This window comes from Ailuropoda melanoleuca, chromosome 3 (assembly GCF_002007445.2).
Source record: "Ailuropoda melanoleuca isolate Jingjing chromosome 3, ASM200744v2, whole genome shotgun sequence".
Taxonomy (NCBI): domain Eukaryota; kingdom Metazoa; phylum Chordata; class Mammalia; order Carnivora; family Ursidae; genus Ailuropoda; species Ailuropoda melanoleuca.
Window position 1 is genome coordinate 106,815,184 of NC_048220.1, and position 143,416 is coordinate 106,958,599.

The 143,416-nt window shown below is 48.3% G+C and overlaps 1 protein-coding gene and 1 long non-coding RNA gene across 8 annotated transcripts; one reads left to right on the forward strand and one right to left on the reverse strand.

Annotated features, from left to right (window-relative positions):
- Window positions 1–3,008: 3,008 nt before the first annotated feature.
- On the forward strand, window positions 3,009–8,710 carry LOC117801407. Its single transcript, XR_004623900.1, has 3 exons — window positions 3,009–3,115; window positions 5,681–5,759; window positions 8,347–8,710. It is a non-coding gene; the product is annotated as an uncharacterized LOC117801407 (long non-coding RNA).
- A 3,494-nt stretch (window positions 8,711–12,204) lies between these two features.
- On the reverse strand, window positions 12,205–119,873 carry ABLIM3 (actin binding LIM protein family member 3). 7 transcript variants are annotated; one of them, XM_034656905.1, is made up of 24 exons: window positions 119,718–119,873; window positions 119,256–119,355; window positions 82,226–82,363; window positions 72,160–72,343; window positions 70,311–70,423; window positions 62,576–62,702; window positions 58,686–58,779; window positions 51,553–51,640; window positions 39,151–39,209; window positions 36,726–36,797; window positions 32,833–32,988; window positions 31,334–31,363; window positions 30,710–30,839; window positions 29,923–30,021; window positions 28,474–28,521; window positions 25,999–26,133; window positions 24,409–24,473; window positions 23,016–23,163; window positions 21,780–21,809; window positions 21,144–21,202; window positions 20,320–20,380; window positions 19,597–19,604; window positions 18,974–19,054; window positions 12,205–14,327 (listed from the first exon to the last, which is right to left on the reverse strand). In XM_034656905.1, the coding sequence occupies exons 2-24, from the start codon at window positions 119,266–119,268 to the stop codon at window positions 14,214–14,216; spliced, it is 2,052 nt and encodes a 683-aa protein (XP_034512796.1). In that variant the 5' UTR covers window positions 119,269–119,355; window positions 119,718–119,873; the 3' UTR covers window positions 12,205–14,213. The 7 variants fall into 7 exon arrangements, with proteins under 7 accessions (XP_034512796.1, XP_034512798.1, XP_034512797.1 ...); XM_034656907.1 differs by lacking the exon at window positions 29,923–30,021; XM_034656906.1 differs by lacking the exon at window positions 28,474–28,521.
- Between the last annotated feature and the right edge of the window lie 23,543 nt (window positions 119,874–143,416).

Consider the following 143,416-nt stretch of genomic DNA (forward strand, 5'->3'; position numbering starts at 1 on the left):
GATGTCCTTATAAGAACAGGAAGAGACACCAGAGAGCTCTCTCTCCTCTCACGTGCACAGAGAAGAGGTCAGGTGAGGACACAGCCAGAAGGTGGATGTCTACAAGCCTGTAAGAAAGGCCACACCAGGAACCAACCTGGACAGCACCTTGATCTTGGACTTCTAGCCTCCCAAACAGTGAGAAAATAAATTTGTTGTTTAAGCCACCTGGTCTGTGCTATTTTGTCATGGCACTCTACCAAACTAATTCACCTGCCAAGCCTGCTTTCCTATGATGATTTCACTTGCTATTGTTATTAACACTGAAGTGTAGTTTCCTCCCCGGAATCGGGGGCACGACAATCCCATTCCCCTCGTGGTAGGTATGGGGTTGAAATGAGACCTCATCTTCTTAAACCTTCCCTGACAACAGAAGTGATGGTGCACACACCCACCTGGGGACAGGAGCACAACAAAAAAGTTCTGCTGGAATGCCTTTTCAAGCCTCATATTTTATTTCGAAAATGTACACGGGTTTCACATTCTAATTCATATATGGTTTAATTCATAAGATGAATTCAGAAGATGTTTGCAGTTATTTATCGAGGTAGACAACTTAAGATCTAGATAGATAGCCTGGTCTTGTGTGTCCCGGCCACATGACCACTTCACTCACATTTTGAGAAGGACTTTGCAAGTCACAAAGAACTGTTCTGAAGCATATTCTCTTTTAAAAGTCAGCAGTACAATTAATCAACTTGGGGTGCACTACCAAGTGTGTTTCATATTACTAGCTAACGAACTGAACCTCTCTTAGCTCCTACTGTGTGAGAGGCACTGTGTCAACAGAGTGACCACACAGATCCACTCCCTGCCTTCCAGAAGCTTCCATTTGGGCTGGGAAGGTAGGCGCAAAGCATATAGTGTGATAACTAACTCTTTGAGTAACAGCACATTGAGACAAGAGCTGTGAAGGAGAAGGAAAGTAGGCTGGCAAAGCCTGCAGCATGGGCGAGAGCTCTAGAACGTTTTGAGTACTGACAGAGCCCCAGGAAGTCCGGCTTCCTAGGAAGAGTGCTCTGGAGACAGCCTTCCTGAGTGAAGTGTGAGTTATTAAGCATTTTAAGCTAACTGAATTACTGTCACCCTTGGTCTAAGGAGGGCGCAGTCGTCCCACAATTCTGAGTAGGCTAGATATGGACTTTTGTACTGGGGACCAGACAGGATGATATGTGACAACTTTCTCTATGTCAGGGGCGCGTGGTGGGCTCTTTGCTTTAAATGTACCCTGTGGGAGGTGGAAACCGAGGACTGACAGACGTCAGAGGTGCCTCTTCTCTGTTTTTCCTCCCTGGTGAGTGTGTAGCTCTTTGTAAACATGTCCAGCAGTCAGTTAACAGGTGAGAACTGCTGTACAAATCACAGCCTCAGTCTCCAGACAGCCAACCGGAAGCCCTGTCCATTTCCTGCCTGACTTTCCAAGTCTGGAAGGAGAAGGTATATGCAATATTTTGTGCTGGGACAAGGTGGGTGGAGAAGTTGTCCCAAGCATCTTGAACTGGAAGCTGGGGTCCCCTAGAGCCCTGGGGAGTCCGTAAGCCTGGCTGTCCCCAACTGGGAGTGCCCGCCAGCTTATCCTGAAACCTGCTCACGCACTGATCCCTGACACGGTGCCGTCCTAACTGTTTCCACACCCCTGGTCACTGTTCCCGCCCCCCACCCCCCACCTTGGGGGCCTCAGCACAGCAAACAGGCAGATGGAGGAAAGTGTGAGCTTATTAGGGACGCAGAGGAATTTTCCATTAATAATAATAACAACAAGAATAATGCTTCTCACATCAGCCGGTTTACCAAGCGCATTGGCACCTGTGATCTCTCCGCCTGCAGAGGTGGGAGGTTCGGACCCTAGTGTTCCAATTCCCAGCCTTAGGCACTGCCCACATGGCCAGCAGGCCACTTCTTTGCAGACACATGCCTTTTGAAGTGTCTAGGCCTTTTTAAAAGCGCCCGCCCTCAAGTGCTGCTCTCTTTTCTCATGTCAATTTACACACGTCCTCCCCAACCCCTGAAACTTCTATCAAACACACTCAACTGCTGAAAAAGCGTGGGAGCAAGAAAGCGCCTCGCAGAGACCATCAATCCAACTTTGTCACTAGTCCAGAGAAGGAGAGGGATTGGGCGATGGTCACACAGCTTGTCAGAGCAGAGCCCGGGCTCCGACCCCCACGCGCACGCTGGCACGCCCGCCTGACCCTCCTCCTCTCAATGCCCTAGGCAGCGGCAAACTCGGATCCCCCCCGGGGCGTCTCGCGGGGCGCACAGTGGGGGCTTCACACGTCCCGGTGTTGGGGAGTGTACCTGCCAACCCCATCTTACCCTTCCAGAGGGGCACGGGGTGGGAGGAGCTCGCTGTCCTCAGGAATCCTGCGGGGCATTCTTTCCTGAAGTTGACTCTGAGCGTGTGGAACGGGTCTTACACACAGGAGGCCACTCGGCCCCGGGAGAGGAGGGACTAGTCTACACCCGAGCTGCCCCGGCGGCAGGAGGCACCTGTCCACCCTGGCCCGGGCCTCCCACCCCCGACCCCGCGCCGGCACCCGCTCCGACCCCTCCTCAGCACCCCCACCCCTCTCCCTCCTCCTCTTCCTCTCGGGGGTGTCCCGGGCCCCGCACGCGCCCTCGCCCCGCCCTGCCTCGCGCGCGCCCCCGCGCCCAGCCCGCTGAGGCCCGAGGTCCCACTGTCCGGTTCCCGCGCTCTCGCTCCCGCGCGGCACCCCCCAGCCCGGCCCGTGCGGTCTTCCGCTCTGCTCGCCCTCGGCTCGCGATGGGGGGCTCACTGTCGCACCTTCCAGCGCATTCCATCTGCAGACTGCCCAGACTGTTAGAACATGTCCCCCCCCCCCCCCCCCGGCNCCGGGAGTCAAAACCTCTCCCTGCAGCTGCCACTCATTTCCTGACTCTGGGTGTATGGTCTCCATTCGACAGGTCTTGCCTGAGCACTTTCTAGTGGCAGAGAGCGGCCCGGGCGCTACGCGGGTGCACCAATAACCGGTGTGAGAGAAGAGTGAAATAATAATAACGGAGAGCTCCCTAAAGAAGATCGTCGAAGACAAGGACACACAGAGACGATTAAAAGGTGGGCAGTGCTTGGGATACTTCCAACTTCTGAGATTCTTTGTGTATTAACAGACGAAGAAATATCAAAACGGAGGGATACAGTGGAGTGGAAGTGAATACTTTCAGCATACAAAATATAGTGCAATGTAAGTGTGCTCTTTCCAAAATGATTACGGCATGGAGAAAAAATACTGCTGTGGCCAGTGTGGCTGGCCCAGGCATGGGAGTTAAGTTTAAAATTGTATGAAGAACGTCAACTTCTTTCATCCTATTAGCGTATCTCTGTGAAAACAGGCACAACTCATTTACAGACAATATCAAATGTCTAAATTTAAGACCTTTTATAAGGTGAAGTCCAAGCCCAGTTGTCCTCCTAGACACCCTTCCTCCCCAGGATGGACCAAGTCTCTGTTTTCAGTTTTGACTAGGGAACTCCTTTGACTTAGAACATCCTGTCATTGGGAACACCTTGTGCAAAGGCAGAGAGAGGAGGAACGGCTTGGGAAAGAGAATCCTGCATCTTCCTGGACTGGGAGTCTTTTATCCATTGCTTTTACAGACACGTTGTAATTAATGCTGCCTTCAAAAAATTGCTGTGTTGTTTGTAGTGTGTATGGGTGAAATGTGGTGTACTGAAGAAAACAATAGGTTTTGAGTTTGAAAACTTGTGTGTGGTGTCTTGTTCTATGTATGAAGTGCACAAGACTGGTTTGCTCATTGTGCTTGGGGAGACCTCTTATTGACCTCATAGGGCTGTTGAGAGGGCAAATGAAATGATGGTACAAACCCACTTTATAAACCATAAATAGCTATAAAAATGTGAGCCATTATTATTTTCCAAGTTGCTCTTTGTTCCTGCCTACTTTTCCAATTTGAAAAGGTCCGTTTAAATTCTAAAGCAGACAACCAACAATTTACAAGTGGGTTAAGTTCCCCAAGTTCACTGTTGGAACTCTGAAACCCTTAGAAATAAGGCTGTAAATGGCAGTTCAGTTCCTAGGCTAGCTCGTTAATAACTTTAAAAACATAATATTTAATATGCAAGAATAAAATAATATAAAATATAACAATGGCAAAGACAGAGGCTTTGGCAGATTTTTAAAAGAAATTTCAGAAAATTTCAAGAACTTGGGTTCATCAGAGAATTGGAACAGAAAAGTCAAAAGGGCTAAGGAGAATTTATATGGATCTGTGGAATAATTTATGGGGTGGGATTAACTGGGCTGTGGACCCGGTTAAATGTATAAATGGGAGAACACAGTCTGTGCACAGTTCTGCTAAGGATTAACAAAAAGAAGGGGTTCTGGAGATGTAGTGGTTCTGGTTTAGATAATTACTCATAATGCCCACTGGGTGGCACTGTTGACTAAGTTGACTACAGCTTGGTTGCTGTCAGGCTCACAGAATGAAAAACCCTGTTTGTGGGTTCTCAGACAAAGTATAACTATATATATTTTTTCTGTCCTTTTCATTTAATGGGGTCTATAGGCACCATAAAAATGACACCACATTTCATCAGTTCACTTAGGATTATGTGTTGCATTCTGTGCAATTTCCTATAGGGAGAACTAACATCAAGTAGGAAAGGGCTCTGTCCTCAAGGAATCTACAATCTAGTAGGGGAGATAAATATGTACAAATTATTATGTGAAAAGTACCAGAGGAGAGAGAAAGTGCTCTTGGAGTTCATCAAGACAAGGCAAGAATTTCTTGCCAATCATGGACACAGTACTGGATGACGGACATTTGGGTGAGCCCACAATGGGGGGACTACATGACAGGCAGAGCAAACAGTGGGAGCAGAGCCCCAGAGATAAGAGGCCACAGGACGTGCCTGCAAAGCCGTTTGGTTTGGCACGATTGTGGGGTGTTGGGTGGTAAGCACTGGGGAAGGGCTGGGATGGAGATTGTGGATACCCCGTTTCCTCCTTCCCTTCCCATGTCTCTGCGTGAGTGCAACCCTCGGAGAGGATTTTTTTTGCTTTGTATTTAGGCTTGTCTGGTGCTGTCTAAAGAGTTCTGTGTGGACAGCTCCAGCTCTGTAAAAAGATATCAAATTTGATCCCAGTGAACAATACCAGGAAGAAAGCTTTCAACTCCCTCGTGCTCCCAGTCTTGTGAAAACAAATGATTCTCCCCAGTCTCGTTCTCAGCTTATCAGGCGAACCTGGGAAGCCCTGGGAAAGAAAAATTTGGAGGCTAAAGATTCTGCGTCCCAGTGAAAGAAACATACTCTCGCCTTCTACCCTGTCACCTTGCCTCTAGGTCCGTTTGCACCATGGCCACCAAAGTGAACATTCTGCGACCCCAATCAGATCCCCTGTAAAAATACGTGATGGGCTCCCCTCTGCCCTCAGGGTAGAGTCCATGTTCCTTATTATGGTGCCTTCTTCATTGACCCCCTTCCTCAGGGCAGACAAGCCACTTAGGAGACCCTGGGAAGAGTAAAGAAAACCACAGATCAGCTGTTCAGACCTGGGTTCTTGAACTGACTCTGTTGCTCTGTGAATCTCAGTTCTTTGGCTGGGTTGTCAATGTTTAATTTCCTACTTGCTTCTCTCCTTGGCTTTCCCTGGCCCCCCAGATTGCGAGCAGTGTGAGGGTAGGTGCTGCGTCTTACTCCCCGCTGGATCCCTACAGCCAGTAGCACCTGGTGAGTGAACGTAAGTACTGTGGCGTGAGTCCGTGAGGAATTGCTCAAGGGCTCCTGAGGCTTCCTTTAGTGCATGTGTCCTGGAGGGTGCTATTTGTCCTCTGGGAGGGTTTGTTTGCTCAGTTATTTGCAGGGGAAATGAGAGTGCAGTGAGGGGTGCTGCAAGCACTATGTCTGCGGCCGTCTTGCTGCATGCTGCTATGGGCAGGCAGCCCAGCCCACCGGACTTCTGCTCAGCTCAGGGCCCCTCTCCCAAGCTCCTTTGTGCAGAGTGAGCCACAGAGCCCCCCGCTCGAGCGTCTGCCCAGGGCTGGTGGCTGGATGAAAACTTCTCTTGTTCCACTCGGCACAATGTCACCATTATAGCCCCTACCCAGGGAAATGACACATGTCTGCTGGTCTACCCCGGGCCCTGGAAAGCAGATAGAGATCTGGGTGGTGGCTGCTGGGAGAAAGAGAAAGAGTTTCAAGGATGAAAACCCCTCCTTTGGTCTCACCTTCAGATTTCTGTTCCAGGGCATGGGGCTCCTACCTGTACCCAGGCCACCGGGCTCGGCTTCAGTGGTGAACGGAGCCCGGTGAGCTGGTTGTGTCTGGAGGAAAGGAGCTTTTGTTTTTATGCCTGAAGGCTGCATGAAGCCTGTCTCCTCTCATAAGGTCCTTTCTCAAAAAAAAAAAAAAAAGGCACCCTTGTCTCTTTATGTGAGGCTCACTCCCAGAGTGCCTGAAGGGCCAAGCAGGGGAGGGGGGTGTGTGAGTGGCCAGGGGAGCAGTCGGGTCCATGGCAAAGGAGAGCCCTGTTGTGCCATCGGAAGGGCCAGTAGCCAGCTGCCTGGGGCCAGTGTGGCCAGGAGGAACATGGGCCTGGAACGGCCACGTTTTTAGACTTTTCTGGAAAAACCCAGAATCCAGCTTTTAGTGTAAAACCTCTTGATTTAAAAATGTTCGTAATGAATTCCAGTTACTTGAAAACATTGCCAGATGGTCTTCATTTGGCCTGCAGCTACCTTTGTGGAACCTTGAGGGAGATCACAGTCTTCCAGGGAGTCTGTCCAGCGGGGCGCGTCCACCCTGACGGCCCGAGGTGATGTCCAGCCCGTAACACTGCGGCATGGGCTAACTCTGTTCTGAGGGGCTGCATGGCATGCCCCATCTTCACCTCCGTGCTGCAGGATGAGACCGGGCTGCTGAAGTCCAAAGGGAATTTCTGAATCCTGGAACCAGAAAAACTTTAGAGCCGAGAGTAACTGGAAAGGTTAGGTGGGATGGTCTCTTCATTGTCAGGTAAGGAAACTACAGCCCAAAGCGGGGAAGAAACCTTATCCGAAAGCACACAAGGCCTAAGAGGCAGGGCCGGGAGTGGTGTCCAGGACTCCAGACTTGATGTCACTGGAGCCACCCTCCTGCCCCCATAACTGTCATTTTCTGCCACCTGTGGGACACATTGGGGAGAGCGAGATGAAAAGCCAGATCTTCAATCTCTCCGAACCCTTGGTGACTCATCTTCAGATCATCATCTAAAAATCGGGGGCTAACAACAGCTCCCTCACACGGGGCTTGGAGGCTTCAATGTGACTGTGTATGTAGCATGCTTGGTGCCTGGCCTGGCACAGAGGAAGCGTTCTCCAAATTCAGCTCTCACTCTGCTTAGGGAGGTCGTTGTACAGTGGCCAAATGCATGGACCTGGGGGTGAGACATCCCTGCGTTCAGGTTCAGGCTCTGCTGTGCACAGCTGTGAAACCTGGAATGAATGACGTAGCGAGAGCTCAATCTGCTCATCGGTAAAAGGAGGGTGAAAGAAGTACCCAGAGGATTAAACCAGCTATGTCAGGTGCTCAGTCCAGCGCTGACGCATGTCAGTGTGAGGTATCATGGTCATCAGTATGGGTTTCCTCTGCAGAAGTGGTCAGATGCTGCTGGACACGTTAAGGGAAACTGAAATTGCAGCCACACGCCCAGGCTGCCCCCTGCAGGGCAGTTTATGGAAATCAAACCATTGGAAATGAGAGAGATTCTGCCAGGTTCCTCCTTCCCTTCAAGAACTCCTCATATTCTGAAGTAGGAGGCAGACAGAGCTTCCGGCTACTGTTGCCCACAGGGTCTGTTAAGGGGTGGAATTTTGTGTGTATATTTTTAAAAAGTGAAACAGCACTGCTATTTTGTCAGAAGGACAAATTGCACGGGACCATTTCTCCTGGTCCAGGTGGGTCAGACCCTGTCCATGAGTTAGACAGTAAATTCTGTATCCACAGGTAGGCATGGGAGACTTCACTTGAGGCTCCCCTGCTAAGGTGAATTTTCTCTAGGAGCTAGCTTATTGGTCGTGACTCCTTTGGTGGCAAGTGACAAAATCACAACTCAAACCAGCTGAAACCAAAAAAAGCATTCATTCACTCAGAGGGTACCCGCGGAGCTGAAGCGCTGAGGCTGGCAAGCAGAGCAGTCACCGCTTTGGGTCTGTCTCCTGACTCTGCCTGCCGCTGGTTAGTCTTTATCCTCAGGTGGTGTCTCCCAGTCTGTGGCGAAGGACGTCGCACCGTCCCTTTTTATAGGTGGAGGAGATGCAGGGGAGAAAGTCGTTCCTCTTTTCCTGCAGTTCCAGCACTGGCCAGAGGGGGCGCTGGTAATCCGGGTAAGCCACCTGATCTAGGAATGCGGGAGATGCTGAGCGGTCAAGGGCACTGCACACTTCCCTGGAGGCCAGCTACTGAACATACATCATTCCGTCCTTACCACCCTGTGAAGTAAGTGCTGTCGTTCCTGTTTTGCAAGCTAATTTCACACACTATATTCGTGTGCTAGGGCTGTGCAAACAAAATCCCACCGACTGGGCGGCTTAAACAATGGAGATTTATTTGTTCACAGCCCTGGAGGCTGGAAGTCCAAGCTCAAGGTGCCAACAGAGTCGGTGTCCTCTGAGGCCTCCCTCCTGCTGCCTCTACACACGGGCTTTCCTCTGTCCCCTGGTGTCTCTGTGTGTCCCAATCTCCTCTTCTTACAGGGTTACCAGGCTAATTGGAGTAGGGCCCACCCTAATGGGGAAAACACATCTCCTCCCCTCCCACTTCTGTCAGACAGAGCAGTGCTTCCCAAAGTGTGGAATTCAGAGTGCTGGGAAGTGTGGATGGATTCGGATGTTACACAGACCACCATATTTGAAGGGTTACCAATTTATTTGAATTTGTATTAAAAGCACATCGCTGGTCCTTATGAATCCGTACTTTCACTGATAAATAGAAATGTCAGGTATCAGTCCATTGAAAGAAAAATATCACGTAAATCACATTAAGTAAAAAATCTGATGAAAATTGAGAAGGTTGTGTTTGAGTAACTGAAATTTGGGAAACACTTTTGGTCACAGGCATAGATGTCACCTTACTTTTGACCTGATTCATCTCTACATTGGCCCTTATTTGCCCCGAGGACTAACCGTGTGAGGGTGTGTGTGTGTGTGTGTGTGAGTGACTGCAGGCCTTTTAGTTTCTCGCACCTGTGCTCCTGTGCCAATCATCTTGGACCAGGCCAGGTGAAGAGGGGAGGGGGCTCCTGGGTGGTATTGAGAGGCTGGCCCTCGTCTTCACAGCTTCGGGATGTTATTTATTGGGGGTCTCACTCCAGGGCTCTTGAACGGCGGCAGCAGCTCACGGCCGCATGTGTAAGTAGGTCTTTATTATTGTATAGGCAAGATTTTGAGCATCTTGAAGTCTGAAGTGAAATGAAGCACTTAAAACTTAATTCCACGTGGGGTATTAACGGAGTTGGCATAGTTCTGTGAACTTAATTACTGTGGGTTTTAGCAGTGCCTTCCCCTCCTTGAGTTTCAAGCCCCTCCTCTCCATGTTGGGCTCTGTTCAGCGGCTGCTGCAGCTGCCGACACCTTCCACAGCTCGTCCCACGTTTCTGCTCCAGGTGCCTGGTAAGGATGACGGGCCCCAGTGCAGGCGAGCTGGCTGCCCAGCCTGCTCTGTTCAGATGCTCGGTGGGCCTGTTTCTGTGGCTGCAGAATGCGGCCATTGTATTGACTTTAAGCTCTCACATTCTGTGATTTCTGTGCTCCCCCCCTTTATGTTCTGCTTTATTAATGTAAGGTTGCCCCCCAGTGTTCAAAAAGGTCATGTGCATGGAGAAAAGGTTCCCTCCTCGAGCTTCAGAAAGGCTGGCACAAACGTGTTGGCGTTCGTCCATAAAAGGAAGATGTTTTAGAGCAATGCTTCTCTAATCTCACTACGTGTGTGAATCACGAGGCAGTCTTACTAAAATACAGGTGGGGATTGAGTAGGTCGGGGGGCGGCCTGAGAGTCGGCATTTCTCCCAAGCTCCCAGCCGACTCCAGCGCTGCCGGCTGGGGACCCCACTGCAGGTAACGAGGCTCAGAGCGATTTTCCCTGCATCTGGTAGATGCACAACCACACGGCAATCCAGACAATGTCCACAAAGCCTGAATGAATGAGAAGCATTCAGTCTCCCGGCATGTCCTGGACCCTGCCTTCCTTTCTTCTCCTCCTCCTCCTTTCTCCTTCTCCTCCTCTTCTTCTTCCCCTTCTTTTTCTCCTCCCTTCTCTTCCTTTTCTTCCCTCTCCTCCTCCTCCTCCTTCTTCAAGTAGGCTCCGGGCCCAGTGTGGAGCCCAAGGAGGGGGCTTGAACTCATGACCCTGAGATCAAGAGCTGAGCTGAGATCAAGAGTTGGATGCTTAACCAACTGAGCCACCCACACTCCCCACCCCCCTTCTAATCTCATTCTCCCCTTCGCTCACTCCTCTCTGTCTTCACTGGAACATTCAGTTGCTCAAATACACCAAACTCTCACCAACCACCGTGCCTTTGCACATGCTTTCTCTGTGCTTAGAGTGCTCCCACCCCTACTTTTCCCTTGCGTACTTTGTTTTCATCCTTCAGTGAGTATGAGAAGCGAGTTCCTTTCCGCTCCCCTCTCTGGTACTCCATTTGTTGCCTGTGCAGTCGTTATCTTCGTGTGTCATCTCTTTTTCTGTTACTTACTTACCATCTGTTCTCTCCTCTAGACCAGAGCTGCATGAGAGCTCACACTGCCTTACACACTGTTGAATCTTCAGTGCTCCTGCCTCCCCCCAGATGCTCAGTAAGTATTTGCTGGGTGTGTGTGTGTAGGAAGGGAGCAAAGGAGCATTTGTTAGTGTCCTTTTGCACATTTGAGCCACCTATCTGAAGGGGCCATGGTGGGGATGATTTTTAGAAGAGTCATGTGATGAGTGGTCCAGAGAAGAGATACTTTTAAGCCACATCCCATCTTCAGAGATGTCAAAAGTGAGGTAAGTGTTTATCTTAGGGTAGAAATAGGAAATAAAGTAGAAACAGAGTAAGTAACATTTCTTAGAGTTAGGTCAAATTAGTTTATGAAGCGTTGAATTAAACAAAGGTACTGCAGGGCTTTGTGGGGGCTTTTGGCAATGTATGTTGTAGGTCTCTAAGGGGAGGGCAGTGGGTGTGGCAGGGACACTGTGATTCACTTATCCAGAGGCCCTTCTTTGTCTGCCCATCTCTTTCTTTCTCAGCACAGCACTTGCCACCCACTATTGAGGCTCAAAATGCCGAATACTCAAGTTCCCAGCAGCAAGGGCATGAATCCGTTCCCTAGCTCTGCCGGTGGGACCTGAGAAGTCCACTGAGGACTTCTGGATAGTTTTCTGATCAAAAGAGACACATAAAGGGAAATTTCTTTCCTGTTTTTTGTTGTGGTGGTGTGAAGACTTGATGCCTGGGGCCACAGCAGCCTTTTGTAAACAGGACAGGTCACATCTCAGGACAAAAGCCACTCTACTGAGGATGGTGGAGTGAAGAGATGCAGAGAACCTGGGCCCCCGATGGTATCATCGAACTGCTGAATTGATTACCCCTGAACTTGGATTTCCAGTTGTGCAGGACAATAGGGACTGTCATTGTTTAAGTCACTTTTAACAAGGCACTCCTTACTTGCAGCTGGAAGCATCCTGAATGCTAAGAGGGGCTAAGCAGTCTCTCTAAGCCCAAACAGGGTGAAATTGGCTTCTGCCTCCATCACGGTAATTTTAAGTCCTCTTGAAAGCTGTTTTCTCATCTGTGAGATATAAATAATTATTCTTATGTGCTCCCTCTTGGGTTGTTACAGAGGCTGACATGACGTGATGGGTAAAGTCTTCAGTGTAGACCTTGGCACACCATCAGTACTTAATAAAGAACTATTGTTATTCTTGCTAGTTTCGGGATCACAGAACCATATTTGTCAGAATATCCTCCCCGTCCTGCAGACCCCCACGTGCTGCAGGACACAATCTGGGTGATGCTCACCTTGTCAAGTTTTCTTAATTTACAGGAGGAGAAACTGAGGCCAAGAGAGAGCTGCTCTCTAGATTCTTTTATTTTGGAAAATGTGCACGGTTCGGCCCCTTCCCCCTCATGCATTTCCACTCACACCAGAAACAACAGAAGGACACGGGCCTGGGTTGAAATTATGTGCTTTTATGGGAAACAAAAATACCCAACAACAATAACAAAAGCCCTTCATCTTGCCAAGTTCTTAACCAGTGATAATGAGGCAGTTTCAATGATTGCGTCTGGCTGGGGACATTTCTAAAGGGTCAGGACAGTTGAAAGACATTGGCCAAGAAGAGAGTTGCAGAGAGGGTTGATGTTTTAAATGAGAGTGTGTTAGACCTCCTTCTGGCCCCTCATCCTATCATGCTTTCAAGTGACAGTGTCCTCTCAGTTTACAAAGATCCTTCCTGAACTTTGCTCTTACGCAGTCTCTTCCAGAAAGCACTCCTTGGTCTGCACCAACGTGCATCTGTTTACTCAGTAATTCCACAAACACGTTCTCATGCCATCTCCGTCACTTCCTGCCTTACATCCATCATGTGTGAGTCCATGCCTGACGACACCCAGTGTTAGCAGGCACGCCCCCCCCCAGCCCAGATCCCATGTTGACCATCTCAGGGTCCCCGTCTCCCTCCCCCGTGCAGTGCTCACAACACAGCGGGGGCTCAGCATCAGCAGGTGTTCAGTGAGGGTTTGCTGGGTTGGAGTCAGTTCTCTATTTGCCACGTCATATCACCAGCCTCTTGAGAGTCATGTGGTTATTTCCACTTCTTCATCTTCCTTCCGTGACCTCAAAATGATCTACGTCAAGGCATCTCCAAGAAGGAACAGACCCCACCACACATTACCAACTGGGGGTCAAAGGTTTGGGGAAGGGAGGAGAGAAGTTAACGTCAAACTTTCATCCCTGTTCAAGAAGGCAAGAGGGCAGGAAAGGCAGCCACTGGGGAAATCCAGGGTGATCACGAGCAGTGTTGGCCAGTGCTTCATTTTGGAATTCCATAAGCAGCCATTCTTCCAAAGGTTTCCCCTATGAAACATGGCCAACTTTGCAGTGGGAGCCGACGACTGGTGAGGGACAGGTTCAGTTGCCCTTCTAGCCCAGGGACCAGCAGGTGTAGACCAGAAAGCCTTCTTTGGGACATGGCCTGTATTATGTTTAGAAGGGTGTTAGAGGTTGTCTGTTTAGCTGTTCTGCTGAGCTGTGATGGGAACGTTAGCCCTGTGGTGTGTTGAGTTGTCAGGCACATAGATCATAGTAAGGCTGAAGAATTCAGACTGTAATAATCGGCCTCTCCTCCAAAGGGGTCAGGAGGTGCTGGGAGCAGTGAGGGTGAGAGGAGGGTCGCAAGAAGTCCTGCAGCTCCAATTCTAACAGGTTCCTTGCTCTGGCTCCTGTTGCCGGCTCCCACACTTTCCCTCTTTTCCACATCAGGGCCAGGCAACGGGGCCAGTTGGAAGTGGTGGAGGGAAGGGAAGTGCTTTTTCTTCTCCTACCATGAGACTTGGACAAGGGAGAGGTTAGGATCAAGGGCAGAAGGAGGAGGACTGAGGAGCTGCAGAGAGGCCAAGGCCCTAGCCACTTCTGTTTGCTGCTGTACTGAGTAGATCCGAGGCCCCCACGGCTAAGTGCATCACCCCCAGAGAGCACCGAACTCCTAATTGGGGGAGATGAGAAAATTCTTCACGGGCTCTCAAAGGTGCTCAGTGACTCAGGGGAGGGCCCCTCTGGGGCCAGTAAGGTGTGAAAACTGCATGGTCAGCATCCACCCTGGAGACTGGGGAAAGAGCCTAGAAGCAGAGAGAAGACAGACTTCTTCAGGCCCCTCCTTTAGGAAAGAGATTTGGACCTTGGGGGACTCAGGTTAAGACAGATGTTTCAGTATAAAAAGGATCCCCAGTAAAAGGATGGGAGTCTCCTCAAATCCCTTCCCAAACCCCAGAGCAGTTAGAAAAGAGAAAGTAAGGAGCATAAAAATATCTCAATGATGTGGGCTTGCCTGACAGTACAGAAAAGCAAGTCTCACGGCAGGCAGTGTCTCCCATTACACAAGAGAGGATTATACCGAGCTTCAGTATAGAGATTTTACATATATCTTTATATAAATGCATATATATTTATAGAGCCTCTGCCTAGAACAGCCGGGCTTGCTTCTTCAGTTCATTCCTCTTCCAGAGGGCCAGCCGGTCAAACTCGGAGATGGTCATGCCGAAGACCTGGTAGAACTCCTCCTGGGACAGGTGGCGCTGAAAGGAGGTGGGAGGGGACAGAGAAGGAACAGCTTGAGGGCAACAGGTGGAGGCTGGGTCAGGTGCAGGCAGAAGCGACCCCTGTGTGTTTCCTCTGGGTGTGCTGTGCTTGGAACAGTGTCTGACCCTCAGAGGTGTGGCGTGGGTAGTTGAATGCAAGAGTGTGTGCATGAATGTTTCCTTGGAGGGGCCTCCGGAGCTGGTCTGGAGGGGCCTCCCCTGCCCAAGACTCAGGTGGGGATTCTGCTTTACCTAAGTGCCTCTCGATGCATCCTGGTTGACCTCACCTGTCTGCATCCTGCTCCTTGCATTCTGTGCCCCAGCGTGTGTATGAATTAATGAGGTTCTTCCTAATTTCGGGAGTAAAAGGGGTGCACGGCCAAGATTTTAGGGTGTACATCCTCTCATTAGTATTTTCACAAACTATCTGGAAGGCTATTCCTCAGTCCAGTCAATGAAAAAAAATTTCTGTTCATATTTTTCCACCCACTAAACTGTACTTTCGTATCTTTCTTATTTGAAAACAAATATGCCATATAACGAAGCATCATTCGGCATTCCTTGGCAGGTTTCCCTCCCCCTTTCTGCCTACCCTTCCTCTTGCCCTTCCAAGCAGCCTTGAAAGTTGATACATTGTCAAAAGCTTTCTGCGTTCGAAATAATACTATTAACACCTGAAATGTGGCAAAATGTTAACAATTCGTGCATTCAGGCGAAGGGTAGAAGCATGTTCATTTCACTCTTCTTGCAACTTTTCTGGAGGTCTGAATTTTTCAAAATAAAAATTTAAGTTACGTTTGAAAAGAGATATGTAGGGCTTATATCCTCCCTGAAAACCTGCTGGAATCACTGAGATGACCTGTCGGTAGCAATCGTGTTAGCTCATTGAATATTGAAGGAGAGTCACTGAGAATTATGCATACAGCCACACAATAATCAGCCAACTGTCTGGCCTCTGTGAGCTCATGTTTTGGCCACATTTCCAGATCCTGAAGCAAAGGTAACTTTGATACTTTTGATATCATTGGTTGCTGATGGCCTTGAACTGGTTTTCCAACACCTAACAGCATTTAATAATACCAATGATTCCTTGCATTGCATTTCTGTCATGCCCGTGACTGTGTGGTCACCCCCATTTTTCTCACTTAATCCTTCCAACCCCTCTGAAAACCAGAAATTATTTCTATCCAATGAAAAGATGAGAAAACCGAAAGTCAAAGAGTGGAAGTGACTAACTTGACCAAGAGGGAGGGAGGGTGGGAGGGGGCCTGGGTCTTAAGTAGCAGAGCTGAGGCCAAAGGCCTGGCCTTCTGATCGCAAACACAGAGCGCTCTTGCCACGCCCTTGGCCAATCCCATTACACATTCATAAATAAGTCTTTCTATTACGAAAAATTTCAAAAATACTCAAAGGGGAGAAAATGGCACAATGTACACCCATGCTCATTACCCAGATTCAGTAGTTATCAAGAGTTTGTCACATTTGCTTCACCTGCTGTGTTTTGCGGAAGTATTTTAAAGCACACTTTAGCCATTGTATCAGTTCCTGCCTCTCTAGTGCGCAGGCATCCCCCCCAGAGATGGCAAAACATACTGAAACATATTTTCTTAGGTAACCATGACAGCATGAGCAAACCTAAAAACACTTGACAATAATTCCTCGCAATTACCTAATACCTACCCATAATAATAGAATTCCCCTAATTGTCTCAAAAAGGTCTTCTTACAGTTTGGCTGTTTGAATAAGGCTTCCTGTAACAGCATCCACATATCACATGTGGTTGTTCGACCCCTTCAGTCTCTGCCAGGCCAGACTGTGCCTTCTTTTGTCCATGCTGTCGACTTGTCTATATTTGTCTCACTCGCACTCAGGCGAGGGCTGAGAAATGCTGCGGATACGGGGGAGTTCTCAGCTCCTTCCATGGTGAAGACTGAGGGGGACTGTCAGTCTCATCTGTTCTTTTTTTGTTAGAGGGTGATGGTTACTATTGATTCTTTAGCTCATTTTCTCTGCTGTGCCCAAAAATCTTTTTTCATGAGTTTCAGTGCCAAGGAATGGCTGACTCAACTTGAGTACCGTGTCTACTGTAGAACAGTCCGGAGGAGACTGAGGCTTTTCTGCTCTCCCTCTGTGAAGGGCCAGCTGGAGCCTCCTTTCTCTTGCGAGTTCTCAGAGCACCTAATGCCAATGCTTTCCCTTTGACCCTCTCCATAGACTTGAAAGCATAAAGGTGAAGTAAACAGGCTTTAGAGCAAGGCAGATATGGGTGTGTGACCTTGGACAAGTTACTTCACCCCACTGAGCCTCAATTTCCTCTTCTGGAAAGTGGGAGCATCCTAGCACCTACCTCCTGGATATAGTGACGTTGAATGAGATGGTTCAGGTCATGGAGAGTGGCCCGCACGCGGGAAGCACTCCTCTGCTGGTCACTCTCACTACTGAAATGATCTCTTCATGTGTCTGTCACATGGTGGAGTCCGGTCCTCATTTCCTTTGATTTCGTTTCCTCCTCATCCTCTTCCCTGTGCTCATGTGACCCCAGCCACACTCACCACTTGCTGTCCTCACCTGTGTTAGGGCCTTGGCTGTGGCTTTTCCCCCTGCCCGGGATGCTCTTCCTTCTTATATAAGCATGGCTACCTCCCTCTCCTATTTTGAGCCTTTGTTTGGATGTCAGGTACGCAGTGAGATCTGCTCTGACCGCCCCATTTAACAGTGCCACTTACCTCTCCCTCTAACCCCCAATTCTCTGCTCTCATTTTACTTCTTCCCTCAGCCCTATTAATTTCCCATGTTCTAGATCATTTATTTATTATTTGTGTTATTTAGGTCTGTCTCCTCAAGTGAGAATTCCAGCTCCAATGGGGCAGGGGTCTCTGTTTTGTTCACTGATATACTGCCAGCACCCAGAACAGGGCCTGGTCTGTATAATGGACTTCCAATAAATATCTTCTGGGTGAATGACAGTCTACATGCTGAGCTCCTTGAGAAGCTCTTCAGTCCCCTCCTTGAATGGTGCAGGAGGCTAGGACAGTGTTTGTAGCCCTGCGGTCTCAGCTCAGGCTCCGTGGTTGACAGCCCTGAGAGCCTCTGAAAAATACCAGTGTCTGAGCTCCTTCCCCAATTGCAATAGGCTGGGGTGCAGTATCGGTATTTTTAAGAAGCTTCTGATTCTTAGGGCAGGTTATACTTCCCTGGTCGGAGGTTCTGGGTGTCCTGGAGGATATAAGAGGGCAATTGGTCCTCCAGGATCAACCAGGTTTCCATGCCTTAATGCTGGCTCCACTGAGCTGCCCTGGGAGCTGTCCCCTTCAGCACCGGCAGCTACGCAGGGCTGGATGGAAAAGGAGGCCCTCGTTAAAAATGTGGGGATAATCACTGGCTTGCTAGGCTGCTAGCCCAGCCTGCTAGAGCTGGAAGGACTCACAGAGCTTTCTGGCTTGCTCACATTCCCCTCCCTCTGCCCCAGCCCTTTATTCTGGGCAAATTCTCAGCAGCCAGGTGAACGGTGGTTGATATGCTCATCCCAAGGGGTGCTGAGCCTCCTCTCTTAGAAACCTGCATTTGATTTCACAAACATTTTCCAATACTTCCCCTGGTTCGGGCCTCATGGTAGAGGACTGACCATCTTTGTCAGAGGAAATGGATAGCTCGCTGCTCTGATACAAAGGAAGGGGAGAGGCGCTTGATCTCCACTCTGGACACAGGGCTGGGAGAGGCTGGAGGAGGGGTGAGGGACACATCCTGGGAAGGTCTTAGGAGCCCTGGGACACAGGCATCATTACAGGGGGTCCTGAGGAGTGAATAGGCTGGCAAGATGGGAAGGGCATTCTAAGAGAGGGAGAGGCAGGGAGAAGCAGCGTAGAAAGGGCAGAGTGTGCTCTAGGATCAGAGGCCCAGGCACCAGAAGTCCAGGCCAAGTGGAGCGGACTGCGGGAAAGCCCGACGCCATGCTCAGCCCTGCCTCTGTGCTTTATTTGTGCTGTCCCACTCATCATCATGCTCTCCTTCCCCTCTCCACCATCCAAACCTGCTCCGTCGAAGTCTTTGCATCCAGGACACAGCCAGACTCTGTGCCAAGGGCTCTGTGTGTAGTGTCTCATTTACTTCCATGGGCACCTTGAAGGAAACACGACAACTGCCCCACTCCACAGAGGAAAAAACTAAGGTTTGGAGAGATTGTTACTTGGCCAAGCTGTCTGCCTAGGGATGGTGGGACCAGGGCTGGACCAGAAATCTGATGCGAGGCTACCTCGTGCTTTTACCTTCTACACAGTGTTGACTCCCTTGTGCTCCCTACGAGGAGCACCGGTTTTCTGTACCATCCTGCAGAAAACCAGTGCTATGTTTCTTCCTATCAACCAGACGGCAGGCCCCTGCGGGCGGGAACCAAATCCAGCTCTTGTCTTAAGTCTACAGAAGCATGGTGGGGACATTTCATTTCTATGCACCACAGACGCTAATCGAATGCACAGCAATGTTTAGTCTTAGGCTAAAGAAACCAGGTTGGCCTCTCCACTTTTTCCACAAGCTATGTGACCTTAAAGCTCTTCATTTTGCCTGCCCTCCCGAGCTGGGTTACAATGGGCAACTTCTGGAATCCTTTCAAACCCAAAGGCTCCTGCTCAGTTTTCTAGGCTCACCTCTAAACGCGTCCGGTCCACATCCTTGGGCAGCCGATTTCTTCCTCTTGTGGTCACCAGCAGCAGCTCATAAGGGTAGATCTGAGGAGAGAGGACAGGGTGGGGGTGGGGCACCAGGCTGGCTGAAGGTGGTGGGCTTGTCCCTCCAGCCACATTTTGTGTCTGGGCGCCCTCCTCTCCCCAGACAGGGCCAGAGGTGAAATTCTGGAGGAAGGGCTGCGTCTGTTCTCCTTGGGGGTGCCTGGCGGCCTCAAGGCACCTTCTCCCCAAAGGCAAAACCCGAGTCCCTTAATGCTGCCAGGAATGAGCTTGGTGGCATTTGACATTAATGTGGCATAAGGCCTCCTAATTGTAAATGTCTAATGTCTGGTGATTGGGAAGCCTTCAGAAAGTCTCTGAGGCCCATGGGGAATTGTCTGATTTTAGTGGGCAAGACACATGGGGCAGAATTCAGGGAAAGGAGGCCAAGGAGGGGCTGGAAATGCTGGGCTGAAGAGGACCCTTGAAGTTATTTATTTGATAGCCCCTTCCCTGAGTAGAGAGTGCTGTCATCTTTCTGCTGGGTCCCAATGTAGCAGCATCCAGGGTCTCAGAGACCCCCAGAGTCTCTGTACCTCCTTTACCTTGTACTCTGTGGAGAGAGAAGAGAGACACAAAAAATGAAAATATGTTGGTTTTCCCTTTGCATCACTAGACTAGCCTCTGTCTTAGAGTCTCTGTCCTTGTCAAATACACCCCAAATCAAGGCTGGGAGAAGCACAATGCATGGCTGGAGACAGGGGTTGGGCTGATCCCGAGATAGGGTTTTAGACGAAAAATGACTTTTGAGATGATCAGAATAGCAATAAGGACAGTCTGAGATTGTGAAGCCCTCGGGCAAGACTCTCCATCCTCAGAGGAATCCTCCAGCGTTTTGATGCGGGCTTGTCCTCCTGCCTGAGCCTGCTTGTAGGAGCCGCTGGAAGCGGGCAGGGGAGCATCACAGGCAGAGAGCATGAAGCTCATGGAACGTTTGCTGGGAACAATGTGCATTTGGCTCTGAGTGTTTCCCTCCACCCAGGGTTGGCAGGCAACTCTGGCTCAGCAGTACGACTCTGCAATGGCTCTGGGAACCCAGATGGGACAGATGGCCTGGAGACCACCCAAGGCCAGGGACTCGAGAGGATGAGGGAAGAGGAGGGAAAAAGGGAGGGAATGGGAAGTGAAAGGGAGTGTGGGAACTCGGGGTTTGGACAGAGCCCAGCGTGGGGCCAGAATCCCATTTGTGGAAGGTCAAGCCGCAGTCACGCAGTCACGAGCAGTGCATCCAAAGCCACTGTTGAGTCCCAGGGGAGGCTGGCACTCACCTCGCATGCCCCAGTTGACGGCGTTCATGCTGTCATAGTGGAAGAGGTCTGCGCTGGGTGTCTGCAGGGGAGACAGAGCCAGGGCTGGCCTGAGCACGCTCACTGCTGCCTTCCTGAAGCCCTCCCCCGCTCCCGAAAATGGCCCCTCTCAGAGAAGCCTCGGTCTCAAGTCAGGCTGACCTAACTCAAGCCACATCCCCGGTGCCTAAGGGTGGCACGTAGTAGACACTCGATAAATACTCATTTCTTGGTGAACTACATTTCATGCTTTCTCTTGCTGCTCTGATACCACTTTGCCTATGAAATCTGCCCTGGCAGCTCTACTGAAATTGCAAGGGTGCCTGGGGGCTCGGTCAGTTAAACACCTGCCTTCGGCTCAGGTCATGATCACAGCGTCCGGGGACCCCGTGCTTCTCCCTCTCCTTCTGCCCCTCACATGCTCGTGTTCTCTCTCTCTCTCAAATAAATAAATAAAATCTTTAAAAAATAAATAACTAAAATTGCAAGTTGCCCCCTTCCCAAACTGCTAATCCCCTTCATCCTGCTCCAGGTTTTCCTTTTTTCCCCCTAGCACGTTATGACCTTCTATATTCTCTATAATGTGACTTGCATACTATTGACCACTTGTTTTCGGTTTCTCTCTACAAGAATAGAAGCTCCAAGGGGCAGGGGCCACGGATGCATTACAAGTACCTGGCGTATATGAAAGCTTTCAATTAATATCTGTTACATGAGCAAATGTCATGTCTCGGCTCTGAGGGTGTGACGCTAATGCTGGAATTATTAACATCTTGGGGGCAACGTCCCAGCACAGCCTCTCTTACCCTGTGCAGTCCATTCCTTCGGTAGGCAGGCAGGGAGGCGGATTTGGAGATGAGGGGGTCTGAAAAGAAACAGCCGAACAATTCCCAGGAGCCCCAAGCCAGGGGTCCCTGTCCCAGAGGCCGTCTGGCTGCATATGGCCAATAGTGTTCTCCGACCCGGTGGGAAATGGGAAGAGGCAGAGGCCACCAGCTCCTCCCCCTCCTCTACAGACACGCAACTGACCATCTTAGAGATGCCTCGCCCGGGCAGAACTCCAGGCCTGCACGAAGCCCATGCACACAGTCTTCTGGCCTCACCCTACACACATCTGTGCTCCTGTGATGAACACCTGTGTCCTGGCCACAGGTGGCTCTGGACAAAGGCCCTGGACTTGGAGTCAAGCTCAGAGCCCAGACAGGTAGGCTCCCACATGGGTGGAAGAGACTCCAGTTCTTTCTTTCTCTCTGGGAGCTATTGGGCTTGGCAACCCTGGTTCCAGAGCCAAAGATGGAGGCCTACGTCTGACAAACACAATGGGGCAGACCATTTGAGATCAGGACTGTGCTGGGACATCACAGCTACAGGGGACCCGCAACCAGCTCAGCTCTGGCTCTCACAGGACACGACAGGCTGAAGGTAGGGCAGGCAGAACATACCGCTGTCAGCCAGGTAGTGGGACCGAGGGGCTGCAAGAGAGAAAAGCCAGAGATCAGCATTCATGGGGACAGAGAGACATGGTGGAAAGTTCATGGGACAAACAGACCTGGCTCCCATTCCTGGGCTACCCTAGCTGGTGGGGAGAAGGGGCCTCCTACACTACCTCCTCTCTCACGGGTCCGTTTCCAGGAGCTGCTCCTGCCCCGGGGGCAGAGCAGGTGCTCTGTGATATTTGCTGCCCGGATGCCATTGAACAGAACTGGCCTCAGAACGGCACTGGCGCACTGCGCAGAGCCCGGAGCCCGGAGCCCGGAGCCCGGGGCTAGGAGCTGGGAACAGTGCCCCTACTTGGCCAAACAGGGAAACAGGCTCATCAATTTAGCCCGGCTCTGCCATTAGTAGATACCTAACTTCTGTACGTTACTCCATTATGATTTGGTTTTCTCATAGTAAAATGGAGAGAGATAGCGACTCCTTCATAGGTGAAGAATATATGACATATAGTACCATAAGGTATTAGCACAGTGACTGACAACGTACAAAACACTCAGTAAAACTGGCTTTATCATCTTGACCACCACAATCGTCTTCAATCTCAGCTCAAGTCAAGGTACAGTATGGTAAAGAGGGAACAGCTTCTGGCCTTGGAGTCCCTCTGACTTGGGCCTGATCCTGGCTCTGTCATTTACCAGCTTATTGACCTTGGGCAATTAGTAAGCTCATGTCTCTCATCTGTAAAGTGGGTGATAATAATCCCTCTACATTGCCAGTCTTTGTGAGGACCAAGAATGATAATGTATTGAGTTGAGATAGGATTTCCCGGCAGGACTGACTCCCACAGGGGTAAGAAAGGGAGGGAAGCGTGCGTTTGTCCAGAAACAGGGAGAAGCTTACAATGAGAGGATCTCTGGGCAGAGCGCTTGCATCAAGCGTCTGCTTGTTTACCTCCTGTGATGGGGGGCTCACTACCTCAAGAGCCAGTCCCTTATATCTTTGGGCCATTCAGGCTATTAGAAGACATTTTCTTTACACTGAACCTGACTACAAGTCACAGCTTTCAGATGCCCCAAAGAAACAAATGCCTGCTCAGGGCAGAATATGGTCTTACTTAGTGCCCCATACAGCACCTCCCCAAGTCTGTATTCTAGACCCAGGCAGGGCCATGGGAGTTCAGATTCTTTGAGGGAGTTGAGAGGAAGTGCCCTCAGCCCGCAGACTTCCAGGGCGGTGCTTACAGCCATTGAGGGACATCTCATAGCCAGCTGTGTGCAGGGCCTCCCGGCTGCTGGTGGAGCTCCGGGGCGGGGTCCAGGGATCTGCGTAGGAGCTGGACCGGGCCTTCATCTCCTCCTTCAGAATCAGGCGGCCGATTCCGCTCTGGAGCTGGGCGTCAGGGAGGACCAAGATGAAGTGGGAGAGAAGCAGACAACAGGAAGCAGAACAGGCTTGGGACAAAGGCCGGGTGGCCAGATTGTGGGGAACCTCTGTCATTTTCACCTTCCCGTCATCCCTCCCTTCCTGCAGCTGCCTTCATCTCTCTTCCACGAGTGGTCCTGAGCTCTGGGGACGGGGAGGTGGGTCTGGTGGAGGGCACTGAAAGCCGGCCTAGCCTAGGGCAGGTGGGTGGAAGGCTTCAGCCAGGCCAGGAAGGGCCTTCCTTGGGACTCTGGTTGTTGCTGGCACTCATCTTTTTAAAAGCATTTTTTATTGAGGTGAAATTCACATCTGATACGATTAACCACTTTAAAGTAAACATTTCAGTGGCATTTAGTACAACCTCTGTCTAGTTCCAAACAGTTTTGAACCCTCCCCCCAAAAAAAACCCAAAAAGACCCTGGACCGAGTAAGCAGGCATTCCTTCTCCCCCTCCCCTCCCGGGCCCTGGTATTCACTAGTCTGTGTCTGGCCTTGTCGGTTTACCTATTCTGCACATCTCGTATAAATGGAATCATCCAGTATGTGGGCTTTGGTGTCTGGCTTCTTTCCCTCCACACAATGTCTTTGCGATTCGTCCACACTGTGGCCCGTATCAGTCCTTCGTTCCTGTTTCTGTCTGGGTAATGTTTCGTTGGATGCACGCACCGTATTTTACTTCTCCATTTGTGAACGGATGGACATTTGGGCGCTTCCCCCTTTTGGCTCTTGTGACTAGTGCTGCTATGAAGATCATGGGCGTGTGCTTGTTTGAGTCCTGGTTTTCAATTCTTCTGGGTAAGTACCCAGGAGTGCAATTGCCAGGTCATTGGGTAGTTCTGTTTAACTTTCTGAGGAACCTCCAAACCATTTTCACCCGGTGGCCACACTACTTTCCACTCCCACCAGCGGTGCATGAAAGCTGCGGGCACCCACTTGTCACCACAGGAGAAGAACCTTCCCCGGGCATGAGGCCAACGCAGCGGTGAGCCAGCACGGGAGAAGAGAGAGACAACCTTCCTATGGCAATTTGCTGAACAGCCGGATCTAGCCATACCTGAAACTTCCCCTCCCATTTGACTTTTGGGTTATTCAAAGCTACATGTTTCTTTTTTCTACCGTAAGTGGGTTTGAATTTGGTTTCTGTCACTAGCAAATGATCAGATCCTCAGTAACACCTGTCTAAGCATCTCGTCCAGGGCGGACGCCACTCACTTTGTGCATGCTGCGGTCGAAGTCGTCCTCCTCTCCTCCAGATGAGAACCTTCTGGCTCGGGGCACTGCCAAAAGACAGCTAGGATCAGTTCCTGCGTGTGCTCCCCACTCAGCCTGACCCCCGGCAGAGGGCCCAGAGGGATACAGAGCCTCTGCAGGTGGGGGTTTCCTCTCAGCCCCAGCACTTTCTAGCCGAGTGACCCTGAGCGAGTGTACTTTGGTGAACCACCCCTCCACCGGGAGCCTCCTGTATGGAGAGGCCCAGCAGCTCTTCCCATTCCTGGGCATGAGGAGCTGGTGAAACCGACTGCCCAAACCCGGCTAATGAGCCTCGATGTTGGGAGTTTTCCCGCCACTGGTGGGAGAGAGAAGTCCTTTTTCTGTCCAGAGTAGGATATAAGCCTCGACGGGCTGGAGCTCATCTTGCCATGACCGGGGCAGGGCCAGCCTGAGAACGGAACCACCCCAGGGACAGGACATGCTCTGACGATGGTGGCCATTCACCTCTGCATCCAGCTGTGCCTCAAAAACTTTCATTCCCGTGACCCAGAAAATCCCTGTGTTGGCTTAAGCCGATTGGAGTTCTTTCTGTTTTTGGTTTGTTCTTTCATGATTGAAATGCTGTAGGATCCCTCCGCCCACCACGTCTCCCCCCAGACACGTGTATCTCTCGGAGATCTCGGTCTGCTTCGGGGTGTAGTTGTGTTGTGTCTTAGCTCCTTTTCCAAATGCAGAAGTTTTTGAGGGCAAGGAAGGGCCCCTCTCTGAGCTCCTGTGAGGCTTTGCTCAGAATGGACGTTCAGTTAGGAAAGGTGTGTGCTGAATCAAAAAGGAGCTTGATGAAAATGCATCCCCGTGCTTGAAAGAAACAGCTCGAGATGCCCGACTGGGTAGGATGGCGCCCCGAGGACCATGAAGACTGCATCAGGGTGCCTACAAGAGTCTTCCATCTCGCACAAACTCCCTTTTCTAACTTCCAAACCGCTTTCCGCCCCAGAGCCAAAGTGGTCTCTGAAACCCACGCATCTGATCCTGTCACCTTCGACGGCTTCCTACTGTTTAGGATAGAGACCCAAATCCTTGCTTCAGTGCACAAGGCCCCGTGGGATCCGGCCCCTCGCGCCCCACCTGTTTCCCTCCCTCTCTGGCTCCCCGTTAAGCTGACAGCCTTTCCTTTCTTCCGGGGGAGCCTGCCCTCCCACCCGGGGTCTTTGAAGATGTGATTCTATACTCTGCTGGCTTACCTCCGCCCCACTCTTCCTGTGGCAGCTGAGGCTCTGCTTTGAGATGGTTTCGTCATGTTCCAGGCTGCACAGCATGCCCCTGCCATCATCTCCCACCTCCTGCGTGTCACCTCCTTGCTGCACATCACCTCCCTCTCCAGCTGGAACCTAGGTCTCCTCCACAAAGGCAAGGACCTGGTCTATTTCGCTCCCCAGTGGCTCACTAGAGCCCAAGGCTGGCCCTCAGTACACGTTCGCTGAATGAATAAATGAACGACTGTGTGGAGGAGGGGGCAGCCGTCCTAACCCTGGGTCCCTGGCGCAGGTGACAGGGCTCTGGTCCAGGCCCCTCTGTGGAGCGTGTTACCTTTGGGGGACCCATGGTAGGTCCAGTACTCGGACTCTGCAGCGTAGTAGGGGTCCGGTGAGTAGGCTGGACTGTACTTGGAGGCCTGGCTGATGTCTTCACTTGTTTTGCTCTTGGTTGCTGTTGACAAATCGCCTGCAAAGGACCCAAGGAGAGAGCTTCAGGGAAGCAGAGTGTCCTAGAAGAGTGTGCTGTACACTCTTTACCGGCCTCGGCCAGGCTCCAGCCCAGGGGAGTGAGGGCACTTTGAGGCCAGGGTCTGGGACACACAGCATCAGAGCTGGAAAAGCCCTGAGGCCAAGCCCCTCATGTTACAGCTGAGAATCTGGATGCCAGGGAGGGGAAGGGGCTTGCTGAAGACCACACAGCAAGTAGACCAGACTTGGACCGGATCCCAGCTCAGGGCTCCTGCTACCACATTCCATGGACTCCCAGGTCTGCTCCCAAGTGAACACTAAGGCCATGGCTCCTCCAAGTAAGATTAGGCAGGTCCCAGGTGATCCCATGCCCTTACCTTCCTCAGCCTCTGAAAGCCTGCCTTGTTTGGGATTTGAGCCATACCTAGGGCAGAAGTGGCCAAGGACAGCCATGCGGCATATCAACTTTCTCTTCACACTGAAATGCCAAACCTTGCCTGGGGAGACTCTACGGCCCAAAGAAAGGAGCACTGGACAGGGAATCAACAATGCTGGGTTCTGGCCCCAGCTCTGCCACTTAACTTAGCTGTAACACTGGGTACCTCCTGTCCTTCTCTGCCTCAGTTTCCTTATCTATAAGTATCTGAACTGGTCAGCTGGTTTAGGTGCCCCCCAGCTTTAAGCTTCCACAACATGGACCATCAGACCTACTGCAGACACAGAACCTTCCAGGGCAGTGACTTTAGCACAGCCCAAAGCCTGTCGAGAGGCTGACTAGGGCTGAGAGAGGGCTGGGGAAACAAGGGGGCCCCTGACCAACTCTCAGGAAAGAAGTGACAGGGACAGCCTCTCACACCATGCAGCCAGAGCAGAAGAGGGGCCTGGGGTGGGCCCCTTGCCAGCTCCAGCCTGTGCACCCTCCCCCAGCAGCACTGGCTTCCAAAGCTTCCAAAGCTTCCAGATTCTCTTACACTGGGGTCCTGGGCAGTCCCTCCCACCCCAACTGATGTCATTCAGCCTTTGCACGTGCCCATTTGTCCATGCAATACCCCTCTACCCCAAACTCCTCCAGAGCCTGCTCTGGCGCTGCCCCTCGAGCCCTTCTGGAAAATCCCACGAGCCCTTCTGGAAAATCCCACACAGTCCCAAGGCGTCTTGAGACCTGGGGCCCCTTTCTGGACAAACTGGCTTTGTCACGGTTGGTACCTTTCTGTGGCCCCTTGGGGTACATGGCTTGTCCTTCACAGCCACACAGAGATAGGGCCCCTCTGAACCTGAGGACATTTGTCTAAATTGTCAGGTCTTAAGCCAGAGCCACCATTTGTATTTGTCTGGCCTCTCCACCCCTCAGTGAGCTCAGATTCCAGTACCGGGCTGCCTCCGCCTGTTTCTGTGTTTTTCCGATTCTGCACTCCCCTCTGTTACCAGGTAGACTGTAGTCACGGTGGCAGGGTGGGGGGGGGCACAGGGTCGCAACTGCACCTGTGCTCCTCAAGGCAAGGGGTTTGCTTCGTCAGCTGAGGCTCGGTAAGTGCGTTTGCAAGAAGGAACAGGAGGTCTCAGTGACGCCTGATTTGGTGGTTCCCATACGGAGCGCAGGTAGGAATCATGAATGAGGCCGGTTACCCTGCAGATTCCTAGGTCACACACCCAGTGTTTCTAATAAGAAAGTCTAGGGCAGGGGAGAGGCCAAGACATCTGTTTTTTAAATAAGTGTCTCAGGTACAGGTGGTCCATGGACCATTCTCGAAGAAATACTGAATGAGTGGAAGAATGAAGGCACCCTCATTGAAGCCCTGCTCCTTTCTCACCCACATCTCCTCCCCAAGCCTTCATTTATTCTCAGGACACTGTGACTGAGAATAGCTTAGAGCAGTGGTTTCCAAGCTGGGGCGGGCTTTGGAAGCCCCTGGAGAAACCGTTACAAACACAAAATTGCGATTGGGCAGGTCCGGGGTGGGGCGCGGGAGCCGGTATGCCTCCTGCAGGGCTCTAACGACTGTCAAACTTGAGAATCCACGCCTGGGGGTGCTCCCAGCGCACGCGCGCTTGCCAAGGGCTGCTCTGCCCGAGGAATCTAGGACACCAGACAGTGGGGACGACGGGGGTGGGAAAGGAGGTGGGAAAACATTTAGGGGACACGAGGCCTTCCTTGCTCTTTTGAAGTGACACCAAACTCCTCTCCAGTGCCATCTCAAGTGACTGGGGGATAGCCAACAAGAAAGGCCAAATTGCAGCCGTGCGCGTGTCCCCTCCTGGTGGCCCAGGTAGACCATCCGCACAGATGGTTACCGGCCCCGCCCCCTGCCTGGCCACGCCCTCTCTGCCCGGACCGTACCATGCCGTTTGTAGATCGGGGGTTTCCGGTAGATGTTACTCTCTCCAGCTGCCAGGCAGACAAGGAAGGGACCATGGGGAGGAGAGAGAGAGATATAGAGAGGGAGAGAGGAGGAAGGAGACAGCAGTCGGTCAGCTGATCTCAGAAAGAGAGGTAGTCAGCATCCTTCCCGAGGGTCCATCATCTTTCCCTGCTGGACCTGCTCTTCCAAAACTCAACTTCCAACCTCAACCCATGAGGTTCAAAGAAAGGTGAGGGCAGAGGAATGGATGGATTCTAAGGGTGCTGAGGAAGGGACTGGGGCTCGAATGGTGGGCATGCAGGCACGAGGCGGCGCGTGCTCAGCAGGACCCCATGCAGGAAGGTGCCCCCCGCCTCCCCCCAGCAGCCACGCCTCATTCCACATAGAAGTCTCCAGAATGCTGCAGCCGCCCGTTCAGCATGACCTGCCTCCCACTCCCTCAAAAACAGACAGGATGGGACCTTTCTGGGGCAGTTGAGAAAGGTATAGATGAAAAAGCAGGATGAACTCCTGGAGAAAAGCGAGTGGGGAGTAAAATTCTGAGCTCAGGGTTGGGAGACCGGGTTCCAGGCCCAGCTCTGCTGAACTCAGGGTGAGCCCCTGTCTAAACCATCTACAATGTCACCTGGCCCCTGCCTTCCTTTTATGTCCTATCGCTCCCCCTCCTGCTCACCACTTCCAGCCACGCTGGACTGCTACCAGTTCAGTGTTTCAGGGCCTTTGCCCTTGCTATGTCCTCTGCCCAGGACTTTTTCCTGAGGATCTTCACACGGCTGGCTCCTTCTCAACTTTCGACCTCAGTGTCACCTGCTACAAGAGGCCCTTCCTGACCACCCTACCTAGCCCAGCCTCCCCCACCCCAGTCACTCTATCACAATGCCCTGTCTTATTATGTTTACTGCACATATCATTTACCTGAAATTACTCTTTTACTTGTTTGCGTACTCATTTATTAACTTTCTCCCCATGCACAAACACCATGAAGGCAGGGTCTGGGCTAGTTTGAGCACATTTGCAACCTCAGGGCCCAGAACAGTGCCTGGCTGTACAGAGGGAACAGCAGAAAGGCTCAGGGAAGTTAAGGAACTGGCCCGAGGTCACAGGCTTCTCAGTGGTGGAATTGGGATTCAGTCCCAGGAGTTTTGATGCAAAAAGCGCATGACTTTCAGCGCGGTTACTGCCTCATCCCATCACGGCCCTCAGACATCCGAGGCACTTTTCCGGCTGCTTCCTGGCAGGCTTGATCAGGGCTGGCTGTGTCATGTGGGTGGACCATAGCCCATGGGCGTGTTGGGACTGCAGGGTGGGTTAGTGTGGGTGACTGGTTAGAGAGGGTCCCCAGGAAGCGGCTTCTCCTGCTGCCGGTGCCGGCACCGGCGACCCCGTGGAGCATGCACCCATGCTGGAATTGCGGGCTGGCAGCCTACCTGGGATGTGAAAGTGCTTGGGAGCCTGGTAAGAGGTCGGAGTGGAGGACCTCACATCTAACTGGCTATGGTATGGAGAGCTCCGGCCACTCTCGGGCCCTGGAGCGCGCAGGCAGTGGTCCCCAGAGAGAACAGAGGCACAGAGAAAACAGGCATTACTGCGGTGGCAGTTAAGGCAGCAGTGACATGATGACAGCAGGGATGGTAGGGAGGGGCTGTGCTCTCATGCACCATGTCTGCAGAAACAAGCTCAAGCCTCTTTTCTAGCCTCACCCCAAGTCAGGTGGTAAGCATCAACTCCACTGAGCTTCCAGGAAGGTGTCTTTGGACCCCTTGGCTCCCCAGCACCCCTCTCAATTGATTCTTTCCTCCACCCAAGCCCCTGCTTCACCCCTAACCCCAAGGCAGCTGTGGATGATCTGACCAGATGGGGTAAGGCTGGGCCTGTTTCTGGTCCTCTGGCCCTCTGGATGGGGCAGGCCAAAGGACAAGGACAGACGAGTCTTCTTCCAGCCAGGGCTGCTGCACTGCCTGCCACTCTCCTCTCCTGGCAGTTTACCACCCACCTTCCTGCTGCTTCTCAGCTCCACACGCCCCTTTTCCCCCCCGGCCAGGGGCATGTCAGTTAGGCCTGGCTGGTCCCCTGGGTGGTCACAGGCCTCCAGAGGGCCACGCTGTGACGGAGGTCCTGGGGGAAGCCCTGGGCTGTCTCTGCAGCTGGCAACAGCCAGCCACTGCATGGTCCCCCTGGTTCTTCCTATTCCTTCAGGGGCTTCCCCTTCCTTACCGGAGCGGTAGTAGTGGTGAGGCGAGCGGGAAAAGGTGGGGGACATGCCCTGCCGGCTGTACGTGGGGGAGTCGATGTATCCTGGGCTGGAGGCCCTTCTCTGTCGGAGGTCCAGGTTCTCGTAGATGTCCTGGGGGAGGAAGTGGGCCATGAGCCAGGCCAGCAATTAAACCAGACTGTGGCCCCAGGGTCCAGCAGGCAGGTGGGGGAGTGCCATGGGGTCCAGGAATCTAGGGGGCTGAGGATTTTAAAATCATGGTGCTGCCCTTCTGAATACAGAGGCCCCCTCCCTGAGTTATACACATAGCCTGAAGAAAGCTGTAGACAATTTTTGGGGCCTTCACCCATCACTCACAATCTCTCAAATAGAACCCGTGGGTCAGGCGCCTGGAATCCTGGCCAAGGATCACGGGAGCATCAGGGAGGCTCCCTTCGGGTACAGAGGGCACATCCTCTGCCGTTAAGCCACAGTCACTTCCTCCAGGTCATGCTCCTAAGTCTCCCGTATGTGCCCCGGTCGGGGAGCACCCTGGGAGGCTGAGGGGGGAGCGAAACCAGGGGTCTGCTCGGTCAGCATAAAGGGACACAATTATAGAAAATGTCTCCCCGAACCAGATCAATTACCTGGGAGTAGGGAGATAATGTTCCCAGCGACTTAGAAGCGAAGAGTTTGAAGGCCATCGTGGAAGGAGCAAAGGAGAGAGCGGAGGGAGAGAGGAAGAAGGCTTAGGTAGCTGAGCAGAGAGTGGGCCCGCAGCTGCTTCGGGGCCTCCCTCCCAGAGCAGCCGTGCTTAGCGCGCTGGAACCCCAGCAGTGCCGACACGTAGTCGGAAACCCTGAGATCATGCCCTTCGTTTACCAAAGGGAAACCAAGGCCCAGAGAGGCCATTTCGTGATCTGCCCTGTCTGTCACACCAGTTCGTGACCCCTCCGTGGTTCATGAGGACAATGTGCAGGGCCGGGGACCCAAATGTTGGGCCAGCCAAGGGCCGGGCTGCTGCCATCCATGTGGGAGTTGGGCCGGTGGGTGGTGCGGCGGCTGGTGCTGGAACATTCCATCTGCAGAGGGCAGCGGCTGCTCAGCCCCTGGGACCCCTATCCCATGGTAACGCCGCTCCCTGCTTTTCCAAGACAAGTCAGAAATGCAGGTTCTTGTGTGAAATTTCTGCATGTTTAAATGTTGGCAACTAAATTACATTTTAAAAAGGTACTTAGTGAAACAACACAAATCTGGGGGTTGGCTTTGGTCTGTGGGCCCAGTGTGCCATTTCTGGCTTCAGGACCATCCGTTTCCGCCTGGTCCTCCTTTCCTGGTTCATTTCAGGGCCCAGAGCCCCAGGATTCTCAGCATTGGGCTCTCTAACCAAATGAACCCTAATTCCCTTAGAGAGGAAGGGGACAGTGGTGGGGTGGGGACAAGAGCCTGGGTCTCTGCTCTCCAGGCCAGGGCTCCTTCTTCTTTCAACAGTCTCTGCTCAGGGGCCCTGAATGGGGTTAGGACTCGCCTGAGATACAGCCTGCTAGGACCTTCAGGGTAACAGCCACCTGCCTTCTCCAGAGAACACTTTCTCTTGCCCAGCAACCATTTAATTCTTCCGAAAGCTGTCTGATGCTGAGTTCTTAAAAAGCACCTCTGGCTTTGAGCAGAGGGGCGTATTCGTGGTGGCCAGATGCGACAGCCAGAGAACCTACCTAGCAGGGATCATAAACCTGAATGCCCACGGAGCCTGTCAGGGATGGGAGCCATGGGCTGTGTATAAAATTACTCCCCCAGAAGAAAAACAGTAAATCAAGTGATAGGTGGTCACAGGTTCTTGGCTCCAATGCTGGGGTTCTCAGAGAATGGTAGAAACTGGGGGGAGCTGGGGAGAACTGGGGAGTCCATGCCCTAAAGTAGGCACTGTTCCCCCCTCCAGATAATGGAAATACACCTGCTCTGGTTTTTCAAGAAAAGCCAGATGTTTGGATGAAATCACTTGATTTTTAAATGTTGACTATAAATTCCAGTTTAAAAGAGTGCAGGGGCCAACACTGGAGGCCAAAGTGTCTGTGATGGAGTGGCTGGGGACCGTGCGGGCCTTCTCTCCTCCAGGAGCCCCGGAGAGAGGGGCGAGATGCCGTACCTCTCCATAGCCACATCTCTCCAGCATCTCGTCGGACGTGTATCTGGAATGAGGCTCGTAGGAAATGAGGTCGGGACGTTGTACCTCGTAGATGGACTTAACCTTGGGGAGAGCTGCCAGGTCTTTGTAATTAAGGATCTCATTATCCACTTTAGCCTGGGGAAGAGGAAAGGTACAGGAAAGAGACAGAGAGATAAGAGGGAAAAGAGAGAGGAAACAAAAACCAGGCACAGGGGGAAAGAGCTTCTCTAGTTTCCACGAAAAACAGAACATTACTAGGATGGAAGATGCACAGAATGTTAGAATCAGACAGGTCTTAGAGGCCGTCCCTTCCAACAGGGCTCACACTGGTTGAGCGCATTTTATGCGTGAGGCCGTGCACTTTGCAGGAATTGTCTCCTCTAAGTGTCCTGATGCCTCTGTGAAGTCAGTGGCAATGTTATTACTGTTTTCCAAACGAGGCTCAGACAGTTCTGAACTTTGTGTCCCTTCGCCAGTAGGTTTGAATCCTGTCTGAACTACCCAGCCTGGGTGGGGACTGCCTTCCGACCCCACACAGGGAGGACATCCTCACTCACAGCCCCTTGAAGGTGACTGAGACGGTAAAGACAGAATTAATCAGGTGAAACCCAAGCTAACATTTGTGGAGCCCTTAGAGTGAGCCAGACTCTGTCCGAAGTACCTTGTAGGGATTCACTCCCTTAGCTCCTACAGCTCACAGCGCTACTAGCAGGCCCCCAAATCATCTTCATTTCTGAATAAGGAAACAGGCACGGAGAAGCCAATGAACTTGCCCAAGTTGCACAACTAGTAAGTAGCAAAATCAGAATTCAAGCCGAGCCAGTCTAGCCTGAGGACTTGCTTTCCCGGCGGCCTCTGCAAGCTTCGCAGGCTGGGGAGCTCACAGTCTGACAGGGGGCAGAGGGCTGCCCTCAGAAAGCAGGCCCTACATTGAACTGAGGTGAGCCTTTAACCACTACCTGATGTTGGCTGAGCCCAGCCCTCTAGAACAGCGTGGATTAAGAGACGGCTTCCCCTTGCATGGGACAGACCACTTCTCGGGGCTCCCGAAGCCCTGTCCTTTCCACGTCTGCACCCTTCAGCTGCTCCATCTGTGACTGGCTTCTGCTGTGGTCAGCCATGATCTGTCCCCCCATCACTACTGTGACTTGCAAGGTCCTGACGCGAGGTAAAGCGAGAGGCCACTAGACAGAGACTCCAAGGAAACTATATTATCCAAATAACATTCTTCCAGTGCCTGGGGGCCCAGGTGAGTCTTAAGGCCAGAACTATTGTAGAGAAAGCAACTCTCATAAAGACCTTACAAGCACTGCTATTTGAAACCTATTCCAAGGCCCTCCCACCATTCTGTCCCCGTCCCAGCCCACCGCTGTTTGGGCGCTCTGCTGTTCATTCTGCATTGCCCTTAGATGCACCATCCATTCCTCCTTGCCCTGATTTGGGCTCCGAGGCCCCATGGACTGCATCAGAGGCTCCCTGGCTTCCAGTTGGGTTGGGCCAGTGGGGGGCACCCGCAGACTGGGGGGTGGTGGAGAGAGAGGCTGTGCACCTGTCCCCTGGCACTGCCCTGGCATCAGCGGCTATGGGGGCATGGCTCCCAACCAGGGCTGCCTTTCACAGCTCCAGCTTTCGCTGGACCCTCTCTTCAGGCCTAGGGTGGTGACAGCTCCTGCTGTTGTAGACCCTGGATGCCACACGATGTCTTGTGGGTCCCCTAACCCAGCCTACACCTCTGTAAATTGTCCCTTCACAAAACCGTCCTCAGTAAACCCCTCAGAAGTGGGCCATCTCATTTCTGCCAGAGCCTGCCCGGGTCGGGCACCACATGGGTACCAATCCGGGGGTGCGTGGGCCAAGGGAACCTTAATAGGATGGTCCCCTTGCTGAAGTAAGAGCTGTCTTTCGTCATGGGATATTAGATCTTGACCTTGAGAGCTCTTGGCATCTTGCAAACTTGTCTCAACCCATCAATATCCAATATTCTCAGCGCTTCAGTCCAAACCTCAAAAATACTATATTTATATTTCTTCTTATAGCCACTGTGTTTATAGGGTTACAAATGAGCCTTTGGTTTGGAGGCTCAGTGATTGAACAGAGGCTTCCCAACATAATTAGCCAGGAAGGAAGGAAGAGAACACATGGAGCTGGTCAAAGTCAAACGTCCTGAAGATGATTCAAGCAGTCATTGGGGTTGGGGCAAAGTTTGAAAGACCCTGCCCCCTCCAGGTCCATTGATAATTCTATTTTAATACCAAACCTCCGTATTTATGAAAATCAAACCAATAATCTATCTTTCTGCCTGTTATTGTGTGTCCTGAAAGTGGTTGGATGGTTTCTTTTCTGAATTTGGAAGTCATGTTTGGAATGTTCTGATTGAAAACACAGCCCACGTGACATGTGCAGTCATTCCCCAGAGCAGCTGAAGGTGAGGTGTTATAACAGGCAAGAAAGGAGAGTACAAGCAGGGAGACACATGCCTGCATGCACGGGAAGCTGAGCCCCCAGCCGGACGGCACAATGGCAGGTGTCCCCACTGCTCTTGTCCATCCCTGTGGAGGTGGCCCTCAGAGAGGCCACTCTGAGATCTTTCTCCAGGACTCCAGGGTGGCTAACTTGTTTCACAAAGCTTACTGAGGCTTCTTAGTGGCAGGGAAGACCAGCCAAGGATTAAAGGCATTAGAGCACTGCCACATAGATATAGATACAGATACAGACACAGATACAGATACAGACACAGACACAGACACAGACACAGACACAGACACAGACACAGATACAGACACAGACACGGACACAGATACGGACACAGACACAGACACAGACACAGATACAGACACAGATACAGACACAGACACAGATACAGACACAGATACAGACACAGACACAGATACAGACACAGATACAGACACAGATACAGATACAGATACAGACACAGATACAGATCTCCCAAGTTTGCGTATCCTGGTAACTCTCCTGGGGACATGCTCACTTTGTTAATAACCTTATCACGGTATAGGGCCTGAAATTTAACTCATTAATCCTGCTGCGTCTGGCCCCATTCATAGCACTGGGGGGGATAATCGTCTGTCTTGTTCTGGACAGGAATCTTCAATGAGGCTGGCCTGTGATCAAAGGGCTTGTCTTCCTTGGGAGCCGCAAGGCAGTATTGACCATATGGAAGTTGCTGCAATGATAACTCTTACGTCTGATTTTCATTTGAACAGAGGAAGAAAGGAAAGGAAACAGCCCCATTAGTGGGCATTATCGAGGGATCAAGGAGGAAACTGGGTGTGGATTTGGGGTAAAATAATAATGGAGCAATGGTGGTCAGGGCCCACCCAGGGCTGGCTGGTTTGGGGACTGTCTCTATAGCTTCTTATCAGGAGCAGTCTTCCTGTTCTAGACCATTCCCCTCTCCCCACCCCTCCTCCCAACGTTGGTCTTCTTGGCCCTTCTGACGTGGGGTCTTGGGGAAGGCTGGAACAGTCCACAGTCAGATGGCTCATTTCCCTTGCTCAGCTCTGTCCTCCCTGGCTCTGCTTTAACTGACGTCTGTTTCTCTCTCAGCTTCTCTCTCTGAGCTTAAATATTCTTCCTCGGGATTCTTCTTCCAGTGGGCCCTAGACTGTCTGTCCCTCTGTCCATCCGCAGCACCGTTAGAGTACCCTGCACTTTCCTTCCTATCACTTACCAGGATTGCGACTGCGACTGCTTACTCGTGGGGTTATGCGTTCAGTGTCAGGTGGACAGGCATCAGGTTGGTGCGCGAGATAGTATGTGCATGAAAACCTGACCGCTGTCTTTGGCTGTCCTTAGAAACCCTTTACATACCAGACCCGCGGATAAGAAAGTGGCTGAATAGTGATACATACGCAGATGACTCGGTTGGGTGACCCAATGCTGGATCCGGGGGGTGAGATGGAAGTTTCGGATGTCCGCCTATGCTGTGGGAGAGACGAGAGAGAAGGAGGAGAGAGAAGGAGTGAGAAGCTGCACCGGCAGCCAGTGGGAAGGGGAGGAGGGGCGGGGAGGAAGAAGGCAGCTCTGCAGAACAGCCACAACACGGTTACATACACTTGCTGGCTTTCTGTACTTTCTTTTTATTTTCTGCCTTTGTGATCAATGTCTGAGTGTGAATGAAATTGGAAATGCACAGGACTTCGGGCTGTTGGACAGAATTTGGATTTGTAGTGTTTTGTTTTGTTTTTAAACATATTTGTAATTGACCTTTCAGGCAGTTATTCATGAAACTTTTCATTTGGGGTTATCCTGCCAATAATGTATTTATTTCAACTGAATAAAATTGGTCAGCACTCATTCCTTAGCAGTTTGTTTATATAAAATGTACAAGCAGGTTAAACTTTCTGTAATTACATAAAGTACTGACTCTTTACAGTGTATCCATTGCAAACTGACATCAGCTTAAGGGATAAACTTAAAAAACTTTTCCCCGAACAACCGCAAAGATGTGTTCATGGCTCCCTCGGCAGAAGGAGGCGACTATGTCAGCCTTCCTGCAAGTTGGGAGACTGGCAGCATGTTGTAGTCAAAAAGCAAACAGACTGGGAACTGAGGGCCCCTAGAGAACCATGTGATTTTAGAGATCCTAGATTCCCGATCCGTAAAATGAAGAGGCTGGTCTGAGGGACTGCAAAATTGCCTGCCAGATCTCTCAGGCCACAATTTGGAATTAAAGCATTCTCCCTGGGGCTCTATAGCAGTGTCTCCCAAAGTGGTGACTCTGACCAGATGAATTTAGCGGGAGCATTTGATGACACTGGGTTGCCATATGGGAGACTAAAATGTAAAATTGTATTTCATTCCTCTTGGTTAGATCAAGGAGGAAGTCTTAACTTAGTGCTGATGTATTTCAGCCACTGTCTCAACAGTTGTTAATTTCCGCCCTACCAGCCTTTTTCTTTTTTTAGCAAAGAGAGTAGAGGCAACACCATCTATCTGGAATTTCTAAGATTTATTTTTAAGAAACATCTCATTTTCCTTGAATGTATTTTATAGTTACCTTCTATTTATAGCAAGTAATACTGGTTTTCCACTTGGTGATATAAAGTTTTATTTTAAAATAAGTTTTGTGAACTGAAGAGTAGTGGGTTGATTTAGAGAAGAATATTACGTATGTAATGACACAGGTGGTACACAGATGTGGCAAAAGAACTGGGCTGTAGAAGGATAACTGAACCTGAGAAATGCCACCGAAAAGGTAGAAATTGAGGAAGGAAAGGGCAATTAGATCCTTTTACATCTTAAATGGAGAGCACTTGGAAGAAACGGGGGGGAGGGGGAACCTCATGGCTCAAACAAAATTATACATCAATAGACCAGTTCTTTTGCAAAATGTAGAGGCACTTCGGACATCATCAAGTGCCTGTCCCCAGCATGCACCCAGCTTTCTCCTTCACAGTGTCAAGGACTCAGGAGCTGGGCTCCTCCCTGCAGTCCTTGGATCAAGAACTCAGATTCATGGGGCGCTTGGGTGGCACAGTCCTTAGGCGTCTGCCTTCAGCTCGGCGTGATCCCGGCGTTCTGGGATCCAGCGAGCCCGGCATCAGGCTCCTCCGCTGGGAGCCTGCCTCTTCCTCTCCCACTCCCCCTGCCTGTGTTCCCTCTCTCGCTGGCTGTCTCTCTGTCAAATAAATAAATAAATAAAATCTTAAAAAAAAAAAAAGGAACCCAGACTCACAGGACTTCATGGTACTAGTCGGAGCACAGGAATTCAGAAGGACGCGGGATCACAGCTGGCCCTGTGTGCCCCTGGGGACACTGGCTGTGCGCCTGCTTGCTACGTTACTGTGGGCAAATCAACACCCTCTTTAGACTTTGATTCTTACGAGCAAAGAGAAGATACAATTCTTTGCCCCATCTGATCCACGGGGTTAACGAAATCAAATCAGACAGTGGCTGTGAAGGTGCTTTACAAACTGTCAATTTCCGTGTCAACGCTATTATTCTTTCTATTTATTCTTAATAAATGACGTTAGGCTAGGGAAAACCCCCAGCATGTGTGCTTCAACGAGGCCACCATCTTGGTGAGTAATACTAAGGCAAAAGCCTTGCCTCAGAAATGCTAAAAACTCAAAATTTTACAATTTTCAATGTGCTCTCACATCCAATGTTTTTATCCGCTCAAATGCCCAATGAGGCAGGTGTTACCATTAAGGAAATCTAAGGATCCGGACATACATCTGGGAGCGTGCATACTAAGGAAAGACCCCCTACTAAAGCACAGTGCCCCCAGTCGGTGGCAAAATTGTGGTCTGGTATCACTACCAGCTTGCTTACCTTTAACTTCTTCTCTGCCCGGGCTGCCTGTTTGCAGATGGGGTGCCAAACCTCAGAACCTAAGGGTCAGCAAAATAACAAAGGCTCAGACCTTTCACGCCTACTAGCTCTCTCGCCACCCCTCACCCCAGTTTGCTCCAGCACATTTGCCTTTCATAGAAGCCAGGGGGACCCCCTGGTGAACCAGGCTCTTTGCTGCTCCTTCGATCAGCCACTCCCACTCTTTCTACCTGTCCAAATCCTACCCATTCCTCAAGGTCCAGGTCTCACATGGCATCTTCTTGCAAACTTTCTTACCTGCCAGCTGGGAGTGACTTCTCTCTTCTCTGCGATCCATAGTTCTTTGTATCTTTCTTAACACATACGACCTCAAATCACAATGGCTTGTGGATGCATGACCCTAAGTAAATTAGAAGCTCCTCTGGACAGGGGCTGAGCTTTATTCATTGCTGGCTCTCCTGCAGCATCCAGCATGGGATCTTGCTCTCAGCAGAGGCCCCATCCATGTTTGTGGGGTGAACAGATGAGTGGATGATTGGCAGTGAGTGACACGTAGCAGGTGGTCAATAAATATTTGTTGAATGAATGAATGACAGTGGAGGTGAAATAAAGCGCTGGACCATGGTGAACGCCAATCTTCCTTTCCCTTCAAAGACTTACGACAGTGTACGAGAGCTATCACACTGAAGCAGGGGGAGGGGTCATGGTGTATATAGTCTGCCTGAGAGCACTGTTTTGACCTGCTAATTCCTAAGAGGCTCCAGACTCTTCAAATTTAGTATATTGCAAATGCCTGCATTTTACTGGGGAGGGTGTCCAGTTGGCCAGCCCCAAACTCGAGAGGCCAGTTTGGAAAGGCATGAGCAACAGGTGTCTGGTCACATGTTGAGAAGAAGCCCCGAATATTACACATTCCCCAAAGAAGAAACAGGTGTCCTGGATTAGAAGGAAAAGTAGGAACATATTATCCCTTTGGTGCCATTGCTCTTATTGCCAGCCCGAAAAGGAAAGAAGCCAGCAAATGGCTGGATTCCTGAGTACCCAGATGGCATTTGTTTGTCTGACTTTGTTTTTAGGATATACTTTCCATTATGGTTTGTTGCCTGGAACCCCCAGGACTGGAATGCTGGCCAAGCGACAGGGTGGGGTGGGTGTGTGGGGGGGTGTTGCCGTAAAGTTGAAAAATTAGCTCCCAAAACGTGATGGAGAGAAGATAGGCCCGAGGTAAAGAGCCTGGGATCTTGTTTCTGGAGCCTGGATTCTTGCCCCTGCTTGGCCCTGAACACATTCTCTCTTCCATCCCGGTTTCTTCATCGGAATAACAATGAGGTGGGATTTGGACGGTCTTGGAGATTGTGTTCATCTCCAAAATTTTAATTCTAGGCCCAATTTGTCATTTATGAGATAGATAGGGATCCTTCAGTTTTGTTTGCTGATTTTCTTGTGTTCCTAGTAATTCAATCTGAGTTTAATTCTTGCTCACGTAAAGTGCAATGGCTCACGGAGCCCAGTAGAGGGACCCCGGGGCTGCGGCTGGAGCCTGGCCTTCACAGGGTGTGTCTGCTCCCAAGTGTGGGTGGGGATCCTTGCTTTGGGGCGTTATGAGAGACAGAATTTCCGGGTCCCGGGATGCTGCTGAATGCACTAGGAGTTGTTTACCCCTGTGGCTCTGCCAGGAAGCATATGTCACAGGTCACCATAGGAAATGGATGAAGGGGATACGGATGTCCAAGAAGGTCATGAGATAAAGGGAAAGAGGCACAGGAAAGAAAAGGGTCATGCAGAAGTCCTCATGGGGGGCAATGATGAGTAAAGACAGGAGGTCAGACTCGATGGTCTCTCCATGCTGCTCACATAATCTGTTCTGAAATAACGCTGAGCCGCATGGCTTCCGCACCCAGCTCACAGGAAAGCAGGTTTATAGAAGTGAGTGGGGAGAATCAAAAGGGAGAAAGAAATATAATTAGAGATGAAAAGAAAGCAGAAGTTTGGCAGGTGGCAGGAGAGCATCGAAACTAAAGAGGGAAGGAATTTGCTGCTTGTGAGCAACAGACTTAGGTAAATCAAGGTAAGAACAGGTCATCTGTTCATGAAGACCCCTAGCAAATGGTGGCCTGCTGAGCTTTTGCCACTAGCTGGTAGCTCAACGACGTGACAAAGACAGAAAGACAGCATCCAGAGTGAAGAAGGTTGTTACTCTCTTCCATGGGCTTTCTCCCCAGAGCTTAAAACAACACCTGGCTCATGTGTGTTTCATAAAGACATAAATGAATGGCTGGATCCTACCTCTTTATTTTATTTTAGCTTTTTGTTTCTTTTTTTTTTTTTTTAAGAGATTTTATTTATTTATTTGAGAGAGAGAGAGAAAGAATCTCAGGCAAACTCTACACTAGCATGGAGCCCGACGTGGGACTCAGTCTCACGACCCTGAGATCCTGACCCACGCCGAAACCGAGTCGGACTCTTAACGGACTGAGCCACCCAAGTGCCCCCACCTCTGTATTTTAAAATGAGACACAGGTTGAAAGGCACCCAGAGAATGATAGTAACTAGGATGGAGAGAGAACCCCAAATTAGGCCATAAGGCAGGGTCTTCACCGTGGAGAAGAGAAGACGTAGCAGAATGGTGAGAAAGGGTTTTGAGTATTTTCATGCCTTTCTGTGGGAAGAGCAATGAACTCGTTCTGCATGTATTGCAACGCAGAACAAGGACCAAGGGCAGCAGTTTCAGGGAAAGAAAATTCAATGTCTGGGGACTGAACGGGTCCATTCTGAGAGTGAGCTCCCTGTCCCTGCAAGTATGTAAGTACACATTGAGTGGATACGTGCACAGCAGGGATATTGTAGAGGAGAAATAGAATGAGGTAGTTACACTAATGGATGTTTACTTTCCCTCCCAACTCTTGGAGATTCTGTGTTTTCATCTTCACAGATTTCTCCGTATAGAAAAAAATGAATTATTTGCCCCTATCCAATGAATTAGACTGGAATGTAGGTTCTATAAGGAGCGGGATTCACATCTGTCTTATCTGCAAATACAGCTGCAGGGAGTGCAGACTCAAGAAATCCTCATGGAGTGAGTGAATAAAACAAAAGAAACAGGATGTGCTGTTTTAGGCCAGTTGAACTCTCCAATCCGGGCTCGGAGATTTGGACAAGCAGTACAATCTAGACTCTGATTTGACAGCTACAATTCCAGAGTGAGTGTCTGTCAGAATATTCACTGGACTGGGGTTTGTCCAAGTGTGAGCTGTGGCCCAGTTGTCCAGAAGCCGGGTAAAATGCCGATTCCCATGGAGCCCCTGACGTCAACTCCTGCAGGCGGGGCCTGAGAATCTGGGATCCTAGTAAGCTCCCCGGTGACTTTGGACTCCGATGGGAGAACCACAGGGCTGAATACTAGCTAACACTCCAAATTCATTCCTTTGGAATGTGATGGGATAAAGAAACCAATTGTATGAGACAGAGGGACGTTTTAACTTCTTGTAGGAAGTCAGCACCTTTGCTTGTTAGACTCCTGGTTCCACGAGTCATACCCTTGTCCTCTGAGATTGTCCCTGACAGTTCCAGGTCCCGTGGTTAAAACCTCCTGTAATAGTTACGGAGGGAAGGAATTAGCTATTTCCATGCGAGCTGACTCAGAGGCCGAGATAGACTCTCCGAAATGATCCCTCAGACTGTAGGAAGGCTCTTCGTAATTCCTAGAAGAGGCAGCACCAGCCTTCTCTCTCTGACTGGTCACAGCACACCCCACATTTTGGGTTATTTTTGGGGGGTTATTTAATGTTTAGGGACCCACTCATCTCTCTGCTGGACGTAGAAATTCCATTTGCCAATCTTCTTCTTTTTTTTTTGCATTAGTGGTGATTTTAATGCGGAAGCCCGACCTGGTACCACTGTCTTCCAGACTGCTCAGCCAGGGTTACAGACACAGCGGTGGCTGAACCCGGCCCACCCAAAGGTTCGATTTGCCCAGCACAGCGTTTTTGAGCATCTGAATGCTTTTAGACCTGCAGGTGGCCACCGACCCTCCCTGCTGTCTGCCTCCCGGCCCTTCTCGCCCATTTCAGCAGGCATTTGGGTTTTCAAAGCTGGATCCTAGCCAGGGTGTTCCCTCACAGCAAGTTTCTTCCCCGGATTTCTTTTGACCGTAGCAGGTGACATTTCTCCAAGTTCTGCCTGTACGTCAGCGGCACAGCCTCTGTGACCTAGACTTGCTAGGATCATGGAATGGGCTGTTTTAAAATCCCTGCCTGGACACACAAAAATGTGCTGTATCCACACAGTGGAACAGCGTGCAGCCATAAAAAGGAATGAAGCACTGATATATGTGACATCATGGATGGATCTAGAAAACATTATACTCTGCGGAATGAAAGAAGCCAGACATAAATACCTATGCATTGTAGGATTCCATTTATATGAAATTTCCCAAATAGGTAAACTATAGAGACAGATAGCAGATTCGTAGTTGCCAGGCTCCAGGGGGAGGGGAATCGGTATGGGTCTCCTTCTGGGGTGAAAATGTTTTGTAACTAGGTAGAGGTGCTGGTTGTACAGCGTTGTGAATATACTAAAAGCTACTGAATTGTACACTCCACAATGGTTAATTTTATGATATGTGACTTTCACCTCGAACCAAAAAATCCCTACTTCCTGCCCCTAGCAGGTGGACGGCTTCTGTAGACCACAGGATTCTCTGCTCTTCTGTTATTACTAAAGGGTCTCAAACTCAGCCACGGGGAGAAGAGTGAGCCTTCCTGGCGACGCGGACGTACAAGAACAGCTGTATCATCGTCAGTACCATCTTGGGCACAGGGAAGTCTTTACCGTGTACTGGGCAATCTCTGCATTGTTTATTGTAATAGTCTTAAGGGGTTTGAATGCCAGTTACATCCCTTCTTACCTGCATCATCTAGAGCTACTCAGTTACCTCTCTGTGCCTCAGTCTCCCCACTGGTAAAATGGGGATGATAACAGTATCTGCCTCAGAGGTCTGTGGTGAGCAGGCGCGAGTTCATACTCGCAGAGCGCGCAGAGCTAGGTCTGTTAGAGCTGGCACTCTGTGAGTGTCAGTTGTTGGGGTTATCATCATCTACCCTCTCCTACCAAAAAAAAAAAAATCTCTTTGCCTGGATCTAGCCTGGGGGAGGGGAAAGGAGTACCGGAGAGGACTGAGGGCAGGGCGGTAGTGTCTTCTCTTCTACTCCCGGGAGCCTTGGCCTGGGCGAGCGAGGGGTGTGCCGCCCAGGGCTGGCTGCGCGGGTGGAGTGGGCGAACAGAAGCCCGGCTTCGCTGCCAGTACACCCCTCTGGGAGGCTGGCCTTGTGCCCAGGGATGAGGGCAGCTCAGGAGAAGTGGAAAAGCCTCGCTTGCCTGGCGCTGATAGGATCAAGTGGGCTTGAAGCTTCATAAAGAGGTGGAGGGAGAAAGTGCTTAGCTCCCAGGAGGCTGGTTAGCATGCAGGATAGGAGGCCCGGTGAGGGAAGGAGTGTGGCAGCACCCACGTGCCCAGTAGCTCAGTAGGAAATACTAACAGCTGATTGTAACTCATTTATCATTAGTTTTTAAAATTTATTATAGATTTATTTATTATTATTATTTATATATTAGATTATTATAACTAATATTTAGAAAGTGCCTATGCCAGGCCTTATGCTATATATTTTAGAACAGTAGTACTTAAGTCAACACTCGCCATGATAACTAACATTTACTGACCACATAGGCTAAGCCCTGTGTTCAGCGTTGTTAATAATGATGGTAATATTGAAAACAGCCAGCATTTTTGAGTGCATGGCGTCATGGGGAATGGCCATTTCTACATTTCTGGATGTTTACGTGAGCTCAGGTGGGCAGACCTGGCAGTGCCAGGCTTGGTGTTAAGGCTTTATTGTATGTTCGCTCACTTAATACAACAGCCTGGCAAGGTGGGCCTAGTGCTATCCCTGTTTTCAGATGGGGACACTGGAGTTTAGGGAGCTAAGACATCTTGCTTCGTCCAGCATGGTCTCTTCACCCTCGCCTGGGTATGCACATAGGACCGAGTCAGGCTCCACAAAGTCTCTCCGGGACTTCTGTGCTGAGCCTGGCACGGAATGCTGCCCCTCTGTGTCCACGGAGCCCCTCTGTGTCCACGGAGCCCTCCTTTCCCAGCACGGAGGCAGCCGGGGCAGGGCCGGAGGGTGTGTGGCCACACGCTGAAGGAAGCAAGGAGCAGAACCACCTGCTGACCCCTGCGGGCTCCTCAACCCACTCGTGCTGCTTCTAGATGCTTCTCAGTTCTGTGAGATGATCAATCCCCTTTTACCTAAGGTTGTTTCTGCCACCTAAAAAGTCCAGACTAATAAAACATCTCATTGAGCTAAAACCCGAGTATCTGACAAGTTCTTGACTTGCCCAGAGGGCAATTTTGTTTCCCAGGAAATAGAGGAAGCACAGGGAAATTGCTACTCTGGACCTAATTCTGACCAACGCGGACAAATTGGCTGGCGAATAGATGCGACGTGTAACTGGCGAGAAAATGGCCACATCGTCTCGAGTTTGAGGTTACCGGAGAGAAGAAGCAAGTTGCAAACAGACTTTAAAGTACAAACTTCAAGCTACTATGCTATAATATTTTCTATAGAATTCAAGATGTTTGGTAACCCTAAAAATCTAAAAAAGATATCGCAGCTCATCCAAAATGAAAATGTAGTCTATTTAAAGTGAAATACGCTTAGATTCAGACGTTAGGAGATATCAATTTAGTACAGTAACAGGATATGTTTGAAGAGTCTAAAATTATGTAGCAGGATTGGGGAAACATGAGATTTAAAGTTTTGAAGCATTACTCCTACAAGCTAAGCTGTCAGGAGAGAGATCCAATTTAAAATAACAATGCTAAACTACTAACTTATAGCAACCCATAGTACGTCGGTGCCTTTTAAAGTGTGGTTTGATGAGACACGTCGATTATGACTGAGGGCTGGGTTTCTACAATCCGTACCAACGGGAGGCACCTGCCCTGAACATCTGTTTGCTCCACGCACCTCTTCTAAGGTACTTGTCAGAGGAAAAAGAAGCCTCCGCTCCATGTCAGTGGCGTCCCCAGCTGTGCCAGAAATACACACCTCCTGGTACCAGGACCTTATATCATCTGAACTAAAAAAAAAAAATGTGATCCGAAATAGACACTGTTATAGAAGAGAAGGTTTTGAGGTAGTGATCAAAGCAAGCTTTCAGGGCTCTGTTTTGGATTTGCAGTAACACAGAACTGAGGCTTCTCACTTGATTTTGGGCTGTGGACACCTCTGAAAATTTGACAAAACCTACGGACCCTCTCCTTAAAGAAATACACCTACATGCGAACTTTGACAAGCAATTTCTAGGAGCTTCGTTGGATTCAGAAGGCCAACTACAAACCACAGGTGAAGAATTCTGAAAATAGGGGCGACTGGGTGGCTCAGTCAGGTGAGTGTCTGCCTTCAGCTCAGGTCAGGATCTCAGGGTCCTGGGATTGAGCCCTGAGTGCGCTTCCTGCTCAGCAGGGAGTCTGCTTCTCTCTTCCACTCCTTCTCCCTCTGCCCCTCCCCCTGCTCGTTCTATCTCTCTCTCTCAAATAAATAAATAAAATTTTTAAAAAGAAAAGAATTCTGAAAACAAATGGGAGAAACTGCTTTAAACAAAGCCTAGTAAGATAGGCCAGTTAACCTTGGCCCAGGGACATAACCTCTCTAAACGTTCTTGTTCTCTAACATGGGGATATTCATGGCTGTTGTGAGGATAAAATGGGAGACTGCATTTAAAACTCTTAGTACAGAGCTTGGCACAAACTAAGTACTCCAGGAACATCAGCTGATGGCCTATTATTATTATTAGCAGGACCTACAATTTGTTACACTTCTTCCCTTAGCAGAGCAAGGTTTGTCAGGATTTCCTGCCTGCGGGTTTTCATTAACTATATGAACGATAACAGAGACCTGTTTAAAACTCAGCAGCCGAGCTCCTGGGCTCCAGTGTCCTTCTCTCTCAGACCCTCGGAACAGGGATGTATGTAGCGTAGAAAGAAGGAGAGGCACAAAGTCTCTCCTCTTCCCTGGGTACAGGCATTTTTAGAATAAAACCAAAATCTATCTCATGAGCCACATTTTGGGTTTAGAAAAACTCCTGCCGACCTGGCAGTTGTAACCTTCGTGATTTCAGTGTGTTTTGCCCCAAGCTGCAGCCGCTTGGCTATTATTCTGCCGCACGAGATCAATGATGTGATTTCCTGGTGAAGCCCCAGTGAAGGGCCTGGACAGCAAACAGATTAGAAATCTGGCATCTTTACAGAAACAGTTAAAAGACTGAATGCACGACAGAACTTACAACAAATAGAAGAAAACTTGCTTTGGTCTCCCGGGGGGCCCCAAAAGTTCTCCTCTTGACAGGCGTCAGCTTTCTCCCAATTAGAGCTCATCAGAAAGCCATCACACAGTAATTAAAACACAAACAAACTGACCCGAAGAGCCTCCCGAGGCCGGCTGCCAGTGCCTCGCCGTCCCGCTACAGAACTGACAAGACTGGGATTTAAAACTGTGCAGCCTTCCTAATGCTCTCTCTCTCTCTCTCATGTTGCTTCACGGGGCACTTAGCACCTTCACAGTCATTCTCTCTGATATTCACGAGTACCTTGTGGAGCATACCTGCTCTCTGTAGGCAGGGCGTGTGGGGCCTGCCTCAGTTTCCCCACCGCATGATGCTCTTCCTCCCACTGAGGGCCTTTGTACTTGCTGCTCCCTCTGCCTCCACCATCTTTCCTCCCCTCTTCACCCTCCCACCTCCTACCCATTTCCAAGGTCTTGGCTTGAAATTTCCCTTCTTCAGCACAGCCTCCTCTGACCTCCCAGACTAGACCAGGAGCCTTATAAACACACTCCCATTGCTCCCAAACTTTCCCTTCTCTGCATTTATCACAGCTTGTCGTTATAGTCACGCTTCTATTTGATTACAGTCGGTCTCCCTTCCTGGTAGTGAACTCCACCGAGGAAGCAAGCACTCCTGCCTCGTTCCTGTCTGAGCACCCAGCACATTGCAGAGGGCCTGGCACGTAGCATGGCCCCAGTTTGAATGTATGGATGAGAGACAGAATAATTATCCTCATTTTGCAGGTGAAAGAAGAGACCCAGAGAAGGAAGTCACTTCTCAAGGTCACAGCCCATCTGCAGGAGTGCTGCTGCTTGAACCCAGGAGTCCTGGGTCTCCTCACTTCTGTGCTGCCAGCAAGGAGAATTTTCTCGCCATTTCTGGAGACTATCATTCTGAGTCCTGGTACCCCCACCCAGATAATCACAGGCCTGGCTCTTAGTAGTAGCAGAACCGCCTGGTGGCTGACACCCCTAAGACACCCACAGCATGGGACGGCCTGGTGCCCCTCACTGTACAATCACCCAGCATCCCTTGAGGCAGGTCCTCGAACGCCCTGCAATTACTCCCACTCTCCCAGGAGCCAGGAGGGTAGGAATGGGGATAATTAAGGAGGAGGGTGACAGGCTCTTCTTCGTCACCGAAAATATCTCCCACCTCCTGCAGGCATCTCTGTCGTGGGTTCGATTGTGCATTCTCTCAAATGATCACCAAGCTGTTCCCCTCATCACTTAACCCTTGCAGCACTCTGTGAAGTTCTGGCCAGAAGTGAGGCTTAGAAGATTCTGATACACGAGGCTGTGAGCTCCGTGAGGGCAGCAAACTTGCCGGACAAGCTCACTGCTATATCTCCAGCTGTTAAGGGAGCACACAGACAGTGCTCCATAGATATTTGCTGAATGACTGAATGAATTAAGAGCTTTCCACATGTCACGAACTTACTCTATCTTGTAGGGGCTGTTATTAGCCTAGTTTACAGGCTAGGCAACTGAGATTCAGTGTTGAGACTTGCCTAAGGTCAAAAACTTCGTAAGCAATGAAGCCAGGATTCAAGGCGCCAAATGGGGAGATCAGGATTGGGAATTCAGGCAGGGAGATAAAGATGTTGATTATTCTATGATGTGAATGACAGAACAGTTTCAACACTAGGAAATGTGTTTACCAGGAAGGGGGGAGACGAAGACCATGCAGCGAATTTCCAAACTAAGGGCACAGTCAGGATTCCCATGGTGGTCGGGGTCCACGAAGACATCATGCAGTGTGCTGAGACTCAGGGGCACTTCCCAGCACATAACCCAGGGCCCTGCGGCAGGAAGCGCTAGGGATCAGCGCTGATGGGAGGGGAAGGTCCAGTCCCTGCAGGGACCTAAGTAGCAGGCAGAGCCTGTCCCAGGAGGTGAGCTGGCAAGAGCCCTGGGGTGGGCATCATAAAGCCAGTCTGCCGCTGAAGCTCTACCCCTCTCTGGGCCTCACAGTTCCCATCTATACACCGGGGGTTGTTACTTCATAGTCTAGGGTGACCCCTGGGACCCTTCCATCTCCAGTATCTGTCTGGCTGTACATATAAGTAGGTAGTTGTAAATTTCCAGCATCTTGGAAATGGTCACCTAGTCCAATCCAACAGAGAATTCCTGCCCCAGCATTCCCAGTGGAAGGTGTGAGATTCTCTTGACTATCTTTAGGCCAGTGGTTCTCAACAGAGAACAATTTTGCCCCCCAGGGCAGATGTCTGGGATATTTTTGGCATCAAGTGGGTGGAGGCCAGGTACGCTACTGAACACCCTGCAATGCACAGGACAGTCCCTACACCAAAGACTTCTCTGGCCCAAAGCGTCAACAGTGCCAAGGCTGAGAAAACCTGGTCGAGGCAAAGGCCCGCGTTGCAAGTTGAGGGAGCTTGGGCATTTGCGGCTAGCACAAGCATGATAGGAAGACACACTCGCTGTAAGTGCTTCCAGGGTCTTAGTTCTGCGCTGGGGGGAAATGTGGAGGAGGGGCCCTCCAGTGGCTCTTCAAACATCTGGGGATGACTAATCGCCCAGCTATCCAACTAATCAGCCCACGATGACCACCTGTAGAGTGAGTACTTAGTGGGGTCAATGTCCTGAGCAAAATGTCTCCGGAGAAGGCCAAGGCCAGCACTGCAAGTTGGAGGGGACCAGGAAGGAGGGAGTGTGTTAAGTTGTGGGTGGGGTGAGGGGGCACCTGCGGGGGTCATGCAGTTGGGTGTGACCTACCTGGGCCTTGAATGGCAGAATCCCAAACAGGGCATGGGAGCCTGGAGTGTGCCAGGAGGCAGGCAAGCAGAGGGCCCCAACAAGGACGCGGCAGGGTGAGTTCGCTGTCTGCCCCTGCCCCCCGCCCCGCCCCCCAGCCTCACTTCTCACCTCACCTGCTCCAGCTACAGTCTCCCACTCCTGCCACCTGCCATTTCTTCACCCACCTCAGAGCCTGACAGATTTTTGTCTCCTCAGGGGGCGTATCCCAGCCCACCCATCCTTTGGGGCCCAGCTCCTGGCCCTCAGGGAATCTTCCCCAACGCCCACTCCACACATTCAGTGCTCTCAGGGTCCCTTACCTTCCCCCTTCATAAAGCTTATCACGATGGTTATCTGTGGGATTACTGACTGCGGGGGGGGGGGGAGCGGGGGCTCTCCCACAGGGGGCTGGAGCTGGAGCTCACTAAGGCCCTGCGGCAGGGCCCGCACATGGTGGCGTCTCAGGAGATGGTTGTTGAGTGGATGGAGAAGCAATTGCAAGAGGGCTCTGGCAGCTGAGATGTTGGGTTTATTCAAGGCTAGAAACAGTCTGAGACCTCAGTGAGAGGGTCCTGAACGCGAGGCTGAAGTGCCCATACCTACAGTGGTGGGCAGCCAGGGGCCCTGAAGACAGGGATCTGCTGAGAACACTACAATACTCTGGGAGGATGGACTGGGCCGAGGTTGGAGCATAGAACAGAGCCTGGGGTGACTGGGAGCCTTCCAAGAAGCCTGGGGCCAGAGGGCTGGGCCCTGGGAGATGGCAGAGGGAGACCGTCCCTCTTTGCTTCTTGGAGACTGCTGGTTCCCTTCCATTCCTTTTGGTGTACCCCGAGCAGCAGGCCGCTGTGGTGCTCAGAGGTGAGGGGGGCGGGAGAGGGAGATGGGGTAGAGGCCGTCAAGCTGCAGACGTCCCGCAGCAAGCAACACAGGCATCCCTGTGAGGTTCTTGACCCCTTGGCCTGGTTCAGCTCCCGCTCCCGCCCCCAGGCGGAGCCCGGGGAGTCTGCTCAGAGCACTGCCAGGGAAGCAGGCCAGCTGGGCTGCGGGGTGGAGGTGCACAGGGACAGAAGGCAGATTACATGTCACTTCATATTAGCCACACCGGCAACTTTCCCAAACCACCCAGGGAGGGGCGAATTAATTGCAATCCGGAGGACAAGCCAAAAACAAAGATAACACTGCAATGAAGGAGACGGTACCTCCTTCCCAGACGTGGGCTGCTAGGGCTGCCTTCCGGAAGGTCTGATCTGCTTACCTGTGAGGTACATCTCCTCTCCTTCAGTGAACATCTGGCGGCAGCGGACGCAGCGAGCGCAGGTTGGATGGTAGTGCTTCCCTCCTGCCTGTGGAGATAAAAAGGAGGAGGAGGAGGTCAGAGCTGGGCCTGCTGTCCACGGAGCAGGTCGGGTTTGAACATCTCCTGAGCACATTAGCGTTGCTGGTGCCTTCAGGACCCTAAGGCTGGTGGGGAATCTACCCAGGGGAGTCCAGAACCATCTAAGAGCCCACCCAGGAACCTTGGTGATTCCATACCGTGGGTCCCTGAAGGCGGTTCAGGGGACTTCCCTGGCCACCCACACTTCTATTGTGCTGGTGGAAGGACCCCCTGAAGGCCACTGGTCCAACCTCCTCATTTCTAGATGAGGAAACCATCTTGCTTTGAGGACATCCCAACATTTCCCCAAGAACGGGGCCCTTACCACTAGCAGTACCTGAGTGACTTTGAGTGGTACATGGACCTGGGATTTAATGACTAGGGATCAGTGAAGAAAAGGACCTCCTTTTCAATCCCCTGCCAATTCTTGTTTTATTATTTTTTAAAAATTTTATTTATCTATGTAATCTCTATACCCAACATGGGGCTTGAACTCACAACCCCGAGATCAAGACTCATGTGCTCTTCTAAGTGAGCCAGCCAGGCACCCCGAGTTCTCCTTTTTTCAAGGACAGAGTACCAGTTTGGTGCTAGTGTGTCTTTGACATCTACCTGAAACTTACTAACGTAGCTTTTAAAGAATTAGAACAGGTCTGAGGCTTGGTGCGTCCATAGCCAGAGAATCCAGTTAGAGCCACGTTTAGTTTTTGGTTACTGGCAACATGGCAAGTGATCTTGGTTTACCTGCTACATGTTTTGTTTTGTTTTGTTTTGTTTTGTTTACTTGCAAGTGAGCCAACTTAAAGACAAATGAAAGCATTAGGTAAGAATGCATATACAAGGTTCACAGACATGGCAAAACTTCTGAGAGTAGCACGTGAAGGTCAGGCTTTGAAGGTTCGGTGGACAAATAATGGGCCCCACAAAGCAGGACCTGCTGGGGAGTTTCTGACCTGGAGGCTCCGGCCTGTGACTGTTGCACCCCAGTGCCTCGGCCCCATCCCCAGCTCACCCCAGTCTGGTTTGCGTGAGCTCCCTTGACTACTCCCACTTTCCTTTCCTACAACTACTTCAAATAGAAATGAATGATTTGCAGCTGCAAATTCTTCTATGGGGGAAGAAACAGCCTCAGAGAAGGTTGTGCCTCTAGGTGTCACTGGAAACCAGTAGCAACAGAAGTTGGACCCAGGAGGGCAGGTCACCCACGTAGCATTCACTTTCACGCTGACCGTTCTGACACTACGATCCCAGCCCAGAGGGCTTCGTATGCAGGGATCCTTCAGTGGTGGCTTCAGACTCCCCATATGGAGGAACTCAGCCCAGCGATGGGGTTGGAAGGTGGGGCTTGTTTTGAAGGCACACTTGACCCTTGAACGGCACGGGTTTGAACTGCATAGGTCCATTTACAGGTGAGCATTTTTTTTTGACAAATACAGCACTGTAAATGTATTTTCTTTCACTTATGATTTTCTTAATAGCATTGTCTTCTCCCTAGCTTACTTTATTGTAAGAATACTGTATATAATACATACTTCACACACATACGTGTTAATTGATGTTCGTGTTATGGGTGAGGCTTCCAGTCAACAATAGGATACTAAGAGTTAAGTTTCTGGGGAGTCAAAATGATACATGGATTTTCAACTGTTTGGGGTCAGTGCCCCTAACCCCGTGTTGTTCAAGAGTCAAGTGTATATTTTCCATGTTACGGCAAGGTTGATTTGGGGGGATATGCCTGAGGGAAATTGATGGATTTTGGGGAATTGTTAAAGGCCTTTACCAAGCTGTCACTTGGCGGGATGCTAATGGATTCCTTCCAACTCAAAAATTATAATTGCAATTGAATAATGCTGATGGATTATTTCTGAATCGTTTTTGGGGGTGGTGGATGGGTAGGCATGGGCTTGCCTATTCTGGAGATGCTTGATTTATTCTAAAAACTTAGCAAGAATGAACAAAGGGCAGATTTTTCAAAAAAGAAAAAAAAATCTCCACTGTTCCTGTTTCCGCGTGGTTTGCGTGGCTCCCACCAACGATAAAATGCCTTTATCATCATCAAAGCAAACTGTGTTCAAACTTTGGAAGGAGCCTGCTATCTTCCCTAGTTGAGATGTCGTGGGACTGATTCTCTCCTACCATGACAAGGATACTCGGTTTAATTAGTACCCTCTTCCTACTTTGTGTCTCTTTATCATCATTTCAATTATAGACCTGTTTTCCAGGGAGGCAGCGCCTTGGCAAAACTGAAGTTTGGCATCTTCCTAAATGTCACGCCCCATCGCCCCACCAGGGCCGAGACAGGCTGAGACGCTGCACACCATCTCAGCGACAACTTGGAAGCAACTTAAGGGAGACAAGCTGCTGGAGCAGCCGGCACCAACATAAGGGAAACCAAGTCAGCGAGGTAGGATGGGACATTCTGTCTGTTAAGAAACCGAAACCAAGAAAATAGTGCAGAAATATGGGGCATATTGGAAAGGGCGGAGAACCAGAGCAAGGTCAGGAGAGGCGGTACTGAATGGTGTGGTTCTCTTTGGAGAGAACACAGACTAGGAAGAAAGGAGTGGGACTGTCACCCAGCATGCTGAGCTCTGTCACTGAGGTAGGGCTTGTGGGGTGGCCTAGGGAGGGAATGGGAAAGGGGAAATGGAATTTAATTACGTGCCTATTGTGTCCCTGCAAATGTCCTGGGCCCTATAGTGGGCAAGTGTTTTGTTTTCCTGGCCAACATCCTTCCCCCTTCTTCCAGGAACAGCACCAGGCCTTCGCTGGGTGGGACTACCCTTTCCCCACATCAGTCCGTGTGGTTAAGTAGGGCTGACCCCACCCATAAGTGTATTCTAACTCTATGGTCATAGTTATTGTTTGGAGATGGGTCTGAGGTTGTCCAGTGAGAGCCATTCCTGGGCTGAGCTCTGAGAAAAGAGAAGCTCTCCTTCCCCTGGGGGATGCTGTCTGATAGGATGTAAGCCTGCTGTCCAGCTCTCCCACCACGAAGGAGAGCCTACCTAAGAATAAAGCCGGCAAGGGCAAAGTGGAGCCAGGATGTCAGGATACTCCAAATGCATTCGTTTGAGTGCTGGATCCAGCTGGGCCTGAAGCAAGACCTCCTTCTGGGCTTTTTATTATGGGAGCTGATAAATTTCCTTTTTGGCCCGAGCCATTTGAGTATAGTTTCTGCACCTGCAACCAAAGAAGTCCTGACTACCTGTAAAGACACTCCTGTCTGTGTCCTTTACTCTCACATGACTACCCTACTCACAAGACGTCTGACAGTAGGTGTGTGTGAGGGGTGTTCCACAGCAAGCAATTCTCTGAGCCAGCAGCGGGGTGTCCCACGCTTAACTCAGTTCTGACACTATTTACCTGGAACAAGCGTCAGACCCCACGGGTTAAGGGCTCAGTCTCACAAGGCTTCCCTCCCCCACTTCGGATGCCAATCCCAAGTCCCAGGTTGTCACCTGTGCTTCTGACCGACTGGCTATAAACTGGGGCTCCCATGACCCCCAAGCTGGGTTCGATAATTCGCTAGAATAGCTCGCAGAACTCAGGGAAACACTTACCTTTACCTAGGAGAAAAGACAGAGGTGAGCATCCGGATGGAGGAGATTCGTAGGACAAGGGGTGTGGGAAGGGGCTCGGAGCTCCAGGCGCCCTCCCGGCACACTGCTCTCCCAGAACCTCCAGGGCTTCAGCAACCTGGAAGCTCTCCAGACCCCATCCTCTGGGGACCGTTATGGAAGCTTCTTCACACAGACAGGATCCGTCATTACCTCAGTCTCCAGCCCCTGCCTCTCCCCCTCCTGGAGGATGGGAGGTGGGGCTGAAAGTTCCAAGCTTCTAATCATGGCTTGGTCTTGCTGGTGATCGCCCTCATCCTGAAGCCCTCCAGGAGCCCACCCAGAGCCGCCTCATTAGAACAAAAGACACTCTTATCACCCAGGAAATTCCAGGAGATTTAGGAACTCCACGTCAGGAACCAAATATTAGAACAAAAGATGCCCCTAGTACTCTTAACACTTAGGAAATCGCAAAGGTTTTAGGAGCCCAGTGCCAGGAACTGGGGGCAGAGGCCAGTAAATATATTTATTTTCTATTATTTCACACTGACATAGCCATCAGAAGTTGAATAACAATTGTATTCACTGTGACAGATAAAGACTCTAAGTCTTAGAGAAAGTGACTTGCTTCAGGTCTCATGGCTAGAAGTGGCAAAATTGGAATCCAAGTCTGTTTCACTCCAACCACGTAGCTCATGACATCACACGACCTCAAAGACCCCCCAAGTGGCTGAGAGCTGTGGGCACGTGTATGGGATAGAGGGGTCTGGAGTTCTAGATTTTAGTTCCCGCTGTCCCGGAAACACCGCGCATGACCTTGGAATAACAATACACGTCTTGGGGTTCATTTTTCTCATCTGTAAAATGAGGAGGGTTAACCAGTTGATAGCTAAAAGTCTCTTCCAGCTCTAAGAAAAAAAAAAATCAATAAGCCCATGATGCTAATGGAGCCTTGTACAAATGGAATCAACTGAAACCTGGTTACAACAGCAGCCCGAGAGGAGGCTCCCAGGATACTAAACACAGTAGCACAAGGGAGAAGACAGGCACCGCACACAGTTTCAAAGCAGCGTGGAAATGCTGGGATGAATTCCCGTCTGCAGCCCTGCGTGTGATCCAAGTTTCCTCCTTTTCCAAAGAAAAGTCTGCTTTTATGACCTCTTATCCCACGGACTCTTTACCCCCCCCCCCCACCGTGCAGATGCCTTTCCCCTATAACCCTGCAGACCTGAAACTGTCCTGAAGCTCACCTTTCCCCGCCCCACAGCTTCTTCTCAGCCCACATAGTCCTCAACTGCTCTACAGAATTGGACCTACGCTGGCGGACCTCGCCCTCCTTTCTGAAGCGCTTTCCTCTTGGCGCCTGGCTCCTAGTCTCCCCCACAGCCCTGACTGCCCTTCTTCTTTTTTCTGACAACTCCTCAGTCTCCTCTGCCACCCATAGCCACTCCCCAAGGCTGCCTTCAGCCCACTCCTCCCTCCGTCTCCCACCTCCCTCTCTCTCTCCCCTCCCTCTCTTTCTCTCTCTCTCTCTCTTCCTCTTTTCACCCCCCCCCAATCCCTGTGACTCCCCTGGTGCTGACTCTTATTCAAATCCTAGCCTTTTTGAGATTATTCCTTCCACACCCCGCCCGAGCTTTGTTCCTGAGCTCAGCTCCACATTTCTGACTGCCTTTCTGAAACCTTCCCGGAATTTCAATCACAACCTGTCCCGAACGGAACTCGCTGTGCTTCTGAACTCGCTGTGCTTCTGCCCAGATCAGCTTCTTTCCCTGCCACCCCTGGTTCGGCAGAGGACAGCACCAGACTTCCTCTCATCCCGGCTTTACGCGTTGGTACAACTTTGGGCCTCTTTCCCTTCAATCCTTGTGTTTACCGGCGGCCCCAACACAAAGCTATGGGAATTCCACTCCCATTATGCAGGAGGCAGGTGGGTGCTCTGTCCACTGCCACTATAGGTCTTGAGTCCTGCCCGCAGCGTCATGGCCTCCTCACTGGTCTCCCACTTCCAGTTTCTTTCCTCTGAATGTAACCCGTGTCCATCATGTCATCCCTCTCTAAGGAGCAGCTCTAAGCGGGTCACTCATACTCAGTCTTTCCCCAACGCCTGTTGTTCAGTGAATCCCATCCATACAAACGCCTCACCCTGGAATGGGGCTCTGGGAAACCAGGGCCAACACCCTAGCGGTGCTCCTGTGTCTTGCTTTCTTCTCCACACTGCAATCCCACTGCTCCCTGGAGAGCTTTAATGGTTTATCAGCTCTGTGCCTTTATCTTATTCTCTCTGACTCCCTACAATCTTGCCGCATTGCTCCTCTGTTTAAAACTCTCCAATACCTTCCCATTGCACTTACTACAAAACCCAACTCCTACAGGGCTACAACGCCCTATGTGGTATGCCCTGTGTGATAGACCATCCTCCCGGAGCCCCAATTTGCATAATTCAGCCACACTGACTTTTTTCTCTGTTTCCTGAGTGGGTCAAGCATCACAAGGCAGCCTCCTTCTCATCCTCGGGGCCCAGCTGCAGTGCCTCTCCTGGGCTCCTGCTTTCCTGGTTACAACTCTCTCCTGCTGGGCCCAGATGTGGCTACCGAATCCTTCTCAACACAGTGCTGCCTGCAGGGGACCACCACCAACTGGCCGGCTTTGACCCAATTAATGATTCTGCTCGTAAGAGCTGCCCCAGTCTGCCATCCACCAGCCACCGTCAGAAGGGATAACCGAGGCCTAGCGAGGCAAAGACACTCACCCCGAATGTGAGCATGAGTTAGCAGTTGAGTCAATATCCGAACCCAATTGTTCCTGGTCTTAGGCTATTTTTCGTCTTTTGCACCAAACTCTTTCCTGTTTTTAATTCCTCAAGGTGGGTGGTCCCAAAGCATAGGAAGACAGCTTTGGGAGCCCACAGGGTCTGGGAAGGAAGGCCGGGAAGGGCAGCAGACAGGGGGCTGGGGCAGGGGCTCAGCAAGGGTGCTGCAGGCTGCCTGCTACTGGAAGAGCTAGTTGTGTGTCTGAAGCAGGGGAGAGCTGTTGCCATGGCGATGGACCAGCCAAAGCAGGGCACAGGGAGCAAGCTGCTAGACAACGAGCTGGTTCTTAAATCAGCACATTACCAAATGCTTAAAAAATTAAAAATGGCGTCCATCCTTTAGCCCGGTTGGGAAGAAAACCATAATTGTTCCTCCCCAGTAATCTAGCTGGGTCTGAGTCCAGAGAAGCCACTGATATTCCCAGCACAGCATTTTTGGAACCAGGAATAATTTTGTCCAGCTTCTCATTTTAGGGGTTCTCAGAGAGGCAAAGTTATCTGCTCAAGTCATGGAGTAAGCTAAGCTGAGGTTGAGGCAGCGGGGGAGGGGAGGCTAGGAAAGGCGGGGTCCTCAGCAACGACCTTCTGGAGTCACAGGCCATCCTGCACAAACATCTTCACGGCTACTTGAACCCACTCACCTCCAAGACCCTGCCGCTGATGTACCGGTCACAAGTCTCGCATTTAATGCCAAACTGGGAATGGTAGTCGGACTCGCAGTACGGAACGCCGTCCCTGCAAGAGGAAACCCACACAGGGAGAGGAAGTTGCGGGGGTCCATGGGGGTGTCACGTGCAAGTCCCCGGACCTGTAGCCGGTGGTGACTGGACCAAGTTTAGAAACACTTGGGGAGCTTGTTAAAAATGAGAACTCCCCAGACACCCCTCAGATTTGTGGAATCAGAGAACCCCTGGGGGGGGCAGGAATCTGCCTCTTGACAAACTCCCCAAGTGCATCTGGGAACCACTGGTCTGGGCTGCTGGTCATGGATATTCCTTTTCTATCCCCCTTCTTCCTATTTCTCCCCCCCAAGGCCTCCAGACCCACTCTCTTCTTTTTATCTCAAAGGGCTCTTTTTAAAATGTCTTGTAAAACTGTACGAAGGTTTGTTTTATCCAGATGAGGTCGTATTTGCATTTGGCGCGTTCCAAAGGCAAAAAGGGAAAGTCTTCTCCCTCCTCCCGGCCCCTTGCAGGAGGTCATCAATGGGGTCAACTTTTGTGCATAGCCTTCAGGGCTCCTCATCTGATAAAAAATTTTACCTGTGGTGAGAGAATCATCTGACTGTGCTCCCGGGTCAGGAGATAAGGGGAACCTACCCTAACCACTTCCGATGTGTTTCATTTTCGCCTGGTGCTTCTCACTTATCAGGCAGTAATAAGATTATTGTGAATTATTCTTACACTGCCCCCTGCTACTAAGAGCCACTGACATTGATGGCTCGGTGTGTGGCCGGCCCTCTGATGGTGTTTTATGTAGATTATTGGATTGAATCCCTACGGCAGCCCTGTGAGGTCAGAACTATCAGTCTCCCTACTGCGTTGATGAGAAACTCAACTCAGAGGACTGGAAGCTGGATTCAAACCCAGGTGGTCTGGTTTCTTCCCCCCTGTGGTCATGTGGCCTGAAGACACAGCTGTCATGTGCCATGGGGCTCGGGCTCAGTGCCCGGCCTGTAGTGAGCACACAGCAAATGGCAGCTAGAGGAATGCCCATGATTGTGGAGAGGGGTCTTCCAGAAAGACATGAAGGTAGCTGGGGGCATCAGATGGCTCGCCCCAGCTCTGGGCCCTGCCTGGCTCTGAGGACCAGATCTGACGACACGGCTCTGTAGTGCTAATGAATCCACGAGAGAGAGGGCCACTTCCCCCACTTTTGGGTGTAACAGAACTGGCTGACACAGACAGGCCTGAAGGACAGGCACGCCATTGTTTCATCTCCAAGTAGTTGCCACGTTGGGATTGCTGGGAGCCCACCCTGTGCTCTCCTGAAGGAGAGGGAGCAGTGGGGACCCACTCTCAGCGAGGGCCAGTGGTCAGACTGCTGCTTGAAGGCCCCTGAGACAAGCTTCCTCCCACCGCTGCCAACCCTTCCGCACTCCGTGGGTGTGGGAGGGTGACTCTGCAGGGGGAGAAAGTCATTTGTCAGGAGGTGGGTACAATGAGCCAGCAAAATTTGTGTATAAATGCCAACCCCACCTCGTTTGGACCCACGGGTTGAGAGGCTTTGGGAGAATTTGAAATATCCATGATCCTAAAAAGAGGCAGATGGTCAAATTAGTATTTACTAGACACTTACTAGTATGATGTCTGAGACTTTGCACCACCCTACGGGGAAGGTCTTCTTATCCCTGTTTTTATAAACGAGGAAACAGACTGGGAGAAGTTCAGTCCTTTGCCAAGGCCACGCAGGCCAGCTTCTAACCCACGCATCAATGCCAGAGGCAGTGCCGTTAAGCACCTGCCGCTCTGCCGGCTGCCAGCCAAAGAGCCCAGAGCCAGGCTGCGGAGGCCTTAGGTGTGATGGGCAATGGGGGCTGGGCCTTCTTGACAGGAGCTCTGAGCAAACCCTACACCCTCAACTTAGGCTCACAGACTCAAAGACTTCAGGCTGGCGACTCACTAAGGGCACTTCTTACTTGGCAGGGACGGAGGGAAGTGCCAAACTTCTACTAACATGGCATTCGAAGCTCTCGGTGATGTGACCTCAGCTCACCTCTGCAGTCTGGGACCCTGCTTCACCTGCACACATGTCTGAGCCCCGGCCAACGAGATGGATGTGTCAGGCGCCAGCCTGTCCCTGCCCAGGCTGGGTGTTCTGCCTACAACCTTTCCTTCTTTGCGTTTTCAAATCTAACCCGTTTTCAAGGTCTGGGTCAAATAGTGCCATCTTCCATGGAGCTCTCGCAGGTTCCAGACTGCACTCCCCACTAGTTAGAAGGGCTCCCTTCTTTCTAGGTATAGTCACAGACCTTCACTTGGACCACTGACCCAGACGGTGCTGTCTGGTGGTATCCATGTTTCCTTTTGCCCATAGCCTCGCCTGGTTTTCCTTTGGGGGCCACCCCTTCCCACTCACAGTTACTATGGGTCACAGAGGGCTGCTCTCCGGCTCTAGGGTTTATATCCTCCTGGCCAGTGATTGGTCGGGAATGCGTGTGTGACCCAAGGGTGGCCAAATCAGAGGCAACCGTGGGACTCTCACCAGAGTCCTTGGGGAAGAGGCCTCTGTCTCTCTGCCAGGCTGGGTGAGCTGCTAGAACGAAAGCCTGGAGCTGCTGGTGATCATCTCTGCTACCCTGGGGGAGGGCTTGTTTCAGAATAAATCCAGCACAGAGGAAGGGAGCGCTGAGAGAGAGGGAGGGGAGGGGGGACAGAGAGAGACACTTCTAAAGTGCCAGTCACATCTTTAAGCCCCGGATTCAGCCACGCTGGAAGTCAGTGGGCCTCTGGCCTTCCCATTTCTGAGTCAATAAACTCATTTTTGCTTAAGTGAGTTTGAATTGGGTTTTCTGTCGCTTATGATCTAAAGGGTCTTAAAGAACAAACCTCTTGAGCTCCCTACCACATAACTCCTGGTACCGTAATTCTTTCTGTATCTAGTTTATCTCCCTCATTAGACTATCAGTCTCCTAAGGGCAAACCCATCCACGTGCAGTGGGTCAGAGCGCGCCCTCAGCCACGTCCACGTCATAGAGCATCGAAGCTGCGAGGGTCTGTGGCCGTCATTTCTTTCAGGTGCTTGACTATGGGAATGTGGTCACCAGGGTCTACTGGCAAGGGGGGGGGGCTTGTCTGGTGTGGTGCTGTGCTGCCACCGGGGGTGGGGCCCCCTCCCTGATCGTTTTGTGTGTCCATTGTATCTCGTACCAATTCAATTCATTCAACAACTGTATTGTTGGCCAGGGGCTGGGCATTGCACGAAAGGCAGCAGTGGGTAAGACAAAGGCCCTGCCTTGGCAAGGACAGACATTAAATATCATCATGGAGCAAGTTACTTACTTCCTGAAGCCTCAGCTTTCACAGCTTTTAAAATGGGGATGGACGCCTCACGGGGTTGGTTGCGGGGTTTAATGAGATAACCCATACACAACCATTAGTATATCTTTTGTACGTAATAAAAACTCGGTAATTGGTAGCTAGTATTGTTATCATTATCAAAAAGTTAACATGGATGAGTGTATGACTGCAAACGGTGTTAGCCCATGTGAAGGGAAAAAACAGGGCCCCGCGAAGGCTGGTGTTGGGGGAGTGGAGGGGGCACAGGAATGAGACCGCCTCTGGAGTGCGGGTGTGGGACCCAAGACCAGAGGAAGGAGAGGAGCGAAGGCGTCAAGGAGCGAGAAGAGCATCTCAGGCAGAGGAAACAGCCCAGAAGGGCCCAAGGGTTGGGGAGGTGCTGTTTGTGGCTGTGGGAGTGGGTGGAAGTGGAAGGAGATGCCCAGGGAGATTCAGGCAAGGGCACCCTGGGGCAGGCCGGTAGGATACGGGGGTCCTGGAAGCTGGGGCTGGGGGATGGGGGAGACACCCACTTGCTGATGTACTCCCCGGTGAGGATGACGCTGCAGGTCTGGCATTTGAAGCAGCTGACGTGCCATTGCTTGTCCAGCGCCAGGAGCGACTGGCCGTGCTTGATCTCCTCCTTGCACCCAGCACAGTCTGCAAAAACAAGAGGACGCCACTGAACAGAACATCCCGGGCCCCTCGACCATTGCTATCATCTCAGCCCAAGCGAAGGAAACCCCTCCCTGAAAACCAGGCTTCTCCCGGCAGCTCCCACCCTGGCACAGGCACCCTCCTGGAGCTCTAGCAGGTGAAAGCAAGGGCCCCGGAGCCCTGGGCTCTGCACAGGAGATCAGTGGGAGGGAGAAAGAGAGACATCCTAGGATTCCTCCAGAAAGCTCTCTGTCATCTTGACCGCTGTTCATCCCACACAGACAGACCCTGCTCTGCTCCTGGCCTGCCCTCAAACAGCTAACTCAGCGTGCTACCCTCTGTGCCCGGGAACCTGCCCCATCAGCAGTACCCGGGGGCCAGCAGATGTGGCGCATCTGAGACCCATCCTGACCTACTGAACTTGACCTAAATCTCCAAGGACCGACGACTCTGAGAAGCACTGCTCCAGGGGATAAGCTTAGAATCTAATTTTTCCTACCCTTGGCTGGACGCTCAATGGCAAGGACCCTGTCTGTGTTTTGTGGTTAAATCTATTCTCTCGCCTAGTGATGTGCTCAACACCCAGCAGAAGCTCAGATCATATTTGGTGGATGAATATGAAGGAGTGGGCCTCATAGCACCCAGGCAAAGGACAGAGCTTACCGTGCCTGTCCCCTCCCCAGCATGCTTATAATACGCCGAACATTTTCCTCCCCAAGGATCAGAGAATCTGGTAAGACCGTCCCAAACCAGAGAGGTGTTCTCACTCCCCATCCTCATCACCCTGGAACGCACACCAGGGCCACAGAATGTGGGGGCCAGGCATCTGCCTGTTGCTCAATCCGTGTCTGGGGAGGGCCAGGAAATGGAGTCAGCGTCCAAGGTACTTGGGAGATGCTGGGAATTCAGGCCTACCCGGCCGGATGGCCCACTCTGGAGGAGGAAAGGGTCATGGGACAAAGTTTACCAGAGGACAAGCCTCTCCATTGGCGCCACAAGACAGATGCATACTTTGGAGCAGTGGGGAGAAAAGAAACTGTGTATCAAGTTGGGAGAGGCTGGCTGGAAGCCCTCGTGTCCAGCTGGGAGCCAGTCCTGGGAGAGAAGATGATGTGTCTGTCTGTCGAGGAAGGGAGTGTGCCCAGCCAACGGTGGGGAAGGTCTGGGCCCTGATGAAGTGCTTGGACAAGGCAACTCCCACGGTTCCCGCCTCTTGGCTCCCTAGCGCCTTCCTAACATCCCTTAACACGGGCTGGGGGCGGGAGGGTCTCCAATTGCAAAATGCTTCAAGCCCCAGGCCTTCAGATGGGGGCTGGGAGAATAGTTTTGGGATTTCTTTTCCTTCCTCACTCCTGGAAAAAGTCTACCCACCTCCATCCCAATAATCACAGGCTTTAGAACGTAATCATTTAGAGACGTCAGGCACCCCCTTCTCCTTTTATAAACGTGACTTACCCATGCTCAGGGGGAGAACCTGTGGGCGCAGGGGTCAACTACTGAACCACAAATACTGAACTTGTGTCTGTCGGCCTCCTGGATAGGGTTAAATAATTCCACGGGGGCTCAGAGTTCGCAGAGCCCTTGGTCACAGTCCCACCTAATGCAGGAATCTACAGCATTCTCGACAGGCAGGCACCGTCCTCTGCTTAATTGCCTCCAGGGGTAGGAAGCTCACCCCCTTTGGAGGAAGCCCACTTTGCCTTTGGACAGGCAAAATTGTCACAAGTGCCTTCTTTATTTTTTTCAGTTTATTTTTAAAATATGTATCACATAAAGGCTTATTCTCTTTTGTAACTCCATTTTTAATTTCCTATCTGATTTTTTTAAATTGGAGTATAGTTGACCCACAATGTTACATCAGTCTCAGGCGTGCAACATAGTGATTCAACAACTCTATACCTCACGCCGTGCTCAGGGCAAGTGTAGCTCCCATCTGTCCCCACACACCGCTATTCCAGTATCCTTGGCCACATTCCCTATGCTGTGCCTTTCATCCCCGTGACTTACCCCTTGCATCACTGGAAGCCTGTGCCTCCCACTCCCCTTCACCCACTCTGCCCACCCCTCCTCCCCCTCATCTCTGGCAACCATCAGTTTGTTCTCCATATTTATGGGTCCGTTTCTGTTTTTTTGGTTTGTTTGTTCATTTGTTTTGTTTTTGAGATGCTAAATATAAGTGAAATCCTACAGTATTTGTCTTTCTCTATCTGACATATTTCATTTAGCATAATACCCTATAGGTTGATCCATGTTGTCACAAATGGCAATATTTCATTCTTTTTTGTGCCTGAGTAATATTCCATGGTATATATATGCCACATCTTTATCCATTCATCAACCGATGGACACTTGGGTTACTTCCATATCTTGGCTATTGTAAACAATGCTGCAATAAACATAGGGGTGCATATATCTTTTTAAATTAGTGTTTTTGCTTTCTTTGGGAAAATCCCAACAGTGGAATTACTGGATCATATGGTATTTCCATTTTTAATATTTTGAGGAACCTTCATACTATTTCTCACATACTGTCTCCAACAGCACACAAAGTGTCCCTTTTTCTCCATGTCCTCGCCAACACTTGTCATTTCTTGTCATGGCTGCCTTTTTTTAAATTTTTTTAAGATTTTATTTATTTATTTGAGAGAAAGAGACACAGAGAGAGAGTAAGAGGGAGAAGCAGACTCCCTGCTGAGCAGAGAGCCCGATGTGGGGCTCGATCCGAGGATCCTGAGATCATGACCTGAGCCAAAGGCAGACGCTTCACTGACGGAGCCACCCAGGCGCCCCATGATTGCCTTCTTTATATGGAGCTGAGACCTGACTCCTTATGATGCCCCTTATCTTATGCAATGAGAATAACCCACCTCTTTTGCCTCCTGACATTTTCTTCAAATATTTAAAGACAACTGCGGTTTCTCTCTTCTCCCTCCTTCCTTACACTTCACTTTTCCTTGCTTGATGTGGTCAACCTCTGATCAACCTCACTTGTCGACTCCGTGGAGCTAGGTATATAAGGGCCAACAGCACATCTCATTTGAATAGCTGCATCATTTGTGGCCACATCCTAGAAATGAGTCCCATCTCCTTAAGTAGCAATGATGCATCTGGGATGGACTTGGCACGTTGAGTTAAAATTCTGGAGGCAGTCATGTGTAGTGGTTAAAGGCTAGGCTGGGATGGTGAAAGGCTGGCTGAGGGCAGAATCCCAGCTCCCTTGCTTACTAGTTGTGTGACTGCTAAGACCCTGCTTCCTCATCTGAATACCTTCCTTACAACCCTGGTGTGAAGATGTACTATAACCAGGCCTGTAAGGACTCGACACGTGGGCTCAACAAATACTCGCTGTCATTCTTATTTCACGTTCTTGTGTTTTTAACCCATATTCTGTGCACTATCACGTCTCTGATCTGAGGCCAGAAGAATATTCCTGTTGCTGGGAAGGCCTGCTGATTCCTCCAGAGGATTCCTCCAGGATGCCTCCTCCATGTGGTTTTTCTTCTTGTGTTATACTGCAGGTCTTCCATTGCACTGGCCTCAGATTGATCAGGACCCTTTTCTCCCTCTTCGTCCTCCTTTCAGCCTGACCTCTGGTGAAGTTTCAGGCATCCACCCAGGGGCCCGTGAGTCTGGTATAACAAACAGGCACGGTCAGGAAAGCTACACCCTGCCCCGTGTTGGTCGCTGTGCCGCCAGCTGTCCGCTCCTCATATGTTCCTCTCTATTCCAAAATTACAACCTTCAGCTGGCAGCAAGTATGAGGCCACCACCTGTTCCCCCAAATCCCTCAGTTTACTGAGGTCTCTAGAGACTCCCGGCAGCCATTTTTAGTTTCCCTTGACTGTGTCATACATTCCGTTTAGATCAACAAAAATGAGTGGGTTTTGTGAGTCATAGCAGGCTCCCTTCCTTGGTTTAGATAATTAATCCAGGAAGTCGGGACCCTTCCCAATTAGCAAGTCATGTCTCTGGTAAAGGGTGTGAAGGGAATAGGCTCCAGGGCCAGACTGCCTGGGCCCACATTCCAGTTTCATTACTTACTATTTGTGTGATTCTGGGCAAGTCATTTATACTCTTTGGGTCTCAGCCTTCTCATCTATAAAACAATTACTCTTCCCTCATAGAACTATCATGAGATATTATATATAGATATTATGTATAGAAAACTTAGTGGATTGCTTGACAATAGTAACAGTCAATCAGTGTTAGCAGCGGTGATGATGGTGGTGGTATTGGTGGTGGTGGTATTGGTAGTGATAGTGGTGACAGTTGTGATGGTGATGGTGGTGGTGGTACTGGTGGTAGTGGTGGTAGTGGTGGTTGTGGTGATAGTGGTGTTGGTAGTGATGTTGGTAGTGATGGTGGTAGTGATGGTGGTGGTATTGGTAGTGATGGTGGTGACAGTTGTGATAGTGATGGTGGTGGTAGTGGTGATGGTGACAGTTGTGATGGTGATGGTGTTGGTAGTGATGGTGGTGACAGTTGTGATGGTGATGGTGGTGGTAGTGGTGATGGTGACAGTTGTGATGGTGATGGTGGTGGTGTTGGTAGTGATGGTGGTAGTGATGGCGATGGTGTTGGTAGTGATGGTGGTGACAGTTTTGATGGTGATGTTGGTAGTGATGGTGGTGGTGGTGGTGATGGTGGTGACAATTGTGATGGTGAGGTGGTGGTAGTGGTGATGGTGACAGTTGTGATGGTGGTGGTGGTGGTGGTGGTGGTGGTGTTGGCAGTGATGGTGGTAGGATGGTGATGGTGTTGGTAGTGATGGTGGTGACAGTTTTGATGGTGAGGTGGTGGTAGTGGTGATGGTGACAGTTGTGATGGTGATGGTGGTGGTGGTGGTGTTGGCAGTAACGGTGGTAGTGAGGGTGGTGTTGGTAGTGATGGTGACAGTTGTGATGGTGATGTTGGTAGTGGTGGTGATGGTGACCATGGTAATGGTGATGGTAGTGGTGATATTGGTAGTGATGGCGGTACTGATGGCAACTGTGTTGGTGGTGATGATGGTGGTGGTGGTGGTGATGGTGTTGACAGTTGTGATGGTGATGCTGATGTTGTTACTGCTGCTGATTCCTCCCAGTGAAAATGGTGAGGAAACACTTCTTATTCTTGTAAAAAGTAACACAATTCTTTTCTCCTGATAGTTCCTGAGTATTCTTATTGACCCTTTTGAGTAGAGAACTGCTCCTGCTATTCCAGAATGCCTTTATTCACCCTCCAGGGATGAAATGTCACACCCTTGTAGATCAAAAATACATCAGGTTTTTCCTCCTTCTTTTTCCTTTTCCATGACACATTCTTCATTTTAGCCCTCTTATGAATCTGGTTTTGGCTCCCTCTATCCTTTGGGAACTCAGCAGACCCTCCAACATCCCCTCCAGTTATCGACATGGACAGTGAGCACCTTTGGGGAGAATACACTTCTGTGGAACATATTCTCTGTAGATCCACAGCTGGCTGTCTTTACTTTGTGAGTAAAAGGATGAGCCACGATCCTGAGTACTCCCCCTGGAGACTGCTTATGCGCTCACTTGCAACTCATTATTCACTCATCTTCACCTTCCTCTGCCTTTGGATTTGCAGAATTATGGTGGAGACATTTAGCACCTCTCCTCAAGGACACATTCATATACAGGATTCCCACACTCAGCCAAGGAACTCTCCCCTCTCTCCGAGGTCCCTGATGCATGTAGTAACGCAATACAAGCCAAGAGAAATTAACAGATTCAGGAATTGTATTCTCTCTTTGGTGTGCTTTCCAGATTAAGTCTCCACGTCCGCAGCATCCCTTATACTTTATATAAAGTATAAAGAGTACTTTATACACTGTAGCGTATGCTAGTCTGGCTCCTGGATACTAATACATTTGCTTTCCATAAAGCTGGGTAAACGGAGCCCCAGCAAGGCTATGTATCTGCTGTGTTCCACACAGAGGCTTGGCACTCTCCTGGCTCCAGCCTGCCTCTCTCGACTGCCACATACGTGGTCCTGCTGGTCTCTCCAGAGCAGCAGCAGTGACAGGGCCGCGGTCCTGCATCCCAGCACTCCAGCCCTGCTGTCATGCTGCACGATGCTTTCAAGGAATCATGAAAGATAACGGTGTGTGCACTCAGTCACCTCGAGATGGAAACCTGCTCAGACCAGCAAACTGTTCTCGAATGTCACCAAGGACGCTGAAGGAAGTGCTCTGCACATTCTGTGAGCTGATCCGATTAGATCTAGAGGAAGGAAGGGCGAGGGAGGAAGCCTTCCCATCGTCTTCCTCCCCAGCTCACCACGCCGGGCGGGCTCTGACGGAGCCCCTCGGGGCCAAGCCCTGCTGACTCGGGGTGTTCTGTGCTCACCCTTCGGCAGGATGTGGCCTCAGCCTGCTGACTCCGTCGGGGTCCGCGTCCGCACAGTGAGGCAGTGCAGGCGGCTAGGCAGCTAATGGGTTTTCATTGATCCCGCTGTGGAGGCCAGTGGGAGCGTCACACAATGTGAAAGAACACCGGAGCCTAGCGTGACTTACTGCAGACCCCGGGGGCCAGGGCCACGTGAGTGTGTGTGCGGGCACCTGCCGTCAGCAGTCTGACAAGGGCGTCTGGAACAGTGATTAAGACATCTTACCACTAGACACACTCGAGTGGAATGGATGTTCCACGATTCGAACGACTGTTCCGAGGTACACGCTTGATCCTCATTTTCCCCCCAGATCTATAGTTTGGTGATGAAACATAACATTTACTTTGGTGTGGTAGATGGTCCCCTCACCTCTAAATGGTGATTCTCAGTCTTACGAGTGGCAAATGCATCACCCAGGAAACTTATTAAGAATGCAGATTTCTAGGTTCCTTTCTTAGAAGTCCAAAGTGGGAGGGTGCCTGGGTGGCTCAGTGGGTTAAGTGTCTGCCTTTGGCTCAGTTCATGATCTCAGGGTCCTGGGATCGAGCCCCTTGTCGGGCTCCCTGCTCAGCAGGGAGTCCGCTTCTCTGCTTCTCCCTCTGCCCCTCGCTGCCCCCTGCTCGCGCTCGCTCTCTTCCTTGCTCTCGCTCTGTCAAGTAAATAAATAAAATCTTAAAAAAAAGGATTAAAAAGAATTAAAAAAAAAAAAAAAGAAGTCCAAAAATCTGTGTTTAGCAGTTATGCGGCGACGCCGATGCAGTGTTCCCCGGGACACTTTCTAAGAGACACTAGCATATCCCTTGTGGTTTGCGCCCGTATTTCTCCTTTTAAAGATGTGTCTGTGTATACTTTTTAGTGGCGTTTGTAAAAATTGAGAACCACTGGTGGCTTCATCAGCCGTGTTAGGGTGCCCTGGGGAACATGGATCCAGAGGGGAGATAAGATGCGGGGGAGCCTAGCTCATCCCAGAAGAGCCCCACCCAAGTGGCCAAACATGGTACAGGCTGTCATGGTGTGTATTCAGCAGCCTGCTTTCCCTGCATTGCTGCATGAGGAAGCCTGTGAGCCTGGGCTGTCCGCCAACTGGGTCAGGCTTCAGGAGTCCTCCAGGGTGGAAACCTCCCCCACTTCCCTCTGGGCCTGCAGAAGCGGATGACGGAGCTGGGACAGGGAGCCCTAGGAGACATGGCCACAGACAGGGAGGAGCCCAGGGGGAGCACTCACGGCTTGGTCCTCGGATCTTGATGGGCTTACTGCTGGTCATGGACTGGGAGCATGTCTGACACACACATTCCTTCCCGCTGAAGGTCACCTTGTCTCCAATGGGGAAAGGCTTCCTACAAGGTTGATGAAAGAGGAAGTCAACACCTCTTCTCTAGACAGATGCCCTGTCTATTGGTGAGCTGACAGCAGATGAGCTCAAAGGTCGTTGGTGCCACACGCGGCCTGCTTTCTATTATACCAGGTAAATTCAAGTGCTATTCATGGTGCCAGTCTGACTAAACCACTCGCTTGGGGCCATGACTGGAACTGGAGGCCCACTTGGGCCATTTGTATGATTTTAACAACGGGCAAATCATGACACTTAGGGAAGCTTGCATTGTTCATCTGTGAACGAATTGGTTAATAATTCTTCCTGGAGTTGCCCCTTCTTCCTGGAAGGACTTTTTCCATCCCAACCTCGCCTATCCCCATATAGCAAGAAGAACTCATTCAACGCCTAAATTCGCCAGAATTTCTTCCTTTCACTATCCAGGACATTTAGAAATCCACAAATAACCTCTTCCTCTCCTCTGCGTTTGTGCAGTTTGGGGTTCAGAGTTCAGAGGTCTCAAACTTGTTCACGTCCTGCCTCCCTAAACAAAGATAAACTGGACATCGAATTCCTGGCACCGTCAAGCCCATTGTTCAGCTGCTCTCGTGCATGAAGTCTGGGACAGCCTGTTATACAGACTCTGGGAGCAGCCCCTGACATAGACTTCCAGTGGCTCCCCTGCCCTTGTATCGGCAGCATGGGACATGGAGGGAGTGCAGGGGTGAGTTGGGCGAGCTGTGTTCTCATCGTGGTCCAGGCACTGACTTGTGGTAAAGGACACAGCATGATGTTGGGGAAGCACTGCATCTGTCTGGGGCTTGACAGAAACTTCACTTTAAACCATACAGACCCTACTGTGCTAACTTCCAGTGGGTCTGGGATTCTGGGACCCAGGGCCAGGTTTTAAGAGATGGATGAATGAATGAATTCCACTGGGTGATTTTATTTTCTTTTACACTGTGTCATTAGTCTCAGCAGGGACCCTAACTGGTAACTAACAGGTAGTTATTTTATGGGGAGAATAATTAATCTATAAATTCCTTTCCTAATTAAAAAAGGCATACATTTATTCCAAACCATGTTTCTACATATGCTTTAATCAGAGCAGCCCATTAAATTTTAATGTAGTTTTGGACCAGCCTGAGGTCTCCTTTATTTTTTTTGCATCTTCTTAATGCGGTACGTGGCACACAGTGGACCCTTCACGTATGTCTGCTCAGGTAACAAGGAACCGGGATGCAGGACATGAGGGGGAGGGAAGGATGAGCTCTACAACGCCTACCAGGCTGCCTGAGAGGCTAGATGGTTATTGCATGATAATGGCAAGAATAGCAAAAGCAGACACAATTATGTCCCAGTCACGGAGCTACGTATAGTCTTTGCAAACACCATCTCATTTATCTTCATGAAAACCCAACCACGTTGGGATGGTTTTGATGCCCATTTTACTGATGAAGAAGCCGAGGCTTACAGAGGGGGGACCACTTGCCAGGGTCACGGAGGAAGGCTACAAACAGATATCCCTCCACCACATGTGGCTGAGGGGGTGGGAGCTGGCCCAGATGCCTGGTGTCCAAAATGGGTTCCAGGTACTCAGTGCTTCCTTTGAGGACTTCTGATGGGAAATGGGAGGCTGAGGGTAGGGGCTCACGTCCTCACTCTGATCTCCAGAGAAACTAATGTTTCACAGCCCTGTGACCCCAGAACTGCCAGGGGGCCCAGGCAGAGGGGCCTGGCCCCTGCCGGCCACCTGCCCACCTGCACAAGCTGCACACGAAGCACTTGGGGTGGTAGGTGCGGCCCAGGGCGGAGATGACCTCGCCGGTGATGAAGTCCCTGCAGCTGTCGCAGCGGGTGCCGTAGAGCTGCTGGTAGTCCTGGGTGCAGATGTACTCCTGGTTCTTGAAGAAGAAGCCCGACTGAGCCAGGCCGCAGCCGCACACTGCGGGGAGCAAGGACAGACACGAGGGCAGGCTGAGTCCAGGCAAGGCTGGCATGCAGAGGTTCTCATGGGGGACAAGGCTGGCATCTGACTTGGTCGTGGGTGCCCCGAAAATGGTGGCATATTGGACCTCGTGGGGCTAGTGTTCCTAAAGTGTGTCCTGAAAACCACGTGCATTGGAATCACCTGCGGGCTCCCTAGGATGCAGGTGGCTGGGCCTGAATCAGACTCCCTGGGGCTCGGGGCCCATGTATTTGCGTTTTAGCACACTCCCCAGCTGGTGCTGATGAGACCACAGGTGTTGTACAGTCCTCTCCATCCATGCATGGAAGCTGAGGGCTGTGTGGCTCACACATGCCATCCTGGCGATATTCTAAGTCTGATAAGATCATTCAGTTAAAATTTCCCTGGGCACTTCCTCTGCACATGATTCTGTGCTAGGTGAAGACAATTTAGGATGGCAACGGGATGGATGGTTTGAAGTTTATAATCTGTTCTCACCATAGACATAAAGAGTCGTTCTGTTCCCAGGCAAGAATGATAAAGCACGATCCCTGAACTGTGAAGAGCTAACAGTATATGCCAAAAGACGACCTCATAGAGCATACATCATGGGCGATAGGCCATGGGCTGGTGTGGGCAGCAAGTGCTGTGAGTGGGGAGGTAAAGGGAGCCATGTCAGTGGGGGAGGGATCATGGTAGGCTTCTTGGAGGAGGTGGCACTTAAGTTGAACTCTGAAGGCAGACAATGAGCTAAAGCACACAGGCAGGAAGTTGCAAGTGATATTTGTATGGAGGTGGGACTAGGATAGGAGTGGTGTTTTTAGGGAGTGGAGGGCAGTAATACAGGAAAATACTGTTGGAGGGAGGGCCTGAGTCCAGCTTAAGAAGTTTAGGCTTTGTGGAATATTGAGAAGCCATGGATGGTTTTTCTCCCAGTTTTCCAAAAACTTACAAAAATTATTTTGAAACTCTCTGACATAAACAAAAGAAGAGAGAAGGTTATAATGATGTCCGATCACCCAGTTGCAAAAATGACCAATTGCATCAAATGCTTTTGAATAGACAGGCAACACGATGTCATAAGGTCTTACGGGATATCCTTGTGGACGATATGAAGATGTGTAGGACTGATAATAGAGGAGTAGATGGTTGTAATTACAGGTGCCTGAACGACTGAATCATGTGGGATTCCTTACCCCCAAAGGACTTAGAAATGTGGGAAATGAGATTTCCCTCTGAGGGTTAAGTTATGAAATCAACACCTAATGGGAAGGGCAGAAAGAGGCAAAGTTCCTTTCAAGAGATCGAATGGCTCTCAGGGTCACCAGAGCTGCTGAATGTATTGATCTGGCTAAACAAGGGTGGTCAGCCAAGAAGGGGCTCGCCAGCAATCAAAGGAAGGCCACTGGGGAGTCCATTCCAACCCTGTGACCAGCCCCCTTGTTTTGAGTCTGCACTCACTAAGTGACTAATAGTTTGACTTTCTGCATAGACCTTTGGAGGAGAAGCAGCCAGTCAGGGCAATGTGAACTAGTACAATGGAGAAAGAAGCTCTTGCTCCCGTTAGTAAACGGGCACTCTGATTTTATAGCTTGGTTTCTTGAGGACTTGGTTAGCATGGATCAGCTTTCTCAAGCATGATCGATGGTGTGGAAACCAATAAGATGGAGCTCCAAGCCTGTAATCCTGGGGACCTGGCCTGGACTGGGTGATGCTACCCCCGTAAATACTACCTCCTTGAACATAGGGAAAGTTGTAATGCAAAAGCAGCCAGGTCAAAGAGAGGAGGGACTTCCAGGCGTGTGGCTGAAGTAATTCGCAAGTGTGTGTTCACCTTGCAGGCCAGAGGCAGGCTCACGGGGCCAGGATGAATGAGGAGGGGGGCAGCCCCAGAGGTCACAGCGTTAGGGGGACAGGGCAGCACAGTGGGAGATGTAATAGTCTGGGAGTTGGACCACCTGGGCTCTGGGTTTGTCACTGCCACTGACTCTCTGGGTGACCATGAACTTGGTCTCTGTTCAAATACACATAAAATGAAGAAGGTGGATTAAAAAGTGACCTGAGCTTTTCTTCTGACGCTGACATGCTGTGAGTCCAGGAGAAGAAGAGCTTCCTTCAGGGCTTACCAGGTGCCTACACATTTTAAACCCAGTGCCAGGTGGGGCCGGAGGGCCCTGGAGACCAGCCCTGGCCGCAGAGAGGCAGGCGGATTAGTGGAGGTGGTGGTGGTGGTGGTTGATGGTGTGGGGTTTATCTTCTAGCAGGTTTCGTGAAAATTCATCACATCAAACAATGCCTCAAGAGCAGGCCAGGCCAGAGTACAGGGTGTTCTGGGGCGTGCAGGTGGCGGATCGATTGACTTCATGGCTGTGGAATTAGTGAGGTCATGGCCTACGACCTCATTGGAAACAGCTCCTGTTTTTTTCCTTCTTTTCTCTCCTTTGTTTCCCCTGCCAGCTCCACCCCCAGAGCCACCTCTCCCAGTGGACAAACCCGGGAGGCCAGAAGAAAACTTGGAACAATCGGTTCCTCCATTTCCCCCAAGGAGCTAAAGGAGGAAGTTTTTGGTAGAAAGGATGTAAATGTTGATAAGAGTCTCAGGGGGTTCCTGGAAATACAGTGGGGAACACGGGGATAGAAGGCAAGTTGGACAGCATGACAGATGTATTTGAGGCTGAGCAGAGCCCTGCATCCAAATAACAGGAAAGGCCTTGGAGAGGGTCTACGGTATGGAATTGATGTGGAATTTAACACACCCAGGGCAGGCGTTATTCTGTGAATCAAAAAAATAAAGTCTATTAACAACAACAACAAAAATAGCAGATCATTGGGTTTGACAGCGGGACAGGATAGGAGAAGTTACAACGGCTTTGAGAAAATTCAGAGTGAATGTTCACTCTTAATATAATGCCCAGAAAGAGACCTTGCCCACAGTCATAGCGTGTTTCAGGGGAAAATGGACCGCGTTGCGGGTCACTGGACTGTGGTCCAAGTTTCTATTCTACCACTCAGGTGCTGTGTGGCTTTGAAAAAGTTACCCCACCTCTCTGGAGCTCAGCTGCCTCATTTGTGAAATGAAGGGGTTATGTGGTAACTGAGAACACACCCTGACCCCTGAGGCCGTGAGCCTGTCTTAGGATTCTGTTGATTTTCAACTTTACAAAAGAGACGGAGTTTTGTGGGATTTCAAAACCAAAGCGTTAGGAGGGCTCCTGACAGTGATCTAGTTAACATTTAAACGTTTCACTGTGAACTATATTCCACATACAGAAAATGTAGTAAATATACAAATACCGTTTAAAGAAGAATAAAATACGCTCCCAGGTACCNCCCCCGCTGTCCCCAATCCCGTGTTTGTCATTCCCCTGCTTTTCTTTCTACTTTGACCACCTCTGGTACATCCACAAATAATGCAATGTTGAGCTTTGCCTTTTTTGAACTTTATATTGGTGGAATCCTACCGCATTTGTTCTTCCGCGCTTGCTTCATACTTTCAGGATTATGTTTTTGAAATGCATCCATGCCGACGCATGCAACCGCGTTTTTCACTTACACTGCTATGCTGTATCCCATTGTCTGGATCACAATCGATCTACTCCACTGTTGCAGGACATTTGAGCTGCTTGCAGTCTTTTTTTTTCTTTTATGGAAATGCTGCTTTGAACATTCTTATATCCGTGAGGTGAAGCCTTGCTGTTTTCCAAAGAGTTTTTCCCATTTGCATTCCCACCAGCAGTTTCCACGGATCCATATCATCATTGAAAGCCGATAATATATGTAGTCAACATGGTGCCTATAAAACGTCATCTTATTGTGATTTTATTTATTTAATTTTTAAAAAACACACTATTTTCTTTCTTTCTTTCTTTCTTTCTTTCTTTCTTTCTTTCTTTCTTTCTTTCTTCTCTCTTTCTTTTGAGAGAGGGAGCACACATGGGTGCGCATGGGCCAGCAGGGTGGGGAGGGTAGGGATAGAGGGAGGGGGAGAGAGAGAATCCCAAGCAGCCTCCATGCCCAGGGTGAGCTCCACTTGGGGCTCAATCTCACAATGATGAGACCATGACCTGAGCTGAAATCAAGAATCAGAAGCTCAACCAACTGAGCCACCCAGGCATCCCATCTTATTGTGCTTTAAAATTTCACTTCCCCGATTATTAATGAAATTGAGAATCTTCTTATATGTTCATGGGCCATTTGTGTTTCCAGGGTTCATCCACGTGGATGTATTGCTGCAAAATATTCCACCATATTTTATTTATCCATTCATTGGTTGATGGATATTTGAATTGTTTCCAATTTTTGACTTGATGAATAATACTGCTATGAACATTCATGCACACGTTCTTGCGTGGACATATGTTTTTGTTTCTCTTAAGCATATATCTTATGACTTTGGAATTGTTAAGTCATATGGTAACTACATTGAACTCCTAGAGGAACTGCAAGACTCTTTTCCACAGCAGTTACACACTTTGCATTCCCACCAGCAATGTATGAGGGTTCCAATTTCTCCACGTTCTTACCAACGCTTGTATTCTGACTTTTTGAATATGGCCCGTCTCATAGGTGTGACATGTGTCTTCTTGTGGTTTGAAGTGCATTCTCACATGGCTCATGACGTCAAACATTTTTTCCATGTGTTTACTGGACATTTGTAGAACTTTTTGGAGAAACCTCTATTCAGATCCTTTGCCTATTTTTGAAATTGGAGGATTTGTCTTTTTCTTAGTAAGTTGTAAGAATCCCTTATATAGTTTAGATACAGGTTCTTTACCAGATGTATGGTTTGCCAATTTCCTCTCCCATTCATTGGGTTGACTTTTTACATTCTTGATGATATATTTTGAAGCACAGAGAAGTGTTTAATTTCGATGACACCTAATTCATTTATTTTTCTATTTATTTTTCTTCTGTTGTTTGTGCTTCTGGTGTCATAGCAAGGAAGTCTTTGCCTATCTCAAGGTCACAAAGACTTACTCTTATATTTTCTCCTGAGAGTTTTATAGTTTTAGCTCTTACATGTAGGTGTTTGACTTATTTTGAGCTAATTTTTGTGTATGGTGTGGGTGTGAGGAAGGAGTCCAACTTCATTTTTTTTTTTTTTTTTGGTATATGTATGTCCAGTTTTCCTAGCTCCATTTGTTGAAGACTCTTCTTTCCCTATAGAATAGTCTTGGTAGCTTTGTTGACAATTACCTGACCATAAACCTAAGGGTTTATTCCTGCTCTCTTAATTCTATTGATTTACATGTCTATCCATGTGCTAGTACCACATTGTCTTATCTATTGTAGCTTTGGAGTAAGTTTTGAAAGTGGGAAGTTTGAGTCCTCCAGCTTTGTTCTTCCTTTTCGGGATTGCTTGGGCTATTCTATGGCCCCTGCAATTCCATATTAATCTCATAATCAGCTTGTCAGTTTCTTCAAGGAAGGCAGCTGGGAGTTTTATGGGGATTGCATTTGCGAAGAATGGAATAGTGTCCTGCCCCAAATTTGTATTTTGAAGCTCTAACCCCCAGTGTGATGGTATTTGGGTAGGGGGCTTTGAGGAAATAATTAAGTTTAGATAAGGTTACAAGGGTGGGACCCTCATTATGAGATTAGTGCCCTTTTTAGAAGAGACACCAGCCAGCTTGCCACCTCTCTCTCACTCTCTCTGACATGTGAGAACACAGTGAGAAGATGGCTATCTGCAAGTCAAGAAGGGAGCTCTCACCAGAACCCAAACATGTTGGCACTCTGATCTTGGACTTCTGGCCTCTGGAACTGTGACAAAATAAATTTCTGTTGCTTAAGACACTCAACCTACAATATTTTATTGTGGAAGCCTGGGCTGAGTAAGATAGCATCACATCTGTAGTTCAGTCTGAAGAATACTGCCATCTTAACAATATTAAGACTTTTAATCCACGAACGTGAGATTTCTTTTAATTTATTTAGATCTTCTTTAATATTTTGTAATCTTCAGAGTATAAATTTTACATCTGTTAAATTTACTCCTATGTATTTTATTTTTGATGCTATTATAAATGGAATCGTTTCTTAATTTTATTTTCAGATTGTTCATTTTAAGTGTATAGACATTCAATTGATTTTGGTATATTGATCTTTTACCCTAAAGCCCTGATGAACTTATTTGTTATTTCTAAGTTTTTTAGTGCATTCCTTAGGATTTGCTATAGATAAGATCATGTCATGCAGATAGAAATAATCTTTTACTTTTTCAATCTGGATGCTTTTTATTTCATTTTCCTGCATAACTGACCCAATAGGAACCTGCAATACAGTTTTGAATGAAAGTAGTAAGAGCAAACATCCTTTTGTTACTTTTGACTTTATAGGCAGGCAGGCAGGCAGGCAGGCAGTCTTTCACTATTAAGTATGATGTTAGCTATAGGTTTGCCTTTGTTCTTGAAAAATACCTTTGCTGAATACATAATCCTAAATTTACAGTTATTTTTTTCAGTACATACAGGAATTATTCCACTGGTCTCTGGCTTCCTTGTTGCTACTAACATGTCAGCGGTCAGTCTATTTACCATTCATAGGCAAATGATCTGTTTCTTCTCTCTGGCTATTCTTAAAATTGTCTTCTGTCTTTGGTGATCATCATTCTGATGATGTATGTAGGTGGATTTCTTTTGTATTTTTCTATTGGGATTTATTAAGTTTCTAGATCCAAAGATTTGTGTCTTTGAATAATTCTGGAACATTCACACCTGTCATGTCTCCAAATATTGTCCTCCCACTCATGTATTCTATTACATATCTCTAGAACTCTGATTGAATATATGTCAAAACTTTCCAATATTTTCTTCATGTGTAAACTCTTTTATTTTTACCACCTTCTTATATTTCTGGACTATATGTATATACCTTTTTTCTTGGCTAAATCCTACATTAATTCTCTCTTCAGCAACATCTAATCTCCTCTATAATCCATACACTGACTTTTAAATTTCAAATATTGTATATTTTAATTTCTAAGGTTTGTTTCTTTTTCAAATCTACTGTGCTATTTGTTATAATGTGTTGTTTCTTGTTCTTTTTAAATGGCTCTTCTTACCTATTTAAATGTATTGTATGTAGTCATTATATAATGTCAGGAAATATCAATTTATGAAGTCTTTGAGGTTCTGATTCTCCTCTTCATTGTTTCTGTTGGCTCTCCCTCCATTATGATTTGTGTATTTTTGACTGTGAGTTACTCATTTTGCTAATAATGCTACCTGTGGGAGTTCTTTGAGGTCTGGGGTAAAGCTGAGCTCCTCCAAAGAGGAATATCACTTGTTTCTGCCATTTGCCAAGTGTGGAACGACTTTCTTTTAAATTCTGTTTCACTTCTTGAAAATTTATGCCAAATATATAGCATGAATATAGAACATAAATCCATGTTAAGGGTGGGTTATAGGTAGACATTTTGATACAAGTTTTATTCTCCTCTGCCCAGTGCCAAAGTTGGTACAGACAAATTTCATTGCTGTCTCCTTCTCCAGTTTATTTCTCATCCATCCATACTTTGAAAGTAAGATTTTCATAGGGGAAAATCTCAGCTTTACTCAGAGGTCTCCAATTAGATTCCTATTTAGACCGGGCTCTCGCCTCCCTTTCTATATCTCCATGATCGCTACAGCCATCAAGGCAAAAGCTCGAGGTCTCCGAGGTTTAGTATAAACCATCAGGACTAACTCTGGCATTGGCAGGCACACGAGGATTTCTGCCTTTATTTTTGTTTTTCACCTCTGCACATTCTTTCATGTCATGTCAGCATAGTAGTGCATGGTAAAAGAATTGTAAGAAAAATTCATAGAGATTTTAACTTTTTCAAATGAGGCTATGTAGGATCACTATAACTGGTTACTGCTGGAAACAAAAATTCTCTCATTTATTTCACTTCTAAGCAAGTTGGCATTGAAAATAGTCAGAAAAGTAAATCTATTTTTTTTTCCCTTAAAATCTCCATGGAAAGATATTCTACAACTTCCCTGTGGTTGATGGTCAAAATGGCCAAGTCCTTCCTTTCTCTGCATTCACACCCTTGCAATCTGCAAATCCTCCCACCAAAGGCAAAGTTTATTTTTCTATGATCTGGAACCTGGGTTGGCCACTTGACTCGTTTGGGCCAATGGGACGTTGGCAAGGATGACATAAACTGAGGCTTAAAAAGGTCTTGCTTTTTGAAGCTTGCTCTCTTGCTGTACTTGAGACCATCATGTAAATGAATCCAAGCCAGGCTGCTGGAGAATGAGAAGCCATATGCAGGCACTTGGCTCAACAGCCTGCCGACCACTGGCAGCTGGGCCACCGAGAGCAGCACGATGAGGTGAGTGGAGACAAGGAGAGCCAGCTCAGACTGGGAGAACTGCCCGGCCAACCCAGAGAATCACAAGCTAAATACAAAAGTTATTTTAAACTATTAAATTTTGGTCTAACAAAGGGTAACGAATATACTTTCTTAAGAATGCAATTGCAAAGCCCTAGCTCAAAACTCCTTCGAACAATTTTATTGTTTTTACGCTTTGTCCTGCCCTAACTTGTAGGGATGTAAAAATGGTCACTCGCCAAGACACTTTTGCAGGTCAGCTCACACTAAAGGGGTTTGCCAAGTCTTAATATAGAATTTAAATCACATCAATTAAAATATATTCCATATACGCTTCCATTAAAAAATTAGGGAATATGAATACGTAATTTATTTGCTCAGTGCAGAGTCTAGTGAGATCCTGAGGAAGAAATCCAGAATTTTTCCCAGTGGCAGGGAAGTCAATCTCAGACACACGACACTGAGGCAGGAAGCAGTTACTAAAATGAAAAGATCTGAGGTTTCAATGGACCTTAAATTCAATATACGTCAATGCCGTGGAGTGGCTCCTTGGGAGGTCAGTTCAACATCGATCATATTAATGGAAATGGTGCCCCTGCTGTATTTGGCAGACCTTGAGAACCGTGGTCTGTTCTGGACACTATGCTTTAAGAATGATAGTGACAAACCAGCATGGATCAAGGAAGAAGACTCCAAGATGACACAAGTTGGAATCCTTTCAACTGAGGCTCAAGGTAAGGACCTACAGTGTAATCAGGCCTGGGGACACCTGGCTGCAAGTATGCGGACGGCAGCCGCAGGGAACAGCATGCATGAAGTATTCATCAAACCTCATGAGAACAAAGCTAGAACCAACAGGGGGAAGTTACTGGTTTGGGGGTCAAACATTTCCTAACCCCGTCCAACCTCGGAATGGCTGCTCTGTGGAACAGAAGGTCTGGACGAGGAGTTCAAGAAGTGGAGGCTGGAGAGGCATCTGTCAGGGACCATGTGGGAGGGAGGGCAGCCCTGCTTGGGCCAGAAGTCTCCCTGGGCTCTTTCAGCGGAGTCCTTTCTTCCTGCTGTTAGCTATCCTGCTTCTTTAAGAGTCCAGAGGTAACTCGATATCCATCCGCTCCCAAACTACAGACCTTAGTGAAGTCATGATGTACCTTCTCCCTTGTTAAACTTAAGCTTGGAGGACTGCCACACGGTCACAGAATAGGCGCTCATCTCAGAGCCACGCTCTTCCATTCACTCTCAAATTGGGTTATAGGCACAAGACAAGAGTCTTTCCAGATGTGTAGGTTAAGCTTGCAGGGTTGCCTTTTTCCTTCTGGGTCAGCGCTACCACGCTGAGATCACCAGGTTCCCTCCTTCCCCCATGACCCGACTCTTCCCTCCCTCTTCACTCTACACTGCCTAAGGGAGAGTTCTCATAAAGGCTCAAGGAAAGTTTCTTTAGGCTTGGAGAGGTATCTCAAATGCCTATGTTTCTTCTGCCTGCCCCTGTGGCACATCCTGGGGGTGAAACCAGGGCCTGCGATCTGACCAGGGAGTTGGGAGTCTGGGCCTCCTACCTTGACAGGTGAAGCATCTGATGTGGAAATGGTTATTGTGGACACGGACCACTTCCCCTTTGCAGGTGTCTCCACATCGGTAGCACTGGATGACATTGGAGCTGCCTCGGGGATTGTAAGGATTCTGCTGATAAGGAACTGTAGAAAGAAACAAAGAGATCACTATCCAGAAGGCCTTTCCTCTTCACAAACTCTGCTGTAAGACAGTATCACACTCCTAACCGGGAGAAAAAGCAGAAAGCGTGCAAGTAATTAACCAAGTACCTTGAATACATTCCCAGGCTGCACATGCCAGGTAAGACATCATCGAGACGTGAGTCTACAAATCTCCTGAAGCAGGCAGACACTTACGAGTGAGCATAATCTTTCCTCGCCATAATAGAGGCCAAATTCAAGGAAGAAGAAAAGTAAAAGAAGAAGTAGAGTATTTCAAGGTAAATGATCCAGAAATACTATTTCTTGGGTGACTTCTGGATCAAAACCAGGTCCCAAACTTCTCAGGGAGAATTTGGTTCTTGCAGTTGACATGGGACTCAAAGAAATGGGAGACTGGCCCTGCCTCCAACTGGCTTTGAGCAAAGCAAGTGACATCCCCTCTCTGGGCCTCTAGTTTTGACATCTATAAAATGAGGGTGGTCGATGGTAGCACAGGCTTTGTACAAAAGAGGCATAAAGGGAAGGCACTTTAGTTGGAAGGAGGTTGGTGAGGGGACTCATCTTAAACCTGCCTTTGAATGGCACTTTCCATAGTGCTGAGAAAATGTTAAAAGTATATAATCAAAAAAAAATCTGGTAGAGATTATGAAGGGGCTGAAGTCAATGGAGGTTGGGCATTTGACAATTCTATAGAGCTCTACTAGCCTGTAGGTCTATTATTCTCTTGCCCAGACTTTCTCATGACTGCTTTTCCAGATCTCCTGTCCCTGAGAGATACTTTGCTTGACCACTCTAAAATCTGGTCATCTGGTATTTAATAATAGTAGAATTAAAAAAAAACTGCTTAGAATTAAAAAACTGAGGGTTGGAAGGGATATCGATAGCTGCCTGGTCCAACCTCATTGTGTATAACCTACTGGGATAGCTTTGCCAGAGAGGAACTGAATCTTATCTCTTGTAGGAAGCCCCTAGGGGGATCGGGAGAGGACTCCTCGATTCCTCAATTCTCAAAGTTGAAGCAACAGTCCAAAATCTTTTGCTCATACCCTATTAGGAGAAGGCTCACTCTTGTCCTGGCTATAAAGATGACCACCTGATTGGAGGGGAATCGATGCCTACCATTTAGACATGCAGGCTTACTGCCTAAATTCTGAATAAGCATATTACAAATCAATCTGGATTCACATGAACCTTCAACTGCAAAGGAACTTAGAGAATACTCAATTCAGGGCTTCTTGACCTAGTGTGTGAGTTGTTAATGGCTGTTCACTGAAATTTGTATCTTTTATTCTAGGCACAAGGAAGGATGGCACATGATGTCTTGCTTGGCAAGGAAATGTGAATGGAAATTGTGTGTGTCACTTTCAACTGGAGACAGTTTGTGATCTGCCATATTGCCCTTTCCATAACCCAGCAACCAGTGATAGCCCAGATGGTGTGCAGGATGCATCAGCTTGGTGCCCTGATGGAGTCCTGGAGTGCAGCTCCAAGGCTAACCCAGGATGAACATCTATGGTGAGCAAGGAGGAATTTTTGTTGTCATGGCCTTATTACTGCAGCATATCCTGATGGATGCACCTGGGATCTAATATTTCTAATCAAATATAAAATTTGGTGTTATGTACATTATCCTACAGCTCTCTTCAGATTCTCAAAGATGGCCTCCATAACTGATCTCAGCTGCCTTCCTCCTTTTAAAGTCAAGTAACGGAAAAGCAGGACTTCCTTTTTTTTTTATTTTAATAAGATCTTATTTATTTGAGAGAGATAGAGATAGAGAGAGATTGAGAGAATGAGTGGGAGGAGGGGCAGAGGGAGAAGCAGACTCCCTGCTAAGCAGGGATCCCAATGCAGAACTCGATCCCAGGACCCTCAGTTCATGACCCGAGCTGAAGGCAGACGCTTAACTGACTGGGCCACCCAGGTGCCCATGGACTTTAAATTATCTTCCACTCACTGGTCTCCTGAGTCACCAGTGCACTGTAGGGCAGAAAGCTGGTTACTGAGCCCTGAAAGTGTTGCGTCTGACAACTTTGCTATCTGAGGTGAGAGAATAATACCGTTCTGACAATCTTTGTCTCGAGGAGTCCATGCCCCTTATTCATCTTTTCTCCTGTCTTAAATTTAAGGCAAAATATAAGTGAGTTAGCTAGTTAACGAAATCATTTAATTAACTCACTAGATGGGTTAATACACGTAAAGCGTTTCGAAAAGTGCATGAAATGTTCCACAAATGCTCACTGGTACCATCATCATCACACCCGCCCCACAGCTTGGAGCAATCCTTCCCCAACCCCAGAATGTCCATAACCATTCATCCCATCTCCTCTTCTTTCTCTGATTCGTGTTCACCATCCCTGGAAAATATTTCACTCTTCCCTCTCCCACCATTTGGTGAGAAAAATGTAGATCCTGTTTATCAGAGGGGCGTAGTGATCCATGACTGTTGGGGGAGACAAAGCTGTAAGGCTGAAAATCAAGTGGGTACTAACAGGATAATCATCACCAACAGTGATGAGAAGTCTCCAAAGAATCCAAAAGTCCGTCTGGAATCGCCGCACGAACTCTCATTTACCTCTTCTAATGTAACCCGCCCTATTGCTCAAGAACCAGCTTCCAAGATCAATGAGAGTCTCCCCTGATTTGATTTTCTGGGGAAATTGATTTGTGAACCTGGCCTTCAGTCAAGACTCAGTCTTTGCACCACTCAGATAAAAAGGTGTAAAAATCCAAGTGAGGGGATAGATTAGGAAAGTGGGTTTTCTGGGGGCAGAGTTAGGGATGGGCCCCCCTGGTTCCCTCAGGCTGAGGGTGCTGCTTCGGTGCTGCTGACTGTGGCTGGAAACCCACAAATGCCTGATGTTTGTAAATAATCCCATAAATAGAAATGCAGGCATCATTCGCGTGAGTTCTTCCAGATTGCTGATGTAAACTGTGATTATAAAAGGGCAGCAATGTAGCAAGATTTGAGCTTACAGACATGTGGAGACCTTTCCTTATCTAGATAGTGCCAACAGGAACTCTAGGGGTCAAGGGACACTAGGCTGAGATATGCCATATCTGCTCTTGCCCTGTAAGCCTCCTCATTTCCAACAAGATTCTGTATCCTTGGGTAACTAAGTCAACGACATAAGCGAACCACATTCTGTGTGTGTAGGTGGGTGTGGAAGGTGCCATGTCTTCCCACGAATCTATAATCACCCCCCCAAACATTGAAATTTTATTGTGATTTTCTGCTGGTTATTATTTCTATGAATTTTTATCTCAGAAAGTACTAGAAACCAGTCATATGATTTACAACATTTGTCTTATGTACAAATGTCTTTCGAATTTCAAATTGACTTGTACTTGAATTCTGAACTGCCTATCCGTGAGAGCAACATTTTACAGCAGCCATGAGCCTCAAAGGATGTTAGCTCTGCTGACTTGTGAAATAATCCATAAAGTTACCAAGTTTAGAGACCTGGATCATGTGATACGTTTCTAAAATGCATGCAGGGAAACTCTGGCTTCTGTTTAAATGCTATTTGGCCAGTAAAGGGCGCCTAAGAGAGACATTCCCAGGTCCTAGTCTGTAAGGGAATGCTGTCCAATAGATTTCCTGAGTATAGAAATGTTCTATATTTACGCTGTCCAATATAATAATTGCTAGCCATATGTGGCTGTTGGGCACTTGAAATAGGGCTAGAGTGACTGAAGTACTGAATTTTTAATTTTATCTCATTTTAATTAATATAAATTTACATTTAAATAGCCACGTGTGGTTAGTGGTACCATTATTGGACATTACAACTTTATAAATCCACAAACGGAACACCAGGCATTGAGATTGGGGGAGTGAGAAATAAAGTCTGGTTGAATCCTATTTATATAAAAATAACATGTACAAATTAATTCAGGAATACCACCTCAGACTTAAATTATCCCTTTTCATCTTGAAGAGTTTTAAAGTCGTGCTCAAAAGCAGTTTGCAATAGGAACTCACGTACTGCGAGACTGAACAACCTTAATTTTTCCAAGAATGGAAGCAAAGAAGTCAGTTGGCAAAGGCTGTCAGTATAATTTATTAAGACAGAAAATCAGCTGGTCAGTGCCGCTGAGATGAAAAATGGAGGGTCTGAAATAGACGCACAGCAGCTCTTCAGTTCTATGGGAAGATACAACTTAATTCCACGTCTACATTTGCAAGGAAAGCTCTTCCCAAAGGTGACAGAGATCATTTAAAAGGGTTGGAGCACAACAGCAAATCCGAGGGGTGGGGTGGCTGGCCTCCCGGTAGGTAAAAAGGAACATGCGAGTCAAAGGAGCAAGAAATAAGTTCAACACCCAATTCCTCCCCCTGCTTCTCTCCCTCCCTCCGGCTGGCTGGCGTTCCTGTCTCGGGAGTTTCTCAAGGACAAGGCCCGCTGGCCTGGGTTCCAGTTCCCTCTCTGCTGTTACCTGGTATTACCGTCTTGAGCACATCCTCCCTCCGCAGTCACTGAGGAGACTGGACAAAATGATTTACAAAAATCCCCCCCAATTCAAAGCTGGTTCTGGCTCTGTATGTCCTTTTCTGCGCCTCTTCCTCCCTCCACATTCTCCCTTCTCCGCACGAACTGGTCTCCCTCTTAAACGGACCAGTGCTGTCATTAGATGAGTGTCTTTTCAAAGCAGAGAGCGGCAGGCTTCCCCTCTCACAGACAACATGACCTGAGTTGTGTTCTCCTCATCGATGTGGCACCTGCACCGTTGGTCCTTCCTCCCCTGAGGGTGGCCTGACCTTGGAGGAAAAGAGCTCCCTCCATTCTCATCGAGTCCTCTTTAAAACGTCCTACGAAGGTAGAAACTTCTGTGCTATCCTGGGGTATAATTAAAAGAGTGACAGAGCTGACTTGAAGACAGCACAACAGCTGTGAAAAATGGCTGGAAGTGTCATAAAAACAGTGGAGCTTCTGCTGGAACAGTGAAACATCAAGCAGTTCCAAAATGAGCTTGCCACCGCCCCGGGCCCCGGGGAGCGGCCGGGGCTGCCGCAGCTGTCACACGTCGGCTCCTCACGGCTTCATTAGGGCCCAAAGTACCCCGAGTGTGTTCACGGGTATTTCCTAAGTACAGAGGAGGAGACCTGACTGTGGATGCAGGCATTTCATGGGTAGAAAGCAGTCTGCCTGACAAGTTAGGGTGGGGTCTGTATAGAGGAGTCTCTGGTTGTTTACCATGTGACCTTGAGTTTGGTTTTGGAGTTGAATTGGGGCCTGTACCCCTGATCCCGTCTCCTGGGGTAAGACGGCAGTGACATGGGATCCCTGCGCTGAGAGGCACAAGGCACAGGGGTTCAGGGTGTGGGTGCTGGAGTCAGGAGGGCTGAGTTTGTATTCCAGCTCTGCTGCCTGCCGGCTGTGTGACCTTGAACAAGTGAAGTGCACGATGACACCTGGAACCACTCAGGTCTTCTGTGAGTATTAAGTCACTTAAATTATATAAAAGCGTTTAGGACACTGCTTGCGCTTAATAAATATAAGCAATAATGAATATTAAAGGATCTCTGAAGTCACGCACACCCATCTCCAAATCAATGTAAGAATTCGTTCTAAATTGCCCCCTGCCACTTGCCCCTGACTTTGGCTCAAATGCTGTCAAATCCATTTTGGGACCAGTCCAACTTGGGCAAAGGTTTTCTGGTTTTCCCTCCCTGCTGCCGCTCAGGAAGAGAAGCTCCGGCTGTAGCCCGTTCACCACCTGAAAGCAACCTCTGCTTTCTCCCCCCTCTCTGAGCTTTCTGTTTATGGGTTTCTGTGGGTTGCAGAGGTGGGTGGCTGACACGCTTTGGATGTATCCTGCAGAGGAATGTGTGAATTGGGTGTTTCCTGTTGTGGGAAACAGAGGCTATGATCTATGTTTTCCTGGGGCGGTGTATTTTGGGCACATCTGCTGTTTCTAGGGGGATGTGTTGGCGTGTCAGTTGTATGTGCATACTTAGAATAGGTGAGTGATTTGTTTTCTGAAAACTCTGCTAGGGAGACCGTGAGAGCTGCTTTTGTAACCCCTAAGGGCCCCACGTGTGTCATCTCATTGTGTCATTACATCTGTGTTCATCATGCGAATCCCTGGAACCCATCAGCGCTCCCTGGACTGGGAGGGTACCTGATACAGAGATTGTGAGCCTCTCGAGGGCAGGGACCACGTGTGCCCTGTCTGCCTCTGCACCGTCGTGCCAGGCCTGTAAGCGCTCCACGAGTACTCGATGGATGAATACGAGAACAAATTAGATGAGTCCCACGGTTTCATTTAGCAAATGAGAAGGCTGAGGCCCAGAGGGAGAGGGAGAGAACTTAGGCTTGCCCGCGTCAGTGTCTGAGGGTGTGTGTTGTAGGATAACAGGATAAAGGAGCGACCTGCAGCGTGGCCCACGGGTCACAGAAAGATGGGGGAGAGACTTCACCCAAGAACATATTTCCATAAATCTGGAGTCATGCTGAGGCTTAGCATCAGCCTAGGTGGCCTGGGGTGCGGGGAGGGGTGGTCAGTGGTCCAAGATGAAGAAGCATAAGGAGGCAGCTTGGAATGAAGCCACGCATGAGGAAATAGCAGGGGCAAATGCCCAAGGAAAGGCCTGGAAGGATAAGAGATAGTATTTGCAGAGTGGTTACTGTCAGGAACTAGGCTCAGCAATGTACATATGCCATCTCACGGAGTTCTCGTCATTCAGGAGGGGGCGATATTATTATCCCTATTTTACAGATGGGGAAACTGAGGCCCAAAGAACTGAGGTCACTTGCCCAGGGCCATACCATTAGTAAATGGCAGAAGGAGGACCTGAACCTAGGCAGCTCTCACCACGAAGTTTTGCTGCCTGCCACGCAAAAGTGCCAAGAGAGGTTCCCTCTGGGGAGGGGGTGGCCTTGGGGGAGGCTGCCAGGGGTTTCTGATTATTCCCCCCACACTAATCATCCGTCCATTAGCCGGCTGATTTAAAAGACACGTACATGAATTTCACACAGATTGAAGAATAATGTTTGCAGGGTACAGACCAGGAAACTGGGCACAGTCGTTGCACATCTGTGGCCGAGGATGAGGGTGAAGAAGCCGCAATGGCTGTCCCCGGGCTAGGGGATGGCCACCTGCACGGCCTGACAGGTGTGCGTAGGGGGCTCCGCAGGGGCTGGAGGCTGTCGCAGGGCAGAGGCAGGAGCGCCCTGGGAATCCCCGGGTCCCTGCCCAGATGGCCCGGCCTGGCCACACGTGCCCGTGGCAGCAGGTCAGTAACGTCAGGAACACAGTCAGTCCCCCCGAGACGCTGCTATACACACCTCGCTGCCATAGACGCTCCCCCCAGCCTCTCTCTGCCAGGCCGGGCAGCACGCTGCACAGTCATGAGCGTAGCTGGCAACACGGCTCGCACCGCCTTCTTCTGAAGCGCGCTGTCAGGACACGTGTCTGAACGGCACGCTCTTGGCCAGACAGCCGTCTGACAGTCAGGGGCCGCGTGACGGCTCCAGTAGACAGACCTGCTAGGCTCACCTGGGCCCTTAGCATGACGGGGGCAGGGCGAGGAGGCCTGACCCTCAGCCCACCACTGGTTGGGGAAGTCACTCGCTAAAATGGAAACTGTATTTGTTACGGATTCGGTAAATTCAGAAAGCTGGTCCAGATACGAAGTCAGAGAATTAACTTTCCACATATTTCTATGTGAATCTTATGATTGTAAAAAAAAAAAAAAAAAAAGAAAAGAAAAAAGCCCCGTCTATTTCTGATTGAATTCAATAAAACACTTAAAGATTAAAAAAAAAAAAAAAAACCAAAAAGCCCTCAATTCTCATCAGTCAGCATGGTTCCTATTTCAAGATAAGCAGAAACAAAGTTGCAGCCAGTGGGTACCCCCCATCCTGCTTTTCACTGGGGGTCTGGTCCAGGGCTCAGCCCAGCAGGGTGGCGCGGGCCTCTTTTCTAAGGACTCAAATAGATCTGTGTTCTCATTTCTTTCCCTGAGATTCTCCTCCCCACCTCTGGGCCAGGGAATCATTTTTGCTAGCTGGGGGTAAAGGAGCCCTTTCTGCCTTCTCTAATTTACACTCTCTCTAGAATATTTAGCTTTGTAATGGATCCTTCCTGTTTCAGAGGGCACAGACTTGAAACTCAAAAGCCAGGAAGCGACCTCTTTTGTCTCTGCCATCTGCTGCCCCTCCTGGCCCTGAGGCCTCCCTCCCTGAATAGAGGGGGAAGGAGCAAGAAGGGTGGCTGAAGGAAATACCAGTTAATATTTCAAGAAGACCATCTTGCTACGCTGGGGCATGGGGTTTTAAAAATCTCATCTAGAGAGCTGGGTACGAACGGCTGAGGGTTAGTTGAGACCTAATGGAGAAGGGGAAAATCCCTAGAGTATCCGGCATTTTGGGGGATGCCTCCTGTCTATCCACACCAAGTCCCTTGTCACTGCTGACTCTGTTCCTCACTACCTTTACCAAGCCCCCATTCAGGGACACTGAGGGGCTGTAAGAAGAGCCAAATGCTAACATGAATTGGGCAATTACTTTGTGCCAGGCCCCTCGCTAAGGGCTTCATACCTGCCATCTCATTGAATTCTCTCAGCCCCAGGAGACACACACCATAGGATCCCTCTTTTATCTACAGGCAATCTGAGGCACAGAGAGGTTCATTAATTTGCCTGAAGTCACACCGCATGTAAATGTTGGAGCTAGGGTTCAGACCGGCACTGTAGATCTAGAAGAGGCTTGATTTTCTCTCTCAGCAGGCATTCCCAGCCAGGCTTCCTTCTGCCCAGTGTATCCCAAGGGAAAGAAGGGACCTGCCCAAGCATCGCCAGCAGGCAGCATAGGGCTGCCTTGCACTGCAGCCTTGAGGCACCCTTTCCAGCATCTCTACAGCTTATCTGAAAATAAAATTTGGGTTTCGTCTGAGGTCCTGGAAGCCATGTTGGGAGTAGAGGAACTCCAGGAAGCCAGCGATTGTCTTCGTGCTCTGAGTGACTCAGTCCCTTGGCCTCTGAGCCAGCGGTCTGAATACTTACACAATGTTTGCTCCTGAGGCTGGCAGGCCATCAGGCTCTGAGATACTGCTGAGAAGTGCAAGAAACATCAGCTGTCACCCAGGCCCCCTTGACTTATGGGTTTTTCACATCAGAGCAGAAGGCATATAGAAAACATCTAGTCGAGAGGTTTCTTTTTCTTTTTCCTTTCTGTGTGTGTGGTTTTTTTTTTTTTTTTAAGCTTCAAACACTTCCTTGAAATGATGCAATGGCCTCCAGGTTGTACTAATTCCATTGTAAACCATGCATGGAATGCAAACATCCGGTGACCTGGCAGCCATTCGGGGACATCCCCTAGACCGGGGGCTGCTTGTGCTGCATGGGGCTCCCAGACAAGCTTTACCTGGGAAGCTTAGTGTTTGTTTCTAAATTCTTCCAGATCACCATGGTTCCTACCTCTTCCTTTTTGCCTCTCCCTTGGCCAACTTCTCTCCCACACTGCCAGGCAGTTGAAGGCACCGGCATTGTGGTCCCCGCCTGGCCCACAGAGCTTCTGTAATTGAAGAGGGGTAGGGCTTGACGTTGACCTCCTTAGGACTTCCCCTCTCTCCAAGCTGGCCCCCAGGGCACCCTCTGCTCCAGCTCAGCCACTTTCACACCTTGACAGATGCAGCGCCTAGGCTCAGAGAGGGGAGGAGCCTGCTCAGCCCCCCACCCCACCCCCGGCCGCCCATGCTGGCCACGCACAGGACCAGCAGGGAAATGCTCTTGCTTCAGATCAGGACAGTTTGCCTGAGACGAGGCCAAAATGAGGCGCAAGTGACACAAGTCAGGGAATTCTCAAAGCTGTTCTAAGCAGCCTCAGTGCTTGGAGGGCAGAGGTCCCCCGGGGCCCGTCTTTGGTGTCCAAAGTGCTTGTCCCATTGCTCCAAGTTCTATAGGGCTCTCTTGGATGACCTTTGCCACCACCCATTCACCTACAGCACGATTAGTCCACAGCAGCATCCCCCCAAACCCCAATCTGAGCTGTCAGTCAGGTCTGCCTTTCCCCAGGCTGAGAGGTTGGCTCACCACCATCCCACTGTGTCCCATCTCCTCCCTCCCTCCTTCTTTCTTTCTCTCTCCCTCTCTTCTTCTCCCTTTCTTCCCTCCCTCCCCCCCTTCCTCCTCTGTCCCACCCCTCTGTCCCACCGAGGAGATTTCTGTTAATGCCTGGTTCTTCTCTTCGTCCCTCATCCCTCGTCCCTCCTGTCCCTCCTTCGGGAAGCGGTTATTTTGTGTGAGGCCTCAGGCAGGACACACCTCATTCCTGGGTCACTGTTTTCCCATCTAAAAAGGAAAGCTTGCATTCTTGGGTCTCTCAGTTTCCTTTCAGATCCAAAATTCTGTGCGTATTAAATGAGGTTGCAACACAAAAGGCCTTCAGGGGCTAGGCAGGTGCTGTCAGTGGAACCAAGGAGCCTGGCTCACCTAAAGGAGAAGCTGCTGGGCCCCAGGGGGTTGTTGTCCTGCAAAAACATGTTCAGGTTCCCAAAAGGCTTATCTGTGGGGGTATATTCTGCCTGTGGGCCACCGGGTTGCGATGCGTGCACCCAGCCAGATAGATGACCACAAAGTCACCTCCAGTCACCATCTGAGAAATCACATGCTCACCGCATGCCTGTGGGATGTGCAAGGACAGAATATTCCTAAAATGAGGTCTTGAAGAGCCCCAGGCTGGATAAAGGTGCACCCTATAAGCCTGTCACTCTCAAGGTCTCTGCGACATTACTCAGGGACAGGCAAAGGTTTCCTTTTTTTTTTTTTTTTTTTGACCATGAGCTGCTAGACCAAATTAATTTTGCAAAATGACCCAGGACACAAATATGTGAAACAAAGGTTCACGAACAAAACTTATTTTTAGTACACGTGGTATGTCCTGCTATTTTATCTTTCTCTATTTCCTTCCAATACCTCATGCCATTTCATTAAAAATGTTGTCCGCAACCCAATAATATGTGTAAGATCAGAAGTGAAAAGAATGATAAAGATCATTCTAGGTTTGCACTGTCCCATATGATAATCATTCTTTTTTTTTTTTTTTTAAAGATTTTATTTATTTATTTGACAGAGATAGAGACAGCTAGCGAGAGAGGGAACACAAGCAGGGGGAGTGGGAGAGGAAGAAGCAGGCTCATAGCGGAAGAGCCTGACGTGGGGCTCGATCCCAGAACGCCGGGATCACGCCCTGAGCTGAAGGCAGACGCTTAACCGCTCTGCCACCCAGGCGCCCCATATGATAATCATTCTTTACATGTGGCTATTCAAATTAAAATTAAGTAAAATAAAAAATCCCATTTCTCAGTCACACTAGCCACATTTGAAGTACTAAATGGCCAGCACGTGGCCTGTGGCATTTGTATTGGATCGCACAGAAACAGAATATTTTCACTGGTGCACAAAGTTCTATTGGACATCCTCATCTTACAACAAGCCTCACAGTTTTGCCAATGAGGAGACCAAGGCCCATGGGCCTTCAGAGAGATGCATCTGAAATGTGGACAAAAAGGTTGGGGACGAATGGATGTAGCCTCATAGATGTCTGCCAGTGTCACAAGAGGAATTAGGATGGAGTGGTCCCTTGCACATTTATCCTCACTATAGGACCCACAACTCAAAGGCCACATCCTGCCGTCCACACCCAAGGTGGTAGATCAGAACCTTAACACTCACAGCAACACAGCAGCAAATTTTCATTGCTATACAAGAAATTCATGGAGTAGCTTCTGTGAGCTGGAGAGAGAACAGGTTACGGAACCTGTCAAATCTGGGTTCAAATCCAGACTTGCTCTTGCAGGCGGTATAAGATTAAGCTGAGTGCCATGTCACTGTGCCTTAGCTTCCTGATCCGTGAAATGGGAATAATATATTTGCCTTTCAGAATTTCTGAGTGGAGCAGAAGTGGTGTACACAGGCGCCTTTCTTTTCTTTTTTAAAATATTGTATTTTTTCATTTGAGAAAAACAGAGCGCAAGCAGGCAGAGAGGGAAAGGGAGACGCAGACTCCCCGCTGAGCACAGAGCCCGATGCAGGGCTTGATCCCAGGATGCTGGGAGGCAGCTGAGCTGAAGGCAGATGCTTAACTGACTGAGCCACCCAGGCGCCCCAACACAGTGCCTTCCTTCATGGAAGTGCTTGTTGCCCCATCATCTGGAACTTTGCAAGTACTGAGCCAAAGCCTGCTGTAATGATGATCGTGATAATAGTAGTAGCAGTAATGATACCAAAACGAAGCTCAGTATTGCGGAGATGTAAATCTAAAGTAAATACATCTCCCACTCCAAAGGAAATTCCAGGATGGAGTAGGGAAGATTTTTTTTAATTGTATCTTTAAAGCTACACCCAGTCCCTGGGACTAGTAAGCACTCCATTCATACTTGCCAAAGGAATGAAGAATTCAACTGTGTCCCTAAATGCTCCAGCCTCAGGTAGATTTTGGTAAGAGAATCAGAGAGGTCCAAAAATGGAGTGCTAACATTCTTATGAATTCTTTCTTTAAAAAAAAAGAAAGATTTGTTCATTTGAGAGAAAGAGAGAGAAAACACCAGCAGGGGGAGGGGCAAATGGAGAAGGAGAGAAAATCCTCAAGCAGACTCCCCACTAAGCGCAGTGCCCAAGGTGGGGCTCCATCCTAGGACCCTGCGATCATGACCTGAGTGGAAGTCAAGAGTCCCTGCCTCAACCCACCAAGCCACCCAGGTGTGCTGCGAATTATTTCCTATGGAAAAGGGGAGGAGAGAGAATGAACACAACCGAAAGCGGCACCATTTTGTATTTCATAATAGGTTGTTGACACATGGTACCTGAGCCGAAGAAGTTAAGACAGGATAAGTAACCAAGAAAAGAGACAGAATAAAAAGACTATCTGACAGGAGGAAAGATGAAGAATACACTTCCTTTTGAGATAAAAGATTTTATAAAAACAAAGATCCACCCCCCCCCCCAAATCAACGGGCAACAGCTGCTTTTTGTCTTCAGGAAACAAACCATTGTTTGAAGTTGAAGATTGAACCTGTTCAGTCTGGGGGATGAGGGGGAAATGTTTACTTTCTGTGTGTATCAGCAAGTAGTTCTCAATTACCACTTGGCCCATGCAGAATGCCCTGCAAACAGCTTTTTCCATCCATAAACGTGGTGGACATCTGTTGTTTTGCCTGCTCAGCATCTGCTCAGCTTCTGGCAACACAACCTCTTTTTCCCGTGGGGAACCCGCTCCGCGGAGTTCGGGTGGGCTGACCCTCTTCCAACACAGGGTCGGAAAGTAGCCCGGGCCTGACCAATCAGAGGACCCCAGTTCTCTTCCACATGATTGCCAGGCACGTGACCATGGCATCTCTGGGGTTTTTCTACAGGCACTCTTGGAGGAGCCATCTGGGCGGCTAAGATGGGAGGAGGTGGTCTGGGGCTCCTGCTGCCTTCTTGCCCGCCCCCTCCCCCCCACGTTGGGAGAGCCTACTAGAGATGGAAGAAGAATGAACAGGTTCCTGAATCCATCACTTGAGTCTGTGCATCCAGATGGGCCTGACGCCACTGGGACTTCTGAACTTCCCAATTATATGAACCAATATAGCACAGTCCCTTTCTAAAAAAATATGTGAGTTAGCTTGAGTTGCAGTTTTGTCACTTGCAGTCAACTACTTTATGTCTTAATTAATCACAGTTTTCCCTCTAAATCGTAATCTGCTATCAATTTAAGTCAAACACATTCCAGGACCATTTCATGCTGGACCTCACGGATCTAACAGGACTCACAGCATCTAGCTGAGGACACAAGGACGGATGAGGTGGGTGAGGTCCCTGTTGTCACATGACACACTCCGGCAGGGAAAATAGTGGGCAAAGTGCTCCAAGAGAGGAAGTGGAGTCTGTTCCCGGCTCAACAGCCATTCATCTCTTTGTCTGCTAACAGAACTTTTCTCTCCTGGAGGAAACCTCCTTTTATTTGTCCTCCCCGGAGTAGCTACGTCTTTGGGTCTTTACCTGGGGAGGGAATCTTTTATTTATTTATTTATTTTTTAAATTTTTTTACAGAGAGAATTTATTTACCTCTTAAACTTACAAACACATTAAAAAATTTTAAATAGGAACAATGCCTATAATTACTTGAATTAGGAGACTCGTTATTTTAAAGTTATTGTTTCTTCCAAATTAATTTATAAATTAATTTAATTCCAACCTGAATAGTAACATGATTTTTTGTTTTACATTTACGTTGTTTCTTTTTTTTTTTTAGTGTTTTTTTTTATTATATTATGTTAGTCACCATACAGTACATCCCTGGTTTCTGATGCAAGGTTCGATGATTCATTAGTTGCGTATAACACCCAGTGCACCATTCAATATGTGCTCTCCTTACTACCCATCACCAGTCTATCCCATTCCCCCACCCCCCTCCCCTCTGAAGCCCTCAGTTTTGGGGAGGGAATCTTGATGGGTGAAACTGATTCCTTTGCTAACTGACTGGCTTAGGCAAAGGCAAGTGATATACTCCTGGCCAAGGAGACACAAGGGGAGGGCAGGTGGAAGGGGAAACGGGACACAAGGGGAGGGCAGGTGGAAGGGGAAGGTTTTCTTTGCTCTTTCCAGCCTCTGGAGGTTTTTGTCCACCTCGGACGCCGGAACTGCAGCCCTGCTGCCCACGATGGGTTCTGAGTTGTAAACAATCTGGGTGCTTGAGGATGATGCTGAACCTCTAAACCAACCTGCCTTGGATTTGCCCCTCTTTGACTTTTCTATTCTACGAAGCAGACATGGCTAGGTTCTTGAAGCTGCGTTCAGGTGCGGGCTGTTACTTGTTGCTGCGGGCATTCTGTGGAACCCAGGGTGCCACGCTGTGAAACATCTAAGCAGTCAGGGAAAGTTTCTGGAGCCACTCTGGCGATGAACAAGTTAGCCGAGCAGAGGTGGGGCGAGACGAGGCGGTTGTACACGGGAAGTCAGTGGTGGAAGTGGAATGGGAACACATTTGGTCGTGGTGGTGCTTTCTGCCGTATGAGTGTGTCTCAAAGGGATCAGCTAACCAGCTGCTTCAGAGTCACCTGGGAAGGGGATGTTACAGATTGTCCACATGCAGATTCCTGGGCTTTGCCCCATACCTGTGAATCAGACTTGAAATTTTAAACAAGCTCCTTTGGGAGAGTCTTTTGTTCACGAAAGGCTGAGAACCCTTGGGTTAGTGACTTGAAGACTCACACACTCTGTGGCACCCAGATGAGGATTTTAGAAATCTTGATATCTGATACTAGTGCCTATCAAAGTGTTGTCACAGATGACTTGATGCCAATATCCTTCAGAGCATCACAAAGTATATTTTCTCCGATGTGTTTGCCAGTCTTCACAAATGTTTAACTCATCTGGCAATGAAATAATGTCCTAATACAAGTAGATTAAACATCCATTTAATTTACTCAGCCCCTTTCTTTTCTCAAGTTGTCATTTCTTTTAGGAAGAGCTGTTTCTGCTCTGTTATTAGAGCCACCCCTCATCAGGCAGAGATGAATGGTGGTAGCTGTGTGGGCAGAGACATGAGCAAAGGGGTGTCCTCTCTCTCCAGTGTGTTTTGAGGAATGCCCTTCGAGGTCTCAGAGCCAGCTTATGGTGGTGTCATTTGTCTAAACTAGGGTCAGTTCTTCAACATGATAAACCCTGAAATTCGTGGGTTTGTTGAAACTCTCATAGTCTATCCATTATCAAGGCATATAGGTGGATCCCTTACCGAGCTCCCCACTTCAGCCTTTTCTCTCCATCTCGATAAGCCCTGTCCCAGCCATAAGCATCTCTCACCTAGATAACCTCAGGGACCTTCCTACCACACATCTTTTCTCGATCTCAAAGCAGGGCAATTCCCTGATCCCCCTGACCCTACCCACGGAGGATCCTTTCAGTGTTTTGACATCTTATCTCATGTTTTTGTATTCAACAGCATAGTCAGGGCTAGAACCCAGGGCTTCTGATGCCAAGTCTAGTGTTCATGCTGTGGCAGCAGGATCTGCTGTCCCAGGTAAAAGAGCTGAATTTAGGAGAAGGGACTGGGTGGAATGAAATGGAAATGGGCAGTGCAGGCAGGAGAGTCAAGCGGCCATGTGAGTGGGGTGAGAGCTCACCTACAGGGGATGCAGTCAACCTGACCAGAGCAGCAGACAGAAAAAACACAGTCCATTTGGATCTCATGAGCAGCTACTCAAAGGTCAGGAGCCAACAGATTCCTGCTTAACTTGAGCCAATCTGAACTTGCAACCTAAGTTCTTGCAAATGCAGTCTTAAGGAGGGGATTACAATTTTGCACCCTCGTAGCCCAAAAGCAGCCACAGACAATAGGTAAATGAATGGGCATGGCTGTGTTCCAATAATACTTTATTTACAAAGATAGGCAGTGGGCCAGAACTGACCTTTGAGCCCTTGTGTGCCCAGCCCTGCTGTAGAATCATCCAGCAGAAGTGTGTGTGTCTATGCTCACTGTCCTGATGCCGCCCGTCTTTCAAGGCCAGCTCAGAGGCGCTCTGGCTGGGTATTAGACTGGCTGATTTGAAAGATCCCTCCCCACTGTGAGATTCAAGGATGCTTTGGCCTGATTTTACCTCAAGGATATGGAGGCAGAATCCCCACCTCCAATTCAGGCTATGTTTGGAATGGAAATCATCCTCCAGCAAAATGCCTCCGATCGTAATTGCCAGTTCTGTAACTGAGCATATGTTGGTGGAAGCTTCAATTCCTAGCGAGCCAGTTAAAATTCAAGGAAGGGACAGCTAGCAGATCTTTCGAGTTAGAGTCCAGGCTGTTAATTACTTTTGTAAAAGAAATACATAAACATGCAGATGGCAATTGTAGTAAATATGATCATCTACATATAAATATAAAAATCCAACCCACTCCTCAAGGCCTATCTCATATGCAACATACTTCTAGAACTATTTCCAGATGCTCCCCTCACTCTCCTCTACATATGAGCTCTCTTCTTTTAAAACTCACGGCATGTACTTTTTGTGACTAAGCCGTGGTTCTCAAACTTGAGCCTACATCACAATCCCTAAATGTCTTGTCAAAACAGATTGCTGGGCCCCACCCCCGGGGTGTTCTATTGAATAGGTCTGGGGTGGGGGCTGAGAATTTGCATTTCTAACAAGATGTGACGCTCCTGACACCGATGTGGGGAGAGCCACGGACCCAGACCATTTTGTACCCTATAACGGTGTCACTTTTGCACTTGCTTTACTCCCCTAGCAGATTTTAAATTACTTGAGGAGAAATGCTACAGTCTGGAGGATTCTTGTGGGTCCTGGACAAACATTTAGAGGCACCCATGGGATGAGATGAGGTGGTTACGTTTCTGGTCAGGAGGAACTTGACAGCTGTTTCCTACAACAGGTATTTCTTGGACCCGCAAAGAAGGCAAATGCAACAGACCTGCTCTCAAGAAGTAACCAGTAGCCAGTACAGGAAATTTCTGTGGCTAAACCACGCCGTAATAGAAATCACAACATGGTCAAGTTCAACATTCTGGTGGAAGACCAAAACCCAAATGAAATCCATCAAACGGTTATACAACTTTTCCTATACACAATGTGGTTACTGGGTGTGTGTGTTGGGGGGGGCGGAGTGAGGTGAAAAATGACAAATAACAGAAATACTAAAGTTTATCTCAATACCCTTTATAAGGAATCCAAAAATAAAAGTACGTTGGGAGTCAGAATGTAGCTGTATTTGAAGTCGGGACTTTAAAGAGGTGATGAAGTTACAGTGAAGACAGCAGGGTGAGCTCTGATCTAATATGACTGACGTCCTTGTGAGAAGAAGAGATCAGGACACAAGCAGGCCCAAGGGAAGACCGAGTGAAGACACAGGAGGAGACGGCCATCTGCAAGCCAAGGAGAGAGGCCTCAGAGGAAGCCAACCTTGATGACCCCTTGATCTCAGTCTTCTAGCCTCCAGAACTATTTCTCTTGTGGCATTTTGTTATGGTAGCCCTCGCAAATTGATACAGGCTCCAAAGCAGTATTTTAGGTAGTATAAAGGGTGTAAAAGCTGCCAGGGAATCACGACTATGTAATGCCCTGGGAGGAGAAGACGCCCTGCTCTGTCTGAGCTGGAACATCTCTGGCCTGGAGGATCCCAGTAGGTCCGGACTGGACCTTTCCTCCACTCACTCTCCACACAGGAGCCACAGCGATGCTTTCAAAATGCAAATCTGACGATGCTTAACCTTGACTCCCATCACTGCCAATGGCATTTAACACCATTCAGTGGCTTCACTTGGCTGTTGGGATAAAGCCAGACTCCTCGCCATGGTCTGCAAGTCTCTGCGTGGCCCGGTCCCCGCCAGCTTCGCCACCTCATCTCAGACCCCCGTCCCCCTCCGGCAGCACGTGACAGCCTCCCTTTCCTCAAATGCATCCTGCTCTCTCTTAACACCAGAGAGTCCCAGTCGGAAACAGACACGTCAGAGGTGCTCCCACGTTCGGACGGGAGACGCGTCCTGGAAAATGCGTCTCGAGGCAGATGGCTTCCAGCAGGAAGAAGTCCTGACTGCTCTTGCCCCACTGCCTTCGTCAGGCTAGTCACCTAGCAGAAATTGTCCAAAGAGCAGCTGAAATGTGTCAGAGCTTTGAGCAAAGGTGCAGTAGAAGGTGAGGCCTACTGAGTTGGACACAGGATGTCCTTCTCTAACTAGACACGAGTGTCAACAGGCACCACTCGCCTGGGAATTGTAAAAGGAGCTGAAGGGTGAAATTCTGGGCCTGTTGGCCAAAACAAGTCACCTGCTTTCACGGGCCTGATGAAAGGGTTCTTTCTTTTTGGTCTGGCTTGCCCACTGCCCTTCTAGACCTAAAGAGAAGAGCAAAGCCTCTACCCCGTGCTCACTGTCCTACGTCCTCTTTTTATCATTGCTTAATTATAGAGACCGTGCTTTCTGAATGAGAGACTGAAACACACGGTTGGACGCACGGTCTAACAATGGGATGAAATATTTAAAATGAGGACAATTGTACATAAGGACACTAGACCCACAATGGGCTCTTTTTACCCTGCCCCATTTACCTATAACCCAAATAAAGCTTGATTTGCCTTGTGCTCAACTGCTGTGCAGAATTGCATTAAATTTTAATGATGAAAAGAAACACGACCAGCAACGAAAAGTAACAATAATAATAATAAAAAAAGCCAAATATATGCTGGCTTCTCTTGCAAAGCCTTTCCAAGGGAAGAAGCTAGGAAAACAGGCTAACCCAAAAGCTTTCTCATTCATTGTTTCATTTGATTGTCACCCAACACGGAAGTCAGGAGAGCTGAGGGTCATGTTGCCTGTTTTATGGATGAAAAACTTGAGGCTTAGGGAACTGGAAAGATGTACCTGGACTTCTGCACATGCCTTCTGACCCTAGTTCAGTGAGGTTTCTTTTCTACACTTGCATGCATGTGAGTGCACACACACACACACACACACACACACACTTGCATACATACCACTAGACTTTCTTTCCACCATTCTGCATCCTAAAATACTGTTTTTTATTTCCTGGCACTAATGTCAGCAAAAATGATGATTGCCAATATAAGTTCAAGAAATCCTAAGAGATTCATTAACATTTGGTTTTCAAATCCCAGTTAAATGTGTTGCTCAGACAAGAAGGAACAAACATTGATGATACATACAAGCATTTTCACTCTCTCAGCCTCTCTAAGCTAGATTAATGCTTTAAGAAAAAAAAAATCCTACCAGACTACCTCTTTTCTAGCCAACAAGTCATTCTGTCCCCAGTCAACTCCAGGAACCCTGGTACAATAATTAACATGTGGGCCAGAGGCCCAAACTCATTGGCACAGGATGGATTCTCAGATGAGAAACAGAGAAGTCCCAAATCCCATTCACATAAAGGGCTTATTGACATTGTCTGTTGAAAAGTATACAGATTTCAAGGGACCTAGGCAGAGAGAAAGCAGAATTTTGGCTATGGAGGAAGTGGGTGGGGGGCAAAGGGAGATTTCTCCACTATTTCAAAATCCCTACATTTTCACCAGAGGATTCTCTAAGTTCATACACTCAGGTGGACTTTGCAACTGGCTAAGGAACATTTCCCCATAGCACTGATGTCACAGAAGCCAAAATAATCCGGGCCAGCCAACACATTCCAGTTGTAAAACAGAAGGTTTCAGAGAGTTCCCACAGGCAGGTTAGCTATGTGTGATACTCGGGTGCCGTAGGCTTGGGGGGCGGCCCACTCAACCTGGGGCTCACTCCAGGAAGAGAGATGGCCTCAGTAATGGCAATGGCATTCAGATCCAGAAAACTGAAAAAAGACAGTGGTTTGATTATTAGAGGGAGAGAGAGAGGAGGGGATTAGGGCTAAAAGTCCCCATGACAAGCCAGAGGTCTGAAAAGCGCCAAAGAAGAAGATGGACACAGGCATTCATTCAATTTTTTCCTGGTCCCTGTGCTGAGTGTGGGATGCGGAGGGCCCTGGAGTTGGAGGACAATTCTTGCATGGTAGATCCTTAGCCTGTTCATGCTTCAGATTCTTCTCAAACCTCCAGGTTGAGAACCCTGGGTTGTGGCCCAACAGAGGGACTATAAGCATCACTATGAGGAGAGGCTGTCTCCACCTTCCTAAGGACAACATGTCCTAAGGTTTCCTTGGGTCCTTCGACACAGAAAGCTTTTCCCATGCGAGCACACTACAATGACACTAGCATTACCCTGGTGTCACTTTCCTGGCACCTGTCAAGCCCTAGGGAAGACCTGGCTCCAAGTCCCAAGTCAGCACAAACAGATTTTAAAGTCCACGCACTACAGCTCATGTTTGTTGGTATAGTTATGTATTTGGCAATAAGTTTGGGTCATTTCCTGTGGACCAGGTAATTTCTATGTGCTAAGGACTTGGGATGCACCGGCGAATAAAACGATCATGTTTCCTATTCTTTGGGAGTTCACAAATTCCCAAAGTTTGTATGGGAAAGGTATGGGAAAGTCTGTATGGGAAAGATACATGGTAAGTCAATAAACAAATAAATAACTACAAAGTAGGACAAGTAGAATGAAGGAAATGAGTAAGGGGTGGGGACACATAATACATTTCAGCTGATGCCGAAAGAATTTGAGGAAGCCAGCCATGGAAGTCCAGGGAGAAGAACCATGTGGGTGGAGAAACAGCATGTGCAAAGGTCCAGAGGTTGGAAAGCACATGGCAAGTTCAAGGGGGCCAGTGTAGCTGGAACATCAGGGCCAGGGAGAGGGCTACACAAAATAACTTGGAGAGAAGGCTCTTACAATACACAATTAAAAGCTTTCCAAGCACTTTCCCAGATGTTATTATAGTTAAAAGACTGATAGGATGGGTCCATTGGATTGATGACGATGCTAGCAGATATCACAGAGTTAGTGCGAGAGCTGAGATTTGGAGTCAATTCTTCTGTTCCTAAGCTTAGGAATCTTTTAATAGGTCTCTCTCTCTCTCTCTCTACTTGTACATATAAGTCATATTTATATAATTATTACATATTTATATATAATATGTATTACATACCTATATTTTTATATACTTATACCTATTATATAATTTATAGACCCACATATTATTTCTTTATATATAATATACAGAATATAAAAGTATATATAAATATATACAAATTGGGTATAAATTATAAATAATGAAAAACGTCGATCTTAAAAACAATGAGTTTTGACAAATGTATAAACCCATGTAAACAGCATCTCAATCAAGCAGGGTAGTTTCCATCACCCCTGATCATTTGCTGCAACCTTTTGCAATCAATCACTCTTTCCCCAACCAGAGGCAAACTCTATTATAATTTCCACCCACATAGATTAGTTTTGCCTGTTCTTGAACTTCACATAATGGAATTAAACAGCATGTGCCCTTCTAGGTCTGGCTACCTTTACTCAGCTTTTGAGTAACGCCTTTGAGATTCGTTCGCGCTATGGCATGTATCACCAGTTGGTGAGTTGTGTTCCACTGTGTAAAATGCAACATGATTTGTTTATCTATTTGTCTGTAGATGAGCATTTGGGTGTTTTCAGCTTTGGAATATTACGACTCAAGCTGCCAGGAACATTCCTGCACAAATCTTTCTGCAGACGCGTGTTTTCGTCTCTCACCTGGTTAAATCCCTAGGAGTGGGGGAGCTGGATCACAGGCAGGCGTAGGTTCGGTTTTTATGAAAGTCACACTTTTCCCCAGTTGTATCAGTTTATATTCCCACCAACGACGTATGAGGAGTTTTAGCCATTTTAGTGGGTGCAAATTGGTGGCTTTAATTTGCAATTCCCTGATGAGTAATGATGTTGAACGTGTTTTGTGTGCTGACTGACCATTTGTATATGCTCTTTTGGGAAGAGTCTGTTAGAATTTCTTGCCCATTTTTGCTTTTAGTGCTCTAAGAAGTTATTGCCTACCTCAAGGTCATAAGATATTCTCCTATATTTTCTTCTAGAAGCTCTATAGTTTTAGAGTTCAGCTTATTAGGTTTCTGATCTCAATTTTTCTGTGCTGACTAGTGATGAACAAATTTGTCAAACACGAGGACTTCTTTATTTTTATTTTATTTAAAAAAATTTTTTTAAAGATTTTATTTATTTATTTGTGAGAGAAGAGAGAGAGAGCTTGTGTGAGCATGGGGGAGGGGCAAAGGGAGAGGGAGAAGCAGACCCGCCCTGCTGAGCAGGGACCCGGATGAGGATGCGGGTGCGATGCTGGGCTTGATCACAGGACCCTGGGATCATGACCTGAGCCTAAGGCAGACGCTCAACCAACTGAGCCACCCAGGGGCCCCTCCTTTATTTTTATTTTAGTTTTTACTTTTTATCGTGGCACACCTTGCATAAAGGGCACAAACGTTAGGTGTAAAACTCAAAAGTTTTGCACATATGTATACATTCATGGAGTCACATTCAGATCATTTGAGGACTTGTTTTTAATGTCAAAAATATTCGCTAGCCTCTCTATATTAGTCTAACAGTTAAGTGATAGTTATGGTAGCTTTTTGCCATATTGAAGTTTCTCAAACACATGCATTTGACAGAATCCTGTGCATTAGAGGCTTGGGGCACACAAGGATTTATAAGCTTCAGCAATAATTCTCTGGCTCCCCAATGATCTGTGGCATGCAGGTGGGGAGCAAATATACTATACACCCTACTGACATATGGCTCCTGTCTCAAGGAGCTAATAATCTAAGAAGAGTGCTAGGAAATGCACATAAATAAACCATGTTGACCTATAGCAAATGACCTATAACCATAAGAACATTTTAAATCAAGGGCCAGGGACTTCAGAAGAGGGAATAAAATCACTTCAGGAGTGGATGAGAGGAAGCTGGAATGGAAAAGTCTTCTAGCTTAAAGATGACTAGGATTTTGACAAAAAGAAGTGCCTTAGTTAGGATCCTTTCTGTTGTAATTTACAGAAACCCAACTGAAATGTTTAAGCAAAAAAAATGAATGTGTTGGTTCTTATAACTGGGAGGTCTGGGGGGTGGAGAATGGTAGGTAATCTCTGGCTTCAGGTCTGGCTGGATTCGGGGTTTACTCTATGGTCAGAGCTCTTTCTTTAGTTTTCAGGCAGCTTCCTCCTCTCACTTATTGGACAATAACAGCCACTGGAATCCCTAGACCCTCCCAGAATCTCCTCAGCCTAGCAATCTCAATGAAATGAATACTTCCCCTTCCCAATATCTCCCTATTTCACTTCAAGGAATACTCTGATTGGCTTCTCTTCTGTCTAATATCCACTCATGAACAAATCCTTGTGGCCAAGGTAGATAGGAAACTCTAATCGGTCCGTCTAGGTCATGTGCCGTCATGGGGTGGAGACGCAGAACACCACACCTGCCAACCTCTTAGTACTACATGGAATCAGTGGGAAAGAATCAGAGGAAGGGATGATGACTGAACAGACACTTGGCTGCTGTATTTCATTACAAGGGAACGTGGGCTCTGAGTAGGAAATGTGAACGGGAAGCAAAGCAGGAGACTCTGCTGTAGACATGGAGCACGGGCGTGGACTGTGGCCCTGGGTGTCTTTCCCCAGGATCATGCTCTGCAGCCCAAGAGCTGTCTACTGAGTGGATCCCAGGGCAGCCCGTGCAGCCTGACATTTAGTGGCCCCGTGGGGAGAGGGTGAATTATGGGGTGTGCTGTATATGAAAGTAGCATGAAGACCAGAGACGGCTTCGTACAGGCCTTTCTGTGTCTGTCTTTCCAGTGCATCTTGTCTACCATATTCAAAGTAAATTCCTCTTGTAGTTCCAAGAATGAACTAACTAGGGATTAGGCATTTCTGTGTCGTCATTTCAGAGTGTAATGTCAAAGCTGGACGAGGTCGTGGAGGTCATGTAGCATAGGGGTCAGCAAACTCTGGCTCGTGGATCAAATCACTCTCCATTTTTTTGTAAATAAATTTTGACTGAGCTGAAGCCTCGTCCATTTGGTCACACGCTGTCTGGGGCTGCCTTTATCTTGCAGAGACCATAGGGCCTACAAAGCCCCAAATCTTCACTACCTAGTAAAAGTGTGTCAATCCCTGGTCTAGCAGGACATGCTCCCTACTCAATTAGGATTTTCCTCTACAACATTAATTTTATTTCTGACTCACACCTAAGATCAAAAGAGACAATTCACAGGCAGTTCAGAATGTAGTCTGACATATAATAAAGCGCTCCTTAAATGTCAGCCAAACACAGTCCTGGGTTATCAATATATACCTCTGTTCCCCTTTGCCAGTGGAATGACCAAGAGGTGACTGTATCGTAACAACAGCATGTGCTGATTAATTTCTTATTTAAAGGGAGTTTTCCCAACACATTCAAATACATTTCATTACTCTACTGCTATTAACCATTACTGGGTGTTTTCACGTGCCAGACACTGCGTTAAGCATCATACATCCTTTCCCTCACTCAGCGTTCCCCAATACTCCCATCTTGAGAGGAAAATGCAACTTCGGGGATAAAGCAAGGCACCGAAGCCTGCACAGCTAGTGAGTGGCCGAGCTGGAATTTGAACCCAGGCAGTCTGACTCCACAGCTCAAGTGTGTATCAAATACACTAGGCGGCTTGATTTGGTTAGTAACCTAGTTTTCAAAGTATCAGTTCACAGTCCCAGAAATCAGAATCAGATAACAGGTCCACCTGTGGGTATAAGAACAGTAATGCAGAGCCGCCCTCCCTGCACCCCGCACCTCCTGTCCCCTCCACTCCCGCCATACCGCTGCCCTTAGCCTGCCTCCCTCTGCCCTTGGGCTCTCCCACCCATCAGGTATGTGCTGTCAGGGAGATTGTGTTAAATAATGCCCAGCTCTGGTTGGGTCACTGCCTGGCTCCAAACCTCTCACAGCTTCTCATTGGCCGTAGACTGTAACAAACACCCTCTAGGCTGCCATTTAAAACCTTCTACGATCTGATCCTCCCCAACTGCCCAGCCTTACTTCCTCACTGGCCACCTAGTCATATTCTACGGAGTACAGACCAACTGGGCTTCCTGACATTTCCTGGAATACTCTGTGTTTATTTATTTCATCCTCCATCAAGCCAAGGGCCCAGGATGTAGACGTTGTGCAACGCGGACTGCAGAATCTTGCTGGAGAAGGATTGAGCAAGCCCATCTGGGATGCCCCAACTTTCCCTTATGCTCTGCCTAACACAAGTTTATCCTCTTCTCAGGGTCCTCTCTACAAAGGAGGACCCAGGTCTTCCAAAGGGATTTGGAATTCCTCTTCATACCTTCCCTCTCGACACCCATCATGGCTTCTCCAACAATTCAGTCACACACTCGTGTCCACCCTTTGGCGACACTGGAAGGAGGCAATCCGGGGTCAGACTCTCTGTCCTGTGTATCTCCCATCCCATGGCGCCTGGCCTGCTGCCATACCCAGAGCACGGATTTGTGTCATCATCCCAGTGAATGGGACAGCAGTGCTGGGACATGGAACAGGAGAGTGACCGTAGCCACCAGAACCCACACCTTCCCCCTGTGATTCTCATTAGTGTAAAATGCAGAAAGATGGTAAAAAGGAGGAAGCAGGAAGGAGTGAAAGTAGATCAGGGTCAGATGGACATGGTTTCAAACACCTGCCCTATACTTCCTAGCTCATGTGAGGGTGGCCACGTGACTTCGCCTTTGAACCTCATTTCCCTTTCATGCAAAATAGGGTAATAAATATTCCTCGTTAAATCCATCCGTTCACATATTCACTCAAGGTTTTATGACTTATTTTTTTCTATTAAAGTATAGTTGACACACAATGTTACATCAGTCTCAGGCATGCAACATAGTGATTCAGCAACTCTATACCTTACGCCGTGCTCAGCCCAAGTGTAGCTCCCATCTGTCCCCACACACCGCTATTCCAGTATCCTTGGCCACATTCCCTATGCTGTGCCGTTCACCCCTGTGACCTACTCAATGCATCACTGGAAGCCTGTGCCTCCCACTCTCCCACTCTCCTTCACCCATTTTGCTCATCCCCCAACGCCCTTCCTCTCTGGGAACCACCTGTATATTCCCTGTATCTATGGGACTGTTTCTGCTTTTTTAAATGTTTGTTTTTGTTTTTTTAGATGCCACATATAAATGAAATTATATGGCATTTATCCTTCTCTGTCTGACTTATTTCACTTAGGGTCGCCTACCCTGTAGGTCAATCTACGTTGTTGCAAATGACAAGATCACATTCTTTTTTAGGGCTGAGTAATATTCCATCATAAATATATATGTATATATGACACACCTTTTTTATCCATTCATCTATCAGTGGACATTCAGGCTGCTTCCACATCTTGGCTATTATAATTAATGCTTCAATAAACATAGGGGCTCATGGATCTTTTCAAATTGTGTTTTCATTTTCTTTGGGTAAACACCCAGCAGTGGAATTACTGGATCAAATGGCATTTCTATTTTATCTAATGAGGGACCTGCACACTCTTTTCCGGAGCGGCCGCACCAGTGCACATTCCCCCCAACAGTGCATGGGTGTTCCCTTCTCTCCACATCCTCACCGATACTTGTTCCCTCTTGTCTTTTTGGTACTAGTGTTTTGACGGGTGTGAGGTGACAGCTCATTGTGGTTCTGATTTGCATTTCCCGGGTGATGAGTGACGCTGAGCAGCTCTTCCTCACTACTTATTCAATGTGACATTTGGGGCCAATGACCTGGGCCTTGAGCCTCAGTTTCCTTCCTTGGAAAATGAGGGTACTGTTAGTACCTATCTCCTACAACTCTCATGAGGGTTAAGTGAGTTTATGTCTGCGAAGAGCTTAGTTAGCACTGTGCCTGGTACATGGTAAATGCTCAACAAACGTGAGCCATTCTTAGCCCTCGCCCCTCTGGGTCAAGCACTGTGATGAGTCTGGAGGACCAGGCACTGAACAAAACAGACAAGCTTGTCACACAGTCATCATGCAGCTTACTGTCAAAGGAGAATAAGAGACCGAAATCAAGGAGACACGCTCATGGACAAAGAAATTACTGGCTGTGGAAAGTTCTGTGGAGGATGGCGAGAGCCAACGTAACACAGGGACCTGTCTTAGGTACAGAATACAGGGAAGGCTCAGGGAGGATTGTTGCGAGGATTAACTAAATAATATATGTAAAACATTTGCACTCGGAAAGGCTATAGCTGGGAAAGAACGTCTCTTTATTTAGAGGAGGATAAAAAAGTGATCTGACGCTAAGAAACCTCTGATGGGGGTTGGGCTTCTCTTTGTTCCTGAAATGCTGCCTTCCTAGGCCCCTTCTCCCTACACGTAATGGGTCCAGGCTCTGTCTCTGTCCCTTGAAAGGAGCTTTTTGTTCACTTGAGGTGCCTGCCCCATATAATCCTGGCATCACAGGCAATTCTCCTTCCAGAATAACTCATGCTGACCGTAAAAATATCTAATTTTACGGTTGCCTTAGATCGTCCTTGCACAGGCAGGGTCTGGATCCCTGGGCTGTTTCCCCAGATTTCAAAAAGCAGGAGCAGACCTCGGGCTGCCTCTGCTCCTACATGCTGAGAGCAGCTCGCTGCGGGAAGATTCGCACTCGGTGGAGTGCGCTTCGGGTGCTTAAAATAGATCCACTGTGTCGTTAGACAGACTATCGCAAAGCAGTCGTTTCATTGGCCCTGCTGGTGCTGGTGAGGGCAAGAGATAACAGCCCACGGAGAAAGACCTGCGCTTTGCACAAAATTAAGCAGATGCGAGGAAGGAGGTCTGGAAATGATACAGGCAGAAGAGAGTGGAATTCTGCCAGGAGAGGGGGTGGGGGCCGTTGCAGGAGCACTGGGAGCAACGGGGACTGCCAAATACAGCCTGTCTGGACCCCTTGTCTGGCTGGTGATAAACTTAGAAAGGAAGCTAGAGACTTCTGGGTTGCAGGGCACATGCCAGCAACACTGTGTGAAATCGTCAAGGGATCATCCAAGGTGTGGGGTGGACTCTGGCATCTCCCTCTTGCTCCTTCAATACCCTCTCTCTGCCCTTCTGCCCACCCTTTCCTGGCCATGCTCTGCTTGATTGTCTGCCCCGAATGCCATGCTTCAGACGCAGCCTCGGCAGGGGTCTGTGGAGCGATGCTATGACCTCCTTCTGTCCGTGAGCCTAGAATCGTGTCGCCCAGCAGCCCACATTGCTCCACTGCCTCCTGCTGAACTTGAGATCAACTCATCCCCCCCCCAACCTTTTACTCCGGTGGCCACCATGCCTGGTGTCGTGAACAAAGGGAAGTGATGGGAGCTGAGGAGTCGAAGAGGTCCAGTGGGAGGTTGGAGTGACCAGAGGCGGACACAGACTGAACACAGACACCTGGAAGAGAGGGAAATGTTGACGAGGACTACTTTCGAATGACTAACTTCGGTGACTGTTCCAGCAATCAACTGGGACCGTAGAGTTGAAGTTGTTTTTCTCTTTTTTTCTCTTACAGAGAATGAATTTACTAAATTTTTGGTTGAATTTGAAGTACCTTGGAATGTCCAAGTGGGCAACTTAGCAGATGGTCAGAAAGATGGAGCTAGAGCTCAATAGAGAGCCCTTTATCATAAAGACAGAGAGCAGGCTTTTCACGAACAAACGAATTCATCAAATATCTTTTGAGTACCTACGGTGGGCTAGGCACGGTGCTTTGCTTTCTATGAATTATTTGCCACCCTATTTCTTCTAGAAGAGTGAAGAAAAATCTGCTCTCAACTGCAGAAATTATGTTGGCATTATCCACTTACTCGTACCTTTCTTTCTCAAGCAGGAGAACCTCATACTGACAGAGGAGAAGTCTTGAAGAGCCATATGGGATCAATGCTGTCTGGGGTCAAGTTCAGTGACTACCTTACAGTAATTGCTCCGTAGCTGGGATACACTGACCTTACCGACACAGAACTCATGCTGTTGACTAGTTGTCTCAAATGGACCAGGCCTGCCCCATAGGTCAGAACAATCTCTGGAACAGTTCAGCCTTTCACGGTGCCTTCTTTTGGTCTGGAAAAAGTACCCAGAGCTGGGATTAGTTATCCAGAATAGCATTCCTTTAGTCTGTGCCCCACCCCCTACTACTGGGTTCTCTTGGAAACAAAACTGACCTCTAGGAGACAGGGGCAGGACACGTTTGCCCAACTGTATCGGACAGGATATGACATCACCCTTCTGGGAATGGGTCAGCTGGGGAAATCCTTATTTATGCAGCAGGATTTTGCTCACTTCAAGACGACTTTAATAGCATGGTGATGTTAATCAGTGGCTAACTCTAGACAGAACTTTCTCCAGTAAAAATGAGCAGATATGCTGCAGTTTCTGCAATCCTGGGTGAACACACACTTCTCCATGTTTGATGTTATATTGATTATCTACTAGACTAGGGGTTAAAAATTAAAATGCCTACAGTGGCAAGGGAACATAAAAACACAAAGCTGTCTTTGTGTAATTTGAGAGGACAGGGTGGCAAGCGGGCAGCCTGGAGACCAGTACATGCCCCAAGGAAAGAAGGCAGTCCTATTGCTGTCGTCATGCAGGAAAACAGGGGCCGGGATGCAAGATCTTCCCCCGCTCCCCGCCCCCCTTTTTAAGATTATTTATTAATTTCTTTATTAGGGAGAGAGAGAATATGAACAGGGGGGAAGGGGCAGAAGAAGAGGGAGAAGCAGACTCCCTGCTTAGCAGGGATTCCCAAGGCAGGGCTCCATCCCGGGACTCTGGGATCATGATCTGAGCCTAGGGCAGACGCTTAACCGACTGAGCCACCCAGACACCCCCCTTTTGAAGAGAAGCTAGAAATCCCAATTTTTTAATCTCAATTTCCCAATTTCTCACCATTGGCAAATAATTCAAATTCATTAAAAACCTCATGTAGGGCAAATAAAACATGTCCTATCATGCTCGTCACCAGGTGGCCCATTTTTCAGGGCCCGTGTGACCCACAAAGACAAGAGCCACATCTGTTATATTTACTGCTGTGTCCCTAGCATCATGCCTGGTGCAGAGTTGGTGGTCAGTAAATATTTGTTGAGTGAACAAATGAACAATCCAATTCTTATTCCCCACGTTGGACATTCCCAGGAACGAGGCAGATTGAAAACCAGTACTGATATAAATTCTGTTCCACCGTCGAGATGCTAAGTTGTGCAGAATGACCTGGATGGGGGTGGAGAGGGAGTTGCGTTTTCTGCAGACGGACTGAGTGTGGAATACTAAGCCACCACAGTCCTCCCTGCTGGGGACTTCCTACGTGGGAGCACTACCCTTCAGGTCTTCAAGGAGAGGCTCCATCCCTACTGGTCAGAGGTCAGCATCCTTCACTAGCCCTGGGGAGTGGCTGATATTCAGGGGAAACCAACTCCCAGAAAAATCTTCTTGATGAGTCATTTATGTAACAAACACTGCGTTATGGATTGTATTCATATGTTAGAGTCCTAACCCCAGCTCCCCAGAATGTGACCTTATCTGGAGATACGGTCCTTACAAAGGTAAGCAAGTTACAGTGAGGTCATTAGAATGGGCCCCAATCCAATATGACTGGTGTCCTTATCCAAAGGGGAAATTTGGACACAGAGACACACAGAAGAAGGGGCACAGGTGGAAGACGGCCATCCACAACCAAGGACAGAGGCTGGAACAGATGGTCTCCATGGCTTTCAGAAGGACCCAATCCTGTGGACACCCTGATTTTGGACTTTGAGCCTCCAGAACTGTGAGACAATACACTTCCGTTGTTTAAGCCCCCACCTGTGCTACTATGTTCTGGCAGCTCTAGCAAAGTAATACACACTGTTTTCATTCGTTTTATAAACACTTGCGACAGGCCAGGCAGTGTTTGAAGCAATTCACAACTACTGGCTCACGTATTCTTCGCAATGGCTCTACGAGACAGCCACTATCACGAGCTCCCCTGTGATCAGATGAGGAAGTGAGGTACAGAGAAGGTAAGTGACTTGCTCAAGGACACACTGCAAGTAAAGGGTAAGTTCCAGTCCGTGCCCTTAAGGGCTAAAGCAGAACAATTTAACTTGTGAATTACTCAAAAAGTCAGAGGTGCTTACACACTCCAGGTTGTTTTCTGTTCTTGTACAATGCTATCTGGCCACGGTTGGGGGTCTGCCCGTGGTTGACCATTCACCGCACCAGATGTTATCTCAGCAAGATAAAGCCTTTGCCAGATAGGAAAGCGGGGGTCAGAATTGATATCACTTCCTTTGTTCACTACAAATACTCTTGAAATCACATTGTGATTTTCAGAGATGTGTTATACTCATTTTGGATGGCTTTTTTTTTTAAGATTTTATTTATTTATTTGAGAGCGAGAGATTGAGAGAATGAGTGGCAGGAGGGGCAGAGGGAGAAGCAGACTCCCTGCAGAGCAGGGAGCCCGATGTGGGGCTCAATCCAAGGACCCTGGGATCATGACCTGAACCAAAGGCAGACGCTTAACCAACTAAGCCGCCCAGGCGCCCTCATTTTGGATGGTTTTAAAATTGTTCCTTACGTTCCTCAACCCCGCTCCTAGCCTCCAGGACTCATTTGTCGGCAACTGCTTCATTCATTTGGGAAGCCCGGTTTAAAAAAAAAAATCTCTACCCTTATAAAGTATACAGTCATCTCTATTTTATCTAAACTTTGCAAGTGTAAAATTGCTTTAGAGGGTAGCCTACCAAGTTTGTGTTTGTAATGGACCCTTCTCGTAAAGGACTCTGGGAGTTCCTGACCTGGCAGAGCGAGGTCATCTTGCTCCTCGTGCTGGTATCCTCAGTTCTGAGCTCCCATGCGGCTCCACACCCAGTCGGCTGCCTTCTCTATTCTGCACTGTGCCCTGCGAGGCTGAATGTTATGGGCCCATCAACGCCTTCCTTGCCCTCTGGCCCCTGGTTGGCTTGGGCCAATGGGGAGCACAGTAGGAGATGGGGGAAGGGAGGAGAGGGAGGCCAGACAGTTACCAGCCTTCTAGTACCTGGCCATCCTAGCTTCTTGTTTGTTTCTCTACCCCTTCTCACACACTTAGGAAGACTCCTTCTGTTGAACTCCCTTCAAACTGCCCATGTGTTCCCTGCCAGGACCCTAACTGATAGACTCCTCCCCTTCTTATTTATCCTATAATCCAACTGCTGCGAGGCCACGCAGATTTTATTTTCTAAAAGATTTTTCCCCTGAGTTTTATTCTTACAACCACCAAAATCATGGCCTTCAGACCTTTTCTGAACCAAGATGATTGTCTCTCAGCTAGGATCCTACCTTCCCGTTTTGCCCTTTTCAACGCATGCCCTATACAATACCGGGTTAATAATCTTCCCAAAGGTCTCCTTCAGGAAGCTAGGGCTTTCTTATGAACAGAACCTCGGGCTAGCTTCAACAACAGCAAAGAATGTTCATTTTCAACCAGAGGGTTTGGTTCCTCTGATCCTGTCATTCCAGAACTTTGCTCTATGGCCAATTCAACTTCAGATTCAACTCCATCCCCTGGGACCCGAGGCCAGTGAGCTCACGTGATTTCTCCTCATCCTCAGACAACCCTGCACTTTGGCATTATTGTTCGCATTCTATACGTGATAAAATTCAGGCTCAAAGACGTGAGCTTTCAGGTCCAAGATCACAGAGTACACCACAGATCTTGCATTTGAACTCAGGAATCCGTACCCCCGAGCCCCGGTTCTTACAGCCCCAGAATGGTGTCTGCTTATCTCATGACAAGGGTGATAGGACCCTTCGATGCTCTCTTTAGCAAAACAGCCTACTCCAGAACAGTAACCTTTTGGCATGCCAGTCCACGACAGAGCCCAAGGAAAGGGTTAGAGGACAGGAAGAGCCAATGAAATGAAGGAGGATGGCTCTTGGCACTGTGGTGCATGGTGTGTGTGACCCTCTGCACCCTGGAGGAGGGGTGGCTGCTGAGCTCTGTGCCTACGAAAGCCACCGCTTGCAGGAGCTCTGGGAGCTCAGACCCACGTGAGGAGAATGGCATTTATGGGACACAGCATCGATCCTGGTGCTCGGGGCTTCTGGAGCCTGGGGTAAACTCAATTTCCCCTGGCTTTGGACCAAGGGCTTGGGAACTCCCAGGGCTAACCTGGGAATGGGAGACACGGACAGGGAAAAACCAACGAGCCACTGTTGGCTAACAATTTATTGTTGCCCATTAGATGGCGGTGCCTCTGTGGCTCCAGGGACTGTGTGAACGGGATGGGTCTGGGGTCAGCTCCTTCCTTGCTGCGCGGGTTCGAGAAAGTGGCCAGCGGTCACAGGGATGAGCAAGGGATGACAGACAGGACTCTGAAGGAACAGAGCCAGGGCACCAGGGCAGCATACCTCAGGGGGAACATTCCCTTGGCTGCGGGGCCGGGAGGGCCTTCTGCCTCATCGGTGCCCCCACCCGACTCCCTCATCCCCAGAATCACCCCTTCCTCTCAAGTTCCTGCCCCGCAGTGTACCGCAGCTCAGCCAGATTTTGGAGGAAAGGATTCCAAGGACACTAGAAGCACACTGAGGAGTGGCTGATGGAGCACTCCCCTGGTGTCCCATCCGAGCCACGCGGGTCTCGTTTATGAATAAAGACAATTCGCATCTGTGTACAAAGCATCTTCTCCTGATCCCGCCCAAGCCTCAAAAATCACACTTCAGGTATCCTCGATTTATGACCATGGTGTGACATCTGAGAGGCTGAGGGACCTGCTGGCTGATGACATAGAGTCCACAACAACAACCACCGTGATGACCACAGTGGTGGTGAGAACAGCCTGACCACCGTCGCTGACATGGGGCCAGCTGTGGCCCGGGCACCACACTCTGTATTTGGCATGCTGTGTCCATATTTCTCTCCATTCCACGCGAAGCGCATCCCGTCGCCCCCATTTTGCAGGCGAGACAACCATGCCGAAGACCGCGTGGCTAGCAAGTGAAAGACGAGGACCTGAACCTGGGGCCAGCTGAGCCCGGAGCCCGACTCTATGAGCTCTCACACGCTGCCCCGAGACCTCAGCCCCGAAGTCCCCTTGCCCAGATGAAGTGAGTGTCACTTCATCATCCTCTCGTGCTTTGCCCCCACGTTGGTGGTGCCGTCTGAACCACTGATCAGGAATGGTGACACTGTCAAAACGCAACGCATCCAAATACCTTTCGTAATCCAACAGCTAACTGCGTGGCTTGAAGAAGTTAGTGAACGTTATTAGCTACAAGGTGTCACCCACGAAACTGGAGTAGTAACACCATCTCCCAGGTTGGGGGTGACAACTGGGGAGATCATACAGGTGTGATACCGAGCACAGTGACCGGTGGAGGGTGAGGACCCAACACATGGAAGGGAGAGGAAAACTGAGGAGGACTGTTCCTTAGGTTCAGTTTCAGGCATGAGGATTAAGTAAGAATTTCACACCCCAAAGGGGAGAGCTTTGTGCTTACATCAGGTCCCCTCGAGGACCTCCTGCCACCCCAAGGTCCCTATATCCTTATGACCTTGTCATTGCTTCACTCACGTAAGGTCTGATTTCTCTTCTCTCCATTTGCTGACTCTCAGGGTTGGGGGCAGACTCAGGGATGATGGAGCCCCTCCCCCGAGCCCTGAGCACGAGTGGCCAAAGTGTTCCCTGGGGTAGCCCTTAGAGAAGCACTTCTGCTCATGGGGACCTCAGCGGCTGCCCAGGTCATTCTACTCTGTTTATCTTCCACTACTCCTGGAAAATAAACACACTCTTCCTGCTTAAAAAAAGTATATGAGGCTGGAATAGCATTTTTGTTAGTCCTCATCTTCTGCGGTATTCAACTCTATTGGTTGTTATTTCTTTAAAAAAAAAAAGTAAAAGCTGTTTCCTTCTTTCAGGAATATTCAGTGTTGCTAAAGGGACAAGAGAAAAGGGCAGGGCCAGCTGCTTGTGAACTTATCTCTTAGTTTCTTGAAAAATAGGTGAGCCATCTTTCTCTCCTATCATTCAGTGAGAAAGGGCTCCCATAAAATACATCTTTCCCCTAGAGATAGTGAGAAGTGACAGGCAGCTCACATCTTTACTTCCCTGAAAGCACGCAAAGGCAAACATGTGGCTCACTTAGGTGATCAGGTCTACAGAATTTTGCTCTTTTCTGGAGCCTGGTATGAAGCCAAAGCACCGTTCCTGACTGTCAAAGTCAAGAGGCAAAATTCTTTGGCTGGAAGAGGCAGAGGGAGTTCAGCCACACTTGCTTAGCAGAGCTATGTAACACACAAAGGAAGACAGCAGAGAGATGAGTCATACAAATACATAGTAAATAAATATATTTCACTTCCATCTCCCTGGCTTTTGCTTTGTTTTCCTCCCCTCCATGCCAACAGCCTTGAAATGGAGGGAGGGTGGAGAAACAGTGGCTTTGCTCTGGACACAGCCTCAGAAGGTACTGATTTTTCTGGCCTCGCTGTTCAGCTCTAGCTTTTTAAGAAGAAACTTACAGATTTAGATTCAACCCTTCTCATTTTACAGATCAGCAATCTGGGATCCAGAGAGGAGACTGATGGGAAAGTCGCAGACCCAGGGAACCAAATGTTCTTCGGGTTCTCTGCTTCAACAATCCCACCTGCTACTGGAAGGACCCAGACAAGCTGAGCTGGTGAGGAGGCCGGAGGGGGACCACTTGAACCCAGACCTCCTGTCCAGGGTGGCGGTCACAGTGGGTACCCGTGGTCAAAGGGACTACACTGAAGAGGAACGGCCGGGGCCTCCTTGTATTTCTGCTTGCATTTCTCAGCAGCTCAGGCCCAGCCCCGCAGCAAAATGTCTGGTCCTATCTCTGCAAAGCAGTTGCTGCCTCTGGCATGTTAGCGATCTTGGCCAAGGGGCTTTGTCCCTTTCCTCTCTTCTCAGGATGGCTACACAGCCTGTAGGTGTGTGGACAAATCAGCCCCAGGCCCATGGGGCTGTAGGCCCAGGAGCAGGACATTTCACAATCTCCAGACCCAAAGGTGGCTTCCTGGTGATTTGTTTATCAAACTGCTCGTTCCCAGCCCACTGCCTGCCCACATCCACCCACCACCAGCCCCAGGGCCAGCCTCCCTTGCTCCTCCCAGCTTCAGGACAAGCCAGGCCCTCCATGGCTTTGCAGCTGTGTGCACGGAGGTCTCCTCAGAGCCCCCACAGTCAGACAATGGCCACGTTCGTTAGTGCTTCCTAGGCCTTCCCAGGCATTGCTAGAAGGAGACAAGCAGCCTTCCCGGCAAAGGCAAGTGCTGCTGCCAGTAAAACATGAGCAAGATTCTCATGAAAAGCCGGACCCACATCCCTCTTCTGGGGAGCACGGAGAGGACCAAGAAGGAGTCTGGGGGCCATGTGTCCACCCCGATGCCAGGCTTCCTTCCTCCTTCCAGGCAGCCCCAGCGCAGGCTCCTGCACCTCCCGCCCCCACCCTGTTCCCATGGCAAAGGAGAGGAGGACCCACTTACTGCTCGTGTTCATGGTGATGCCTTTGCACTGGGTCTTTCATTCAATACGGAGGACCCGGTTGCTTTTTAAATCTTGCGATCTTCCGACCTCACTCATCACCTGGGGGGTGAAAAGGCAGTCCAGTGCCAGCTCTGTATCCTCAGGTGCTCTCTCTCCCTCTGCCGTCCCCCTCGGCAGTCTGGGCTGCAGCCACTGGCCTTGAAGGCGAGTGGACTAACAGGCGCAGGTGAGAGCAGGGAGAAGGCGGCGGCGGCGGCGGGAGGACACGCGCGTGGGGTCCCGCGGCCCCTCGGACCCCGGTGCCGGGCAGAAACGGGGCTGGTAGCGCCGGCCCGAGCGCACCCCCGACTACTCCAGCCCCGCGGCTCCGGAGCCCAAAGGGGGTGTGGACCACGGGGAGGCAGGGCGGGGGCAGCGCGTCCCCGCCCGGCCTCGGGAGCAGCCACCGCCCCGGGACCCACCTCTCGGCCAGCGTCGGGAGCCAGAGGCCCCTGCCTGGGCCCCTGCGACCGGCTCATGAATCCTGGTCCTCGTCTGGAGTCTCGAATTCCAAGGCGAGCAAAACGAAATAGGAGAGCTCGACATCCATGATGCGGGCTCGCGGGGTGGCAGCGCGGGGGGCGCGGCCGCTCGCTGCCGCCACCTGCTGGACGCGCCGGCGCGTGGCCAGGCCCCGCCCCGCCGGGCTTCTACCGGGGGGGGGGGTGCTCGAGCGCTGCTTTCCCCTCCCTCAGTGCTGGGGTCTATGGGCTAGACAATGTTAGAAAAATAAAGCCGTCATTGGGGGGGCTGGGAAGAAAGGATGGGCTTTGCAGGAAGACAGTTCTCACTTCCAACTCCGCTTCTAACCAGCTCCCTTGTACTCTGGTCTTGAGCAGGTCACTGCTGTTTCTGCCTCATTTTCTTCATGTGTATAAGGTGGCGGCTGGACCGAGTGGGTGAGACGTTAGAGGTTCCTCCAGCCTCCTCACTTGTGTCCCTTCCTCCCACTTTTCAGATTCATTGGGGACAATTGTTTCTCATCTCCCTACCCNCCCCCCCCGCACCTAGAACACTGCCTGGCGCACAGTAGGTATCAATAAACATTTGTTGATAGAATGCCCCAGGTGTTTTCTGCATCTAATATTGTGTAGCCCTCAGAGTGGAAGGTCTAGGAATCCCCACCCTGAGATACTTCCCCATCTGAGGCAAAGGCAGGTATGTGGCCTCATGACTCAACCTCACTGGTTCACCCAGTTTTCGTACAGCCGACTGACTCTTGCCCAGAGTATTATTATTATTATTTTTGTAATTAGTTCTTGTAGGTGTGTATTACAGAAACCTATGTTCTGATTTTTTGGTCATGATGAATTCAGTGGGGTGGGGTTCTTTGCATTCCCCTGACTTCTTATCCTCTCACCTTCTGAACCTAATTCATGGTCACAGAAGCATGACTTTTGAGTATAGCAAAACAAGACTGAGAGACTCCATGCTCCCTGTGCTTAGAATGACGCTGGTTCGAGCATGTGTAGAATCAAGATGTTGTGAACACTCCCACCCTGGGCATATATGCAGGGAAACAGTGTCACAAAGGCTGAGCTACGTGCCCTTGGACACGCAGCATGTCGTGGCGGACCTGAACCAGATCCTCTCTTACTAGCTTGCTTCCATGTGCGGGTGACTCAGTGCACAAGAGTCTGGGGTGTCAAGGCAAGGGCAGGTAGCCACCTTCTTCAAAATGGGGAAAGACGATTTTGTAGATAAATACAACGTCTCTGCCTTACATGGGATTAAAAAAATTACTATGGCGCATGATCCCAAGATGTGACAGTGCTTAAGGAATTGTTAGATACATCAAAGGGTCACTGGTTTTGAAACACATTTTGATACCTTGTTAGGGTTAGTTTTCAATGGCTGGGGAATAACCTTCACCCGCTCACAGTGGGCCACAAAGTTTTGTTTATGTTACAAGGGAGATGGCTGTAAAATGCAGATTCCCAGGCTCCTGTTTTTTCTTGCTCTGCATTATATTTTTTTTCCTTAAAGTTGTTATTTATTTATTTGGCAGAGAGAGAGGGAGAGAGAGCACAGCAGGGGGAGGGGCAGAGGGAGAGGGAGAAGCAGACTTCCCGCTGAGCGGGGAGCCTGATGTGGGGCTCGATCCCAGGACCCTGGGATCATGACCTGAGCTGAAGGCAGACACTCAACCGACTTAGCCACCCAGGCACCCCCTGCTCTGAATTTTAAATAAGTATCCCATGTGATTCACAGACCACTTTTGCTACTGAAAAAGGCAGGGGCCTAGAACAGCTTTGTGATTAATAAATATTTATATGATTCCAAAAGATCTTTTTAAATTTACATTTTTCTTTACATTTTCAGATTGGGATTCCTTATTCAATTCCTACATTTCATGTAACTTGCTAAGTTCTAATGCTTGGAAAAAAAATTTTTTTTTTTTTCTGGGAGAAAGCTCAGGTAAGTTAAATGGGTAAAATTAATAGGACTGTAGGATGAACATATTTAAAGATCATCCAAAGCCTCAATGTTCAGAATTTTTCAGATTACAGGACATAGTCAAATGAAAACATAGTATTAACTCGTTCACTCATAATCATTTATTGAGGGTCTACTTTGGGCTGGGCCCTGTGCTTGCGGTTGGGGATACAACAGGACGGACAAGGACCTGCTCTCCTGGAGTGTAACTCCTACTTGGGATAATAGATAATAATTAAGTTAGCAAAGCATGAATTAGGCAAACCCGATGGTGGCTGGGTTAAGAGCCCAGAAACTTTCCAGCCTGGCTGATTTTCAGTCCCGGCTCCATCAGTTAGCACCTGTGTGACCTTGGGTGAGATACTCCATGAGCCTCGAATTCTTCATCTGTAGAATGGGTATAATGTGGTACCTGCCTCATGGATGATTGTGGGTATTAAAATACTCAGTGCAATGCTTAGCAAAAAAAAGATGATGTATGCAGATTGTAAGTATCATCCCTCACTTACACCTACCCTCAGAGACAGTCTTGTCATTTTCTATTTATGTAAACCTGGTGGGCTTTTCCACAGGGTGGTGGCCATGAAAATATGTCTCAGAATTTTCCACTGCAGGGAGCTTAACAGATAGGTTCTTCTCATCTAGGGTTCTTTTTAATAATATCTACAACTGGATGGTGATGAATTCAGCTCTTGGAGAGAACTTTGGTCCACTCTTAAAAGCCCCAAATTGCTTCTGTTGGGAAAAGAATCTTATTTTCTTATTTTCTCTGCATAAGTATAAAGATAGGAAGAAAAGAGTTAAAAGAAGCTAAAAAAACTATACCCGTGAGGATGTCCACAACAATTGGAGGCAGCCAGGAAAGACGCAGAAGGAAGCTGGGGGTGGGCTGTTCAGTGGACTTGGCTGTGAAAGTCATCAGGAAAGCAGAATCTTGGCTCTGTCCTTGCAAGAGAATGAAGCTGAAAACTGCAGAGCGGAGGGTCCTTTTGTTTGGAAGTTTGTTTTGAACTTTGAGACTCCAGAATGGAGATAAACACGTCTCACTCGGAAACAGGCAAATGCTCCTGGGTGTTGGAAAACCAGGTGGGAAAACCATTGGGAGACAGATTTTCCACCTTCTTCAAGGGGTGGATAGGCTGCCCCCATTATGCTTCTTTTCTGCTCCAAGAGCCCCTTGTCTCCTGATTTCCGGTCCCTGATGGGGGCGCTTTCTAGCTCTTGTTCCCATTTTCTGACTCTCTCGTTGCTCTCCCTGACTAACCCAGCCTTAGGCTCCTCACCTTTTCCTCCCAGTTGCCTTTCTTTCACTCCCATCCAGCTGCATCCCACCTTTCTTGCCTCTACACGAGCCTGTCCCACCCCACCCCACTCCTGTGCGCTCCTGCCCATTCACGAATACCCCCTCATTCACCCTCATCTGGACACGAAATCCTTCTGGCCTATGAGGTGTGGCAATGGTGGGAAGAGGTGCTTGTGATCCAATGGTTTCTGCTTACCATTCCTAAACTATTTGAATACCCCACCAAGAGTGAGTACTTTTATTTTTATTTTTGAAAAATAATACGTAGTTGTTAAGAACATGAGACAGATCGACCTGTGGTAGTGAGCAAAGACTTCACAGTATGTGGTTAAATAAGAAAATTGCAGAAAAGTATATTCAGTATTTTTGGGGGGATAATGTATATTTGTGGACATATGTATTATATAATGTAGAAATCATATAGAATATACATGTCATATAAAATAGTTAAATCATTTTTACACAAGTGGGATCCCCTATAGGTCCCCCATATACATGTATGTATAACACATGGAAAATAGACCTGGGAAGACACACTCTTAATTATCGGGCTCTTGGATCAAAGTAAAGTTTTGGATTATGTAGTTTTAACAAAATCATTCGGGGAAGTGGAAACTTTTTGGCAGACATTTATTTGCAGAAGAACTAAGGTATTCTTTTGTTTTCTAGTTCATTCATTCTTTCGTTCATTTATTCAACAACTTCTAATGGAGTGTCTATCCATTCCAGAGGCTATGTTTGCAGGGGAGAGGACAATGCATAAGCAAACACACAGACTTATGATTACAGTCTGTAAAGCAAGGGAAGAGAGGGCAGTGGTGGACACTGAAAAATGGGGGTCTCTCAACAGGTGACCTTTAAGCTCAGTGGAAGGAGAAGGAACAGCCATCCTGATTTGGCATAGGGCCACGGGGAAGGAGAGGGTACAGCAGTAAGTGACAAGAGAGAGAATCACAGGTCCAAGGGGAGGCAGAACCAGATGCAGGTGAGGAGTCTAAAGGCTTCTTTGTGGCAGAGTTGAGTGGGGTGCAGATGGTTAAGAGCACATGCAGGATTGACGAGCCTGGGAAGGCAGAGATCCTGCTTACAGTCCTGACATAGAGGCATGAGAAGAAGCCTGGGGGGCAGTGGGAAAGAATGGTCTGGGCTAGAGTGCTGGCTCTACTCTTCATTGCTGTGTGACCTGAGGCAAGTGACTTCACCTGTCTAGGCTAGAAATTCTTTGCATGTAAAGCAAGGGTCATAGCAGTAGCTACATCCCTGGTCGTGTCAGGGGCAGTGATGGGTAGAAGGGCTGAGTGCTGCACCAGACATCTAGTGTCGCTCATATACTTGGCTGTTGTTTGCCTTGGAAGAAGCTGATCGACTCGAAGGTGTCTCTCTGGGCCCGGGTTGCCACATCTATAAATGGAGGATTGGACCAGATGTGTCCTGAGGTAAGTTTTCCCTCTAGGATTCTTGGTTCTCAGCCTCTGAGTGTGCTGTGGTTGGCCTTTGGCAGAAGATCTGACCATGCTCCAGGCTGATGCAGAGACCTTTGATCCCCCAGGGTCACCACTAGTCTGTGCTGAGCCCCAGGCTATGAGCAAAGACTAGACTTCCCACCAGGAAATGGTGCTTTGCGTGGTGCTCCCTGACTCCGTGTCTGCACCCCTTTCCTCCCTGGGGGAGCTCCCACACTGGGGTGGAATTGGCAGGACACAAGCCTGTTTTTCTGTCCCCAACAGTTTGGTGATAGAGCCGTGCTTTTCTTCTTGTTCCTTACATTGTTTTGTGCAGAAATGTTTAAAAAAAAAATCAAAGGGGTTCCCGAGGTCTCTGGGAAGCTTCTGGGGAGGGGTACAAAGGAACTGGCTTTGAGATCAGAGTGTTGGGGGCTGCAGCGCTGACTGCGGGGAGCTCTGGGCAGACGGTCCCACCACAGGGTTCTGCTGAGGCCTCGTACTCACATCCGACCACAGCACGAGCCTCCTTCCTGACAGTTTCCCTGCCAGCAGAAGCCAGGAGCTGGGGCGGAGCTAGCTCCGGATGGGAATCTGGGAGATCTGGGACCTGGACGGAGCCCTGCCACTCCCTTGCTCAAGCTTCCCTGGGCTCCGTTTCCTTACTGGGATCTAAAAGGGATGTCAGTGACCATCCTAACCGACTCTTCCATTTTACAGATTAAGAGACTGCACCTTACTCATTATTCACCAATCATCTCTCTTCTGCCTACAGTTCTGCTTTATAGCGCCATCCCTGCGGTGCGTTCCTTGAATAATTCCAGTCATTTCCTCAAGATGCCCTCAGGTCCTGTGTTCTCCTGGAAGCCATCCTCTGAAGGACTCTAGCACCAACTGCCCAGTTCAGTCATTGAGGGACCCACCTTATCTCCTACCCACCCCTCCTGTTGGCTCCCTGAACAGAGGGAGTCCCTGACCTTCCAGTGAGTTTGTCCATCTTGGAACTTTGCACATGCTGTTCCCTACACCTGCTTTGCTCTTCCCCTGTGTCTTTGCAAACCTGGAAGCTCTTCTTCCTCTAGGTCTTCGCTTAATTGCTACCTCCCTAGAGAGGCCTTGCATGACCAGCTAGCTAAAGTCTCCTGAGAGAATCTTTAATTAATGGGTGGAGTGAAAGCCTCTCAGACAACACAGACTTACTCATCTCAGAGTTTAGTTAAATTAACTCCCATGCCCTCCTATCCCGAACTGCTCGCTTCCCTCTTTATTCACTTGGCTCTTTAAGACCTGACTTCTATCTCTGAATATGGTCTTCCAGTATATCCTTTTGAATCTGCTGAGGGTACACCTCTCTCGTAGGTATTAAGAATTGCAAGTGGGTCTTCGTGGTGGCCCAGCTGGAAGGTACGGTGCTCTCCTGTGCAAGAGGAAAGCATTGGCAATGGGAGGACCTGCGTTTCGGGTTTGCCCTCCCTTCCTAGCTATGTGACCTTGGGCAACCAATTAATTCTTGTTGTCTGAATCTGCTCAGCTGTAATGAATAACAGTTGCCTTTAAACATTATCATAATACATATTATAATTATCCGTTTCCTTGTATACCTCAGGGTTGTTCCAGGAATGCAATGAGAAACTGTGTGCTTTGTGAACGAAAGTCTATGCAAAGTAGGTGATGATGATTTTTCCCTCATCTCATTACAAATTAGCAATTCGAGCTCAGTTATTTACACAGAGTTTGCAGAAGGTAACATCCTATCCCCTGGTACCCAGGAAGGCCGTGGTAAAGGGCAAGCAGAAGGTTGCGGTGTGTGTGTGCTCGTTGTTTCCCCAGGAACGCCATTAACGTGCATTGCACTGCTTGGCGTGACATTGCAATTCTCAGGCCTCCCACAGCACCTCGTAACCCCTGAAAGGGCAGCAAGCTTCTATTTGTGAGAGAATCCCACAGTTTACTCTCCGGCATTGGCGAGTTTTAGGTTGCCGCCGCTATGCGAGCATTAGCGCTCATCGAAAAGAAGTCCCTCCTTCTAAAGCCCGAGCGGCGTTGGGGGATTAGGGCAGTAACTGTAAGGCAAGATCTCTGGGGTCTAGATGAGCCCTAGGTGCTTAGAAATTCCCACGACCCATTCTGCTTCCATTTGGGAATTGCGTCGAAGAGTCGAGTCCTCCTTCCGCCATAGAGGATTCCTCACGAGGTGGGCAGAGCGGAAGTTCCGTTGCCGTGGGATTGTATTGGTAATACAAAGAGAATTGGAAACAGTGTAAATGATACTTCAGAGGGAGATGAACAGTGGCGTACCAACCTAAGGACTAGGACACAGCGATCAGCAGAATGAGGTGGGTGCTGATGATGTCATAACCTGGAGAGCTGCTGCGACCTAGTGTCGGTGGGGGCGAGCACGAGCTGCAGACCCGTCCATACCGTGAGCCACAAATGATTCAAACGAACACATAGAAAGCACACTACGTTCCCTTGGAGTGCATTTTAGGGCATAAGACGTGGTCTGGAATGATGATAGTATTTAGCTCCAGGGGGGAGAGACGTGGGACACTGACAGATGGCCAGGATTGGAGGAGAGGTGTCTTAGGGGGACACTGGACTTAGGGATCATGTTTCATTTCATTTTTTTAAGATGAGTTCTTGTGTGATGAAAAATTAATAATAATGATTTAAAAATTAGCCTTAGGCTCTCTTGAGCCCTTTCTCTGGGCTGGTGGGGCTGGCTCATGACCGACTAACCTTGTATGAGTCACGGTGCCTAATGGGGAGGGATGGGCCCACTTTCCATCTCCGTGCTGGCTGGTCCTGAGGGTTCCCTTGGCCTCGGGAGGCCTGTCCCGTGCCAGGTCCCGCGTGTGAGCACAGCGTGGCCAGGCTCCTTACGGTGCGGCAGGGTCCTCCTGTAATTGACCTGGTGACTCAACACGACAGAAGGGTCTGCACTGCACAGTTGACACAGACCCGTAAAAACCGTGAACCTGGAGCCTCCAGTCTGAATCTCAGTCCTGCTTCCACCACCCACAGTCCTCAGGCAAGTGCCCTCAGCCCAGCAGGCTCTGACCTCCCTCTCCTACCACCTCCTCGTTCACTCTGTTCCAGCCACACTGGCCTCCTGTCTGCTCACTCTGCCTCCCTCACTTGCCTCAGGTATTTGTGGTGGCTGTTCCTTTTCACCAGAACCCTCTTCCTTCTGACTTCCACGGGACTGGCTAAGTCTCAGGGGTCAGATCTCCTCTCCAGTGACACTGCTTCCTAGAGGGGTCTTCTGAGTTACCCCTCCCTGTCAGTCCTTCTCCACCAACCCATGCTGTTTTAGTTCCCTCAGAGCAGGAAACACCGCCAGAATTATGTTGTATAACTGATTTGTGCACTTTTATGGGCTTTGTGGTTCCCTGGAAGGTAGGTGCATCGGGAGCGGGCACCTGTCCTGTCCTCTGTAGCCCAAGAATCAAGAATGGCGTCTGGCACATAGTAAGTGCTCAGTAAAGAGTATGTGAATGAATGTACGACCTTCGCAAGCCCAGTGTAAACAGTGCACTGGGAGAAGAAGGATTCCAGGTTTCCTTCCAGTCCCTTCCAGTCAAGAGGCAAGTCCTTGAGCGAGGAAGGCGTGGCTGAAAGAATAGGCCCCATGGCTCCTCTTCTCAAGTTGGCTTCTACAAGGCTGAAAGTGTGGGGCCTTTTACTTAAAGCCCAGTTGCTTCATTTGCTCATCCAGAAGACGAGGGATTGGACTACATGCTTCTTTCTGGCTCCAAGCTTTTACTATGCTATAAAATATAAATGGTTCAGGTTCATACGCTCAAATCAAGATATATGCTTGAATACACTTTCTTTATATGCCTTTAATATCAGTTTGTGTTTTTTCCCCCATTTTCTTCTTTCTCATAAAAAATGGAATGCAGCGCGTGTGGCACTGTGGTCTCTGGTGGGCTGTAATCCCAAGCCCTTGATGCAAAATTCATTATTGAATCAAAGGCTGCAGTTTTCTCTCCTCATTTGTTTCTTCTCTCTCCAAACAATTTTGAGCTTTGACATCTTTATTAGTGTCCTTTGGCCTTTTAGCAGAATGAAAATGCGGTGTATGTAGTCATTGGGGCTGTATTCCGAATATGGCCAAGTGGGCATGCAGAAGAGTATGGAATATTTGTTCCAGAGCCCCTCATTCAGGCACGTGGAGTAGGAGGCAAGGAGGGTGAGCTCCTGAGTTTCCATGCAGCAGAAAGGAGCTGGGTCAGCTTGGTCCCTGGGGCCAGGTTCTGATTTTAGTACTGTGTCTCTACTTCTGTTTGGAGAGGTAACTGAGCAGGTGCCCTTGATTTGGATGTGGGAGGCCAAAAGCATGATAAAGCCTCCTTTTACAGAGAGCTTGCTGTGTGCCCGGCACTGTGCTCATTTAACTTTAGTTCTCCAAGTGCCCTGTGAGATAGGAATCGTTATTACCTCCATTTTTCAAATGGAGAAACTGAGGCTTAGAGAGGGTAAATCAACTGTCTAAGCTCATGTAGGGGAGCTAAGATTTATACCCAGGCTGTCTGATGCTAGAGCCCTCTGTCTTTCCTACTGCCAGTACTATACATGCACAGTTGTACATATCTTGAAGTGCCAGTCTGGCTCTGCCAGGACAAGGTGCAGCTAATAATAGTAATCCCTAACAGTCAAGTCTCTCAACAAGATTTAAAAAGTAGCAGTCAACATCAGAGTTCTAAAAAAAGATTGTTATAAGCAAGTCTGGTATCATTCGTTGCTTCAAGAAATGCACAGGTGCTTCCTATATGCAAGGAGAATGTATATACTTTGCTGTCCCAGATAGAGATCCTTCTAGAGACCTCTGCCCTCGTGGGTCTTTTAGTCACTTCACAGCTGAGGGAGTTAAAGCTGAGAGATTTTGTATAACTTGTCCATTCCATCCAGCTTGTCTGTGGCAGAATTATAATGCAAGCCAACCACTGGACCCTTCAGGCACTCAACTTCCGCGTGTAATGGAAAGCAAGACCTCAAAGGTCCAATATGAAAGGCTGCCTGTGATCTTTTTCTTTCCCCGAATCTGTGGCGGTATTCAAATAGTCATTCACTAAGTTGCCAAAGATACGGATCAGTATGAGTGGATTGAAGAGGGCTGGGTTTCTTGGCCCTGGTGCAATTGACATTTCGGGGTGCATAAGTCTTGGTTGTGGGGGGCTTTCCTGTGCACTGAACGGTGTTTAGCAGTGCCTCTGACCTCTGCCCACCAGAATGTCGTAGCCAGCTGCTACAACCAGAAATGGCTCCTGGTATTATCAGACGTTACCAGGAGGCAAATTGCCCCTGGTTGAGAACCATGGGAACTGAGTGACAATAAAACAAAAATTCTTTCTTTGCTTTAAGTCTATGACAGTGTTGCATTCATGGGACTCACATCATATCAGAGGATTGGACCTCAAAATCTCATAATGGTTAAAATAATCCTTGGGATGATGCGGAAGCCTGGAGCTGTGATATGATCAGGTGAAGTTGAGGTTAATTGATGGGCTTGGTTTAAGAGTCATGTATGAGCAAAACATGTCTTTAAACACTAGAATTAAGCAAAGCAAAACAAAAAACACTGGAATTACTCTCAGTGGGGAGAGATGCTCACACAGTGAAAGGTAAGGAACTGAGAGGTCGGCAACTCCGTTGCTCCCATCTCGTGCTAACTGGAGGGAAAGGAATGGCAGTGGGTGATATGGGCTATGGCCTTACTGCTTAAAGCGTGGTCTGCAGACCTGCAGCCATCGATCACCTGGGAGCTTGCTAGAAAATGTAGACACTTGGGCCCTCCTTCAGTCCTACAGAATCAGAATCTACATTTTATAAAGATTCCCAAGTGGTTTGTTTGCACTTCCATGCTTGAGAAATAGTAGTCTATGGTATTAAGATATACTTTAAGAACTGAGAAGAACTAGCCTCTATATTTAAATGATTCTCTCCCTCTCTCTCTCTCACTTTTGCTGACTGTGCATGAAAGTGTGTGGATGGTAGGTTTGTTCTGCTTGTTTGCTTAGCTACATCGGAAAGTGGTTCTGTGTAGATTAGAAGCATCTAGACTTCATTATTCGGCAGAATTGCTGAAGACGGATGCAAGGTTTGTAATGTGGGCGTGTGTGTGTGTTTCTGGTTTATGCTCCCTTGTAAGTTTTAAGTGATGAAGCTCCTGTATGTGTATTCCCCGTCACACACGCCCCCACCCCCACATGTGAGAACACGTGTCTCTGCCAACTACTAGAAATCAGACCTCAGAGAAGTCCGCTGACATATTCCTCACTCACACAAAGGGTTGTTTCACAGGCACGGTACAAGGATGTAAGGAGTCGGTGAGTTTGGATGAGCTTTATAAACGGGGACCTCCGGTACGGTCCCAGCTTGTTATTTGTGATCACTGTACCTGCAAAGAATGAAGGAGGTCACCGCGGATGGTCTCCGCAGCTCAGACGCTCTGTCTGTGCTGCCCCCTGCTGGTTAAGGCACCTCAGACACACCGCACTGAGCCTTGAATTTCTCTTCTCCCTACACCTTTTTCTTTTGTTTATTTATGTATTTTCTCATTTATAATCACAAATTCACAAGTGAATTATTGTTGTTAAAAACTTAAGATGACAGAGTAATGGAAAAAGGGACAGTGCGCTTTCCCTCCCCCACACCCTCGTTATTGGGCTGGAGGAGGGCGGGCTGGGGTCAGCTAAGGTCCCTGACGCAGCGGGGGGCCCGCTGCACAGAGAGGGCACTCACACACATCTGTGCAGTGAATAAAGGGACTGCCATTGTCAGGCTGATGTGGTCCTTTTTCTATACATTTAAAGTCAGATAGATAGTCTGCTATTGTACATAAATGAGTTCATACTGTAGGCACGTTTCTTTAGTTTTTGCTTCACGGTAGATCTTGGGGATCTTTCCTTGACTGGTATCTGGACCTACTTTATTTTTTTCATCACTGGCTAAATATACCGTCGTTGTGTGACCGCTCCCATATGGATGGTGTTGAAGTTCCTTCTATTTCACACTATTTCCAGCCATGCTGCTTGTCCAGGCCTCTTGTTGCCCAGATGCAGGTGTCCCCAGGACAGGATCTGACATGGACTTTGGGTGGCAGGACTCCTCCCTCCCATGCCCTTCACTGGGTCTGATGACTGAAAACCTGAATCTCCCTGAAAGACAAGCTGGACAGAGAGAAATTCCTTTCCCTGGGAGTGGTGGGGAGTGTCAGTCCTGGCTCACGTCCTGTGCTTGGCCAACACGCTCACACACGTGTGCACACACACACGTACACACACACACACACACACACACCATCCTATCCCAGCCTGCTTGCTAGGGAACCTAACTTTAAAACCTGAGCTGATTAGTGTTAGCACGTCCCGTGGAAGCACACTGAACTGAGAGTCCTGCGGTTTGAGTTCTAACATAGGCTTTGCCACAAAATTGCCTAAAAGTGTTGAAGAAATGATTCTGTCTTTCTGGGCCTCAGTTTCTTTCTCTTGAGAGTGGTCTGGGAGGAGAACGAGTAGGAGTAGACACTTGCACTGCCAGCCTTCCAGGGTGAGGCTTCGGTTGACCGCCCTTGACCCCAGGTTGGCTGCAGGAGCCAAGAAATAGGAAACTGACACATTGAGAGAACATCAGCTGTTCCTGGGCGAGGTCAGAGCTGGCCTCCGGTGACCTCTGCCCGGTCAGCAGGTCAGAGACCCCACCTCCCCTGGAGCTGCCTCAGCCAGTTCTTCCCCTGCCCCTTGGCAAGGGCACAATTCTCATCTGTGCAGAGGACAGCCTGGAAGACACCTCCCCCACTCGTGGCTTGGTAATTGGCTACCTTCTGAGGTCTCCCTGGCCACAGACGCTGCTTGGCTCTTCCTGCCAGAGTGACAGGCACTGACCAGAGCGGTAAGGACAGAGCCCTGGAGTCCTACTGCCTGGGCTCAAACCCCGACCCTGCTGGGCCCTGGCAGCTGAGAGAGCTGGGACCAATGACTCACACTCCCATTGCCTTGTCTTTAAAGTGGGGATAATGTTAATACAGCTTTGCTGGAATGTTGTAAGGATTCAGTGAAAGTTCTTTTTTTTTTTCCCCTTTGCTTTTTACTTTGTTGACAGAAAATTTATTCCATCGATCCAATTAACATAAACAGAGTTCTCATCATGAAAATAAAAAACTTGAAATAAAGCCTTAGTTATAAAAATCAAAGTGCTGGCATCTGGGAGACTTGATGTAGAGGGTGGAGTAGAAAGTGGGTGGGAGGTGAGAAGCTCTTGGACGAGGGCTGTAGGTGAGGGACTCCAGGAGGGACTTACTGGCCAAGGGGGTCTTTGCTAAAGCTGGACAAACTTTACTCTAAAATTTCCCCAGGAGCGCAGATCTTGGTCTATTTCATTCATTGCTCTGTCCCTAATACCTTCAAGAGTGTCTATAGTGCAAAGTAGGTGTTCTATAAATATATTTGTTAGTTTAAAAAATTTTTACGGTTCTTATATTCTTCTATCTTTTGTTTATTGCTTTTGTTTTCATCTTTATTGAGATATAATTGGCATATAACATTGTATTAGTTCTAGGAGCACAACATAACGATTTGTTAGATGTATATGTCACAAAATGATTACCCTAATAAGCTTGGTTAACATCCATTGCCTCAGGTAGTTAAACATGCTTTTTCTTGTGATGAGAAGTTTTAAGATCTATTCTCTTGCCAACTTTGGAATGTACAATACGGTATTGTTAATTATAATCACCGTGCTGTGTGTCATATCCTTAGGACTTATTTATCTCGTAACTGGAAGTTTGTACTGTTTGACTACCTTCACCCGCTTTGCCCACACCCCACCTCCTGCCTCTGGCAACCACCAATCTGTTCTCTGTTTCTATGAGTTTGATTTTTTTTAGATTCCACATATAGGTGACATACAATATTTGTCTTTCTTGGAGTGAGTTATTTCACTTAGCATAATGCCCTCAAGTTCCAACCATGTTGTTGCAAATGGCAAGATATCCTTCTTTTTTAATGGCTGAATATTATTCCATTAAAATAGATATTTAAATATTTACATTTGCTAATATATATATTTATATGTATCTCACGTATATGTATTTGTATCTCACATTTTCTTTATATATATTTATGTCTCACTTTTTTTTTTTTTTAAGATTTTATTTATTTATTTGACAGAGATAGAGACAGCCAGCGAGAGAGGGAACACAAGCAGGGGGAGTGGGAGAGGAAGAAGCAGGCTCACAGCAGAGGAGCCTGACGTGGGGCTCGATCCCATAACGCCAGGATCACGCCCTGAGCCGAAGGCAGACGCTTAACCACTGTGCCACCCAGGCGCCCCTATGTCTCACATTTTCTTTATCCATTCATGTGTCCATGGACACTGAAGTTGTTTCCATGTTTTTGCTCTTGTAAATAATGCTGCAATGAACATGGGGTGCAGATATCTCTTTAAGGAGTGATTTCATTTACTTCAGGTAAATATCCAGAAGCGGAATTGCTGGATCATATTGCTGGTAGTTCTATTTTTAATTTGTTGAGAAACTGTCCTACTATTTTCCATAGTGGCTGCACCAACTTACATTCCCACCAACCATGCACAAGAGCTTCCTTGTCTGTACATCCTTGCTAACACGTGTTCTCTCTTGTCTTTTCGCTCACAGCCATTCTAACGGGTGTGAGGTGATATCTCATTGTGGTTTTGATTTGCATTAATCTGACGATCAGTGATGATGAGCACCTTTTCATGTACCTGTTGGCCAAATGTCTGTCTTTGGAAAAAATGTCTATTCTGTGCCTTTGGTGATTTTTTAAGTAGAAGGTTTGTTTTTTGCTATTGAGTTGTATGAGGTTTTTTAAAAATATATTTGGGATAATAACTCCTTATCAGATGTATGATTCACACACATTTTCTCCCATTCCATCGGTTGTCTTTTCATTTTATTGATGGTGACTTTTTTTTCCTTCGAGTGCATAATTACTGCTCAATATGTGTTTTTATTATTAATATTCAGAACAGAGCATAGCACCTAGACCAAGGAGGTGGTCCAGAAATGTTGGATGAGTATATGACAACCGCACGAGTCAGCTGGAAATGAGGAGCCACGTTCTAGCTCCATTTCTCTCTTTGCCTTCCTTTATCACCAAGCTTACAGCACCTTCTGACTTTACCAGCCTTCCCCAAACCTGCCTCCAATTTCCTATCCTCGCATTTTTCCGAGGAGCTTTTCCACTATCTGGAATGTTCTTCTCATTTACTTCTGCTGTCAAAATTCCACCCTTCGAGATGCAAATGACACACCACCAACTCTGGGAAGCTTTCTCTGTTTCTCCATTTGGCAGGTAGGGCCTCTTCCTTCTCATATTTCCAATATATTTTGCCATAGATGATTCCCAAATTCATATTTTCAGTCCAAATCTTTCTTGTGAGCTCCAAACTAGTGTCTTCAGGTGTCTACTCAGTATCTTCATTTGGATGCCTAGTAGACTCAAATTTCATATGTCCACCATCCATCCTCCCACCCACGCAGCTGTGTTAGCTCTACCCGCAGGCTCTCCCATCTCAGTTAAAGGCAACTCCATCTTTCTAGGTGCCCAGGCCAAAACATTAGTCATCCTGATGCGTGCCTTTCTCTTACATCCTACTCTTAGTCCGTCTAGAAATCTTTTTAGATCTTTTTGGAAATATCCAGAATTAGAACTCTTCTCACCACCTCCACTGTTACCACCACAGTCTAAGTCAGGGCCAGTGGACTCCACTCCTGCCCTTCCCTCACACACAATCTATTTCTACAGAGCAGCCAGAGTGATTCTTTGTAAAATACAGGTCAAACCATCAGTATCCCGCTAAAAATCCCACAGTGGCTCCTCATTTCACTTAGAGCAAAAGCCAACATTCTTGAAATAGCCTATCAGACTTTACAAAACCACACATCTCTCTGACCTCATCTCCCACTGCTCTCTCTGTCCTGGACATTCTCCTCTCATCCCCCCAGATTCACTCTACAGCCTTTTCCATCCTGCTCTCTTCTCCAGGACACTGGTCCCAGGAATCTTTAAACTTTCTCCATAGTGTTTGGCATGTAGTTGGATCAGTCAAGGCAGGTGTTGGTTTGGGATAGGGATATGGGAGCTGAGAGAGGTTGGGGTATTTATCTCTCTGTTTCCTTCCCTGCTAAGCCTGGTCCTGTCCATGACTCTGTTCCTCTACCAAAGACCCCATCTCTCAGCCTTCTCCTAGAGCCTGCCTTTTCGAGGCTCCAGGAATCCTGCTCTCTGCTGGCCCCTTCTGGCCTAGGAGTGCATCAGGGCCTGACCTTGCTGGTTTACCTTACCTCTGTCCACAGCTTCATAAATAGTTTTTTTTTATTTTTTTTATTTTTTTTTTTATAATTTTTTTTTAAGATTTTATTTATTTATTTGACAGAGAGAGAGACAGATGCGAGAGAGGGAACACAAGCAGGGGGAGTGGGAGAGGAAGAAGCAGGCTCATAGTGGAGGAGCCTGATGTGGGGCTCGATCCCATAACGCCGGGATCATGCCCTGAGCCGAAGGCAGATGCTTAACCGCTGTGCCACCCAGGCACCCCCATAAATAGTTTTTATACTTAACACTCTACGGTTACTCCTTTTAAGGTGCTCTCTGATCTTGATCAGTCCCTTACCCGGCCTCACGTTGTTCAAGCAACAATTTTGTGATATTATGGTTTATAAGAAAAATATGTATTTGTTATTTGGATGATCAAAATGTATTTCTCATGTATATTTGGACTTCATCCGGGATTCACAGCTCTCCAAGCCCTTGAAACTTCCTAAGTGATGAAAGTGATAAAGGTGTCTCTTTTATGTTAATGAGGTGACTTTTGAAACTAACCTAAGAATGGGTTGTCAGGAGAACCAACCATGTGATTAGATGATTGGAACTTTTTTTTTTTAAAGATTTTATTTATTTATTTGACACAGAGAGAGAGAGAGAGCACAAGCAGGGGAGCAGCAGGCAGAGGGAGAAGCTGGCTCCCCAGGGGGCCCGATGCAGGACTTGATCCCAGGACCCTGGGATCATGACCTGAGCTGAAGGCAGATTCTTAACAGACTGAGCCACCCAGGCGCCCCTAGATGATTGGAACTTTCAGTCCCACCTCTGACCTCTGGGGAGGGAAGAGGGCCTGGAGGTTGAATCAATTGCCAACGGCCAATGATTTAATCAATCATGAGTATGTAATGAAGCTTCCATACAAATACAAGATAACAGGGTTCAGAGGCTTCCGATTTGGTGGACACCTGGAGATTTGGGAGAATGGTGCACCTGGAGAAGTCATGGAAGCTCTGTGCCTTCCCCATACCTTGCCCTATGCATCTCTTCTGTCTGGCTGTCCCTGAGTTATATCCTTTTATGATAAACTAGCAATCTAGTAAGTAAAATTTTTTCTGAGTTCTATGAGCCATTCTAGCAAATTAGTCAAATGCAAGGAGGAAGTTTTGGGAACCTCTGATTCATAACCAGTTGGTCAAAGCACAGGTAATAACCTGGGTTTGCAACTGGCATCTGAAGTTGGTGTGTGTGGGGTGCAGTCTTGCAGAACTGAAACCTTAACCTATAGAATCTGATGCTGTTTCTGAGTAAACAGTATCTGAATTGAGTTGAATTCTTGGACACCCTGATGTGTCTGTGAATTGCTACCCCCCCCCCACAGTGGAATTTAACTTTCCCCTCTGGTCTTCCTCAGGCATGGTGCACACTCCTTTCCTAGGGTCTTTGCATTGGCTTTTCCCTTTTCTTGGCGTACTCTTCTCCTGGATGTCCATGGATCCCTTCCTCTTGTCTTTAAATCTTTGCTCAGTTGTCACCTTCTCAGTGATCATGTTTCTCTGCCCTACTAAAATTGTAGCTCTTCTACCCTGGCAATTAGTCTTTTTTAAAAATAGTGCTTATCATATAACTCATAATGTTATTTATTTATTTGTGATTTTCACTATCTTTATCCTCTCACTAGATTATAACATCCTTGAGGGCAAGGATTTCATCAGTGTTCACTGAAAAATCTCCACTATTAGAATAATGCCTGGCATATAGTAGGTGATAAGTGAATGTTTGTTGAATGAGTAAATGTTTGAATATATCCCACTTTGTTTTCAATGGGTCCCACCATGAAATATATAACCCAAGTGCTTATCTCATTACTCCAACTAAATAGTGAGTTCTCCAAGAGGAATAACTAGCATTTATACCTGAGGTTGCAAGACAGAAGACCATAGGCTGGATTTAGCCTACAGACAAGTTTGCTTAAAGTATTGGCCCACACAATGTTTCAAATACTATTTTGATTTATCTTTCCAATATTAAGAAATGGGAGATATTTCACTTGAAGATGTGAATTTCTGGTTTCTATGTGAAAACAGAAGTTCTGGTCATATTTTACATCACGTTTCTCATTCTTTAATAGCGGAACAGGGCCTTTCCCCTTAGACTAGGCATATCCTTTCCTGTGCATCAGGGCTATACCTCTTCCTATTGTCTCCCTGACCCCCTCTAAAGCTGGGTGTCAGTCAGCCAACTCCACTTATTTACTCGCCTGCTTGGCTCTTACAAACAAAAAAGTCTGCAACCCCTAGTGGTTAAGTATATACCATGGAGCAATAAATGTTTGATAATGATGTGTTAATGATGATGTAGAAATATGAGTCAAATTTCCATTTCTTCTGCTCTTTTCTCTGGCAACTTTTCTTCATTTACTTTTCTGTCAATTAGTGTTGATGCCTCCAAATATAATTACGGATATGTCTTTTTCTTTTTTTAGTTATATCATTTTGCTTTATGTATTCTCCAATTCTACTATTAAGTGCATACATATTTGTAATTGTGTAACTCCTGAAGAAGACCTGAAACATACCAGAGGAACTGAAGGACACGATCAACCAACTTGTGGTTGATGACCTGAAAGACACTATCTGCCAACCTGACTTAATTAACATGTATAGAACCTGATGGCAAAATAAAACAATAGCAAATAAGCATTCTTCTCAGAATACATGGGAACATTCGCCAAGGTAATTCATATTCTGTGCCACAAAACTAATCTCTATGAATTTATAAGAACTTAAATAATACAAAACATGTTTTTTGATGATAATAGTATTAAGCTAGAAGTGAATAAAAGAAAGATAGAGCAAAAAGATCTAAATAATTAGAAATTAAAAAATACAATTCTAAATAACCCATGGATCAAAGAAGGAATCATGAAGGAAATTCTAATGTATCTTAAGTTAAACAAATGGAAGCACAGCATATAAAAAAATGTGATGTAGTTAAAGAAGCGCTCAGAGGAAAATGTATAGAATTAATTACTTATGAAGAAGGATAGTCTCACGACAATGATCTTAGCTACTACCTAAAGAAATTATAAAAGGAAAGCAGGTTAAACACAAAGGAAGCCAAAGGAAGGAAATAGCAGAAATCAATGAAGTAGAGAACAGAAAAACAATAGAGAAAAGTCAATGGAACCATAATTCATAAATTTCTAGTCAGTCTCATCAAGGAAAAAGAAGAGAGAAGATACCAATTATCAATATGAGAAATGAAAGAAAAGACTTTATTATAGATCCTACAGAAATTAAAAGGTTAGTGATGGAATATTATGAACAACTTTATATTAATAAACTTGAGAACTTACATAAAGTGGAAAAATTGCCTGAAAGACCGAAATTTCCAAAGATTACTCAAGAGAAAATAAATAGGGGTGCATGAATGGTACAGTCAGTTAAGCGGCTGACTCTTGATTTCAGCTCAGGTCATGGTCTCAGGGTTCTGGGATCCAGCTCTGCATCAGACTCTGTGTTCAGTGGGGAGTCTGCTTGAGGATTCTGTCTCTCCCTCTACCCCTCCCCTACTTGCATGCACACACAACGCTCTCTTTTTCCTCTTTGAAATAAATAAATAAATAAACAAACAAAGAAATCTATCCTAAAAAAAAGAAGAAATATAGGCTGAGTAGTGCTATATGTATTAAAAAAACCTAAATCTGTAGCTACAAACTTTCCAAAAAAGAAAACTCTTAGCCCATGTAAGTTTGGTGGTGATTTTGCCAAACACCAAACGAAGAAATAATACCAGTTCTAGAGGAATTTTTCCAAAAAATGGAAAAGAGGGTAGAACATTTTCCAATTTATTTTATGAGGCCAATATTAACCTGATACCAAAATCAGACAAACATTCATGAAAAGAAATCTAAAGCCCAAATATACCTCATGGGCAGAGATGCAAAATCCTTGGCAACATGTTAGCAAATCAAATCCAGCAATATATTAAAAGGCTAACACGTGGGGCGCCTGGGTGGCGCAGCGGTTAAGCGTCTGCCTTCGGCTCAGGGCATGATCCCGGCGTTATGGGATCGATCCCCACATCAGTCTCTTCTGCTATGAGCCTGCTTCTTCCTCTCCCACTCCCCCTGCTTGTGTTCCCTCTCTCGCTGGCTGTCTCTATCTCTGTCGAATAAATAAATAAAATCTTTAAAAAAAAACCTAAAGGCTAACACGTAATGAACAAGTGGGGGATGCAAGGTTGGTTCAACATCTGAAAATCAATCAATGTAATTTACCATATCAGCAGATAAGAAAAGAAAAATAATTATTTCAATGATGCAGATAATGTATTTTAACAAAATTCAACATCCATTCTAATAAAATCTCTAAAGAAACAAGAAGCTATGAAACTGAGAATTCTGTTCACAAAGTCCCTTTGCCTAAAATCCTATACCATTTCTATTGTTCGGGTCCCCTATAACTCTCGTACTCTGCCAGCTTCCTACACCAGCATTCGCTCATTCATTCAATATCTCTCAGTATCTACTGTGTGGAAGGCACACAGTTGTAGGTGCTGAGGGACACAGCTTTGAGCAAAATAATAAAAATTCTCTGCATTCATGGAGCTTACATTCTAGCTGGTGGCTCCTTGTACACTCTGCTCAGTGGCCTTTCATTCCCTCACACTAGTCATTTCCCTCCTGGTACAGGACCTCTGAGGGACATGCTGATGGTCCCTCCGGAATTCTTTTCCCTTCGTCCCCCCCCCCTTTAAAAAAAAAGATTTAAAATCTTTTTAAAAGATTTTATTTATTTATTTTGAGAGAGAGAAAGAGTGTGCATGAGTGAGGCGGAAGGGCAGAGGGACAGAGAGAAGCAGGCTAGCAGGCTCTCTGCTGAGCAGGGAGCACAGTGGACGTGGGGCTCGATTCCAGGACCCCAGGATCATGACCTGAGCTAAAGGCAGATGCTTAACCGACTGAGCCACCCAGATGCCTCTTCCTCCTATGTTTGTCTATGTAACTCTTACTTATTTTTCAGATGTTAGCTGGAGCCACTTCTGTGGGGAAGTCTTCCTTGATTTCCCTGCCTAGATGCCTCCTCTTTTATATGCTCTTATTGTGCTTACCTTCCTCCTCGATATAGCCCTTATTGTATAATTATTTATGTGACACTTTGATTGACCTCTGAATCTCCAATGGATAATGGGTTCTCTGAAGGCAGGGGCTCTGTTTTCCATCAACTGCATCATTAGCACCCAGTACGGAGTAGATGCTCATTCAATGTTGTTTAAAAGAGTGAATTCGTGCCTTCCTCCAAAACTTTATTAAATTTTGGCCTGGAATGGAATAAGAATTGGACTAAGAACCTGCTCAGAAAATAGCATCCAGGATGTGGAGAAAAGGGAATCCTCGTGCATGGTTGGTGGGAATGTAAATTGGTGCAGCCACTGTGGGAAACTGTGGAGGTTCCTCAAAATATTAAAACTAGAAACTGGTCTAGAAATACCACTGCTGGGTATTTACCCCAAGAAAATGAAAACAAAACACTAATTTACAAAGATATGTCCCCCTATGTGTATTGCAGCATTATTTATAACAGCCAAGATATGGAAGCAGCCTGTGTCCACTGATAGATAAATGGATAAAGAAGTGGTGTGTATATGTATATATATGTATATGTATATATGTATATATATACATATACACACACAGAATGGAATATTACCCAGCATAAAAAGAATGAAATCTTGTCGTTCCTGACAACATGGATGAACTTAGAGAGTATCATGCTAAGGAAATAAGTCAGACAGAGAAAGACAAATGCCATATGATTTCATTGATATGTGGAATATAAAAAATAAAACAAATGGACATATACATACACACACACACAATAGAAACAGTCTTATAAACACAGACCACAAACTGGTGGTTACCAGAGGGGGGCGTGGGGGATGGGCAAAGTAGATGAAGTGGATTAAGAGGTATAAACTTCCAGTTGTAAAATAAAGAAGTCACGAGGATGAAAAGTACAGCGTAGGAAACATAGTCAATAATATTGTGATAACCTTGTATGGTGACGGATGGTAACCACACTTACCCTGGTGAGCACTGCATAATGTATAAAATTGTTGAATCCCTATGTTGTATACCTGAAACAAACATAACATTGTATGTCAACTACACATCAATTGAAAAAAAAAAAGAAAGAAAACAGCATCCAAGGAAGCATTAAGTGATTTATTAGTGGTCTTTAAATTAGTCATCAACCTGTCTAACCTTATTTGGATTCAGCCCATAGTTTTTCCACTTCCTTTGTGAGATCTCATGGGAGGCTTTTGAAGTTCAGCTCACAACGTCAGCTGTATTCCTCTGCTCTGCTGACTTATCCACAAGGCAAATGAGGTTTGATTTGTGAAACTAGATTTTGCGCATACTCGTAGCCTTCCCAGACTTCGTCTCCATCCTCTCATCCCTAAGGTGCTGGGCTCCATCAGGCGATTTCCCACACTCCTTCTGACCAAAGCTTTAGGACCAGGGGCTGGGGCTCTGCACTCTCAGCAGCGAGGACTTGGCTCGCGGTGCTGCTGGGGCCCAGGTGAGACGCTGCACCCACAGCTCCAGCTTCAGCCCCAGAGCCAAGGGAGGGGTTGGCAGAGGGAGGCTGGGTGGGGTTGGCTTTCTCATTGGCAGGCAAGTCAGTGTGGGCCAGGTCAGTCCGGGGAAAACAAGAACAGCAGCCTTGATTCCTGGGATGCTCTCTGCCCTCCTCCCCCACCCAGGCCTCCCCCATAGGAACCTAACTCTATATCTCAGTCCTAGCATGTGAGGAATGTGCCAAAGACTGATAGGCCTGAAGCAATCTGCAGACAGGCAGGGAGGAGCGCTTCTCCCCAGGCTGAGGCCTGACAGTGTAAGGACTCTGGGTCCTGAGGGCTGGGCTGCCCTCCCCTCCTCCCTGGGCCTCCTGCTGCAGTGGGATCTCAAAGGCTTCCTTGTGCATTGAGCCAGCTTTCGGTCCCTCCCATGTCTGCTAGGAGGTTGGAGAAGGGACACTGTTAGAAAGGTGCCCCACCAGCCTGTTCAGGCTCATGTCCCTTGGTTGCTCAGCCCTGGAAGGATGGTGCAGACATGGGCGGGTGTTTCTTCATCCCAGGAAGCCGTCTGTCCTCTGTCTGTTGGCTTTCACTATTTTTTTTTTCAAAGAAACAGCTGTTTAGTTTCATTGATATTCTCTATTTTTTTCCCAGCTGTATTGAGATATAAGTGACACACAGCACTGTTGAAGATCAAGGCATACACATAATGATTTGTCTGATGGTCAAATCACAATAAATTAAAATTAAATGTCTATGTGTTTGTGCAGTGTCTAATTGATTCCTGCTCTTCCTTATCTTTACTATTTTCTTTCCTCCTTCGCCTTGCTTGTTTCGTTTGCTCTGCTTAGACAACTGATGGTAGACTGTCTTCTTTCCACACATAAGCACGTAATGTGCTGAAGTTCCCTTTAAGCACTGCTTTTGCTGCATCCCCCAAATTTTGATAGGCTGACTTCACTGCAAACTATTTTTTAATTTCCCCTGTGATTTCTCCCTCATCCCTTGAGTTATTTAGGAGTGTTTTGTTTAATTTGCACGTATCTGGG

Coding starts and splice junctions, on each gene's coding strand:
- ABLIM3 (XM_034656905.1), bottom strand. Junction 39,210..51,552: donor AGAGGAGATGTACCTCACAG/GTAAGCAGATCA, acceptor GCTGACCCTTAG/GTTCTGAGGTTTGGCACCCC. Junction 21,203..21,779: donor CCACTACCTGGCTGACAGCG/GTATGTTCTGCC, acceptor GTTTCTTTTCAG/ACCCCCTCATCTCCAAATCC.